This window comes from Camarhynchus parvulus, chromosome 6 (genome assembly GCF_901933205.1).
Source record: "Camarhynchus parvulus chromosome 6, STF_HiC, whole genome shotgun sequence".
Classification (NCBI taxonomy): Eukaryota; Metazoa; Chordata; class Aves; order Passeriformes; family Thraupidae; genus Camarhynchus; species Camarhynchus parvulus.
The window spans coordinates 18,931,521-19,074,392 of NC_044576.1; the positions used below are offsets into that span (position 1 = coordinate 18,931,521).

Sequence of the window (142,872 nt, forward strand, 5' to 3'; positions counted from 1 at the left end):
GCTGGCCAGTGACCCGAAGTACAATGCACCTCACACCTCAGAGCTGGTAAGGACACTCTGCACCAGCTCCATGTGGACTCCAGTGCCTTCAGGGCACTGTGCTCTGACACAGCTGATTCTATGTCCTGTTCAGACACATCCTGGATATGCTGGGCTTAGGGAAAATAACTGGAACAATTCTGTTGTGTGCACAACAACAGCTTGTCTGTGTTCAACAGCCAAATAATCAGAGGTGTCCTCTTGAAGTGGTAAGTTGCATATTGCCATTCTGAATCAGTAGAATTGGTGCATCTGATAATCATATGTGATTATCTGTCTTTTTCCAGCTCTAAATCTAGATTTGACAGATTGCGATTTGAACTCAGTGCCAAAGGCTCAGGCAGAAGAGAAGGAAACATCACTTGCTTTCTTTGCTTTGTGAGAGAAAAAAAACATTAGAGCTCAGTGCTTTTCCTGTGGAAGGACAGGACACATTGCAGTTGATGCTATCATCCTTTAACAGGTTCTGGGATTATTTTTGAAATGACAAAAACAACCAGATGAGTTCTTTTTTGTTTACAGGACAACTGTTCTCACAAAATAAATCCAGCAACAAAGGGGAGTGGCAGGGAAAGATGGATAGTATTTGGTTTCACTAACAGTCTAGTCAGATGAAAATATCCCCCCTATATCTGACCCTCAGGGGGTGTTGCTGGTCAAGTGAAGCCAAGTCGCAAAATGCCCAGCCAAGAGAGCACCAAATTTGGCCTGCTGGGTGTAGAGGATGAGATTTATTACACCATATTTATGTGTATAGAATCAGTTTAAAGAAGCACTGCAATATTTACTGTCCTGTAGGTAAATAGCCTCACCCTGAAATGCCCTCGGATCCCTTGCCTGGTGCTGAGTCACTCCTGCAGGAGTCAATCAGAGCTGGGAGCTTGGGATATCTTGGGATCTGCCTCATCCAGAGTGTGATGTACAGGATCCTGCTGACAAACCCTCCTTCTCCACTGCAGTTTAATTTTAGGATTTGGCACTGATGTGTATTTTGTGTCTTCTTTTGTCATTACACACATAAATTAGGGTGGAATTCTTACAGAGAAATGAGGAGTAAAAGTCCTTTTTTGAGGAGTTTTGCCATAGCTAAGAGAACTTTTGCTTATGCAAAGCTGAAAATAGTGTCTGTCCCACAGGAAAACCAAAAGTCTTCCCCTTTCTCTGTTGTGCATCCTCCCTCTTGACGTGTACTAACCTAATCTTTCACTTCATCATGAAGCATTCCTTGAAAACATTATGTTTTTTAACATTTGCTAGAATCTTGTCTCTGAGTTTGACTTGGGTTTTGTTGAAGAAAACCATCTTAAAAAACTATTGGATTCAATTTATCACTTCATTGACCTGGATTTCTAAATTCACTTACATCTGTTACAGAACAGCACCAAATATTTTAAGGAGAATTTTAGTTCAAATTCACACTCTGATCTGCCAATAAATAAAAAGCTTACATGAAATTATGCAGCTGAGAAGGGGCAAATAACCCCAATGATTAGCAAATTCAGGAACTTGTTCAGAATCTAAATACACCGGTTTTGGCTTTCATGTACATGAGAAGAATCCTTCCCAGTCCCTCTAATGGTGGCATTGTGTCTGCACCCAGGAATGTCATAAGCAGATCATACCAAAAATCATTCAAAATCACATTTCTTAAAATTACAATCACAATATGATTCACCATAAATGCATTACACTAAAAGTAAGAGAAATGATGAACTGTATTAAATGCATATGTATACTTTGCTGTTTTCTATATCTCTGCTATTCCTTCAGTGTTTCTTTTATACGCTTTCTAACAAGACAGTGAAAGTGAATCTCTAATTCATAACCTCTAATCTTGCTACTATATTCTATCATATTGAGCTGTTCCTGAAATAAACCCCTCTAGTTTTTTATGTCATTTGTATTCTCCAAATCCCACCCACATAATTGGAAGCTTTTGAGGCATAGTATGTGTGTTCACAACACAAAAGGAAGCTATCCACAGGCTGCAGAATTGTGGGGCATTAATTTACATAAGGTAGGAACTTGTAAATCACAAGATACTTCTCTATGATAGTATGATTTAGCATAATTTATTCACATTCATACCATATCTTCTTAAAGCAATTGGAAACACTTATATTTGCTTATCATTGTATTTTCAATAAAAGGTGTAAGAGTTTATTAGAATATTAGGAGGCATTGATCAAGTAAGCTGTTTTTTACCAGAAAAATGCCCATTACAGCTCACAGATAATTAAAACTACAACAATCTTTATAAGGAATCATTAACTGATTGTTAAAATCCTTTGTTTTAAATCTCAGCCATCCCTGTGCTTTGTTAGCAAGCTGTGCTGAACCAGGTGTTTCTCCTAAGGACCAGGGACCAGCTGACCTTCTGGCAGGTAGCTCATAAGAGAGCAGAGGAGAGCAGAGCATCTCCACTGAGAAGGCAAGCAGGAGAGGAGCAGCTTTAGGTGCCAGCAGGCTCCTTTTCAGCCCTGAAATGAGGTAAGTGCTGCCTTTATTTTGGGCTGCTGTTGAGGGAGAAATGCTTGCTTTGTTTACACTGATATGCTGCAGTCTGTTTACTGAGTTTAATTGTCATTTATAATGTGCCCCAGAGGAGCTGTGCTCTGAGATTATTGCCTTTGTGCTCTGAGATGTTTTGTAGAAGTTTAGACTTCTGTTTAGTGTTTGGAATCTGTGCTTTAACTAGCTGCCTTTCCCCAGGGTGACTAACAAAAAAAAATAGTGTTGTAAAAACTTCACCAACTTCTGTGATTCTGTAATTGAAGCTTTTTGCTTGGCTTCTAAGAGTTCCCTATCGTTTAGGATAGAAGATAATTCAGAGGACAGGTTGGGTATAGCACCTGTTTCCTGTGGAGCAGTGAGAAAGGAGGTAAGATGTGAATAGAAACCTGAGTTTTGTGTGATGGACCACTTGTTGCTTTTCTGTTGGAGCAATTTCTTCAGGAGGATGAAGGAAAAAAAATCCTATGTTTGCTTTTTTTGATGTCTCTGCCTTTGCCTGCTACAGCATTTTAGTTCCTCATTTGAAAGCAAGAACCTTGAATATTCAGATGGCCAATCAAACATTTGCTAAAGAAACCCCTGCCCTCTCCCCCCTTAAAAACCTGCTGTAAATCTGAGTTCATTACCCTCCTTGTTCCCCTTTGGTCCCAGTTCCTCCCCTCAGGCTGCAGAAGAGATGAACTAAGAAACCACTGAGGCGTGGGGGCTGCCCTGAGACCTCCTACTTGTTGCAATATATCTATGGAAATTATTGCCAAGTATTCCAGGGGAGAGGGGGGGAAAAAGGGGGTGTGGGATGCTTGTCTTGAAATGTTCCCAGCCTCTCACATGCAGAGAAGAGCTGGTGTTTGGCTGGGGTGGGGCACAGGGGAGCTCTGCAGCTGCCCCCACGTGTCCCCTGCTCCAGGGCTGTGTCTGCACTCATGGCCAGGGCTGAGTCCTGGGGGCAGCAGGTTCCTCTGTTCCTGTTACTTTGGGAGAGGCCAGCAGTTGTTTCTGTGAAATGCCTGCTGGCATCAAGCTGTGTTTTGACTGGGAGTACTCCAGTATCTGCCTTAATGCCTATTCTTATGTAGTCAGGAGCTCAAAACCCGTGTTTAGTCAAGTTGCCAAACAGCATATGTGAAAAAGTTAGATTTTTGTAAATGCTTTTTCCCTTTTGGTCTTACTGCTTTATCAGAGTCAGAGGGATCTCCAGCACTCTTCAGCCTCTGCCTCTCTGTAGCCAGCAGCAGGGCTTTGCCAAAAGCCTGATTTCGTCATTGGCCTTTCTGAGGGACTGCAGGGGTACCTTGTACCCTGTGCCTTGTACCTGTGGTGCCTTGTACCGTACATGCTGACTTACCTTCCCCCTGGGATGCTTAAAAACATCAGGAATTGTTTTGTCCCTCCTGTACCCGTGTTCTGTGGCACCCAGGGCAGCCCAGCTGGATGACTGAGTTGGGCTTGGCTGCAGGTAACAGCCAGAGCCTTCCTGGGACTATCCAGCACCTTTTACAGGCACCCTCTGTGCAGGCACTAATTGTTCCTTTCCTGTGCCTGGCAGCAGCGAGGCTGCAGAGGAATAATGCACAGCAAATAGTTTGACTCATGCACACCTTTAGCCTCTCTGCTGAGCAGCAATGAGACCTGCATTGGCACATCAGCTTACAGAGGAATGATTTCCATAGCAACAGCCAGGATATGTGGGATAGGATGAATGCTGCCTTGGAGAGCATGGAAAGCACCTGCTTAAGAAATAACTGACTACATGGGCTCTGAAAAAAAGTCCAAACCACTCATAGTTGGCTATGTGAAGGGAGGGTTGTGAATTTTTTTGGTTTTGTTTTTTATTGTAAAATAATTCTATTAATGGATTTTTTTTAGATATCACTTTAAAAAAACATTATTGGGTAAAGAGAATGAAGGATTTCTGCTTTATATAAACTGTTAATGGATGCAGAGAGCATGGAAATATCTGTGGTAATTCTGCAGCAACAGAGAGAATTTAATACCCTGAGTGAAGACCTGATAGGGAGTTACCTGAGGCAAGCGCCAAGGGGCAGGGAAGAATGCCTGCTCCATGGATTGAGGGGTAGGGAAGCAGGATCAGCTGGTAGTCCCTTTAAGCAACAGGTTTTGTGGTCATTACTGTGGGGTGGACTTTCTGTTATCAGAAGACTAGAAGGCAATGCTCTAGTACTTGGACATGCAGAGGAACAGGATGGGAAATATGCATGAAGGAATGAAATCCATTTAACTCTTGGTTATGTAACCATGTCTTCCCCTTGCTGCTGTTCTGCTTCTTTTCCTCTTTGGATAGTTTTTGGGTTTTGCGGGGTTTTTTGTTTTTTGGGTTTTTTGGGGGGTTTGCTGCACAGCTCTCTGTACCCACAAAGCTGCCCAGTACCTGGACACCCCTCCAGGCTTCTCTGGGGAGTGTGGCAGACAAATGTATTGGCTTCTATAGGGTCAGGTATGTCACTGCTTCAGAAGGGTTTGCCCTTCCTTGGCCCTTTCACCTCGGGGGAGATGAGTCCCTGGGCACACACCTGCAGCCAGCTCTGTGGTGCCAGCACTGGTTACCTGGATACAAACAGCTCTGGCTTTCCAAATGGCACGAGACTGGAAGGAATTGCTTCAGGCCATCATAGGTGGAATGAATAAAAGCAGCAAGGCTGATGTCATCACTTCCTTAGTAAGGTGATATGTAATCAACAGTGTGTGCTGCACTGCAGCACAAATGTCTTAGAAAGAAACAGCTTTGGAAGGGGCAAACTTCTTCACATTTCAGAAGTTTAACAGATTAAATCAAATGCTGGAAACAGCTAAAACCATTGGAAATCTTGAATTTGTACTTAAGCTGGATGCTGCAGACAAGCTCCACATGCTATTGAATTCCTGCCCCTTCCATGCATTTAGAGATCTGGATGGATTTGCACAGCCCATCTACCTAGATCTTTTTTTAACCTTTTGCTAAATAATTACTATTCCTAAAAGATTTACCTGCTGACTTGTACAACCAGCTAATATTTTGTCCACCTGGTACTTTTTCAGTGAGAAGGGCAGTGTGGGGACAATGACAGCTATCTGTGGTTTTGTATGGACCCTGTGTGACTGTAAAGCAGCACCCAAAGGACCCTAATATTTGCAATTTCCCTTTGGAAATGTGCATGCTATAGCTCTGGCACCTGTCCTGAGTAGGGATCCTAAATCTGTGTTTTCATATGGGAGCAAAGAGCAGGGCTGTGAGATTGCTACTGGCAGTGGAGCTGGGAATGGCAAGCCCTGCCTGCAGAGGTCAATAATGGTGGGTTATCCCACAGTGTCTGCTGCTGTGGGGTTTAGAAGTCAGGAACAAAGCAAGCTATTCTCTTCTAATGAGTATCGTGTACTTCCAGCTTATGCTTTAATAGGATTAAACAGTCTGGCATGGCCTTGGCAAGGTTGCACATACCCTGGGGCAGGGGAGTCTAGACTCATCCCTTTGATGCTGCCATGTGAGGAGAGTGGCTCTGTGGGCACCCTGGCAGGTGTGGTGTGGCTGAATCCAGCCCTGAAACACCCTGCCTTTGTCTGGCAGCAGCTTAATGCCCTGTGTGCACAAATTTAGCTGCTAACATGGATTCTAAAAAGGCAAAAATGAGCTGGAATACTGCATGTACTGGTGTAAACATGGTAGTGAGAGGTGCACTTCTCTCTAAGGAGAATTGGGCTGGAGCTTTTAGTAGCCATCTACTTGTGCAGGAATCTTTCCCTCCTCTTCTTTTTCTCTTTTGTTCTCTCTTCTGTTTATGACTTGGCCATATAGAGACATTTAATGTCTAACTTAGTGTTACCATCTGAGAGTGTCCTTGTTTATAGGGATGCTTATTCCAGGCTGATGTGTTGCATAGGAAGTTCAGAGTCAGAAGCAGAGTGGGATGACAGCCACAGGTTGTTGACATTTGGTTTAAGCAGCAAGTTTCCATCTGGGAGCAGGGGGTCTCATGAAGCAAGACCTGGGTGCCTTCTCCTCACTCCTCCTTCTCAGCAAATAAAATACAGCCTCTTTTCATGTACTTTTTTTCCCACCAGCTACATCTCCTCTGTCCACATGCCAGTTCTCCTGGCAAGTCTCAGATAAGGGAGCTGTGTACCCTCATTTCAATCCCTAGCCAGTCAATATTGTGGAGGGAAGAGCATGTGCACTTCCAGGGTGGAGATCTCCTTGCTGCTGTCTCTTAAGGCAGCTCTGTGGAAGTGAGCTCCAACTAAAATCAGTGACTGTAGAAGACCAGTGCTGCAAGCTGGTTTTGTTTTATCCCATGCATCTGTTTTCTTCGTGGCAATGCAATGTGTCTTTCTCAAGGCTATAAAATAAGATACCTCTTTTCCAGAAATTAATTGTGAATGCATAAGGTGACATTGCCATTTATGCTGAATGAAGAACAAAAAGGAAGGAGCAGCTTGTAATAAAATTCCTTTTATTGAAGCAGTAAACATCCTTGTGATCTTCCACCTACCCTTTGAGAAAGTGACTCAGCTCACCAGCACTGGTTACAAGGAGTATATGGCTTTAGAATTGTTTTGTTAGAGGAAATATATATTAAACATATCCTTGGATTTATCAGGATTTATATTAGCTCCTGAAGTAAGTTTGAGGGTCTCCCTTTAATGCTCTAGGGCTCTTGTGAAGCCATTGCCTTGAAAAGAAATCATTCTCTGCTGTGAAGTCTGTCCCTCTGCCATCTTTCTGGAGGAGCACATGTAGGGTGGAGCTGAACAAGCAAACAAGGGAATTCAGAGTCTTGCTAGAGGCTGGAGGGTGAGGCTGTGGCAGAAATGGGAAGAGGGGGCTACACACAAACTTGTACCCTGCGTGGCATTTTTGGTAGCTCCCTTGGCAGGAGCTCAGCTGCAGATCTCAGATCCTCATGAAACTTCAGTGAAGCATGATCCACATTCTGGACTTGCAAGTGAAGACACTTTGGAGACACTCTTGTGCTCCATGTGAAATGTTCTAGCCAGGAGCAGAGGAAGAGGTGGAAGGGGATATGTTTTTGTTTTTACTTCTTACGTAAACTTGCCCAGAGGCTATAGGGAAGGGAGCATCTATTGGTGCAACTGTTTTTACCCCTTGGAGGCTTGTAGGATATTGGTGATTCCCTTCTGAAAAGGGTTTAGCTGAGGTGTTATGGGACTGAGTGCTACTGGGCTGTGTCTCATGAAAGTACTCACATACTGACTGTGCCTATGGGATGTTCTCATGTCATGGCAACAGACTGGTGGTATTCCTCCTCTTATTTTCCTACCAGAAACTGATTTTTCACTTTTTAAACAGTCTCTGAATCAATCCTCAGCTTTGACCACTGAGGACATAAAACTCTGCTTTTATCCTTGACCGGACCTACTGAGCTCTGGCTATGAGCCAGGAAATTCTGCAGGTCCACATTCAAACCCATATAGTGTTGCTTGTACTTTAATTATCTGCTGCTGCAGGTTGTGCCTGCAGACATCTGGAGTTCAGATTCAATCATCTGTGGGAAGATGCCTTAAAGGGTATCTTAGAAGAGCAGAGTTGAGTTGGTGCCCTGTGGGACTTCTGCGTAAAGCAGAAAAACATCATGGATGGCTTTGGGAGGAGGAGCTAGATTGGTTTAACTTGGAAACACTTTACAAGTGAAAACCTCACTGAAAAAATGTGCTGAAAGTATGCTGTAGAGGAGCAAAATAGATTTTAGCTATTGCACTGAAAGTCCTTCTGTCTCAACATGGCAGGGGGGGAGAAGTATGCTGGTGTTATCTGCCCAAGGTAGAAAAACTAGAGTTCTACCCCTGCTAGACTCTGCAGAACTTCTTGGTAGAGAAAAGCATGAGCAGGAAGGTTCTACATCCCAGCCAGCAGTGAAACAGGGAGAGAAACTGCTGTTTAATAGTGTGCTAGAGAAAATGCCTCAGGTTTTCCCAGGGCAGCACTAAACTGTAACAGAGCTTGGTTAGCAGCCTCTGGGGCTGAGAAGTTATTCAACCTTGTCATCTGGTGCAGCAATGGGTGTTCTGTTGTGAACAAAATGCCTCAATGCACTGCAGAGAAAAGACCTCTCCAATGCCAGTTCTTGGAGGGTAGGAGTGGTCCTTGTGCCACATCCACGCTTTACATGTTGGTGCTTCTATAAGGTTCTGCAGACCCTCATTTTTAACATACAGAATCCTACTAGCTCCTCCTCTGAGTGTGTGGGAAATTGGTTGGGGTCATGTCTCATGTTGGGAACAGATGCAGATACCCTTATTTTGCTCTCAAAGGGTATATTTGTTTCATGCAACAGTGCACAGCAAACCCCCTCCAAACACACTTGGCAGCTGCTGACATTGTCTGCACTCAGTGTGGGGCATCTGGTGCAGCAGGACCATTGCCCTGGGCTCCAGAGCAGTGGAGCTGTGAGGAGAGCTGCAAGCAGCACTCTGCCTGCCCTGACCATTGCCCTGAGCACTGCCCCATGTGGGAGCTGCTCTGTGGTGAAGCTCACCTGACTGTGCTCCTGCACTGTCTCACAGCACTGGGACACCAGCAGAGCACAGAGGGACTTCTGAGACTGCCAAGAGCAGCTGCACCTGTAGCACCTTTAGCAAAAGTAGCACTGGACAGGGATTTACACTGTGTCTAAAAAGTTCTTTACTCTCAATTAACCTATTTCCCACTGCTCTTCCAACAGTAATTGGTGATTTTGTACTAAAACTCTCTTGGTACTATTGTGTGAATAAACTGTGGTATTAAAATTGTGGCACTCATCAGATCATAAAAAACTTTAATAGTCTTGTCCCAAGTTGTCCCCTGGGTAAGATGGAATAAGATTTCTCCCTGTTGAAGTCTGAATCACTGCAAGACCACCCCCAGTATTTCCTCATGCAGTAAAAGCCAGTCTTGTTTGTTTTCAGGTCAAGTTGAAGGTAGTTTTTATGGTAATGACATGAAGTGATCAAAACCCAATTCAATGCAGTCAGCAGCTCAGGGACAACCTTTAGTCTAAAGCTGAGTGAGATGTCATGTAAGGCTTTAGGAAATTCACAGAATATGATCTGCAGGGTACTCTTATCAGGTTTTGATTATCTTTTTTCTTTAAGATAATTTTATCATGAATGTAAACATGTGTTGCTCATTTTCTTTTCCTTCTCCATGCTTTTCTTGTTTATTTCTTAAATATAACAGACATGGTGCTGCAATTTCTCTATTTCAAATAATTTCTCATTTTCTTTCACTCTCATTTTAAAATCCTGAGGATAAGATTCTAGTTTTCCAACTGTCCATAATTCCAAGTTCTCCCAACTTAAGCTCATTTTTCCCTTTGTTACCTCTATTGCTTGTATTTTAGGTTCTGCTGCTGCATATGTGGCAGTTTCAATTTGATTGCTTTTCATTTTCTCATCTGCCTAGAGCAAATTTCATATAGCAGCCACCCAGCTATTCACCACTTTTTGATCCTTTCTCTGCTGCAATATAATCTTAACATTACCTTCTCTCCACCCCTGCCTCTCAAACCTAAATTCAAATCACACAATATCAAGTAACCCGAGTCTGTAAATAATTATGTGCTTTTTCTCTTCTTCCAGCCCACAGATCTTAAATATCCACTAAGATGGCTTCTTATTAGTTGTCTTGATTTCACTCTGTTTTGTTGTTGAGATCTCCCTAAGGAGTTTCCCTTTGGCTTGCTCCTACCATCATTTCTAAGCTGGAGCCCAAAAGCTCCTTGGTCAGCCTCAGGGACCTCCACCTGCAGGGAGGTGCAGGGTCCCTTGGGAAGTAGAGCTGCATACTCTGGCTCCAAAGCCCTTTAGTGTCTCTGGAAGTAGAACTGACAAAGGGTTTGAGGTTTTTTGGTTTTTTTGACACAGCATCTTTCCAAACAAAAACATTGATTCACTATAACAGACTCATCTTTTAGTGGAGACTTGTTCTTCCTTAAGTTCTTGTCACTATAAGAATGCAAAAGCAGAGCAGCAAATAGATAATGATTAGGAGGCTTCCCCTGGACAAGGAGAAACAGGTGCAAAACTCTTGTCAGAGTAGGACATGGTAAGGTTGTGAATTCAGGTATGTGGTGTCTCGGATAAGTTCTTGAGTCACTGAATTATTCCAGGATAGAATTTCTATGCCTGTTCACCAAGCAGTTGCCTCTGTTTCTTCACTCTTCAGGGATTTATGTAATAAAACAGCGGAATAATGTTTCTATAAAATTCTAACCTTATGCTGAGTTTCTATTTTTGAATTGTATATTTGATTTGTCATGTGTGGAGCTTTGCTTAGGGAGCTCTTGGTTGGCACTTGTTAAATCTGTTTGCAGATTACCAAATCCTATTTCACAAGAGCACATTCATATAGCCAGCGGCCACACAAATACCTAGATAAGTGCTCATGGGGCTAAATTGCTTCTAATAGCTTTTTTTTATGTGCACATAACAGTTGTTTTCCTGCCAAGGAAAAGTATTGCAATAAACATAAAATACAAAACATGAATAATTGGAAGTACATCTATCAATTGAAAATATTTCTAAAGAGATAAGAAATGTAGAGCATTTAATAATACTTACATGTGTTGTTTGGCACTCATTCTTTAACTGTTGATACAAGATCCTAGCTAGAACAGATAACTGTGAGGAAGGCAGTTTATTCTACTGATGCATGCTTGGCTGGCTGCTGAGGTAGTGTGCTCCAAAGTGGTCCATTCTTAGCAAAGTAAGATGTTCCCAGCTGAGTATATTTTTCCATAAACTAAAACTAAATCTATTTTTCTGTTGGTTTTACCCCATCCATCCCACTGAATGAACCCTGCATAAATGAGCAGAAAAATGAGTGATAAGCCGATGCTCCACTTAGCATATGGTAAAATCTTGTGGAGATGAGCAAGTACGAATGAAAATTACCACAGTGGAAAGTGAAAAGAAAATGGACAACTAAAAATTAGGTTTGACATAGTCCTGAAAATGAAATATATTTCTATATCTTCTCCTGCTGTGACTGCACCATACAACTACCTCGTACCATTTTGTGGAGACGAGTGTAAACTAAAGCAATCTAAAATGCAAGTTTTTCTAAAGTAATGAAACCTCATTTCAGTGCTGTGATGACTCCCTGGCCCCTGCCTTTTGCTCCCTGTAAACACCTTTTACCTGTGTGCTCTTGCAATCATCTGCTGTAGCAGTCCATTAGTGTATCTGCACCCACACAGTCCAGGCTGCTGAATTCACTCACCTGAGCCTGCTGCACTCAACAGCCTGCACAGAGGAAAAGCACTCAGCTGGCCCTGGGTGAGTCCCTCACATAAGGCCTTGGCCACTGCAACATGAATTCTTGGCTGAAGCTCTCAGCTACAAAAGTAATGTGAGTAACTGCACCTTATCATGGTGATCTGTGCATTGTTTTAGAAGTCAGCCTTTTCAGTTAGCCAACAAGTGAAGAATAAATTCTAGATTTAAGCTTGTTCTAATGTATTTGTGCTGATGATCTCTGCTTGCTGTTCTTATGTAGTTTTTTGGCCATTGCAAAAAGATGAGAGGAAAGGGCTTGTCCTTCAATAAGGAGAACGAATGACTTCCAGTGCACAAAGAACAGTCATTGCAACAGTCTCAAAATAATGATCATGCAGCTACCCATAGGTAACACAGCCCTTCAAGCAAGAGACTGGATTGTGTTATCATTACACACCCTGAATTCTAGTAATCAGATTAGTCTGCCTTCTACCCGTGATGGCTGGATTGTAAAGGATGCCAGAAGCAAACTGCAGATTTGTGCCAGGCCCTCCATGGTGGCAGGATGAAGTGCAGCAGTGCTGGTGTGCCATGGAGGGTCAGTGGCTTTGCCTGGCTCCATCTGCCCTGGCTGCTCTGGCAGTGTGAGTGCTCATGTATTTACGGGGCCATGGCCCATGCTGACAGTACAGATTCAGAGTTTCTCTTCCAGTTCCATGTGAGATAAAACTTCACACATGGCATCTGTAGCTATGTGAAGGAAAACAGTGCTAGAAAAAAACATAGTTGCTGCTTCTCCAGTGGTGTCTTTACAAAAAAATTTAGTGTCCTTCAGTGGCGCTTTATGCCTCATTGTGCTTTTTCATTCCAAAACACTTCTGGCTGCATCTGTTGTGACAGCTATGCAAAGTTCTTATTGAATACTTCAGAATAGTTAGGTAGACCTCAAATTCATAAGCAGAATATAAAAGAGAAGAACAGGAGATGGGGGTGCAAGTGGGACAGCAAGGCAGACAATTGGACCTGAAGCTCATAGCAGCTCCTTCCCTTAAATAAAGCAACCAGAACTGGCTGGAGTGGAGAATTCATTTAATACCCAATTGTAATTCTCTAAAAATATAATGGCTGTAAAATTATTCTCAAGTTCATCACAGCATTGCAGGCTTGTGCTAACACCCTGTGAAAATGAAGCAAGAAGGAAAATGCATTGCAGACTTTTGTGACAGCTCATTTCATTTCTAAAACTTCCTGTTGCAAAAACTCAGGTCTACATTCTACATTGTTGCTGTTTTTATGTGGCTGTCCTTGCATCTAAGCTTTATGCCCGGAATGGTCACCAATGGAGTATTAAGTATTTCAGAATCTGGTTAGAAAACAAATATTAAAGCTGAAATAATGAGGTCTTTGGAAGAGATGATGCCAAGTGTTATTTGTTTGTGATAGTTGATAGTTCATCTGTTGGTAACATCTAGTACAGAATATAGCTTGTGTTATGTCTTCTACTTTTCAACATCATGTTTGAACCTGAGGCAAAAATAGTGAAAGGGGGTGAGAAGAGGCAATACTTCAGGCAACTTCTTAGATCAATTTACAGCAGCCCAAATGATGTCCACTTCCTCCTCTTCATCCCCCAAAGACAAAGGCTGCAGAGGGAAGGGCGGTGTGAGTAATTTCAGAAGCTATCAGGAATGCTGCCACCTCACAATAACAGGTTTGCTCTCCCAAGCACCAGCTGATACAGCGAAGAGTAGAAGAGCTACAGAGCATAAGCCTGTGTGCAGTGAATTTCTCTGTTAGGATGGGGAAGATTTAAACAGGAAACTTCAGTCTTGGTCACTCAAGTTTTTCTTTAGATCTGAGCTTTGCCTGCTTTTTTTTTTTTCCAAACCCAAATCTCTTTCACTCTTTCACACAACCACACATTTGTAAGAGGTAGAAATAGAAGCATTGGTTTATCCATTTCAAGTGTTGGTTTTCATTTGTTTAATAATTATATAGTTATTGCATTTAGTTATTATTACCATCTACAAATATCATTGTCAGTAGAGAATATCCAGTCTTCTGAGAACTGATGGGGCTGAAATAGGTTCTACAACTAGAATCACAAGGTATTTCAAATTTACATCTGCAAATTGTGCATGGTGTATGGTTTTCCTCTAATTGATGCAGTTTCTCCTGTGATTGAGTCTATGAAGCATTTCCACTGAGCATCAGCACAAACCTCCTCAAAGCTGTGCTTCTGGAAACAAGCTGAGGAGGGGCTTGCAATCAGAGCTTCCTGAATTAGGAGGGGCTTTTTGGTCAGAGGTTAAGCTGGAATGTTCAAGGACAGCATTGGGTGGACACCAACTGAAATTGGCTTGGATTTGTCTTCTCAGGAAGATAAAAGATCTTACCTGCCACTGTTTCACTCGACCCCAGAGCAGTTGTTTGCGCTGTGGCACAGCAGTGTTTGGTGTTTTAGGGAAGGGGGCCTTAGTCCCCAGCTTGCACATCTGTGCAACCCTTAAAGCAGGGCCAGCTCACTTGCTTTGTGCTTCCTACAGGACTTCTCTTGCTCTGCTTTAGGACAACAGAGGTGTGTGTGCAAGCCTTCATGCATATGTAGTTCTTAGTGATGACAGGGTTGTTTGCTTTAATTAGTGCTAACTTTTATTCAATAATAAGGCTTTATAGATTTACTGGTGTGGCTGCCAAATTTGTAAACTGAGTGATTCAATAATATTGCTTGTATTCTGATGATTACTGTAAGACAAGATGATATGAAAAAAACTACAGACTTCTTTCAATGTTGGATTGTAGATGTGGAATATTTGATTTAATTAAAATACTCAATTTTTTAGCCTTTCCCATACATGAGGAAGGTTAAAATCACAACTTGGGCTGGCACAGAGTTTTAGTCAAGAATAATATGAATAATATCATCACATCAGAATATTTCAGCACTTATTTTAAAAAAATGCTGAAACAGAAAAAGAAAGGTTTTGAATAGATTTTCTGTTCTACAAAGCCCAAAAGGAAGAGCTTTGCATGCAGGTGTCCTGTTGGTTTAAATTGATGCTTTAAACTACTGAATGCACTCAATATTATATGAAAGGCTGCTCAGCAGTGTCTTACCATTGATGCTAAAGGGAGGGTGAATGTTAAGCTGCCATATGGGACTGTTGCCAAGCAGCATGGATAGTATCAAAGAAAATAACTTCACTGCCTTGGGTAACTTAAACTGCCTACATCATCAGCTGTGTCCTTAGGTCAGCTGCTACCTGCTCACAGCCCTCCCAGGCGCAGGCTGAGCTGTGATCTGGGGTGTCTGGGAGTCTCCCACAGTCTTCCTGATGCACCAAACCCAAAACACGGCTTCTTCCTTCAGTTTTGACCCGTCTCCTTGGCTTATCTAGGTGGAAAGCACCCAAAATGCAAGTTTGGCCAAGCACTTTGGACCCTGCTAAACTTCATCAGGTGTTTAAAAATTGGGGACTCTGAGCAAGAAGCTTTAAAGCCCATGGCTTAGATTTCTAAACCCCTAGTAAAAATTTTACCCCTTGCTAGACGAGCCCTTACATTCACCATTCCCTAATTCTATGAAATAATAGTTCCTGGGCTCCCCTTATTCACCAGTTGTGATATAAACGATGGCCAACCAATCTATTGCCTGAGGATGACACAAGATGCATTCTCTGATATAGGCAACAGAAAAAAGTGTCTTTTTAGATTATTAAGAAGTTTTATGACCTCAAAGGAAAATAGTGGGTGCCCTGAAATTCTTAAATGTAAGGACAAGGGGAGGGTGGATTTTTTTCAACTGTGTATTTAAGAGAAGAAAACCTGGCCACCCACTACCATCATGAACTACTTACTTCAGCAAAAGATGTAAGAACTGTAGTCCAAGTTCAGTGAGATGTTATCCACTTCTCTTTGTGACCACAGGGCTATCTGGTGGTACACATTTCTTCCCAGGCAGGAAAAATAGATGATTAGTATCATAAAGATCACCCTGATAACATGACCTCAGTTTTCCCCCTAGGGAGCTACAGAAGAAAGGTACGTTGGAGACAAGTTTGTAACAACATCCCATAAGAAGCTCTCCTGGACACTTGCTACCCTGCTCAATAGGCACTTTATTTCATTGCTCTGACTGTGAAAGAGAAGGTAGAAATTGTGAAGAAACATGCAGAATGTGTTCCCCAAACTTAACCATTAACATGCTTATGTTAAATGGAAATACCATGTTGTGATTGCCAGCTGACTGCATCAGGTTTTACTTAATTTGTTGCCTAACTTGGTAACACAACAATAATTAAGACACATTATCCTCATTAGAAGAAAGGAAAGGTTTGTTGCACAAAAGACTAATTAGATAACTTACACCCTCAATTTTAAGAGCTTTTGAAATCAAACCAATAGCTGTGTATAATTCCTGAGATGAGTTTGTCTTTCATGTAACGCAGGAAACCACCACTAAATGAATCGTGATTTACCTTTGAGGAGCCTGCTGTGGATTAAAGGAATATATTAGGCCTCAAGAGTTTAAAAAAAATCAAAAAACAAAAAAAGAGTGAGACAGAAAGGATCACAGGGAATCTAGGCCATTTGTCCTCCACAAAGTGGAAGGGCCTATATTTTTAAGCCCTACTGATGATATGTTTGCAACTGCTCACACACTCCTGCTGTCTTCCTTTCCTCTTGGAAACCCCTGGTGAGGGATGTCCTATGTGGTGTCTACAAAACCCTCTGCAGAGATTAACTAAAAGGATGATTTCTGCCCCCTTGGGATGTAAACTGCCTGTTTCTCTGGAGTGTTTTGACATTCATAAATCCTTTTCTATCTAGCATGCTCCTGGCACATTGATCAGACATAGCTTGATGATGTTACCAGCACTCTGTAAACAGCCCACACAGTATGGGTCTACTTAGCTGGAAAAAAAGTAGTCAAACCCAAACAGCAGAACCATGTAGTTGAGGTATATATTAAGAAAAACACCCAAACCATTACCTTAGACTGTTTTCTATTGAGACTGCAGAAGGTTTTCCTCAGGATTTTAATTGTGTGATTATAAAATTTGACTCAGATTTTGAATTGTACAGCAGATCAATCTGACAAAGATGACAGAAGTACAGAGCTCATACCTTGAGTCTTCAGTGATCGCAAAGTTAAGCACTTGGAGGATATTTTCAGTCATGTAACTCTGTATCAGTTTTTGCCTCTTGGGAATGAAATGAAGGAGTCCTAGTGATGCCAAGAGTAAGAACATTTTCTGATGACTTGAAGAAGCTCTGGGCCAGATCTAATGCAGCTACAATACTTAAAGACAATCGATTTCTGCCAGTCTATGCCAGTAGAGGACTTAATCCTCTATGTTCAGATGACACCACTTTGGAAAAGCACTTCTAAGAAAGTGCTTCTTTGCTCTCTCCCCTCCTCACCCACTGTAAATAGCCACAAGAATGAAATGGCAGTGTTAGCTGGCTTACCCCACAGCACAGCCCTGCCTCAGAATTCAAGGGGCATAATGCTGCCTCTGAACTAATCCTGTGATGCACAGTTTTTGTACTTGCCCACTCCTTAGCCTGGCTAGAGAATGTGTTCCTGTTGAAATGCTCCTGCCCTTCCAGACAGTGTTGTAACAAATGGCAGTGGGGATAGGGCTGCAGCAGGGAGCTGAGAGTTTGGGGATTCTTTAGCATTTCACTGCCTTGTTTTTGTCTACAAAGTAATCTCTGCAGATAGGTGTGATATGTTGTACATCTTCCCAACTCTTTCCGAACACCCAGGCAGAGCCAGGCAGGCACTGTGTCTGTTGTGCAGGGAGACCAAGGCTACACAGCCTGGAGGGAACTGCTGAAGTGTCCCCAGGGCCACAGAAAGAACACTCTGGGGCACTGTGATACATCCATATGTTTGCCATTGCTGTGGAGAAAGGATGTGTCTGGGAGCTGTTAAAGATAGAATTGGCTTTATTGTTGCCTAAAACTCTTAAGGAGGAAAAAAGTCTCCCTCTTGATTTCCTCAGTGCATGCATGTCCCAGTTATGTAGGCTGTGTGCTAGGGGGTCAGGATTTGAGCCAGTGTTTGGTGACTCCAGAAATCAAAGACTTAGCACTTCAACTCATTTGCAAGTACCGTATAATGAGCTTTGAGAATTCTTCTTTAGTCTGAGTTTGCTCTCAGAAGAAGTTCTGCAGCCTATGTATATTAGGGCAGCATAAATGACAGATGAGTCAAAGCCTTTTTCAGTCTCTTCTCTTTTGAACCTGTAGAAGAATTATCAGACTTGACTGTCTGTGCTCTCCTGAAATTAATTAGAGCTTTACTACTTTTAGTCTCAGTGAAAGTTTTGTTTCCAACTTATGACGACAGTGAAGAGCTTCTTAATATTTATCAGCAAGTTCAGCACTTTCAAATTCCCAAAAAAGTTAAAAGGTGAGAGCTTAGATTTTTCCCCCTGTTTTCAGATTCTAAGGTAACTAAAATCTTGATGCTAGGAGAAAATTCTGTACAGACTTTGGACTCAGCCTCATTGCACGAAAAGGAGACATCCTTTAAGCTAAAAACCCCAAAAGCAAGCCAGATCATAACTGAAGTATGCTTCAAGGCTCCCTGTGAGCCTTCCAGTTTAATGGGATAGAGACACTCTTATGGTTTTTTCATTTGCCTTAGTCTGAAAACTTTATTTTTAACTTTGAGGTGCATTTTAGACATTAGTTCTGAAAAACATCTGTATTGGACCAACTCCTACTAAGTGAGCAGAAGCTTCCACTTATGAAGTCACCATAAACCAAGCTCATCAGTGACCCATTGTGATGAAAAAGGAGAATGGTCCTACCAGGGAATCAGGTGACTCTCTGGGACTTAGAAAGAAGCTTTGGTAGCAGGCCATTAGTGTGATCTCAACCTGTCAGTTTTCCAGGGCTACTCTTGCTCCATAGAGAGGATAGTTCCTTACCCAGCAGGAAGTGATCTGAGATACCTGGCAAATAAATGATTTATGAATAGCAACTCTTTCAACTGACTAAAGGCTCTGGAGTGGTAACATTTTCTGTCCTTACCTTGAAATCAGAGCCACAAGCACCACCCTTCACATTTTAGTAAGAAGCAACAAAGTGACTGAGAGGTTCTGGCTCTGTAGCTGCGTCATGTTTTGATACTCCTGCAGAGGGCAGTGGAACATATTCTGGATATGGGACACGTCCAAAAGTTACGCTGTTCTCTTTCTGGAAAATGGTGAAGTTACAGGTCTTGCTGGTGGTAAGAAATATTTTCTTGCATTTCTGCTCTAGAACTTACATGGATCAGATGCCTGCCTGCCCATATCAGCCAAAAGAGTCCCTTCCTTATGTCTCCTTCAAAAGAAAAAGCAGGAGCTGTGATATGGGTGAGGCTGTCTGAAAGGGAGGGAGGAGTGAGAGCCAAACCTGAGCAAGATGGCTGGGCCAGTAAAATCCATTCTGCTTCTTCCTCTGTTGTTATTCAGGGTTATCTAGCCCTTAATAGTGAGGGAAGTCAGACAAATAAGAGCTTCTTTATGTCCAATTTTTTAAACAATTGACAAAGTAAAGACAAATGCAGGCTGGTCAAAGTTGTGCTAAATAATGCTAAATGCCAGCTGTTCTCCTGTAGTATTTTTGGTCAGGACAGCTAAACAAGAGCAGAGGGGCGTGCAAGGGCTGTTCTATCTTTTTACATGTATATGTTTGTATATATATCTATTTTAATTTTTATGTATGTAATTGGGTATGTCCTACTTTTGGGGCTACATTTGGATTTTAAATTGGATATGCCTTTTTTAGATTTGAGTTTATTCCCTGGGTGGATCTTTCCAAAGTGAGCCAACACTATACTCAAAGAGCCCATCATTCCTTCCTGACAATCTCAGCTTTTGGCAAAAGCAGCAAGAAGTACTATTGACATCTTACCTGCTTTGTCTCCGGTTTAAAATACAAGGAATAACTGACTAAAACATTGATTTATTACAACTATAAGTTAGGCTCTGGTGTCTAAAATACACTTGCATACTGGACCACTTTTGATGATGTACCCGTGCTAGTAATCACATTAGAATGAAATAGAGAATCCAAAGCTAAAATGCTTACTATAAGATCAATTTATGCAGAAATCATCCTATTTTATTCTCTCTTGCCAAGCATTCTCTTAGGTCCACTGCAGGAGGCAGTATATACTACACCTTCTTCCATGTTCCTTACAATGTCCCTTGTTGAAGGCAGAATCAAGAAGAGTACTTGATGCAGATTATATTGTAAACCCTGCTGCTGTACAGAGGTGAAAAACACTTTGGTAAAGGAAGGGTTTGAATCCTGCCTTCTTATGGCTGAATGGAAACAGAAAACTGGGGGAAAACTTTCCAGAGTGGGATCTTGAGCTAGAAATAAGTCCTCTGTACAGGAAGTATTCAAACAATAAATTATAATGGAAGAAGCCCTTTTTTTTTATTACTTTTGGAATGTTGTGGATTTGCATCCTGCCATCTCAAAGGAGACCCAAGTGCCAAATCTGAATGTTTTATTGTGGAATAATGGTAGGCAATTAGTTGTATGTGTGATGAAGCCAGAAGGGAGGAGGTAGGGAGGTGGGAAATGCAGCATGTCTCTCTGAAGTGTATTGTCATAGCAAAAAAACAAGATGAGTTCTGAGCAGTTGAATTTAGTATCTCAAGGAAAAGAAAAAGGGTTGACCTCCAGTTAGTGCATATCTTATTCCCCAAAGCTACACATGATGAAGTTTGCTTCATTTAGATATCAACAAAATCTCACCAGCAAAAATGTGATTCTGATCATAAGCCTCTATTAAATTGAGCTTATGCTACCATATTTGTAATTTTGCAAACTGGTGCTTGGTGCAAAAATAGAAATATTAATGTGTGCTGGTGCTTGTACTGAATCTAGCACACACAAAGAAGTTCAGGAGGTATAGGCCGCTGGCAAACTGCCATTTAGAGATGAGAAAACAATTCAAAAGTGATAAGAAATTTATAAATGGTATGCTCTCATGAGCATTGAAGTTCTCATCTGCATTAATTCCTTGGTATTTCTGAGTTACTCCAAGTCCAGAGTGTGTGTATTTTGAAAAACACACATGTTCAGATGAATGAAAAAGCTTCACTTTTAAGCCATAGTTGAATTGCCAGAGGTAGATTAAGCTCCTTGGTGGTGGGGAGGGACTGAAACAATTTCAGCTGCTCGGGTTTCAGAACTGTTTAGATACTTCTGGGGCGCTCTGTAACTGATGCAAAACACAGATAATGGGCTGGGGCAAGGAAAGTAAAGGCTCTTAGTAGATCAGTCCTGAAAGTGCATTTATTTCTGCTCTCAGAAATTGTAGCAGTCACTGCTGCTTGCTGGGGATTTTGTTGCCCTGGGAGAGGAGGCCATCAGAAAAACAACCACGTGGCAACTGGTACAGCTTGTCTGCTAAAAAGACAAAGCATGATTGTCATGAGAATGGCTACCTCCATAACGGGCACTTAGGCTACTCTTGGGACTTGGCACTTTGCTAACTTGTCCCTGTACACAAACTTCCCAACCAGCTATTTCTGTGTACCTGAATAATTAGTAAGAAAAATTCTGCTGTTATCCCACATCAGGAAAAAACAAGACTCTGAGTATGTTTGTTAGATGATGTCTGTATTTCTTGTGCAAGAGTGCTCCATTAAACACAAGAAACACTTTAGTCTTGAATTTTACCAGCATATATTGCAAAGAGCAAATTTGAGAATTAAAAATTAGTATCGAGACTGCAGCTAATCCAGAAGCAAGGAAACAATGTAATTTGCTCCTTTGAGTGATGATAGTTTCATAAATGATATCAAATGTAATCTACCTACCCCAATCTAAGTATTCGCAAAGACATCCTCTTTGTTAAGTACTAGAGATTAGCATTGCCTTGCTGAACAGAGCTTCTGGAGCAGTGCTGCACCCATGAGTGATGCTCCTGCACTGATGTCAGCAGCTGCAGTGAAAAATGGTAAAAGTTGTCATGGACGTGTTCCCCAGCTGAAGGTTTGTTCAGACTGGCAGCAGAGGCCGTGTCCCCCTCTGTCCCTCTGTGCGGGCACACACCCGGGCAGTGTCCCCCTCTGTCCCTCTGTGCGGGCACACACCCGGGCAGTGTCCCCCTCTGTCCCTTTGTGGGCACACACGGTGTGCGACCCCCGGCACGGCCGATGCAGCTCCTGCAGCCTCCGCAATTGTGCATCCATTAATAATACAGCTCTCAGCTTAGGGCTGAGGTATCTTCCTTGTGCCATGCAGCCCTGTCCCCTATCACCTGTGCACAGGTTTCTAGGACAACATAAATTTGACTTCTCTTGTGGAAGGGAGGCCCATTTTGACTATTTGTCAGAAATTATTTCTTCTAAAATATGATCAAATTGTGGATTCAAAGTAAGTTGCATCAGTATGCCCAGGGTGCTACAGTTTCTGTGTCATTCAAATGATAAAGCTATTAGGAGAGAACCTCATCCATGACTTGTTTCTGCTTCATTGCAAAGCTAACACCCTCCAGGTCTGGTAACTTGTTATGACTAACAACTTGGTGGAAACACTGAAAATAGCTCATGGGGAGGGAAAAGGAAACAAAGGAGACAATTTTCCAGAGCAAACACCAAGGAGGTGTTTTCTGAAAGTTTGCTTTGATCCTGTTTATAGTGAAAAGTACTGTGTAAAACAAAAACAGTATACAGGATAAAAAAACCCAAAACCTTCAAAGGGATTAAATCCTCATTCACCTACTTATCTGAACAGTGACTTGTACCTGACTTCTTGTCTAAGAAAAGAACCTAAGAAGTTAATTATATTGATGGTTTTTTGCTTCTACAGTAAGAAATGTATTCACTAGGTAACATTTCTTTGAGGCACTATATTGCTTTATTGATATGAGGATGATGAAGCATGCATTCTCTGGTAGTTAGCTCAGTGAGGTTCAGTTGTGTTTATTGTAAGGAAAAGTAAAACTAATGTGGTAAATGAGTAAAACTAATGTGCCATTAAGAAGTTTTTGATCTGTGAATAATATTTGCCTCAATAACTTTCTTTTATGTGTGCAGATTTGCTGTGGACAGAAATAGGCAGTGCTTTTTAGGTGTTGCAAATATATTGCTTAAATTGCTCTTTTCCTTCTTTGTGCTTTCCTTTTTGTTGGTCTCAGAATTCCTCTTCTGGTTTTCTAAGGAAATGGGCTTATGCAATCATGCGATTTGGATGTGGTTCTCATCTGTCTGTCCTGCTGTGGCAGCTTTTTAACCCACTAGTAAATTAACCAAATTGGAGAGCAGCAGCAGTCTCCAAACAATTTACATTCTTATATATTTATGAAAATCAGGACCCCATTACCAAGGGGAGAGAGAGGCTTTAAGAGTGCCTCTACTAAGGATTCAGCTCCTACAAGACACAAAAGATTCCACATGAAGAACTATGTCATGAGTATCCTAAAACCAGATAAAACTTCACTTAAAATGCACACATAGTTTGCTCCCTGTGAAGTGAGGTCCTAGACAAAATCTATGGCAAATCAGGCTCTGTGAGCTCTCTTCACAGAGCCCTTCGTTTTGTGTATGTGACCTTGGCCGAGGGTAAGCTAGATCCCCATTCTGCCTGTACATTACTATCTTTGTTTATTTAGACAGATCTGGATTAGGCGTGAAGAAATAATCATAAAAATGCTGCATTTTATGATTAACTAAGCTTTTAGTTTGCACTTCATGACATAATAAATAGAAGTGCACGAAAAGCATTTCTAAGGCCCTTTATTAATTGCTCTATTTCTGGGAAATCTGCTTGGAAAGTGGCCTGTTAGTGCTGCCTCCTTCCTTCTCCTGCAACAGCATGCAGTTCTTTCACCTCTAATGAAGTTTAATCAACACAGAAAAAGTGGTAGGCGTTCCAGGTCACAGGCATTGTGGCGACTCGAACACTGAGTGCTTTTGACAGACCAGAAAGTATTTTGCAAACCTTCCATTGTTCTTCTTGTAAGAACAAAGGTAAAAATACAAACTCCTTGCTGCATTCTCTTTTGTCTTCATGGAGGTGATTTGTCTCTTCATTTTTGCATGTAAGAAATAGTGAATGAAATCATCCTTTTGGCACATTACTGCTGTTTGAATTCTCATTCTGTTGTTCAGTACTTCAATAGTTCTCAGGAAAATCAACCCCGGTGATCCACCAGTTTTGTGTAGAGCAACTGAGTTTTATTATTCTGAGATGTTAAATGTATTTTCATTATATAAACCAAGGTGATATTTCTAATAAAATGATGGTATTTCTTCCTAAACATTTTTAATGTCATAGGGTGTTACAGAGCTGATAATTGTGAAGTTTTCCTATTATTTTCTATACTCAAAAGTTAGCATTTCTACTGTTATTTTCTTATTGAGGAAAAAAGGGTAAACTGAGAACAGGCTCAGTTTTAGTTTCAATATCTTATACCTGGAACAAAAGTGCTGGTTTCACCTACTGCTGTAAGAAAGCTCACACACAGAAAATGTTTCCCTTTCATGTTGTTCACCTCCCAGTTCCAGTGCTGATGGAAGGTAAGAACATTCAGCTAGGAGTCACTTGGATTTTTCTGGTTTTCTTTAGCAGGTGGTAACTCTTTAAAGATCTGTCACCTTTTCTTGCCTCACTAAAATCCAGGCAGGGATGACAGGTGAGCTGAGACTGCTTTTTGTTCTGTGTAGTTACTTCATGTTCACAAAGGACTGGTGGTGGTGCAGCTTGCATCCCTCTAACAATACTGCTGGTGTGCCGGGGGTAAATGGAGGCAAACCAGTGAAGTGGCATGCTTTTCAGAGGTGCGCTGTTAGCTTTGTTACCAGCTGCAAACAATCAGGATTTGTGGCAAGTGACAATATGGAAGCTCCTTGACTATGTTGCAATAGAATTATTTCATCAGTGTTGTACAATTTCCAACCCCCTCCATGAGGACAGCTTTCTATTTTTTGCTGTTAGGGAAACCATACTGCCTGGAAAGATATCTATATTAAGATTATGTATTATATGCTGTTGGGAAATAGATTTGCATTTGATTGGCTTATTCTTAGAAGATTAGTCTTAGATGCTAACCACACACAAAAGTATTTCTTCAAATGTCATTTCTTATGTTCAACGTACAGCTCGAAAAGGAAGGGTCTGCTAAGAGCAAAGATGCTTAAAAACATTCACAGGGATTGAATGCAGGCAGGGAATGATGCTTGACCACCAAATACTTTTATAAAACTTAGCATTATGTGTAAAAGGATGTTCTTGGCTTCAGCAGCTACTTCCCTTCTGTTCTTTTGCAATATCTCCTGGCTTGGCTCAGAAGAGCTGGCTGGCAATGAGAAGCCTGTGCAACAGGAAGGAGAACAACTGGAAAGATCCAGTAAGTTCTCCTGCAACCCCAGAGATGCTCTTTAAGCAGTGAAAGGAGCCTCCATTGTTTTGCCTTCAGCAAAGATTGCTATCCTGTGATAGACAAAATAAGTACAGCCTTGTAAAAGAAAAGGATAGGAACAGGTTTGCACTGCCATCTTCAGCCCTCAGAAACAAATGGAGTCTTTTATGTAGTAGGCAGAATGTGGCTAAAGAGGGATTCCCACAGCCTGCTTACAGCAGCCAGGGCAGGAACCCAGGCACAGGGATGCTCATAGGATAGGTGCTTCTGCTCCTCTTCATACCTCACTGAGCCCACTTGCCAGTCGCACAGGAAGAGATGGAGAGATTTCCTCCATGCAGCCACAGGTAGCAGGTGCTGCAATGGGAAAGTGTATAACCCCTCCAAGGTATGGCAGAGGGATAGAAATGTAAGGAGAAAGGAATTGACAGTGAGGCATGACCTCTGTTGGGGAGAGAGAAATCTGAAAAAAATGGGGCTGTTTGCAGTTCTAAAGGGGAAAATTACCCAAGAGCAGAGGGGGGAGGCTGGGAAGAAAAAAGGAAATTTGGAACAATGTATCTTCAAGACTGTATTTCAAGTTTAAAAAATTGGTTGCTGTTTTCTTCTCTCATACAAACTCCTCTTCCCTTAAGCAAAACAGTTTCACTAGTGGTCAGACGATGTATGGTCTGGTAAGGAAGTGCTTAAACAGCACCTAAGACTTTTTCATTAGGTAGAAACACATATTCAACAGAGAAACATATCATTATTGATTGAATTTGCTGTGATTTTTTTGGTGTTTTCAAAAATTTTTTACTGATTTCTTGGAGAACATGGAACATGAAGTACTTTGCTGAGGTTAGTGGGATATTTGCATTATTGACTCCTCCTCTCAGAATATCTGGAACATATGTCATAGTAGTTTATGAAGGATTCTACTCAAAATCCAAAATTGTCTTAAAAATACATCAGTACTAGTATACATAAAGCCACCCATCTCTGGAAATCTAGCTGCAGAGTGAACCATCACATTAGTACAAAGCCGAATAGCTTTAAATACAAAATGCTGAATTTCCAAAAGCTGCTTGCAGTAGCCTCTCTGTTTTATGCACTATTAAACTGGTGTGCAACAGGCTGTCACTGAACATTTGTTCCACATTCTGCTGAATGAAGAATGAATGCAAGGCAGCTGAGGTGCCTTCCCTGCAGAGAGCAAAGATGAACAAATCGGAAGCTGCTGCAGGGGTGGAAAAGGAGAGGTGTGGGCCAGCAGCAGTGATGCCTATTCAGAGATTGTGAGAGAAGGAAGATGCTGCAGCTTACTGAAATTCATGGAGCTATTATATAAGCCATTAAAACAAAAAAGGAAAAAAAAAACACAACCGAAAAAAAGCCCTGAAAAACACAACCCAAAAAAACCCCAAACCACCAACCCTCGAAAAACAACTCTAAGCTGTTAGCTATATGGCATTTTACAGCTAAAAAAAAAAGTCCTTATTTGGTGCCTCACAACTGGAAAATATTTGGCAGTGGATAGATCTTCTCAGAAGACAAATAATCTGTAACAACTACTAGGAGTTACTACTGGCCTCAAATCTGGCTAAGCATTAAGAACACATGAACTGCATTACCTAATCCTGAAGCTGAGTAATTTAACTTTAATAATTTAACCTTTAGTCTAGGGCTTGCATAAAATCTGTTGGGTGAAGGAATGTGACCTCTTGCTAACAATTCCTTACCCTTCACACCGTTAGGAACGCTGTGGTAAAAGCTGTTGGGAAAAGATGGGAGAAATTTTCTGAAAAGAAAGATGGCATTAAAGTAGGCATGCTGTCAGCAGGATTAAACTTGGGCTGATGAAATGTGCCTAAAATCTGTTCTGAAGACAGAAGTTTTCTATCAATAGCTAATGCCAGTGTAAGTGGCTCCTGTCACACCAGTGTGCTTCTTCCTTCAGCTCAGTGAGCGAGGCACATCTGATAATGCACAGGGACACCCCAGCTCCACTTGTCCCTCTTCAGTGGCTTTGCTGTCCAGCCAACCTCCTGAGTCCAAGTGATGATAAACAGAAGATCAGCCCTTGTTTTTATAAGGGAGAAGGTGTATTTTCCATTGAAAGTCTCCCAGGTGCTCCCAGCCCCTCCTGTGATGTGCCTGGGGCCACACTGGAGGTGTCTGTACATCACTGAGGGGCTCGTCCATGCAGAGAGAACAGGGACTCCATGTGATGGCTTAGGAACTCTTGTTCCAAATGAAATAAGAAACAGGGGTCTTGGGCTAGCCTTACTCAGGTTTCTGAGGCTTAAGAGATATTGAAACACTAAAGATTATCACTGCCAGGGTGTGCTGTCATTTAGACAGATAACATTTCATTATTTGTTTCACAAATACTGTGACTCATTTTTGAGCCTGGTACTTGACAACTGAAAGAATTAACCTCCAGCAGAAACTAAAATTTACCTGCATCACACAGGATTTTCATTTAGAATGCGCAGCTAGTTATATCTGGTCTTTTAAGACCCAAAGTTCAAAGTCCTGCAGTTGTAGCAAAATTAAACATAATCAGCTCTATCTGTCAAAGCAAGTCTTAAAATATTTGTAAAACTATGTGAAAGTGGAAATAGTTCACTATTTAATAGAAACACTCAAATATCCATGTTTTGACATTCATTTTTAAGAGGGTGGGGGGGTTTTATTGTTTTGATTTTTGCATTTGCATAGATGGAGTTGATAAAGCTTTTCTGTGTGTCAGTTACTAAACTAGGTCTGAACAGCTTATTTTGTGTAGTGGAACAGGATTATTAAAATTATTTCATTCCAAGTAGAAAATAAATTCAGTCAGGAACCAGACATTTCCTATCTTAGACCTAATGTGTGAGAGCTTTTTAAATAAGTTTCAAGGGCATTTACTAACTTCTCTTTGATTTTAGGAAAATACCTAGCTAGATGTAATGTAGTGTTTTAAAGAAGGAATGCCTTTTGTGAATTATGATTTATACTTGACTGGTGCTACTGGTGCCCTTCTTTCTTGCCTTTCCTAAATGCATCCTTGAACCACTGCATGACAATAGAGATATGAGATTGTAAATGAGGACAGCATCCCAGGTAGACAAAATCCATCCATATCTGTGTGATTCACCAGCTGGTTGTGAATCCATGTTTTTATTTGCTCTTCCACTATAATATCTATATCTAAGCAATTGTGGAATCTTCTCTTCCCCTTTGGTTGGCCTACACAAGTTTCTAATGCATTTACTTAGTATATTTAAAATTAGTGACTTCTATCAGTAATTAAAGATATGTGGGGCTGGGCAGGTTGTAGCTGAGAAAATATAAGCTGAACACTGAGGGAGGAAGAACAAAATTGCAGTGGTTACAGTCATCCAGCCTGGTAAGCCATTAACATCATTGGCATATTTCAGTCACCTGATCTTGTGGGCAACGAGATGGGAAAAAAGTGGCATTGCCTCTTTACTTCCCTGCAGATCTTGTGAATGAAAACCCCAATGGGGGTGCAAAAGCCTGACACTGCCATGGTACCTGCAGTCAACCCTCTGGTGGGCAGAGCAGCTTACGCAGACACCTGAGTGAAACCTCTTTCTATGGCTTTTATTTTTCCAGTCTGTTTCCTCGTGTTCTGCTGTTCTTCCTCATTTCATCTCTTCAACTATAAATCAGTCTTTATCAAATATGCTATGCACCAGTAAAGAAGTAACACCTTAAATTCAAAATTCAAATTAACTCTATAGCAGTGCATATGGATCCTGAATTTGGCAGGAATTTAGATGAGATATTGAAAGTTTCATTACATAAAATTTGGGGGCGTAAATTTTTTTTAGTATCACCAATTCATCTCATAGATTCTTCCTATTTACAGCTTTAGCTGTGTGAAAAGAGATTAAATGTTAAGCTTAGATGTCCACCTGCTTCTACTTATTTGTCACTAAGGATGTCTGTAAATTTGGTTGCTTAAAGCTCTTTCTCAAAACCTTGACTTTCAACTATATCCACCACTATGTTTACCATCAGCTTACAGAAAACATAGTTTTGACTTTAAACGAGAGTTATAGGAAACTGTTAGTATTAAGTTTCTGAAGTCCAGATCTAACTGGAGCTCAGCTGGGTTTTGGAAGGAAGTATGATCCCTGGTCCTACAGCTTGTCCATCATCTGGCTTCCCTTCCCTAATGATGCTCAGCTTACTGACAGTCCCAGCTGTATTTTGAGAGAGATAGTTGGAGCTCCTGGAAGACTACAGTGTAATTTACAGTGAGGGATTAAACCTACCTTCTCTGTCTGTGGGTGCTGGGTATTTTTAATCAGGATCAGGGATGGTAGATGTTTCAAACCAAATCCTCACCTGTGCACCTTCCACATGGGGTGTTTTTAGGGGCTGTATTGGGCCCTCTAAATACACGTTTCTGTCCCCACATTCAGTACAAAGCCATACGTCACAAGCTTCCATTTGTACCGTAGAAGGTGAGTTGTTTGTGTTTTGGTCTTTGTTTGCTACCGGCCCTGATAGGATGTAAGCAAATGGATTTCTGCTTTCTGTTTCATCCTTCTTTGCGTTCAGCACAAGGGTTTGTCCCACTAGAGTTCTACTGCCTGACGAATTGGAACATCATGCAGGATCATTGTGTTGTCATCTGTTATTCTCCCTGGCCTTAGTCATGGGTGCAAATACCTAAAATAAAATCCAGAGTCAGTCATGGCTGCACGTACCTAAATTAAAATCCAAAGTCAATGTGTTTTCCTCTGGGATTAGGACACCTTAAAAATTGAGAAGAGAGGGGATTTTCAGTGATTTGCTCATTAAAAACCGGGCAATCTGAAGAGAGGGAGGAGCCAGAAAGGAATAATCAGGCCCTGTGACCAGAACCAGCAAGAGCACAGTTGGCACATGGCCAGACACAGGAAGGGGTCACAGGCAGTATTGACATACCCATGCATAAAATTAGCACTATGAAAAATCAAATTATGAAAGCACTATATTTCTTCTGCATGGATTTGCAGCTATAGACTCTTCATGTTTTATTAAAAAATTCTCACATAGTGGGAGAATTTTCATGCATTGGATAAACAAAAATATCTTGGTAACTGTTCTGATTAGAGTATAAAGAACAGTCTGTCAAATTCTCCTTTCTTATCCCTTGGTTCAAAATCTTTTCTATGTTTGCCAAGAAATATACTACTACACAAACACCTGATAAGTAAATCATTCAGTGACTCACTTTCAAAATAAATATGTATGTATATGTATTGCCTGATGATAATTTAAGGTCTCAGTAGCCATTCAGACTGCTCATGTGTGCTTTTACAGTAGTTTTACAAATAATCCAGGATTAAAACTGCTAGATCACTGCTGTCTGCAAGGAAGTTTATAAGGAAGATTACTATGTTCTCAGGGATGGTACCATCAGGTACATTCAGAGGGGATAAAAAATGTATAAAATATGTTAATGCTATGGGGCAGGAAAAAACCCTGAATTTATACTGTGCATTTTATTATGTGTTAAAAATAGAATTTTTGTAAATACATGCATGCTGTGTCATCCTAAGTATTTGGTAGTGGACAGGTTGATCTTTGAAGACTAGAAAAGCTCCCTCTTACATAGGAACTCTTCAATCCCTCAGTGCTCTATTGTGTCTTGTCTGCTTCTTTTTAAAGAAATTCAAGGAAAATCTCTGAACTGTGGAATGGATTTGTCACACAAATCTTTCTCTTCCCTCTTCTCCGTGTACTGTTGCATCCCATTGTAAAGAAAAATCCCCAGTATCCATAGCTCTAGTTATCTACATCCAGACCTCAACCACAATGCCCCAAATATATAAACCCCTTAAAAATTTTGTTTTCAACAATCAGAGACTAGACTGAAAAGAAATACTGTGTAAGAGGAACTTTTTTTTCCTCTCTACCTTTTGAAAATCTTTACTCATACATTCTAGTTGACATGCAAATAAAAACTTAGAGAAAAAACTTCAAAACTTAAAGCACCTTTAAGTACAAAGGTGTACTCAGATGCCCCAGCAAGGACTGTGACAAAGTATACCAGATGAAACCCTTGTCACCTAAAGGACTCCGAATTCTAATTTAGAAATTGGTGTAATACAAGAACTTGACTTGGTTATAATTTATTCTATTTGTTCAAGTTTCCAGCAAGAACTACTGCAGGTGTTTTAGTTGAAACACTAGAAACTTGGAAAACCCTGTTTTCTAGGGATCTTTTAAAAAAAGCGTCATCCTACTTTCTTGCACTTAAACAGTGGCTCAAATCAACATTAACAAGAGGAAATAGATTCAATTCAGGAAATATTTTCCTTTAGGGTGATCTAAAAATGCTTACATGGTAGGGTATACATAGAATCTAAATTTAGATATCTAGGTTCACCTCCTCCTCATGAGCAGCTACTTCTCTCAATTGCCTTGTGAGCTGTTTTGCACAGCACAGGCAGGGATAGTGTAGAAGACTAGTCATGTCCTCATCTATAAACAAAGAGCAAAAGTCTCCCTGGAGACTTTGCTATTCCATCCTGCTTTCCTGCATTCATTCCATTTGGCAGTGTAAAAGTGATTGTCTAGTGTGTTCTCTGGGCTGTGAAAAGACACCATTCAGTAATTATGCCCTCAATTCCTTGGTAAGGGATTGTTTCCTCACTGGCAGGAGGGAGACTTTCTCAGAAAGAGCTGCTGTGATTACTGAGCACAGGTATCAGCCTTGTCCTGCCATCCCTCTCAAATGGTGTTAGTGGTTAGTCTGTTAAAACCTACTTGTAATTCTCTATGAGCAGAACTCCCCAGTGTGAAATAGAGCTCATTGCTATGAGACCACCTCTCTGTGCCCTTCTCCATTTTGGAGGAAGATTACCCATAGTCATTGACAGATATTTTAGCCTGCCTGTGAAATGATATCTTGTAATAGTTTCTTGTGTAGTGTAATTATACCTTAGTTCATATTCCATAAAAGGATGAAAATCAAACTGGGAAACACTTTTCTCTTATATTATAACCAAAATGTTTCATAGTAATACTACAATATAGAGCATGGTTGAGTTAAAATGTAGTGAAATGAAATGAAGTAGAGAAAGTTTCTGGAATAGCACAAGTGGAGATGAGAGATGACCTGCCTTAAAGCACAGGAGCAGGTCTGTGGAGACTCCTGATGCCTTTGCAGGAGTAGAGAATTCCCTGATGAGGGTCTAACCATGATGTTGCTGTAGCTGTGCTCCAACACAGAAGTTATTTTTCGTTTACGTACATATTTATAATGCACCAATAAATGATTAAATGTGCTCTTTGCCCAAGGATCTCAACAGCCTCTGTCGTGAGGAGAAAGTAAACTCTTAGATTTTCTTGTGGTAGGCTCTATACCAACTTTGTAAATTGGTAGATTTACCAGAATAGCTTTGTAAAGCTATTCCAGCTGACAGGAGATATCTGGCAATTCTTACTCCTGCTGGAGCTGAAGCCAGACTGAGCAGGTGTTTTAGAGCTCTTCCCCTCTGCAACTGAAAGGAAACCCCCAGTCTAGTCCAAAGGCAAGAGAGCACTCTCTTCTGCTTCATAATTCATATATCGGGGGTTTCGGTATTTATAGAATAGAAATAAAACAATGCTCAAGTTGAAAATATCCACCAAAAAGCAGAATTCACAATTTAGTCTAACTGCTGATATGAGATATTCTGTAATTACAGCAACACTGAGCTGTGCTCAGTAAAACCCAAGAGTGCCTTTTGCTGACCAGTAAACAATTGATAACCTTGCTTGGAGAGCAAGTTAATTAGTAACACAAACATAATGAAAAATCATAGTGTAAAATAGTATTTAAAATAGCATCATGATTTTAAATAGGGAGTTAGGAGCGATGATACCCTCTTTTCAAATGGAAGTAGTTTGAGTGTCCTAGTACTCTGCTAAAGTAGTCAAATTCTGGATGAAAGGGAGAGAGGAATTTATCACTCACTGGCAAGAAGTCATAAGAAAGCTGCATAATTAATGCTAGACATTTTAAAGCCATAATTTTCAATTTCTATGTAATCTTTGGAAAAGGAAAAATGACCTTGGCAACATTTCTGAGAGGGTAGGGAGGGCACCCACTGAGACTTATGTATATTAGGTCAGAAATCAAGAGCCAGAGATCCTAAAGATCCCTGATATACCAAAAGGTTGTGGCTTGCCCTTCACTGGAAATTTTGTGAGCTTATTTGACCGGCAAAATCTACTAATGAATTGAAAGTTAACCCACAACCTACATGTAGCAACTGCTGAAAACCAATTAAACAAATATAATTTTGCTTATTTTTAGTTTTAGAAAATATTTCTCAACCACATATTTTACACTTGAGTACAATTTTCATGCCAGTTCTCCAAAGCTGCATTAGCAGGAGTTCCAGATGTGGCTGTGCTCTAATCACAATTAACTGACAGCTTATAAAAGCCATGATCTTAAGGGAATATGTACATTTTACAAAGCTTGGGATCAAGAAGGAAGCCCCAGGGAGCAGTTTAAGGCTTTTCTAGTAGAAATAAAATCAGCAGAGGAAGTGAAAGAAAGATAATTAGAGAACTGAGTCTTGAACCAGGCAAACCATTTTCTCCTGTATGCAAAATCTACCATGAAACTGCAAAATCTGTTTACACTAAAAATTCAGTATCATGTACGATAAAAAATAAAAACAGAATCTATAGTTCAGGTTTTGCTACACACAAAATCAGTAGTGCCAACTCTCGTGCTTCAGTTATTAGTCTCTCGTTATTTGGCGTCTCCTAGGAGCCAAGAAAACAAGTGAGAAGTTGATAAACTTTAGATGAAAGTTACAGTTACATATGTATGTACTTATATTGAAATAGATGGCCCTCTTGGCTGTGAAGAAACCCTTGAAAAGGGAAATCTGTATCTATCATTTAGGTAGACTCAGAACATTTGGTGAGAGAACTGTCAGTACTGAAGAATGTTTTGCACTGGGGGCTTTACATGCTTTCCTTGCTTTCTTAGCAAAGAAAGTTATCTGCTCTGAGCTCTGTCCTGCCATGTCTAGACCATCACTGGTAGCTACATTTCCACCTTGAATAATTTTATCTTCTGGTATGTTTTTTTTCTGTGACTTTAGTGTCAGCATCAGTTGTTCCAGTAAAATCAATGAGTGCTCAAGCACTTTGATGTACAGGAAGGAATTTGTTCTCTTTCTGACCTTTCTTTTCAGATAAAGAACTACTGTCTTTCTCTGAAACTGTTCTTTCATGATTCAGAATTTCTTTTTTTTTTCTTTTTTTTTTTTTTTTTTTTTTTACAACTAAAAACTTATACACGAACCCCCCAAAACAAAACCCTACAAAAGTCCCCCAAACTTAATGATAGGACCCAGGTCGCAGTTTTCAGTGACCTTGATATGGGAGCCTGAAGTACAGACAGTCTAGTTTCTTTTCAGTGAAGATTCTTTTAATCTCCAAAAATACTCTACATTGTGTGACACCCATTGACTATAAACTCTAAATGCATTGCTCTGATAAAACTAATCTGGCTTATTATCAAAAATACAATTATAACCAACAGCTGACTTGACTGACAGTCAAGATCAACACTAGTCTGACCAGGAAAGCCTCAGAGTATGTACTTACTGACAGGGTTCACTGCTGTCTAAATGCATGTGGTAATGTGACCTGATTCAGATGATGTTAAAGCATCTTTAATTCAGATATCCTGGTAATTTGTCCCAGGAAGTGACTAAAAGGGAGAAGTTCTAAATAAGCAGGCACAAGAGAACTCTTATCTAGATTTTTTTAATGCAATACCAGTTGGAAAGCATCATAGATATATTAAAATTAATCTTTCGAAACTGCACTCCTACTTTTCATCTAAGAATGAAAGTTGAAGTCAGGAAAGCTGCGAACTTGCAGGTGAATGCTCAGCTCGAAGTTAGTAGCAGCAGTCCTGACTGCTGGCTGACCACTCTAGTGCTTGCAAGAAAATTATTCTAGTCAGGGCCCTTATCCCAAAGTTTGTGCAAGAGGCAACATGGAACAGGTTACAGGGACTATTGATTCTGTTATCAGGATGAGGAAGTTGAGTGCTTTACCATCAAATGCCAGGAAAACTTGATTGAGAAGCTTACTCATCTGAAAATGAGTCAGGGAAGTTCCCGTGGCGTGTACTGAGAGTGCATTGTGGGGATTCCTATTGCAAAGAGCTCTCATGGCTTATATTCTGCTATTACATTTATTGCCATTTGCTGACTGTGGGATGGGAGTAAAAGGAGCATTAAGGAGCTGCTTATTTAGAGATAATGAGTATATGAGTAATGTCATACAATTGTGTTATGTTCTGATTATTTCCTTGGTTTAAAACTGTTTATTTCAATGGAATTTACCAAGGATATGAGTCGCACCCACCCCAGCAGAAATAAATCCAGGAGAAAATACCCATTGCTGGGGTGGCCTTTTGCCTACACCGAGGGAAGAGCGCGGTGTTTCTGAGCAGTGCTGCCCACACACAGCAGCTCTCGCTGCCTGGGGCTCTTCGCTCCGCACCAACGCGCGGACACGGCGTACTGCCCAAACTTTGAAGTTTTCGGGATAGGATGCGATAAGAGCGGGCGAAGGAGAAGGGTCTGTCCCGGGATGGGACCGCACCTGTCCGGGGAAGGGGCAGAAAAGGGCAGCGGCCGCTGCCGCTACTCGGCGGGGGCCCGTCCCTGGGGCGGAGGGAGCACATCGAGCTCCCCGCTCGGGAGACGCAGCCACAGGAGCACCGAGCGGCAGCCCCTCCTCCCGAAGCGCTACCGCAGACAGGGGCGGTGGCGCGGGGCCGCCAGAGACGCCCCCGGTTACATAACCAGCCCCTGTGGGGCGGCTCCGCCGGTCCCGCCTCCGCCCCGCCGGAGGACAACGCGGAGCACCCCGGCCGCGGTCCCGCAGCCACCGGCCGGGCACCGGCTCCGCGCCGGCCTCACCGCCTCAGCGGGCACGCGCAGGACGCATGCGCATCCCAGGCCCGCCGGCGCGCCGGGCATGCGCGGGGGCGGCGGCCGGGCAGCGTCCGAGGGCGGGCGGGCGGCGGGAGCCGGCGGACCCGCGGGGCACCGGCGGCCCCGAGCCCCGCAGCCCGGCGGGGGCTCCACCGGCGGCCGAGCGGCGCCGGGGGCCCCCGGGGCGGCAGCGCCCGAGCCGGGCTGTGCCCCAGTTTGTGTCCAATCAGAGAGTGCAGCGCCTGCACCGGGCGGGCGGCAATGCGTAAACAAGCCCCGGGAACTCCTCCGCCCCCGCGCTCCCCTCCGCGCCGCTCCCCGCGCCGCCCCGCAGCCGCCCCCCGCCCGCTGACAAGTCCGGCGAGGCGCGTTCCCGCCGCTCCGCCGCCCTCCCCTCCCCCGCCCGCCCGCCCAGCCGGCGCCGCCCGCGCTGCCACACGCACCCACTCCCGCACACGCCCGCGGGTGCCCGTGGCCTCTGCAGGGGAAGGTAAGGGGCCCGCCGGGGGCCGCCGGGCAGGCGGCGGCGAGGTGCGGATGCGTGCGGGGGGGGATCATGTGTCATAACAAGTTGTTGAACGTGACATTGCTCTTGAACTGCGGCGGCGGCGGACGCCGGGCCGCCGCCGAGTAACTTTCTCCTCCAATTCGGCGCTGAGGAGGAAGCCGGCGGCGGCCGGGCAGGGCGGCGGGGCTGGAGCCGGCGGGGCTAGGAGCGCTCGGGAGAGGCTCGGCAGAGGCTGATGCCGTTCGCGATGCTGGCGGCTTCCTGGGGAGACGGCGCGCAGCGCGGCGGGGGACGAGCGAGGGCTCCGCGTCTGGCGCCTGCTGCGGGAGCCGCTGCCGCCCCGGCGAGGATTTTTCTAGCAAGGCGCCGGGGCGGGCGGTGAGCGAGGAGCGGGTGCCGGTCCGAGCATCTCCTCTCGCGGGTAGTTATCCCCGCTGATGCTCCGTGGCGGTTTGGCTCGCTTCCGGCGTGATTAGCTCGGCTTATTATGTAAGATGTCACCGGAGGAGGAGAGGCGCAAGCCCTCGGTGTGGCGGAGGGGGAAACGCACCGGTCCGCCGCGCCTTGCCCGCTGCAGGTACCGGAGCAGAGCGAGCAGCGCCGGCCGGGAGGGGACGGGAGCTCCCCTCCGCTCGCAGTCCGCCGCTGGAATACGGCTGCTCGCTTTACACGTGGGTTGGGTGTGTTCCCCAAACCTTGCCTTTGAGCAGAAACGTAACCTGTCCTGCTTCGTCTCCCATGTTTAATTGCTTCTATTCTCTCTCAAAGAAAAAATAAACATGTGAGCATAAAAAAGTTTAAGAACTTGATTTTTGCTTCCTTTATGTGCATATTTGGTAGATTAATATGATCTGGAGACGATTGAATGAATCATCAGTTCCCTGAAATAAAAGCAAGTGAATCATCTCACATACACAACTGAGAGGGAGCATAGTTGGTACGGTAGATAGTGAAAGGTTGGTGTCAGTTTCTGACGCGCGATGGGATGTCAGAAGTACAGACAATACTCAGAAACCAAGCAGTTTCCTGCGGCTGGTTTGTGAACTGTGAAAGTTTTGCACCATTCAAGTGCAGTTTTTCTGGCTCAGTAGTTAATGGTAACCTCTCTCAGTTAGCAAATTGTTACCCATTATTTTAGCCAAATAGTTAAAAGGGGGGTGTAAATGGTAAGAATTAAGTTACTGTGTTATTCAAAGTGTATTAATTTCAAATAAAATTTAAACAACACCTAAAAGTAGCATCGCACTATGTCTATAACCTGAAGTTAGAGACGGATCCCAGATGCTTTTAATCTGGGTTTTGTTTTGCTTAGTTTTTTAAAGCAAAAAAAGTCTGTGTTGAAGTAAAAAAATCCATAAATATGTATTTTTAAAAGCTAAGCCAGTTGATTTAATAAACATGTTGGAGTTGTACCTAGATAGACATCTGTTCCTGGTCCTCTTGCCTGTTGGTGTTTAAAATGGGATAGAGTCTGGATCCTATATGTAGTTGTCCTTTCAACTGCAGCTTACTTCCAAAGTGGATTTTTCATCCTCCACCGTTTTGGGACATATCCTTCTCTTCCTGTACCAAGGCAGAACTATGAATTTTACAAGATTAATTTTTCTTTTTTTTTCTTGGCATGCCTGCCACTATGAAAAAACAAAGTTACTGTTTCTAGTGGAGGGGTAGTACTTCGCACATCCAACCACCTGGATTTACAGTATAACTGTGTGAAAATCCTTGTATGTCCTGCTAGTAAACAATTCTGTTTCCTGGGGCATCAGGTGTCCCTTATCACACTGCCTGTGTTTTGTACCTCTCGCCATTCTCCATGTGGGAACAGAAAGGATTGCTTTGGTGTTTGTCCCTGCTGGGGCAAAAGTGCATGTTATCATTTTTGTTTGTCTAGAACTGTGCACTGGCAGCTCATAGTATTAATTAGAGGATTAGAGCAGTAAAGTGTGGGAAAATTGTATTACTTCAGGGTTCATTGCGTGGATTTTAACATCTCCCTGTCAGAAATTCTGAAGTGTTAACCAAGTTAGGACTGCACATGACAGTGAAAGCACTGTAAAAGAGAATCTCTTAGGTATGCTGGGTGGTCAAGGTAACAAACAGGAAAGATACTGCTTTAGTATGCATTTCATTCAACTATCAAATAGCATTCATCCTTATTTATTCAATTTCCTTAAGAAGAAGATAAAAACATACAGTGTGTGTGGCATTTTATGTGCTCAGACCTCAGCTGAAAGCAGTAAAGGAGATAATACTGAAAGTGGACTTACCACTCTGCTCTAGCTGGTTTTCCTTGCTCTATGAACACTCCAGGATTTAAAGTGGAAATGAAAAATTCTAGGTTTCACTTCTAAGCCTGCAGAATATGCAAAATAAAGTGAGATAAAAATGTATTGGTTTAAAGTTGCTCCTGTGCAGCTCTGTTTTTAGACTGATAAGCAAGTTACTGTGGAATGCACAGAAGAACTTAAAGAAAAGTGGAGGGCAGTGCAGATAAAGTGAACTGTCTGAACTTTGTATCTTCATTTTTGCCAAGTTGGGGATACATAGGAATTGTTCTTATCATCACCTGTTGATGTGTGTGTGTGTGTGTATATATATGTACACTACCTTTTTTACAAAAAAGATCTCAAGCTATAATCTTTCTGTACTTTGAAAGACTGGTGCCAACAGCATCTTCATATGTTCTTCCAGCTATCTGAATTAGAACATCCCAGTGAGGGGAAAAAAAACCAACCCAAAAGATTAGTTCCTTTTTGCAGTTTTGCCTGTAAAGACCCTTTTTAAACAAGTACAATAGTCCCAAACAAAGTTTTGATTGTTTCCCATAGAAAGACATACTGCTGGTGTTAAAAAGGGAAATCCTTTCTTCAATTGTTGAAGACTTTGCAGCAAGTACACCTTAGCTTGGGATTGTTTGGTCCCCAAATCCTCAGTTAAAAAACATTTGTTGCAGTTGTCCGGGAAAAAGTTTTATTTCTGTTATTAGACTAAATATTTGAAAGATTAAGAAACAAAGTTGATTCTGTATCAGTGTTGTAGCTATCCCTTTTGAGTGGGATAGCTGCCTTAAAAAAGCTATCCCTTTTGGTGGGTAGTGCCTTAAACATTTCTTACAATGAAGCCCATTTTCCTGATTATTGTGGTTTTATCTTTAAACTTTTCCGGTAGATGTAGTGCCATGAAAAGTAACAGCTTGACAGGCTTTGAGACTGAAGCCTGTAATGAACAGAGCAGGTGTAGCACTGGCAGCCAGTTCCATCAGGCTGTGACAAGTCAGTGTCTGTCTCAATGTGTGTCCATGGGAAATATAAGTGTTGCTGTCCTTACCTGGATTATTGCTTATAAACCAAAAATTGTTCATTGTCAAGTGTGGGCCACTTCTGGAATGAAAGTGTTACTTGAGCACTATGGTCTCAATGGCTGTCACTATTAGTTCTTACTTGTGAAACAAATAATTTTGACTGGTTACCTAAACTGAAACCATTTATTCAATTATTAATAGTGAAATTCATGCATAGGTCAGTAGCTTTCCTAACAGCTAACCAAACTGTTCATTTACTGCTGTGCATAGGTCATTACTTTGCTGTAATAGAATAATTTTGTTTGCCATTGGTTTATGTATGTTGTGAGATTTGAAAGGAATTAAGAAAGTAGCCTGCTGATTTGCCATAATATTCCTGTTTTCATAAAAGAGCTAACCAGGAAAAGACAAGTAAATTTACTTTCTCAGAAGACGTCAAAGATGAGAATAACAGTTATTGGGAGGGTCTTCACTTCCTTGAGATGCTGTTGTGTCAGTGACTGGTGCACCACAGAGAGCTTCAAGCTGCTGCAGTCTGTAGCGGTTCAAGAACTGCCTTCCCACATGGAGTCTTCACTGGCACTTGAGTTGGTGCTCATTGTTTTAGAGAGGGCACAGAGGAGATGGAGCAATGAGGGCTGGAGAACAGGTATCCACACTGCAAAGAGAGGATGCCTTTGGTGGCTGCTTTGCTCAGCTTCAGCATAGGTCCTTCCACAAGGAGGAAAACCACTTTGTGTTATATGGCAATTCTTATCAGAAAGAACCCTTCCCACACACAGCATACCAGTGGAGATGTAGCAAGGAATAGCAGTGAGACCTAAATGGTGAACAGTGATATTTTCCTGATTTATGGCTGTGATTCTCATTACATGCATGATATCGATGGCAGTGTTACAGAATTCTTTTCTGTCAGCTGAATCTGTGAGTACAATCTGATAGCAGCAGGGAGAGCCCCAGTTTGTAATTGCTGTAAAATCTCTCACATCTGGTTTGTTATTCCCATCTTTCAAACTCCACCCTACACACTTGTTTTGCTCACCTGTTGTTACATCTTAGTTTTTGAAATACAAGCTCTTGGGGAACCCCTTGTATTTCAGTCTGATTTTTTGCATTGTGTTAGATCTATTAAAGTCTTTGTGTATAAACAAAGTACCTTAAAGTAAAGGAATCCACATTTTAAGTATTCTGGAGATAGATTTCAGTGCTGGTTACTACTAATCAGATCAGACAGAGAAATTCTCTCTGCCACAAAAAAAAGTAGTAGATCTTGAGATAAAAGTCTTGAGCGATTCTTAGAGAAGTGTCGCCACTGATTAAAGCAAATGTAGTTATATTTATTTCCTTCCTTAAGAAGAAGAATGGAATATGTAAGAAACTAGACTCTTGATTAATTTCATAATGAAAACACAGTTCTTTCAGATGAAAGATCCTCTCTTAAATAGCCAATATATGTATTGAATGAAGTTGAAGATGTTTCTTTCTTTCATGGTTTTATAAAATTGTTGTTTACTTTTTTGAGGAATCATCAGTACTAGCAGCAGAGACAAAAGATCCTTTATATGATATAAATAATATTTTGAGTAAGTATTCTTGGTTGATTCTGGCTGTAGAATTTCCCTGCATACGAAGTGATTTTGAAGTGCTGCTTAATCAAACCAATATTTTTCAGCTTTCCATCTTAACTCTTTTGATATATCATAGATAAAGTAAATTTTAATGCTTTCATCCCAAATACATATTTACTAAAAGTACAAGTGGGGGTTTTTTTGTGTGGGTAGTGATCAGAGAATGCAAATAGATTTACTTGAAATGATGTACTCAGTGGCAGTTGGTGCCTTACACAGGCTAGTGTTTAAAATCTACTATTGATGTGTAACTCTTGTGTATTTATTCCTGAAAAATTAAAATGTAAATTTCCATGGGATTAATCTCCAATTCAGAATTACCATTAATTGCAGAGAAGCTCCTTCAGTTTATTTTTTGTGAAGCTGGGTGAAACCAGTGAGACTTGTAACAGAGGAGCTTTACTTTAACATCTGGCTTCTCCAGGTGTAACAGCTTCAGGTACATCCACTAGTACAATAGGGAAAAACACACAAACTGTTGGGCATGCAAACTCTTTTTCAGGTTTTGAGTAATAGCAGCAAACAATGAACCAGGGCTGCAGTTCCAGAAGACATCTACAGCCACTACTTAGAGCAAGGGAAGTGCTGCTGCTATGGCTTGTGCTCTCTGAGCCCTGGCAGTCATTAAACCCCAAATAAATTAGGTTTAACTAAACCACCAAGAAACTAGAGAGAAGTTTTCTGCTGCTCTAGAGTATTAAATGGACTTCCAGATGGATCAACAAGCTCCAGAGTGGTGCTTCCCTTCTTTTTGGTACAGCTGGTTGGTTAGATCAGCTCTGCTGTTCATCCAACCATAGGTTTAGGCCAAATTTGGAACAGTTGCTGTAAGTTTATTTCAGTTATAGCAATGAAATAGCTCATTTGATGAAAAGTGTGGTTATCACCTATATAAAACAGGGGACATTAGTATGGTTAGAAATTCTGAGGCAGTGCTCTGTCCTGGGCAGAAAGAAAACAGCTCATTCCCACCAGAACACTGAAGGCTGTAGCTGGAGTGTCACCACACACTAGAGACAGTATCTCCAGTTAAGTCTATTATTTTTGATATCCAGAAGATCTGTGAACCCTCATTTCCACATTTGATTTGGTGATCAGGACTAAGAAGTGGGGGTTTCATTCTGGCACTGGAAGTCTTTGCTAATATGTGGGTAACATTGAGAGAATAGCATAAATAGAACAGTATACATGAAGAAAACAGTTCTTTAATATTTACTGAGGGTAATCTCTTGTCTTCCTTTCTTGGATGCTTGCTAGGCTGCTGCACTGGCAGTGTGTTTGGGTCACATGGACAAGAACTGCTGGAGCAAGTTTGGTGTTCTGTGGTTCTGGACTATGAGATACAAACTCTGCATCTGAGTTCTTTCTTGGCAGAAGAGAACCCTCCCCACTCCTTCCATCCAGCTGTTTTACACCTAGATTTCTCAAGCATATCTGATAAATAAAGAACATTTGCCAACATCTGCCAAACATTGGACTTTTGGATTTACAATTTCCATGTTTTGAAGTGGGTGGGTAATATGAGAGAACACTGACAGGTAATATACTGACTGAAACCTCTTACAAGGGATGATAGCTACTTACCATGTAATTTTTACTGGATGTTTTCAATGGAAGTGTCTGGACTCTCATGAATCAAAGGAGGAATCCATAAAAATACAAATAGTTTGAAACATTAGCTTTAGCTGATGCAAACTGCAAACTGCTGTAACTCTAGCTTCAGTTTATCCACTTGACTTATGCCAGTATTGAATATGCCTGTAGACAGAGTAACCACAAGTACTGCTTGTACTTACTTTAGTTAAGTTACAATAGACCTTGCCTCAAATTGCTTATAAAATTGTCAGTTATTTAATAAATCCAAGAACAAGATTAGGGAGTAGTTGTCATTTTGCCAAGTGTAAAAATGTTTTGGTAATGTTTTCATTAAGCCAGGACCTCAGATTTGATTATTGCCCTTTATTATAAATGTATTTTTTCCTGTTCTTGTGAAAATAGAAGTGTTTGATCTAAGTATAAGCCTTTGAAAAAAATAATCTATGTTTATAAATGTTCTTAGGTGAGGTTGGTGGGAGTTTGCCCATGACATTTTCCGAAGACAGTATCTGCAGCCAAGTCATTGAGTAGAACTTTCCCTTTCTTTGTTCCTCCTTGAACAGCTCTTTTCACTTCAGTGCTTTCTGGCTTGGTATTGATTCTGTTTATTCACAAAGGTGAAGTCTGTTTGACAGGTGCAGAAGTCAAACTGCTGACAGCTTAGACTGCATGGAGCCATAGTAACTCAGCAGGAGAATTCCTGTATTTTGGGAATGATTAAGTATAAAAATTAAACTGTTCTAATATAGCTAAAGGGCCAAAATGTTAGGACATTTCTTATTTTAGGTTGTTGGTGTGACTTGTAATTTATCCATTGTAGCGCTTCTCACTTCTGTTCTTAAAAGGTTGTCTCCCCAGCATCCCCTTATCACCTGCAGGCGAGTGTAGAATGGGCATGAGAGGAATGTTGCCGGAAGACTAAGGATAGTCAGCTCAGGGAAGTTGAATACTGCCTTGGAGGAATAGTATCTGCCTGTCTTGGATACTAAATTACTATTTTTTGCTGGGTAGGTAATATAGGTCAGGGGTTCACAGATGGCCTTTCATTTTTAACAGCTGTGAGACACATGCAGCCAAATTTGCCCTTGTTTCAACATCACCAGTACAATCAAAATTGTGTGAAACAGCTATTTACTCAGTCCTGAGTGTCCTGAAAAGCTGAACCTTTGAACATCAGGTGTATGGAAATAAAGAGTACTTGAAACAGTTTGGACTTAGACTTCTCTGTCTCCCTTTTCTGTATCTGTAAATTATGGCTTACAGAGTTGTCTTGTTGAATAGGTTGTGGAGAAGATTCTTTTATTACTATTTGGGGAGCACTGAAATACTGGGGGAATGAGTGGGTATAGCTGTGTGTGATACACCTGGGAGTAAAATACTAAAAAAGGGCGTAACTGTCTTTTATACTAATTTGTTTGGTAGTAAATATAGTGTTAAAACCAGTGCTGCAGTTCACATATGTGCAAAGGCACAGATTTTCTTTCTCTGCAATTCTTTTGAAATCTGTATTTTTTACTGAAGTTATAATGATCTCAGCAGGGCCCATTTAGGTATGGAATTCTGTTGAGTTTGGCTTCATGGATATATATATAAAGAGATTGGTTTTGTCTAAAGGTTGAGTATTTAAACAAAGGAATATAATGGACAAATTGAGTTCAGGGAGAGACATCAGTCATTCAGGTATATTTTTCCATAACATACTTGGGTGTGCTGCTTGGAAGTACAAAGGTGCTATTTTATTTCTTAAAGGAATTATGCATTGAGGTGCATCTGTGTAATTTTTAAGCATATGTAAGCTCCTGCTGCCCGAGCTTGAAGAAACTGAGAAGATATCTGCTTATGTTTAGTGTAATATAAAGACAGAGTGTATTGGCTGTGGCTCAGTGCCATGGTAACACCATTAGGTTTTACCCTGAACAGAACCCTGACTAGAATATGGTTTCTAGTCAGCTTCCAACACAGACACATCTTGCTGCTAGGAGAACCATCTTGCAACTTTTCTTGTCTTTAAAACAAACAAGATTCATTAAAAATACTTCATTAAAGAAAGTGTTTTTAGGAAGCTGTGGTAGTGATCCTATAGATGAGTTCTGAATATGGAATTTGCATGAAGAAAGGCAGAATTTAGGGAAGAACTGGCGTAAGTTTAGGACAATAGAAAGAAGCCCACAATACTTGAACCTGGAAAATGCAGAGCCTTCTCTTATGCATCAGTGAGTGTGATGTTACTAATTGTGCTTATTGGAGTAGGTGAAATTTATATCGTTCACAGCAATAAACCCTCACATTCCTTGAAAGTTGTGATTGACAGTTAAGTGTTGATTCCTGTACTTTCCTACCAGTAAGAAAAGCATAAACATTGTTGGGCATCCTGTAAGGAGTGAAGCCTCAGAAGTTTTGCAGGAGCTCTTTGTAGGTTAGAGTAGATCTGACAGCTCAGTGTGGTGTTGCTGTAAGAGTGGTAGAACATTGGCATTAATGATTGTGATCATCCGTTCAGATACTGGACAGTGGTGTTGCATGAAGTGTTACATTGCATCTCACAAGCTAATTGAACTGCTAAACTATAGTCACTTCTTTCTGATCACTTTTTTCCTAAGTATTTTGTGGGCTGCACAGGTTTTAAACAGTGACTAGAAAACCTGATGTTCCATTAGTGTTCATTTTATCATGGTACCGTGAGCAACATTCCCTTGGAAGTCACCAGCTCTGCAGGCCTCAGTCTCTGGACCTACACCAAATACAAGGAAAGCAGTGATTCCATTTAAGTTCAACAGGGCATGGAAATCCAACTGCTGACTGTGCAATTGCTGCTCTTGTCCTGTGTACCAAAATTAATCAGTGTAATATGACCAGGAACTCCAGAACTTTTTTGAGTGGTTCTAACACAGGAAAAAGCCTTTGAAAAGAATCTCTTTTACAACTTGTGCTTTTATTTGTTCAGAGCACATGTAGGTGCAGGAGGAGATGTTTAGGCTGTATTCCTTCTCTAGAGGAAAGGCAGTAGATCAGATCTTTGCAGTACCTTCATTGTTAGGATGTCCCTGCAGGAGTGAACTGCATTGCAATTACCTGCACCAGACATTACTGGACTTAAGAGTCTTCTTCAGAGCTGTATTGCTGTAAGAAAATAGGTGCTAAATATTTTCATTTGATGGGGTGGAAAGCGAGGCAGGGGCTGGAGTTGCTGTCTAAGCAAATGCTTATAGTCATTTGGTTTTTGGGTCTCATGCTTGTGCTTTTCTCTGCAACACTTCTGAGTTAGCAAGGCTTCCTATTCAGAGGTGCGTTTTTTCATTGTCTTTTGTTCTTTTCTTTGCATGTTCCTTCTTGTTTCACAAACACAAGGAACTGATCAAAATCCAAGTAGAAGATAAATTTTGGAATAAGAAGAAACCTGTGTATGCTGAAAAGAAATCACAGAAGGATTGTTGAGAAGAATCTAGAGTTCAAGTTCTGGTATGAAATTCTAAATATTTTCCTTGGAATTCAGGTCACTGTCTGCTCTGCAAGACAAACCTCGCTTAGCATAGATTATAGCATGTAAAATATTTCATTCAGCTAGGCAAAGATCACTTTTTACTAGAAAAACTATGTTTAAATGGGTTCTCACTAGCATAGCTCCTACTCTGTTGTACATTGTATCTACTAAGATATGTTTCATCCTTTAACCAAATGAAGTATCTTAGATCTAAGAAAACTTTTTATATATGGAAACTAGCCAAAAAGTCAGGTCAACTTTCTAGTGCTAGATTTTTTGCCACTATTGAAAATGTTTTGAGTATGATTTTTTTTCTTCATTAAGATGTAGGAAGGAAAACCATTTTCAAATAATACTTGAAATGCATTCTTCTCCACAATATAAAATCAAAAGACAATTCATTTTTTTAACACTAAAAATGTCGAAATATTGCACACATTTAAATAAAGCTGTATCATTATTTACCTGGAAAATACCTTGGTCTATTTCTGACTCGGTTTTCACTGAAGGCACTAGCAAGCATTCCCACAATTTGAATCCGTTATACTTATTGCAGAAGTTCGAAATTTAAATCTGTGAATTTGCACAAAGCAAGAAAAAGGGTCTTGCATTTAAAATCAGATGGTTAAAACACAATGCATTTTATTTAAATTTAGAAAACCTTAATTGCTCTTTTTTCACTTCCACTAAAATTGCATAATACTTTTGCTTTTAATTATTTCCAGAATTGTGCTATGTAAATACTCATTAGACTAAAAGTTTTCTGAGTGGAATCAGGCACCTAATCCCAGAGAAATGGCTTGATTGTTTTTAATCTTATGTAGATGAACTTTCTGGTACAATTTCAAAACCTTTGACTTCGATATTGCAAGACAGAAGACTGGAAGGTCTCTGTGTATGTTTTCCAGGCCTATGTCCTAGGTGTACTTCCACAAAAACACCTGTTCAGTATTCACTGCACTGCAATTCAAGCCATGATCTCACTGTTTCTAAGTGCCAACTACAGCTGGTGTGAAGTGCTGCTACCAGAAGTTTGTTAGTTCTGTGTTCAGTGCAGCCAGAAAAAAGAACAGGGAGCAGGGAGAGGAGAAACTCATGAAAAAATTAGTTTAACAAAATGACACAGACCCTTGAGTAATAACCAGTGCTTTGGTAAAAATGAAATGGAAACATAATGTGGCAGTTTTCTTACAAGAATATAATAATGATTTCTCTACAACAGACATTTGATTCAAATGTTAGAGTCAGCTTAATTATGAAGCAAAAAAGCATCCTGAAGGAGGTGGAAGCAAAACAATGAAAATGGGGAAGGCTAAGCTTTCATGTCCTTCCACACTTAAAACCTGCAGAAATAAGTCTGCAGTGTTCAGTTGTTCATGAGGGAAACAGCAGAAAATATCACATGGGAGTAATTCTAAAATTGATATATTCCATATAAATGTGATTAAGCTCCCTGACATCAGATGAGTTCAAAGAGAAGTCTTATACACTTCCATGTGCATATTCCAGAGCTAAGATCTAAGATAATAAAATAGAAGAATAGGATAGATAGCAAAAGAGAAACCACTATGTAGAAACTATTTGTAGGTTCTGTTTACAGAGTGCCTCATTCTTCCCTCACAAAGCACAGACTTCTAAAGGAGTTTTGAAGGGTCATGGTATAATCAGCTGCCAGTGTCAAGGGGACACAAAAGAATGAAGGTAGTCTTAGATGAATGGACAAGGGGAATATCAAGCAGTTGTTGAATTACTTTGATTCAGTGGTTTTTAATGCTGTGATCATCACTCATTCTGAACTTGATTCTGGCAATTGCACATCAAGAAGGATGCAGAAATCTTGAAAGTTGTATAGAGAAAACCTAAAAGAATGATAGGGTTCTTGGCACACATGCTTTATCATGGATGGCTGGGGGCACGGCTTAGTAAAAGTAAAGCTAAGGTAGCACTTCCAGGCAGTAATCAAGCCATCTCTTGATATTATCTTTCATGAACTAAATGGAAACATTTGAGATAAAGTAAGTCATATTTAAAACTAGATTATTCAGTCTAGCTGATTAAAAGAAAATCAAATTACTGTATATTAGCAAATGAGGTAATAGAAACCAGAGTAATTCAGATTACTATTAAGTATTTTTGAATTTTTTTTACATTTGAAACTAGTAATGATTTTTAGATCTCTCTTTACAATAGAAAATTAAGAAGGATGCTTTAATCAAAATAATCTGTTAAACTTCAGGAGAAAATTAATATTTTTAGTGCAACTCAGATTAGATGATTGGCCTTTTTTTACTTGATTGTATTACAGTAAAGGTTTTGCAGTCAGTCTTTGCTGTAACTTTTGGAAGTTTAATTGCACACAGTCCTGGCAGAGAGTTCTTTGTGCAATTACCTGAAATTCTCCAGAATTCAGATTGCTGTTTCAGAAAAAGCAGAACAGAGACATCTATAACAAAAAGACAGCGGGATGACATTAATCAGGTGAGACATTTCCAAAGTGCAACATATCTAGTGTGATTTGTCAGCACTTTATGAAGGCTTGATAGGGTCCCTTGTAAAATACCTGACTACGTAAGTTTTAAATGGTCCTTTATCTTCTTTTTGGATGAGTAGTATTCAAAAAGTATGTGGAAAGTAAAGCAACAGCTGCTCTGCAAAAGAGAGCCCTGGGATACAAGGGAGAGCTATGTACTGTATTTGCATAACATGTGGGTCTCAAAGTAGGTTGGACATCTGCTTAACCATGAAGTTTTCTGTAAAAATACTGTTCCTTGTTTGTTCTGTATTAAGCCCTTCTCTATTTTTATTTTTATGTTATTTAAAAATAAACCTAGCAAAGATGTGTTGTTTTAACCATTAATAAAAACAAACCAGCTAAAGTGCAGAATGGTCCAAGATCAGCGTTCCAGAATTCTTTCAGAAAGAAGAAAATCAGACTTGATTGAATAGCTCATATTTATTTTTAAAATAAGGTTAGAGGAAATAAATATTGTGTGGAATTGTATGTCCAGCTTCCCTAAAGTAACACAGGGATGTATGTTGTGTAAAGAAAACTAACATATGCTTAGGAACCATAAGAAGACAGGATTCCTATCTTTAAGGCTCCTTCTCTTCATTGTGGCAAATTTTTTCAGACCACTGACAGAAAAGAAATATTTTGTTATGATCAATAAATTTCCCTTTTAATAACCACATTCTTTAAGCCATCTTTGCACAATACTTCAGTGGTATGCAGATAGAACTTTACTTCAGATGTGCAGTAATCTTTAAACTCCTTTAGGAGATTCTCAGTGTGCTCCAAAAAGTAGATTAAACTAGTTCTTCACTATTCATAATATTTTTCATATGTGACAGTAATGTAGTGTTTATTTTAAGAGTCAAAAGCCACAGGTTCAAATCCCCTTAAAGTCAGTAGGGAAAATTGCTTGTAATGACTTCTAACTTAGACTCTACATTGGATTTCTATTTTACCTATAAAATGTATGTATGAAAATTTAATGCAAAGTGTTTTTTATTTTTGATGTAATACAGCATTTTAGTGCTCAGTGAGAGGACATGAACAATATTCAGTAATACAAATGGTACCTTTCTATGAATTGCAGTAAAAGCAACAAGTATTTAGTGGGATGACACCCAAAAATACTATCATTTGTATCTAGTACATTCCCAGTCTTAAAAATATTTAATAGCTTGATATAAATATATGTCTGAGATTATGCCATAAATCTTCATGGCTTCTTGTAAAGTATTTATTACCATAGAAATGAAACATCTTCCTGCAGCATAGTAAACAATGTCCCTAACATCTGTCACAGTCTTTTCACACATTCTCTCCCTGGGTGAGAAGCATGTGCAGTTCATGGCTATGGTTTGGTAGAATTTTTGTGTTTAGTTTGGGGCAAGTCCGTTGACAGCATTTATGCTGACAACTCATAATCAATGTATAGCGTTACACAGAATTATTCTCACTATGCTAATTGACCTATAGGCAAACTAGAAACTGAGCTGGATGCTGCCTAGGTAAGGACTTCATCTGGCACCCAGCCCACTCCTGCATTCTTTGCATCCCTCAGGCATGTTGGTCATGTCATACCATGCCCATCTGCATCTGGCCATGGAGAAATGGGACAGCCTATATCAGCTTGTAACACAAATACAGGCTTAGTCACAAGTGTGCATAAACACCTACTCATACCTCACCAGACAGCACAACAGAAATGTGGGAAATCATTCCTTTTGTTTATTATGTTGTTTTTGTGGATTAAGCCTAATGGGCAGCTAAGCACCACAAATTGCTCATTCACTCACCCCAAACCCCTATGAGATGAGGGAAGAGAAAAACTAAGAAAATGTGGGGGTTGAGGTAAAAAAAAAAGTTTTAAAGTTTATAAAGTGAAGGATAGATGAAAGATTGAGAGGAAGGAAACAAAACAAGTGGGGCAAAGGCAGTTACTGTCCACATCCTGCAGGAAGACTGATGAACAGCCAGTTCCAAGGAAATGACAGCTAACATCCCTAAGGCCCCTGTTATTCCTTATCATGACTGGATATGGTGTTACATGGCATGGATTATCTCCTTGCTCAGTTCAGATCATCTGGTTGTATCCTCTACCAGTGTATTGCAGCCCACAGTCTGCACTGTGGTGGGAGTGAGAAAGAGAGAAGGCCTGGGTGCCAGCCAAGCACTGCTCAGCAATAGGAAGAACCTTAGTGTGCTGTCAGCACTGTTTTGGGCAGGTAACTAAAAGACCGTATGAGCTACTGGGAACAAAGTTAATTCTGTCCTAGCCAGGCCCAGTGTAGTTATTTAGCAGGACTTAGGAAGCATTTGAGACTTAAGCTATAAAAAAACTATAGAGAGCACCTGAATAACAAGACATTTTCAGGAAGGAGGAACACAGTATTTTATAGATAACCTTAGTGCTTTTGAACACATTTCATAGGTCACGTGGTGTGGGAGATGAATATTTCGAACTCAGACTGAGAAGGAAATCTGCACATAAAAGATATTCAAGGTATGTATTTCTGTATCCCATGGAAGTTGCTCAAGAGTTGAAAAATAAGAATTTGTTTGTCTTGGAAAAAAGTTTGTATTTAGGTCAGTAGATGCTCTGTTTCATTCCTCTCACTGCAGAAAACAGACTACTTATACAGTTGTGTGCATTACATAATCCTCAACTTTCTCTACTAGAGTATCAATTTTCTTGTGCAGGAGCCTTTTGGATGTTTTGACTGAATGTCTTATGTTTGTGCCTACTCCAGTCTAACACAATGCGTTCCTTTTTTAGAGAAATGAGATCTGAAAGATCATATTTGGCATTAGTCTGGTGGAACTGAATTTTTTGCTGGAATCTACTGAGTTTTGCAGGTTTACTCTGAGTGCTGTTTTGGGAATAGAGAGAAAAAAAGGTAGTTATTTTTGTTGACACAGAGTCCATAGGGATGTAAGCAGCCTAGTGTTCCTCATGTGAGTAGTTTTCTTTACATAACAATGTTTGAATATTGTGTGAAAACTTTATTCTTTCTTGACCTCTGCTCAAATGCTAGTGAAGTGAGTCCCTGACTCCATTGTGAAGTAGAGAGTTTGCTTGAGAGCTTATGAAGTATTGGAAGTATTTTAGACAGAATAGAAGATACTTACAGTGTCTAACCATCCTGGGTTTGGGAGGTCTGAGGAAGGGGCTAGAAAAAGAACACAAATTTGGCAGTCTCAAATGAGCAGTTTCTGCTTGTGCAGTGATCACAACCTAAGCAAACATATAACAGAACACCCCTGGGACTATAAGGGCATCTTTGTGGCTTTAGGACTGAGAAGTGGAACAGAGCAGTAGACCAGAGGACCACTTTGATTCTGAATAGTCCACAGGCTATCAGCACACTTGTCTTAGGTAATGCACTGGAATTTTCTCATATAAGAATGACAGGAGTTAGAAGAAGTGACACTTTGTTCTCCCAGTTATCAATGTACTGAGGGCACTGATGGTATCCTTTATTTGATGTCTTCACTCCTGGTTATTGGGAGATTGTGGTACTTGTGCATGTGTGGAATGGGAGTAGTTTACAAGCACATTTCTAACCACACTGCAAACAGGGCAATGATGGAGATATTATATTTAACCTCACTGCAGAGTGAATCTGTAATAGTATTCTTCTATTTCCAACCAAAAATACTTTCAGTTAATTACAAACATAAAACGAGACAGTATTTCTGTTTCAGTGATTATTGATATTAACTGCTGCTTTGTAAATGAGTGTAACTGTGCATTTTTATTTCCTTTTTAGTAAGTCATGTATAGCTGTAAAACACTATATTAACTCTAGATGTGTATTAACAAACAATCTCTTCATCACAGCAGAGGTAAAAGTACATTTAAATACATTATAGAGACATAAAAATAACTTGTTTCAGGAAGTCATGATGGTATTGTGTGGGATTAGGCTGTGTAAACAGCAATATTCATGTTCATGAAATGTTTGTTAGTATGAAAAAGATGAGTTGATGGGTCTGAATCTTAGCCATCTTAAGTGATCATTTGCTCTTGCTTAAAACCAAATTCAAAAATGCAATTAAAACAAAAAGTTCTGTTTCAGTCGCAAGCATATAAAATTTTGTATCTATAAATACAGATACACACTATATAAGACATGAAGTTCTGAAGAATCCAGCTTTTTATCTTCAAATACTGCATCTTGCAAAATGTTTTACTTGCTTCCATATGCTGAAAATTTGAGACTTAACTCTTAATTTTTTACCAATCCTGTTCTAAAACTATCTGCCAATATCTTGACTATTTTCAGGAGCTGGTATCAATAGCTTATAAGCCAAAATGTAGGCTGAATGTTCAGTATGGCTATTTTTTTTTAAATAAAATATCTCACCTCAGAGATTAGCTGTCTGGTTTAAATGCATGTCAAATTAACATTCAGATGAAGACTAATGTTGTGATTAACACATTGTATTGGAATTTGAGAGTTGGAGGTTTAATTCCTAGGCAGTCATGTCTTCCTGTGTTGCTGACATCAAAAATTATTGGGAAACAGCTAGAAATATTTTAGTCTTTATATAAAACAGGCTCAGTAATGCATCCTTTTCTTAATACAGTTTACATTGTAGACATTTTAGAGCAGATGGACTCTCAAAAGGGTATGTTTCCACTGCAGCTGAAGGTATTAGCTAAATGGATATATTTGGATATATTTGCCCTAAATGTAATCTAGCCAGTTTTGTTAAATACCAATAAAAATACTGTCAGGTGTTTCAGTAAATGGGACCCAGCTTGCCCTGGAGCTTGTGTGACTAAATTATGCTGATATATCTGCTCACTTCTGTTATTAATGGGGTTCACTAGTTCAAAGAATGGATCTGCTTTTCCCTTTCAAAAAACAATTTGTTTTCTTTTTAACAGTTTTTGTCTTACTCCTTTACTAAATACTGCAGTCAAGCTTTAGATTTTCTTCTGATTTATTTTCTTGTAGAGGCAACGATTTTCCATCCTCTGTCTTCCCTTGGCCCTCTCTGCCCCAAAATACACAGGCTCTTCCTTTGTGCACAGAAGACCAAAAGGCATGCCTCTGTGGCCGTTTTGCTTAACAGAGCTCTTTTACTGGGCAGTACTAGTTGAGAGTTGCCCCAGAATTCCCAAAGTGTATGATTTCCTTGGTGCTTTCAGAAAAGCAGAAAACAGACCTAATTAAAGCTTGAGTCCATGGAGTTTTGCCCAGATTTCCCTGTAGTGGGACTGTGATAATACATAGCCTGGACCCTAAATTTGGCTACCCTTATTCTCATCCTGAACCACACTCTACAGAGAGCCCATTTCCAACCTGAATTACCCAGTTCTGGAATGGCAGTCTCCTCTAGGACAGTTGGGTTGTAGGTGTTCTAAAGTCAAGTAGTGACCTGAATATAAAACTTAGTTGATTGAGAAGAATTCTGTACTGTGAAAGGACATCTGCAATTTGAGATTGAGTTTTCCTCTTCAAGAAGAATTTCGACTCCTGTTACATAAATAATATGGAATAACATCTCTACCCCAAAGCTATACTATTTTGAAAACACAATTATTTCTCAGGAAACTACATTTGTTCATCAGATTTTGAGTTAAAATTTAGTGCCTCTAAGAAATGGAGCAACCCACAGAAGCAGGGGAATGCAGAAGGGAGCCAAGAAATAGAAAAACTTGAATGAAGGGCAAAAAGAGGGAAGTTGGGCCATGCAAAGCAGCCATTAACCCAGTTTAACAGGACTGTATATTTTGCTGTTATGCACTATTCCAGGAAGCTTACTATAATGGTAGTTTTGTCCTTAAATTAGTAGCTTTTTCATAATTAAAATCTTTAGACACATCATGGAGCAAATGGGAATGGACACAAATCTGCAGTGCAATCTGATGCCAATCTGTACTGATCTTTAGGAGAACCCAGTGGATTTGTTTAGCTGACATTATGATGCTCAGCACAGTGGATCCCAATGGGTAATGTAGACAAGGGAGGTGACAGAGGCAGTGCAGGCTTGGGTATATCCCAGGTAACCACTGGTCTCAGGAGAGACCAAAGTCATGGTGTGAGACCGCAACCCAGCACTCACCATGGCATTCGCCTCTGATACAGCTCAGACTCAGCTGGGGTGGCCAGCACCTTATACACTTTCTGTTTGCAGGTAGCCTAAAACTGCATGAAGTGAACATATTCCTGACCTATTGAGTAATTCTGGTTGGTATTTCACAGCATCCCTGAATCACTGAGGTTGGAAAGGATCTCTGGAGTTCATCTATTCCACGCCCCCTACTGAAAGTGGGATCCATACATGAGATTGCTCATGACCTTATCCAGTTTGGTTTTGAAAGTTTTCAGTGGTGGAGGCTCCACTTACCTTTACTATTTCCCACAGTTACAAGTTTATTGTTCTTTGGCCACTAAGTGCCATTTAAATTGGCTCCTGTGTACCTCAGTGACAGTGGTTTGGAAAATAACACCATTGAAAGGTCATGTTCATAGCAAGGATGTTTGCTCTAACAAACATAGTAAAAGTGACTTTTTTACTGAGTAAAAATTGTATGTAAAGATTTGGACAGGTGTTCCTAAAATCCAGACGAACTATGGAGTTGCTTTTTCCTTCTTTAAAAAAGTGACTGGATGCAATCTATCTTCAACAAACCAGTACACTTTCCATTTCTCTTTGTTATGGCTATCTTAGGTGGTTTTGTTAGCACCACATTAATTGCACCAAAAGCATTACTTTTCAGGAGTATTTTTGAGTCTCTCTACTGAAATTCATCCCTTATTGACTGAGGGACATTAACATAAAATAGGATTATAAGAAAGCAGTTTCAGTACCTCATCTTAACAGTTTTCAACCGTTTTTGAGTTTTTTATACTATTAACTGATATATAAAGAAAAAGGCAGGGTAAAGATATTGCTTCACTGGTACTAATGTTAAGAAAAACAGATGCAATGAAGAAAATGGTACAATAGATTTTAAGTATATCAGGTAAAACTGTGAATTGCTATTCTGTGTTTGAAATTATCTGTTTTAAACATATTTTGTAACAATGGTTTCTGTCAGGAATTTGGTAAGTTGATGCATAATGAAAGACACAGCCCCCAAATACATATTTTAGTTCCTGACTGATAGAGGGTTATGATGGCACCAGTGTTTCTGACAAGTTTAAAAGACACAGGATAAAACATTAGACAGAATTCCATATTTCTCAGCAGGAAAAATGTAAATCTCCTTAATTTTATTCCTACTGAGCTGTGGCAACTGAGGTCTTGTATTTAACTTTGAATTATTAAATAGACAGCATGATGATGATAGGAGCAGACTATGTGTTATATGTATCAACAAGTTCTCATAAGCCAAATTCCTTGTCAAAATTTCATATTCCCATCTATGTATTTGTGATAAAGGGAAATAATTTTAAGAGTATTATGCCTTTTACTCTTACAAGCTTCCCAAGGATATTAGATTAGGGAATGGAGTGAGATTTGCCATATAAATTGATAGGTAAAACCTTCTAGCTTCATGCCTCTAGAACCTAAAGTTATTACAGCACTGAAGAAAATAGTCACATCTAAAAAAAACTCAGTAAAATGCGTACAGATTGTAGTAATGTAGAAAGGTCAGAAATTGGATATCTTTAGCATAGTTTATCATTTGCTTTGGAAAACCATTCTTGAAATGTATTTAACATTTATGGGAGCCCAGTTCATTACAAAATGTGTAAGTTCATTACAAAAAGTAAAAATGTTTAGGATATGTTTGTGCTTTTTCAAGTGTGTTGATACAGTGAAAAGTCAGCTGGCAATCTGAAGATGAGCTATATCTGTGCTAAATCTCATCTCATAGAATCTCTTTGTGTTTGACAGTCACTATAGAATTTGGAACTCTTGCAACACAGAAACAGCAGTGAGGTATAAAACGAAAGAATGATGCATTCTCTCTGCTGACTTACACACCTTTTTAAGATATAAGGAGGTGACTGTTACATATATCTGTACATTCCTGCATGAACTTCCAGACTAAAGCTTGATGAAAGCTGATAGTCACAATTTTAATGAGCACTGTAGGCTTGCATGGACTCTGGGTATGCATAGTGAAGCAGGATAGTAAAAATCCAGGCCCAAAGATGTAACATAAATACAGTTAATCTGCCATGTTATAGATGGCAGGTAATACAGATACCCCTGCAGAGGAATGTAGTGATTTCTGTAAGATTGTGAGGAGGAAATTAAGATCTGTTGATCTATATACAAAACAAGATTCTTAATACAATGATCCAATTTGTACATTTGTTAGATGTTTTCATTAAGTGTCATATATTTAAGGACCAAAACAGGTATTATTTTGTTGTATTCAAACATCCTGATTTCTAGAAGGGCTTTGCCTGTACTGGTATGCATTTTGGACTCAAATGCATGTAATCTCCTGAAGTATTAGCTACATTTCTCACCAAGATTTTATTCCTTCAGAATTTTGTAGCAAAGTAGTCCACAGTTATGTCTAATTGATGAGACTGGACAAGTTCAAAATGTGAGAATGAGCTTCAGCAGGCAGTACAATTTTGTAAAAGCAGGATCGTGTATATTCTTTGTATTCTGAGAAAGACTCGGCCCTGCTCTGTCGAGAACCATAAAAACAGGGAGTCCAAACTGCCACAGCCTAGTCAGCTAAAAGCCACATGATCTCATTAGCACTGCACTAAATCCAGGCTTCCAAGTACTACAAGAGGAAGTTTAAGATGCAGGGATGGTAAACGTGGTCTCACAGTTTCTCGTTGATTTTGTGTTCATTCTAATTAAATGCACATGAATCAAGAATATGCTGTTTATATGCAGACATGCAGAATCTGAAGGCCAGGATTTTGTAATTGCAAAAACAATATCAAGCTTATTTTGCATACTTGAGAATTGTTTTACACATCTTTTCTTCAGCAAACTCCCTTATGATAATGTCACATGCTGACACCATTTATACAAACTTCTTTAGTTTCATGCAGTCATGGAACTAAGGTTGGGCAAACCAGCAGTCAACTTTGTAAGCTATGTCACTGCAGAACTGGCAGATGATGCCAAGTTATGGGCTGATTGCTCACTTGAGAATAGGTTCTGGCTAGAATCCTGAGTTTGTCTCTCCTCAAAACTAGCACATTATTCGCATGAAGAATCAACTAAATGTATCAGTTTTGCTTAATTGTCACCATTAGTATAGTGGATAAAAATTATTAGAATTTCAAGATGATGCTTTCAATGAAATATTACATGCAGTGACTCTCATTTGTTAATGTGAACTGTTAAAAACATCTAAAATACCTAAAGAGCTTTTATTTTTGCTTTTTCTTAGGAAAGGCTTTTTATCTAACTCAGTAGGCCAAATTCCACAGTGATTGTAGTCATATGATTAGATGGACAGGATCCATGGAACATATTGCTGCACAGACCTTGACTCTCTATATACATATATATGTTAAATTGTTGTCAAAAAAGATCCTAGGAGGATGTGAAGCTTGGTATCTTGGTCTGCCCCCTATTTTCTCTTTGTTTATCCAGAGGAAACATTCTCTATTTTACAATTTAAATGCACAGGTGTCTGCATTAGGTTTTCTCAGACAAAGCTGACTGTTTCAATGGTCTGACAAAGTGGCAGTACCCATAAATTAGTCCCATGCAGTTCAAATGAAATGGAGTCCGTTCAACATTGTGTTACCAATTTAAAGGTTTTATTCTTGAGAGAGCTGCAAACAGAACTCCTGTTGAAAATCGATTGAAATAGAGTAGTTAGCTCCCTAAGACATTGTGAATATCCTTAATTTGTCTTGTAAAAGATGAGGCAATTTGGTTGCTACTTTTCTATCTCCCTTCAAGCCTGTTTGTTTTCTGGTTCTGCCATCATAACAGTCATGAGTAGATTTTGTTGAGGATTGCTTTTGCTGAGCTTATTGACGTTTTAAATTTGTTTTGACTTAAGAGCTAGTAGCAAGTCTTGTTTTTAATTTGCAGTGCAAGTTGATTGCATAATTGTGAAGCTGTTTGACATGTGTGATACAATTTGATTTGCATTCCTGCCAGTTTTCAACTGTAAGAAACAAAATCTGTTAGTAACAGTTTTAGTAGGAGTCACTGGAGTCTTCTTACAGTTTGTTTTCATTGTTTTCATTTGTCTTTTAATTTCATGGAAATTGAGAGATGAAACTCTATAAAACTATTTGGTGAGTTTAGGTTATTGTTTAGATGAGCTGTATATGTTGATATAAGTGGCTTTGATAATTTGAGGGGAAAAAATATTATCTATAATTGGTATTTTTATATATGTGTACAATGCAGTATAGAATGGAAGAGGATATATATTATTTCCAGAAACAAGGATTTTTTTAAAGGTAATATAATTATAGCAAGTATCCATTAGGATGTCTTGTGAAAAAGCATAGACTATGTTGTGACTTCATTAGCAAACTTAAAACCTATGTTCATACTGTTATAGAAATATATTTCCCCTGGAAGGAGGCATACATCAAATTGGCAAAGTGTTTGCTCTGTGACCTACAGATCCTGGAAGTTTGTGGAGGAGACGTAGTCTTGCCCATGCAGACAACTGTGTCAGGCTGCTCTGTGCATGAGTACACCACTGGAATTTTTCTGATAATGTAGCTCTGAGTGTCACTGATTGGTTTATTTTTTTCCATTGTGGAGTAGCAGGGAGACTTGAAGTTGCATTAATTGCAGAGCAGATTTTCTCTGGAGAAGCCTCAGAATAAGCAGGTGATACTATTGTAGAGGGCAGTGTAAAAGGAAACTGAACTGGCAGAAGCATATAATCAGATAGCAACAGGTAAAGTAGTTAATTATTGGAGATTATATAATAACAGAAATGGCAACACAAGCGGGATTTCCATTAATTCAGAGACAGTCTAATAAACTCTTCAGTAGAAGTGAAGTAAATGAATGGAGACCAAAAATGTAATTCTGATGATGCAAGATGTTTGTGGTTGCAAGGAGAACACCTGATTAAGAACCAAGGTAATTGTTTCAAATTATGTATCTTCTTTAAGATGTTACCAGAGCACACCACCATTACTTGCTCTACTTACTTATTCTGTGCTTATACAGAACTGCTAGAAATTTATATAAAGCATAGGACTGTAAAAGACTACTTTGGTCATGGCCTGTGGGTCTCCACCATCAGGCAACTCTGAAATAATGCCTGCTCCATTGCAGCCTACAGAACATACTAAGAACCACAAACCATTTGTTTCCAATACCCTATAAAAGGTGAAGTAGATGTAGCACAGCAGAGTGAAATGCATGGAAGCCAGCATGCCATGAGATAAATCCAGGTGAGGTTGAGGATACCACCAGTATTTTAGTTGCCCAGAGATCCTAACTCCACCACAGATCACTGGTTTTTAACCAAGCACACAGACAAATGGAGGCACAGAAGCATCTTGGTTTTATGTCTTGTAAACCTCCTGAAACTGCATCACCCCCTGTGAGCAGTCTCTGATAATTCAAAGGCTAACCTCATTTCACCAAAAATCAATTACCTATGGGGGAAAAAAAACCCAAACCAATGTGCCACTTGTGTTGTGGCACAATGCAAAGTTTATACTATAACAAAGAATTTTTACCTTTAAAGCAAAATAATGTCAGTTAGGTTATTTGCACATGAAGAATCAGCTTGGCTACAGGGCTATTTATACCTGCACTGTGCTTTAAAAAACCCAAACAAACCAGAAACCAACAGCTGATCACAGTTCACACGTTGGACACTGGGGTAACTGAACAGACCATTTGGTCTGTAAAATTTTCTAAGTTTATCTCACTTCCTCTGGGAAGTTTCTGAATATGTTCATGTCTGAAGTATGTAATCATGCTTATTCAAAATATTCTTCAAAATAAAAATACAGAATAGTGACAAAATAATCAAGGAAACAGAAGGAAAATAAATACCTTTTTAAAATATGCCCATCACACTTAAATCTACAGCTGCTTTTAGCTGAAAAGTTTGGATTCTGCTGAAATAGATTGTTGTTTTTATACTTGCAATATCTCTGAAGCCTATAATCACAATTCTTGAATTTGCTGTTTCCAGGGAGGTATGTAAAACTGGTCACAAGATCTTCCCTCAATATGTTTAATGGTTAGCTAATAATATGTTCTAAACCAGATATTTTTTCCCTTCAACCTCTGCATACAAGTGACTGAAGTTAAATTGTCTCCTTCAGGCTCGTGACAATTTCTAGTCAATTTTTGTTTCAGAGTTATGATTTTTTTTTTCCTTGCACTGGCAATGTCCCTCTCCCACTGCTATGACCTTGTTTCTTGTTTTCTGGTTCCCTAGCTGGGAAGAGACAGTGCGTGCTATGGCTGACCAGTGTTTCAGTGTGCTAAGGAAATGTTTAGCAATACAGATCTGCTCATCTTTCCCTTGTTGGAGTCACTTGTTTGATTCTCTCCTCTTTACTAGAAGCCAATTATTATAAAGTCTGTAGCAACTTATGATTTCTCTTACTTATAAAAAGTTCCTGGAATTTAGTTCAACGCAGTTGGAACACTATGTGACACAATTTTACCTTTCACTTGAAGTATTTCTTGAATGCATTTTTCTTGTTTATGTATTTGTCAATGGCCTAATAATACAGATGTTGGCATTTTGCAACCTGCTTTGCTACTTTACTTTAGGCTATAAAAGAAGAGTAAGCATTAAGAAATGCTATATATATCCCAGAAGTGCTATTATGTGCTAATATATGGCTTCTTATAGAGAGCTTAGTGAGGATGAAGAAAAATCCTATTGGTAGAAATGCAAAACCTCATTGCTGATCATTTTCATGAGTAACTGATGGGGATAAGAGTAGTCTGATTCCTATTGTTTCCTATCAAATCAAAGGCAGTTTTCACACTGGGCATACTACTATTTTTATATGATAAACAATGTTACTACTCTTTGCCTAAAAAGCAAATAAATATGTCACATCATCCCAAGATTATGGCAAAGACTTGGATAATGGCAGTAAGAGTAAAGTTTACTTGCTGCTAGTAAATTACTCATATATATGAGAAAGTGTACAAGATGGAGAAAGGAAAATTCCAACTGGACCTAAATAAATTAATTCATGATGAGGATAGTCAGAGGTTGAGACAAGTTGCCCGGAGAGGTTGTATAATTGCCATCCTTACATATACTCAGACTTTCTTTGGATGAAGCTGTGAGCAATCTGAATTAACTTTAACATTAGACCTGGTTTGAGCAAAGGCATTAGACCAGATGATGTCCAAAGGTCCTGCCAACCCAATTATTGTTCTATTCTAGATAATGTTCTGCTTGATTGGGAATTTAACAGTGGAAATAAGAGATGCCAGGTGGTTATATGTGAACTCTTCTTCCTACCTGGGTAAGTATCCAATAATTTTAAGTAGGTTGCCTGGAGTTTGAGGGAGGTTGATTTTCCTGTCCGTGGCGCAGCACTGATGAAGTGACATATGGAGTGCTGTGTCCAGTTCTTAGAACAAGAAGGACATGGAGCAAGTCACAGGGCCCCAAAGATGTTTAAGGTATTGGAGCACTGCTCATATAAGGAGAGGTGGAGAGTTTGGGGATTGCTCAGCCAGGGAAAAAAGTCTCAAGGGGACCTTTTCAGCATATATAATTCCTTGATGGGAGAGAATAAAGATGAAGAAATCAAAGTGTTCTCAGTAGTGCCCACTGACAGGAAAAGAGGTAATAGGTACAAATTGAAATGCATTAAATTCTACCTGATAACAAGAAAGCATTTTTTTTTCCGCTATGAAGTTGATCAAAACTGGGACAGATTGCCCAGAGAATGTGTACAGCCTCATCTATGGACATGGTCAAAACCCAGCTGGATACAGTCCTGGACAGCCTGCTTTAGCTGACCCTGCTTGAGCAGACAGGTTGGATCAGATGATCTCAAGAGGTGTCTTCCAACCTAAGGAATTCTGTGAACATTTCAAGTTTTTTAAAGCTGTAGAGTGGCATGTCCATCAGATGTCTAGATAATCAATATCCAGTGAGGGTGAATGTTGTGATTCTCTCTAAATGCCATTCAGATTGCTTCACAATTTCTATCAAGAAAACTGAGGATTTTTTAAAATTAGTTTCCTAGTTCAGATGGATTTCAGTAATTCTTTCATCTGCAAAATACAAGTAACTCTTAGGATAACTGGAGGGTAGTTGGAGACTTGCCTAGAAACAGATTCTAGAGTAGCTCGATAAGGATGTAACATTGTACCAATGTGGATCTTCTTGCAAAGTTAGTATTATTTACTCATTTAAAATTTTGCTGAGAATTTGGCTTTATTGATCAATGTTTATTTTGTCTCTGAAATTTACTTGAGAGCTGACAATGAGCATTGGTATATTTCAAAAAGTGGTAGAACTGCTTTAATGAAATACGTGGAGTCCTCAAGTTCTTGTATGTCCTGGCTGTTCCTTTCAAAAGATACATTTTATTGATATTAAATGTAAGTAAATACTCTGTTTCACATCAGGATGATACAGTAGTTCTTTACAGATTTCAAGAAACTGCTCCTCAAGGATGGTAATGCTTAGAAAGCAGCATTTATTTCTATGCGTTAGGAAAGTCATATATGTGAAAAAGGACTTGGCTTTTTTAAAAAAGTAAGCACTGTGTTAGAGAACACTGAGGACGGCTGAGTGAAAGTCAGGTGATGAGAGTCAAAAGTTGAAGAAACACAGAAAAATGAGAGCAGCTGCATTTTCACCCCTCATTTGAGGGCTATCATCACCAGCTCTGTCATACCATGTGTCCTAGGGTGACTTTATGATACTGTATTGTATCTCTCACCATCTGCTGATGCTGGATGTTGAGTTCTGTGCCTCAACACTAGATCCAAGAGCCAAGGGAGGGAGAAGCAGTGGTGTGCAGTTTTGTCTGCAGAAGCTTTCCTTTGCTTTTTAAGCTGGTTTCTCGACTATGACCTGAGTCAAGAAAGTTTTTCCTGGGACAGTCTCTTTTTTCTGGAACTGCTCAGCTTGTCTCTGGTCTGGAACACCAGGACAGTTGCTCAGACCCCCCTCCCAAGTGGCACTGCAGCCTGGACAGGCCTGAGCCCTGGACAGGCTGAGCAAGAGCCAAGCCACAGAGAACCCTCTGAACCACAGGAGGACTCTCTGAATTTGCCATCTCTTCAGAACAGCGAGAAGTTTTATTGTTTAATATTATCAATTTTTCCAGGCTTGTAAATACTTTGCTTGTTAAAGAAACAGCTTTTTTCCATTTTTTTCAAGGAGGTTTTCTCCTGAACTGTTTGGGGAAAGGGCTAGAATCTGCCTTTTCAGAGGAGACACCTCTTGGGTGTTTCCTCCCAAATTTGTCTCAAACCAGGACAAATATTTTGGCACCCAATGTGGGGCTTGATGAAGTAGAAAAAAATTTGTTCTGATTGCATTTTGGTTTTACTTACCCTGTATTGGGATAAAGCAGTCAGTAGCCATGCTGCTTGAATTGATAACGTCTCTCTGGTCCCTAGGCTTAGCCTTGTTTTCTCACCCACAGATAGCTCCAGTACTGTCCCTAACATGTAGCTTTTAGAGAAGAAGGGCACTGATTAGGATTGCTATTTTGCTGGGTATGATGATTATGATTTATAGAGGGTTAACCAAGGTACTGGGGTTTGTTCAAAATGTGCATGGTCTGTTGTTTATTCCTCCTACCTTCTGTAGCCTGTTTTGGGGATTTATTGGTAACTGCACCCAGTTTGTTAGAGGAGGAGTAGGGGATGAGGTTTCCCAGCCCTTCCTCTCCTTCTTCTCCTTTAAATCTGTTATGTCACCTTTTGAGAATATTTGATTTCCCCTGAATGTTAAAGAGACCACTTTCCTGGTATTTTATCTGGTAAGCTTCCTCTATACAGTCTGCAGCTTGTCTAGAGTGAGGGCTGAGATGTCCAGAGGGGCTGAGGAGGCACCTGACCCAGGCATGGAAAATCCTGAATGCTGTGGGGAATGGGAGAAAATGGGCCAGACCCTGAAGGAATTTTCTGACCCAATAGCCTGGGACTTTCCCTGTGAACAAATTCAGAATCCAGATGAGCTGGGGAAATATTTGCAAGAGAACCAGGACACCATGTTTCCTGTCACTAATGGCACATATCTACTCTGATGGGCTCAGTTCGTTTCTTAATTCTGTTTCTTTCATAATATGAAATTAATGCCTTGTTTGATTCAAACACTATGCTTGTTACCTTTGAACTGCTAAGTAGATCAAAGTGCTCACATCACATATATGGACCTGTATGTTTAAATAAACCTGTTGCATGCAGTGCTAGGAGTTAACGATCTTTGAATTTATAATTAATTCATAGGCATTTATTAACATAATTTGCTTCCTGATAATATAAAGCATAAGTATTTAAGGATCTACTTTCCTCTGATAATGAAATGAGAGCGTCTTCTGTGCTGCTGCTCATTTGCTCTTTATGTTGTGGTCTGGAAAGGTGCTGAAAGCCTCAGCTTTTATCACCTTCAGTCAGCATCAACTTGGCACCAGCAGGACTGAGCTCCTGCACTGTGGAGAGATGAGGCAAGAATTTGCCATGTTTGCTATCACTTACCTGGCATGGGACTGCTTGTCCTTAAAAGAGGGACTTCAGCATGACGTATGGGCATCAATACCAGTTGCGTATGTCTGCAAGTATCCCAGCTGCTGTGTGAGCATTACTGCATGGCCTACACAGTAAAATGAATGACATAACTGAGTTTTTCATGTGCTTGAATAGAATACTGTGCATCCATTACTGTGTAAACATGAGCCCAGCTGATTAATTCATTTAGAAAATGTTGGGTTCTTTCTTTTTTTCAAGTGGGACACTTGATAAACTATGCTATGAAATCTCACTTAGAATATAGTTTAGTTAAAAAAAAAAGTCTTACCAGGTGCAGTGGTTTGGAAATAGCCAGGAGAGCATCAGCAGCTGCATGTTTTAAATGCATGTGTATATATATATCAATGCAAGTTTAATAATGCTGTATCAAACTACATTTGAACAGGGCCACTCTTATGCACATTCTGAAATAAGTCAAATTCTACTAAACCAACTGAATGTGACTAATGAAAATATTCCCATGATATGTATATAGTTTTGTTGTCTCTTTATTTAGTGTTCTTTAGCGTGTGACTTGTCAGTACAGGAACAGGAGTTGGACTTAGATGATCCTTGTGGGTTCCTTCTAGCTCAGGATGCTCTATGATTCTATGCTGCTTCAAAAGATTTTTAGCTATATAAACTTTTGTTCATGTTGTGGAGAAATAACCTCATACAAGAAGAACATTTTATCAGGAAAAATAATTCAAATTCTGTTGAATTGCTCTGTCTGGTTTATCTTGCATTCATCATTGCACTGTAACTTTAATGGTAACAGTTTTTGATGCACCTGTTTCAAACTAGCTATTGAATTGATGTTAATGGAGATCTATTGCCTGGTAAATATTACAGCAGTAGGACTGGATGGCGGAAACAGGCCCAAGTTATTAAAGCCTTCAGCTGTTGCAGCACTTACACAAGGGTGAAAGGGAGGAGTGCACTGGAGGGCCGCTGCAAAATGAGCATTTATTTCAAAATGCAGAACAGAAGAGCAAAGATCTAAAACAGTTGCAGGTAATGTGGTGGCATTGCAGCTGATACAGGAAATGTCTCCTTATGTTTCTGTCATTATTGTTATATGCAGTATAAAAGAAATTTTCTAGAAACAGTACAATTGGAAAATTAAGGCAGCAGTAGTTTTATGGGCAATTACCTGGTAATATGGTGGGTTTCTGTGACTAGGAGGGGCAAAAGCAGGTGCAGTGAACCGCGGAGACAGCTTTTACTCTTGCTAAGCCGGTGGCTAGTCGGTCCCGGTTCGAGGAAAGCACACGTATTTTCACGGGATTCGGGCTAACTTAGTGCAGTGTTTGGTGTTCGCGTTTGCGGGCTGGAGAAATGGGTTTAACTTCTACCCTTCCGCGGGCAGAAGCTGAAGTTATTTTTAAGAAACGGCGCCGGTGCCCCGGCGGGTGTGTGCCGAGCGGAGGGCGCGGGCCGGGCGCCGCCGCCGCGCTCACCTGGGGCCGGCAGCGCCGCCGCCCCCGCTGCCGTCCGGCCGCCGTGCGCGGGCAGCCCGCGGTGCTCCGGCCGCCGCCGCCCCGAGCGGCGCTGCGGGCTGTGGCGCAGCGGGGCTCGGCCGGGAGCAGCGCCTGCGCGCCCGTCCCGCCCGCCCCGGGACCGGCCGCGGCAGCCCGGCGGGGAGGAGGGAGCGCTCCGAGCGGGGGAGGCGCACGGCGTTTCCCTTTCTCTTTCGCCGGGCGCCCGCCCGAGGCCGCGGGGCTGCGCCAGGTACGGCCGGGGCCGCGGCGGGGGCGGGAGGCGCCGCAGGTGCGGGAGGGAGGGACGGGAGTCGGGCGAGCGGGGGCAGAGCCGGGCGGCCGCCGCCCTCTCCGGCCGCGGTCCCGCGGGGCCGGGGCGGCGGGGGGCGCTCCTCCCCGCGGGCCCGGCGCGGCCTGCGGGCCCGGCCCGGCGGAGCGGGGGCGGGCTGTGCCGGGCGGGCTGTGGCCGCGGCCCCTGCACCTGTCACCGCGGGCCCCGGCCCGTCCCGGCGGCGGCCGGAGCCCCGCGGGGCGGGGGCGCGGCCTCGGACCTCGGGGCCGGCGCACGGCGGCTGCTGTTATGTAAATTACAGCCCCGAACGCTGCCAAGTTCATGGCGACATTGGTCCTCCGGGGCATCACCGCTGTCCGGCCAGGTTCACAGAGCTTTCGTTTTCCACGTGTGTTACAGGTAGGAAAATGACTCGCCCGGCACAGGAGCAGGAGTTATGAGCCATGTCTCAGTGAGACCTGCGGAATTAAGATCAAATGCCTGGCGAAGTCCAGCTGCACAGAGCAGCGCCGCAGCTCTTGTGAACTGTGGACATCAGCGCCTCTCAGACTTGCTTCTCTGGCCCCAAGCACTCTGCCAGTGTTTCCTGCTCCACGAATGGCTACTCAGAGGAAGCACTTGGTGAAAGATTTCAATCCTCATATCACCTGCTATATCTGTAAAGGCTATCTCATCAAGCCAACTACAGTAACGGAGTGCCTCCATACCTGTAAGTAATACTTTTTAAAATAGTCCCTCCTTCATAAGTCGTTGGGGTTTTTTTTTAAGTGTTAATGTGTTTAATATGACCACTGTGCTTGTTTTTGGTTACTGAATTTTTACATTAAATATTTTTAATTATTCCTAAACACTGGTCTGTAGTCTGGGTTATCTTGAACTGTGTGCAGTTCTGTGCTTCACAGTAAAAGAGACATATGGAGTTCCTGGAGCCGGTCCAGCAGAGAGTTGATCTAAGGGTCTGGAGTACCTCTCTTAAAAGGAAAGGCTGAGGGAGCTGGGCCTGTTCAGGCTCAGGAAGAGGCGGCTGAGAGGGGACGTCATTAAGATGTGTAAATATCTAGGTAGTGCCAACAATAGAACAAGAGGCAATGGGCAGAAAGTGATGCACAGAAAGTTCCACCTGAACACAAGGAAGAACTTCTTTACTATATGGGTGGCCAAGCACTAGAACACATTGCCCAGAGAGGGTGTGGAGGCTCCCTCACTGAAGATATTCAAGAGCAGTCTGGATGCAATTCTGTGTCATGTGCTCTGGGATGACCCTGCTTGAGCAGAGAGGTTGGACCAGATGACCCAGTGGGCTCCCTTCCAGCCTGACCCATTCTGTGAGGGTATGTCAGCTCTGCTGGACCTGGCAGAGCACAGAGACCCTTTTGTTTGCCCTAGGCTAGTGGAGATTGTGCTGGCTCTAACACCTAACATATCACTGTGGCCTGTCTATCACAGGTGAGATCATTAGGTCAGGTGTGCTCTTTTGATGATATAACCACGCTTGAAGCTTAAACTGATGTATCTGTTGGCAGTATGTGTGATGGATACACTAGCTTGGTCAGCAGTGGCCTACATCTCTGCAGTGTTCCATGGCACAATGCAGGGAAATACTTGAAGGTGGCAAAATATTTACGTAGGGAATAGATCTCTTTCAATGAAACTGTCTCAGGAAAAGTTGTTGAGGTTGTCTTCTGCTCCTGCTACATCATCATACATTGTCATGTACGAATTATATAAAACATATGAAGGGTCCTGTCAAACTCTCTCATCTTACTTTCACAAGCTTATTTACATGCTTGCTTTTTTTACATTTATTTCTGAATAGCCAGTAGTTTCACTGGACCTCCTTTAGAATTTGACATCTTTCCAAATAACATCTGAAGTCTTCTAAAAGAAGAGTAAGAGGAAGCATATGTCTTTTGGTAGATTTCCCATTTTTAAACCTTTAACAAATATCAGTTAAAAGTCTTGTCTTGGCATTTCTGTGGTTGCTGTGCAGTGTTGTTCTTGCAGTTGTTAATGTCTTCACTGTTAATTTTTACAATTTGGTGTTGCATCCCTACTATATGAAACACACAGAGAATTAAAACAATGGAAGCCACTGTGCAGCAGGAAAATTACAGCCCAGTGGCCATCACAGAAACATGGCAGGATAACTCACACAACTGGAAGGATGCAGTGGATGGCTATAAAACTCTCCAGAAGGGATAGGCAAGGAAGGAGACCTGGTGAGGTAGCACCAGGGAGTGTGTTAGGGAGTGTTTTGAGTGTCTAGAATTCAGTGATGGTGATGATAGAGTTGAGTGTTCATGAGTAAGAACTGGGGGAATGGCCAGCAAGGCAGGTACCATGGTGGGAGTCTGTTAGGATCACCTAACCAGAATGAAGAGGTAGATGAAACATTCAAGAAGCAGCTGAGGGAAGTCTTACAGTCACTAGCACTTGTTCAGTTTAACAGATGCCTACTGGAAATAGCAGAGAGAAGACGGTCTAGGAGGTTCCTGGAGTGGGTGGTGGATAACTTCTTGACACAGTTGGTGAGGGAGGCCCTGCTGGACCTGTTGTTTGTGAACAGAGAGGAACTGGTGGGTGATGTGAAAGTTGGAGGACGTCTTTGGGCACAGCAATCACAAAAAGATAGTTTTCAATTCTTGGAAAAGTAAGGAGGGCATTTAGCAGAACCACTTCCCTGAACTTCTGGAGGGCAGATTTTGTATCCTGGTTGATGTACTCCCTTGGGAGGCAGTCCTGAAGGGCAGAAGGTCCAGGAAGGCTGTATGTGCTTTAAGAAGGAAATCCTAAAGGCACCAGGAGCAGGTTGTCCCCAAGTGCAGAAAGATGAGCTGGCAGGGAAGGTGACCAGCCTGGCTGTACAGAAAGCCTTCTCTGGATCTTAGTAAGAAAAGTAGAGCTTCTGAGTTTGGAAGAAGGGGGAGTCAAACCCAGAAGGACTGCAGGGACACCATGAAGTTATGAAGAGAGAAAATTAAAAGGGCCAAAGCCCAACCAGAACTTAATCTGGCTACTGCCATAATAGACAATTTAAAATGTTTATATAAATACATTATCAAGAAAAGGAGTGGTAAGGAAGATCTTCATCCTTTATTGGATACAGGGGGGAAATAGTAACAAAGAATCAGGAAAAGACTGAGGTACTTAACAGAGGTAAATTTATTAGAGAGAGATAAATATATTATTAAATTCTCTTTCCATTTAAAGAAACTGGAAAAATTCCAGTATTAGATATTTTTTATGATTGAAGTTTAATGAACATTGACAACTTTTAAAAGGTTGGGATTAGGGGAAAATAGTTACATCAGAAATCAGATTTAAGAAAAAAATGTTTTTATTGTGGTATCTTTTTGTTTACATAATTTATTTTTTATTTACTTTTGGTCCTATTGCAAAACAATAATGGCATAAGGACCATTCTCGTTTCAGCAGCATCTGCTTCTTTTGTTCTTTTGTAGTTTGTGAGCTCTTCACTGAGCCAGCTCTGTCACTGCCTAGTTCCCAGGTCAGAACACATGAATTTTACTGAGCTGCCATATAGTTACACAGGTCTTCTCACCAAAAAACTGCCACATATTTTGGTCCTTAAGTAGAAATGCAAGAAAGATGGTGGTGTTTCTTTAAAGCAAAGTCTAGTTTCAGTTACCAAGATACAAAGATTACAGTGATGGAAAGGAAAATTTAAAACTTGAAAACAGTGGTGATATGCAAATCTTATGTCTGCGAAGAAAAAGGTGATGGAAGAATTCAGGGAGGTACTCTGCTAAGTTATCTTGTAGAAAATATTTAATATTTTAATTTTTTTTTCAAATACAGGTATGGTACAGGTATGATTCTTCAGTATTGTCCAAATAGATACACATAGATTTTAACTGTGCATACATACAAATAGATTTTAACTGTCCTTTGGTATTTGTCTTGTACTTACTAATTGCCATGATTGAAAGCAGTGTTGTACAAATGATCAAAATCTGCAGGTATTAATGGTTGAAAAAGCAGTGTAAATTCATTAGATACTGGGAGTGCAGTGTATGACTTTGGACAAGATGAAAAGCATGTATTGACATAGATGTTCTCCAGTAATCATAGGGGAACTAATGTGATCAGTAGTAACCACAGCAGGGAATTAGCAGTTGATTTGCATATTCTGTATTTCTGGAAGATATTCCTGCTCTGAGAAATATCTGCCTGCCTTTTCAATAAGAGATGTTTCTGCTGGGGCTTTTGAAAATGTTGGACAGAAAACTCCACTATTCACTGGGAAACCTAAGTGCAACTTGGGTACCAGAAGTGCAAACTTTCCTATGTCTGTTGGAAAGGAAACGGTTGTGTTTGTGCAGAAGTACTTATTCTGCAAATTCAGTACTTCATTTCTTTTTTGCTACTATCAACGGAATGGTTTTGTCTTATGGACTGAAACCTTTTTTTCTAGTCTTTTACACAGTTGTCAGGGATGTTTAAGAACCACTGATGGAAGCAGGCTGGATGTGAGCTAAAGGGCATGTCCCATCATCTGTCTCCTGAGTCACTCCATTGTTTAGTATAGTGTGGACTTACAAAATTTGCAAAATAAACTTTCCTCAAGAGCATTCTTTAGTATCTTAAAAAATAACAGACTGTTTACAAAATTGTAGAAATGTTGGTTGAAAACATCAACAAATATCTGGAGGTTGTCTAGGCTAACTTCATGCAGGAGACACGTTAGTTGCCAGCACTCTACCAGGTCAAGCCATGTCTCTGTGTAGTTGACATTTGAATTTCTAAGCATGGAGTCTCCACAGCTTCTCTTAATAACCATTACCAGTGCTACAATCTTTATCTAGTTTTTCTGAATGTCCTGCCAGATGTCAACATGTGACCATTGCTCCTTGTGATACTCTTTGCCACTCCGCAGAGGATGGGCTCTGTCACTCCTGTAGCTGCTGTTCAAATGGTACAAGCTATTATTACATCACCTGCCAGCCTATAGCATGAATTGCTTTTGGCAAATTGCTGTTGCCACTTTCTGATTACATTTTTGTCCCTCACATAGCTGGAAATTGACTCCAAGGGACATGAGGTAATCTGCCATCTTCCCAGTGAGCTAGAGGAGGCTGTTTAGCTGCACTTCCCTGGGCCATCCGTCTCCTCTTTATTACAGGTGACCATAACACACCACTCTTTTCTAGTCATCAGGTACCTCTCATAATCACCCTGATTATGGTGATGAGCTTTCATCTTAGTGAATCCTACCTGGCCTGTAGATTGGAATACATCCAGTCTTTCTCAGTAAGCTTTAACCTGCTGCTCCTTGGCTGTTGATCATCCCTCTCCTTCCTAAATCAAGCTGGTATGCAGGGAGGATCAAGCACTGCCTGTGAAGACCAAGGCAAAAAGATACTGAGGACTTCAAATGTTTCTGCATAAGCTATTCCTGAGTTGTTTCCCTCATTCATTAACAGGCATATTTTGTCTAAGCTTCCTTCAGCTCCTAGCATACTTACACAATTCCCTTATGTCTCTCATCAGTTTTAGCTATGGCTGGGCCTTGGCTTTCCAACCTTTAAGTGCCAGAATAGTGATTTTATATCCTTTTGTTTCCCCTTCTTGTTTTCACTTCTAATATGATCTACTTTTGCATATTAATTAGGAACCATGTGCACTTAGCAATTCTTGTGCACTAAGCAGTTCTTCTGACATAATTCCCTGTGCAGTGGACTCTATAGCTCAGCCAGCTCTCTTAAGTCTCTTTCCAATGATAGTCTCCTTGGGAAATCTGATGAACAGTTGCTTAAACGAGCTGAAGTCCCATCTCCTGAAGTTCAGAGTCCTAACTGTGCTGTTTAAGTGTGTATCCTTTCTCAAGATCCTCAACTCACCTCAAGGCAAGCTGCTCTCTGTGGCTGTATTCATCACCAACTTTTCCCTGTTTATGAACAGATCAAAAGGTGCATTGCTTCTAGTTGGTCTCTCTAGTATTTGTGTTAAGAAATTGCCAACCAAGGCAGACTAGGAACTTTCAGACATGTCCTTCCCTGCAGGAAATTTACAAGAGAAGTAGTTTTCAATATCAAATAATCTTTTAACCAGAGTGGTTTTCAGATTTTGCTAAAAACCTATGCTGTCAACACAAGATCCCAAAAAAACTTCACTGCAGCAAAATTTCTCACCCTCAGACAAGCAAGCTGAGCTGCCTTCAGACTCCTTCTCCTGCAAAAACTTTAGTCAAAGGCATGTAGCAGGGCCTTAATGTTATTTTTAAATAGTTTTCAACACAAAAGGTCTTTCTTGGTTATCACATGCTGAAATTCCCTCTCCCTTTTAACAAAAGAAAATCTAGTGTGACTGTGTCTGGTAGTAGTAATTAAGAGAAGAGTAATCCCACTTGTATAGTTTCTGTAAAGGTAGTTAAGTGAAGTTTTCTGTCCTGTTTTTAAGCAAACACTTTCCCTAAAAGTAAGTGCTTTTAAAGCAGGCTTAAGGTAGATAATTAAATACTTCATTAAACATACCAAATGTCTTGTTGCACCTCTGTGCCATCAGTGAGATGGGTTTGATGTTCCACTAGCTGTGCATATCTTGTGCCCTTCCTTTGCTCACTGAATCAGAGTGATTAACTTTGAGAGAGGAAATCCTTGGAAGAATTCAAAGGATGAGTTTTGACAAAGAATTTGTACCACAATTAACTAATTAAAGGTTATCTTGTAGAATACTTTATTTTAAAAATGCAACATGAAGTTTTATTTAGGTACCTCATTAATCCACATTTAAACAGCAACCTGGATGGATACATATGTATGTAGATATTCATAAGAGGTATCCTTTTTTTGTTTGTTTGTGACATACAGCACAGTCTTGGCACTTGTATCTATGTTTTTCATCTGATTATGAAGATCTGAAAGAATGTGTGAACCAGATATCTGTGTATTGGAAAACAGCATTGTTATGCAGCCAGCCAATTAGCATATGTCACATGGGTACTTTTATCAGCCATAGAAAGTCATCTTACATGAGTTTAACTTTTATTGTGTCTCATCTGAAATGTCATTGTATGACTATGAAATTCAAGTTCTCATTTCACTGGCATGTGTAGCATATGCCTCCAAATTCTGCAAACTGTACTTTTAGGTTAAGCAGTTTCCTTTTGCCTGTTTGCTGCCCTACCATGACCTACAGTAAAGCAAATGAAACCATGTTGTTTTGTTAACCTGTACTGGAAGCATTGAAGGGTTTTGGTGTGGAGTTTGTTTTTTTCCCTAAGGTGATGAATTAATGATATTTGTCATTTAATTGTGTTTAAGAATTCCCTTTTTGCCTACCTTTTTCACCCAATGTTTAGATTTCATCCCATTTTCTGAAACCGCAAAGAAGTAGGCTTTGAAAAATGTTCGGTGTTTTACATTGAGAGTAACAGAGGATGATTATACCTATCATATAGGAAAATATTTGAATATAGTTGATGATCCCACTAGGAGTATCATGTATCTCCTATGTGCTAGAAGGAGATACATGCTAGAATTTATATGCATTTTTTACCCTTATATTCCTGGTGGTAAATCACATTTAGTTGTGGTCAGCAAATCCTCATAGCACCCTAGCTCTACATGAGAAAAAGCAAAAGTTGGTTTAGCTTACTTCAGTATTGATTTAGAGTTTCAAGGGGATTTTTATGGTATTGAGCTGGTTGTACAAAGACATGATCCTGATCTGTGTGTTTATTGGCATAGAGAAGCATCCATATAGGACTGGAATAAGGTTCTTGATTCCTTATGATGTCTTCTCTGTACATGTTCTACTCACAGACCTTTCCTACACTGGAAATGAAGCTCTCCATTAATCATGAGGTCCTTTCTTGGACCATGCATGCCTTCTAATGGTGTTGTGTCCTCTGAAAAACAAAAGTTATAAAGAGAGCACAAAAATGTATTCAGACTGAGGAATTCAGTTCCTTTCCATAGATTGGTTTATATTATAAATATTTCTTCCAAATACATTATTTTGGATGTTAGCATGCTTTATGTTTAGGAGTGTTTGGTGATTGGAAGGTTTTATGGAGTCAATTATCTGACTTAAATAAGTGTATTAGTTACAGATCCGATGGCATGGAGTTCTCTGAATAGTAATAATTTCAGATTTCTTCTGGGTTTAAATGAAAGCTATAGCTCAGATAGGCCCTATTTACCTTTAGTTTTGGAAAACAAACAAAAGACCTAGGAAGCTCAAATGTAAAATATCTTTACAAGACAACTGAATGCAGTAAGAACAGTGTCATCTCATCACAGACTTCAAGAACTTCTCTGACATGAGTGGAGCAGAAATCCTGAGAACAAGTGAAGGGAATTAAATTCTCTTAAGAATTTCAGAAAGGTTTTTTTTTAAAATGCAAGGAAATTCTTTCAGAAGGAGGCTAATTCTGTTGCTTACAGAAAAGAAACCAAATCACTCTGGTATTGAAACAAAGCCCTTTCTCCTTTGGAAGAATTTTTGTGCTAATTCTTTGAGTCTCTGTTGCAAAATAAATTCATAGAATGGTTTGGGCTGGAACACCCAACTCTTAGTTAGTTCTGACCCTCTTCCCATGGGCAGGGACACCCTCCACTAGTTCAAGTTGCTCAGAACCTCATCCAGCCTGGACATTTTCCAAATAAGAGAAGGTTAGGGGTTGAGCTTATCGATTCTGAAATTAGTATTGAACAGTTGTAGTTACATTTTTACAAACTTTCCACTTTGTTTATTCTTGATCATTTTAACTTGGTGTCAGGGTAGAAAGACTCCATAGAGCTGCTGCTGTTTATACCAGACAGAAGGCTTACCAAAAACATAAAGACTAACTCCTTCCTTTGTTATAGGAGTTAGCAGATGAAACTCCATTGAAAAAAGAGTTATCTTTAAGCTCAGTTTCTATGAAGTCAAGTTAGAAAAGGTCTAGAGTAAGCCAAACTTTTCTGTTACTTAGCTCAGTGACTTTTACATGAATTTCCAGATGACAGTAATTTGCATCTATGTTAGACTTCACAATTTCATCATCATACTTGCTCCTCAGCCCTTTTCTCCCCCACACTCTTTAAACTCAGGTTTCCAACTACTGACATTTCTGAGACAGCCTGTGACTCTTAAGCTGGTGGTTCATTGGTATTGTCCTCACCCACCACTAACCCATTGACCTTCTCCTGACAGAAGCAATGAATTCAGCACAATATAGATACCAGGATTAGGAGCTATCAGGTGCTGCACCTGAAAAGCTTAACTGACAGAAGACTTATTTTGCAATTCCTTTACAATCTTGGGCTGTAAAGTTAAATGTCTTTAAGTTAGTGATTTAAAGCGGTTGGAAAAAACACCTACATGGAGGTTTAATATGTGTGCATTATCAGCATCAGCTGATTTGATATAACCCTTCTGAGCATTCTAAAGCAAAGACAAATACAGGCTTTGTTTGTTAAAGGAAGTTCAAGATTCCTAGAGTTGTCTTATAATTAGAATTTACCAACTTGTTTAGAGATGTTCATACTTCTTTAAGTAATTGATGAAAAAAATTAGTGTTTCAGCAGAAAGCATATTGCAGTTGCAGCAGTCCATTTATTTTTTCAGTCCATTTCCTGATGAATTTGCAGTTCTTATTTCGGTGTAGGTGAATTAATAATAAGAAGAGAGTAGAGTTTATCTCCATCCAGAACATTGTTGTGCAGTAATAATAGCAGGCATATTTGTTCTCATCAGCTTGGCTTCCATAATAAATGACACTAAAATCTACAGTCTGTAATTGATCATTTGGAAGCAACAGTAGTGTAGCACCTTGTTTAGTTTGCTTTCAGTTGATTAGTTTTTCAATTCACATTGTTGTTGGTTTGGGTTTATTGATACTTGCCATGGTCCTGATCCTGATTTTTCATTAAAAGGTTCAAATATTAAATGTTGAATGTACATTCTGTCATTGCTTTGGAAAGCACTGTGTCAAAAAGGAAACACTTTGAACCTGTGTACAATTTATGTGACCTTTTCTCTTGCAATAAGTATTTAAATCAGTATTTTCAGCTGCAAGCAACACCATTGAACTGATGTAGGTTATTTCAGATCAGCTGAGGTGATGGTGGAAGTTCCCCAGCACCCACCTGAGAACCTGCTCTTTAAGGTGGTACAGGCTATGGGCTTCATGTGTTATGATGCTGGGAGAATTCTAAGTAGCAGAAATATCTCATAATTTAAAGTGCTTGTCCAGCCTGTGCTGCTGACCTTGGTGTCGCAGTGGAGCAGAACTAACAGTGGTTTTGAGAAACAAGAAGGGGATAAGATACATTGTAATTATTTACTTTAAGACAATACTCTATATTTCTGATGTGTGGGGTAGCTACCAGGTATCATTAGGTCATACTCCAGCAATATTATTTGGGTTTTGTCTAAGTGGGTTTTTTTTTTTTTTTTTCCTTCTCTGTCTTAGTTTGTAAGACTTGTATTGTTCAACACTTTGAAGACAGCAATGACTGTCCCAGGTGTGGCAACCAAGTGCATGAGACCAATCCACTAGAAATGTTAAGGTAAGAATCTATTTCACAGCATTTGCTGAAATGCAATGAACAGCAACAAAAAATCTTAATGTTTTTTTCCTAAAAGGGCAATAATTGTTTTGCTTACTTGTATAATGCATATATTAACTGTTCCAAGCCATATAGGTTGTCATTTTCTCAGCTCCCACTACATTCTAAATTGAATTTTTCAGATGTAGTAAAAGGAGGAAACATAAGGGAAAGGCACAGAAATAGTGCTTCTATTGTACAAGTGTAAAACAAGAATTAGTATCTCTATTAAACGTATAAACAAATGAGGTACTTTTCATTCTTTACATGAAATTAAGTTCTAGAGGGTTGTTTTTTCAAATTATTTAGGGCATTCCAAACATATGGCAACTTTTTCTTTTAGAACAACATATAGAAAATGAATCATGTTAAAAGCAATGTTTTTCAGGGCATAAGTCCACCAATCTGAATTGAAATTTGTTGTAAGATTAATGAAAAGAAGCTTTTACATTAAAAATACCCTTTTTTGAGATTTTTTTGTATTGTATTAACATACCTTCTAAAAAACAATTATTTTTCATAAAATTCTGGATTCACTTTTAGTGATGTTATGTTGGAAAAAAGATTATAGACATCCAGTGAGATAGAAAAATTTGCAAATGTCATCATAAGTGGAAGAATTTAATGTTTTCTTGGAGTGATGAAGGCACTCTGTGTCCTCACTTCCAACACTACCTCCACCCCATCACCCAGTATTATTGTTTGTAATACTGTTGTGAACTTAGAAGGACTTATTCTTACATTAATGTAAAAATATAAATTTCCATCTGGAATTTACTAGGCTTGGTATAATTTTCTGATGTCATTGGTTTTGTTACAATTTGTCATACATTGCTTTGATTTTTGACTGATCTATGTGTGCACAACCATTCCCAGTTATGTACCAAGAGCATAACTGAGAGAGATTGAATTCAGCAACTGTAAAGGGTGTTACTGGCCTAAGTCTTTGTCATCTGAATATTTTTGGAAGGGTGGGGCTGAGCAGGTTCATGTAGATTATTTTTCTGATTTCCTGTCAGTTTCTGAGGTGCTGTGTGAGTCATAACAGAATATGCTGTAGGCTAATAATAAGCTGAAAACAAAAGCATTTAGAAATATTTCTTTTATTCTGATAGGACCACTTCATATGAGATGAAAAATGCATTTTCTGAAACATATAGTAGATGTTTAGTAAACAAATATTGTCCTTTGAGCAGGAAATTATAGATGGGTGAAGAAAGTTGAGAGCACAAGCCAGAAATGTGGGAAGAGCTATTTTCTCTGCAATTATTTCCTGAACTTTCTTTTAGAGTCATTTGGTCTCTGTGCCAGGAAACTGCATATAGTTAGTAGATTCCTGGTTGTAATTTATGAACCAGCTTTAAACATTTGCTAAACTAATAATCAGAAGAGCACATGAGCTATGCAATGGAATTATCTTTCCTGGATGCTGCCTGCACAGATTAATATAAGAGTTACACTCTGACCATGGAGATCAGCCCCATCATTGCTAAAGGATGCAGTCATTTTCTGAGAAATTGTGTTGAACACCACTTAAGAGTTTTAACCAAGATCTCTCTGATAAGCTGTATAAACTACTTCTAAACTCAGTTCTGAGTAACTTCATTGCTATGTGAGCTTTTTACATGAATCTCTTATTTGGCAGCACTTGGGGTCTCTTGTAACTACAAGACTAAGTCTGAAATTCAACATTGAGCTCTAAAATGAACATGTAGGAAGAGTGTTAAATTTTAAGAATTCCTTTTACTAATTTAGCAGAATTCTGCATCATCTGTACTCAGTAGGGTGTGTGTTGATAATGCCATGAGGGCAGACTTCTTTTTTCTCTTGCTGGCATACTCCTGTGCATGCAAGTTTCCCTGAGCAATAGTCTTAGTTTGGTTCATATTTGCTGATAATTATCCGAGTGTTGATCTTGTAACTCATTCAGTATTATAGATGAGGTGAAAAAAGGAGCTATACTGAGCTGGCAGTTCTTCTTTCTTTATTTCTTGGTTCTTCTTTCTATATGTTCTGGTTTGGAGACTTGGAAGATGGTTGGAAGATGTGGGAATGGAAAGTGGTGTCTCTGAAATATCAATGTTCTTTTTTCAGCATTAACAGGAAGTATCACAGTAAATGACTGAGACCACCTTTTTCAAGTAGTTTCATTTTGGAATGAGTTTGATGTGAGACACAAAAATACAAATCTTTATGTCAGAGTGCTTACATGTGTGGAACACTGGAAGATGCATCTGAAATTGAGAATCTTGTAATAATTTCATGTTTCCCTGCATTTAAAGATCAGATTGGACTTTTTTTTCCTGCTCCCTGTCAGAGTATTGATTATTATTTATCCTCTGTAAAGAAAGAAGTTTTTTTGTTTAGTTTTTGGAAAAAAATTAAGTATTGACTAGAGTGGGAAGCCACTTCTTGCTTCTAGCATTGTAAATTTGCAAAGTATACTAGGGTTTTTTTGCTATTTTAGCATTATCAGTGACTTTTGTTTTGGGCCATTGAAAGTAAATTAGAAAGTGCTAAGTGGGAATTTTCAAAAATAAATGAAAGAAAACCAGCATGTATTATACCACCCTCAAGAACAGAGGGATTTTTAATTAAGGTAGTAGTGTTCTCTCTTGAAGTCCCTATTTAATTTCATTTCTTTTAATGCGTAAATTATGAAGGTTGGAGCTTTCTTACAGTGTGAAATGAATTCCATTTCTAAGGCATGTTCCCAAGTTCCCAGTGCTCTGCTGTGGATACTTCACAGAAAGCAGCACCATGTAGTTCCCTCAGATACTGACAGAGGAGGCTGCAAGTTACACCATCTGGGAAGGTAGACCTGCATTGTCATCTATCAGAAATCCAGCACTCAGACATCCTACAATTTTAATTTCCTTCTTATCTGTGAGAAAGTGCTCTCTCTGTGCTGCTTTGTTTTATGGGAGGGATGTTTCACTTGCTGAATTTGTTGTTGCTGTCCCCTTAAGAAGAAGCAATTAAAAATGGGTTGTGGTTGTAGCTGAAACATGAATATTTCTATGGTATGACTGAATCTACTGATGGATACCACAGGGATCTAATCTCAGAACTTGATGGTTGGGTAATGGGTCTAATTGTAAAGTACAAGTACAAATTCTATAAGGAGAACCTTGAATACTCATGTATTTATTTTAAGATAATTGTTATCAATTTATATGAATTGTAGACATTCCTCAACAATAAAAACATTCATTCTTACTCCTACTTTGCAACTTGTGGTGAGCAAATGACATAACAGCTATGTTTTTTAACAGGCCCATAGTGTATTAATACCATGTACACAGTTGTATTTGCAAAAATATATATAAAGAAATATATTGCTATTGAGATGAAAAAATAAGGCAATTTAAAATACACCAGATTCTGACTGAATGTCAAGATACTTAATTTCCCTGCATTATTTAGTGTTTTATTTTGTCATGAGTTTTTGTTTAGGCTGTGGACAATGGGAGTTTCTGTTGACAAGAGAAGAACATAAAGGGCAAAGGAGAGGAAGGAAAAGGAAACAGAATGAAACCAGAGGAAACTGAAGGATAAGAGACCAGGAGAGGAAGTAGAACTAGAAAGCAGGTGATAAACAAAATGGATAGAAGAGTTGGTTAAATTCAGAGAAAAGGAAAGATAAGTATTTTAACTTCAGCAGCAAGAGTAACTGCAGTGTGTACACTGGAAGGGACTGTAATAACTAGTTTTGGCACTAATATCAGGGTATCAGAGGACATGCCTGTGCTGTGTACTCTCTCCTGGAGTACAACACATGGCAGATTTAAATAGTTCAAATTAACTGTGCTGGGTACTGAGAACTATCAAGTCAGAGCAGCATGGGTGCACTGTGGTCTTCTTTATCCTGCCAAGACTGCTTTGCTGTGGTCTGGTAAGTAGGGAATAGTCTATTCCGTTTTTGTAACAGGCTTATTACCAAAGCACTTCAACACTTAGTATGGTAATGGAGTTTATCATTTTCGTGCTTACTACTCATAAGCTGGACCTTAAAATTGGATAAAACTTTTCCAGCCTGTTCCTTCTAGTAACACTACTGTTTGTATGTAACACAAATTCAGAAATAAAAATTTTAGAGTATAATGTTTTTATCTTTTGCTTCATTCTTATCTTTATATGTTGAAAAAGTAATTCCTTTGTTATTTCTATGATAAATCCATTTAGGAGATGGTTGAGATAAGCTTTAATGCATGTTGTCTCTCAAACTAAAATCAGTTGACTTTGACAGGATTCATTATTTACCAGAAAAATGCAACTCATTATTCAAAAGCTTTTGTTATTTAAACACTAAAAATACTTAAAATGCTAGTATCCATTTAATGTGAAATGTATTTTTTCCCTCTGAAAGGCTGGATAACACCTTAGAGGAAATTATATTTAAGTTGGTGCCTGGACTTCGAGAACGTAAGTTTCTCATTTGGTTTTGGGAACCATTTGGGTTGGTGGGGGAATATGGCTCTTTCTAATTATGTACCTGGTATTGATTTAAAAATTCACATTACTGTTCTTTGATGTTAACTAGAGGAACTGCAGCGAGAGATTGAGTTTTGGAAGAAAAACAAACCTCAAGAAAATGGACAAGGTGATGATTTTTTCCCTCTCATCTGTGTGTTAAATAACACTGTTTATTAAGACCAGTTTCTTCACTGACACAAGTACATTTTGTTTTTCCTGAATTCAAAGATACTACAGAAACTTGTAGCGAATCTGTGCAGATGTATGGGCCTTCTATACTTCATACTACTGCTTATCTATCAACCAGTTGGTTAACAAACTCTAGCTGTTTTATCATTATTTTCATTTGCATTATCCTGGGCTCTCACTTGCAAGGCTCTCACAATTGTCCAGCTGAATTCTTAATTTTCTTAATAGAGCAAGATAGGATTTTTTGCAGAGTTTTTACAAATTACTTTCTGTTACCAAATTTCACCATCTGTTCAGTAGGAGGTTGTCAAGAATTAGTTATGACAAGCAGTAAAACAGTTTTCCACACATGCCAAATAATTGTTTTCTATAGATCCCACAATGCTTTTTTGGTTGGGTTTTGGTTTGTTTTTTTGCTTTGTTTTGTTTCATTTTTTTGTAGTTGACCCATGAACTTTGAAACTCAGTACTGAGGTGCTAAGCAAGGAGTAGATCCAGCTGGTTTTATGCCCCTTTAATTTGACATCAGGTTTTTAATACCATAGCCTATTTGATTTGATTTTAAAGAACTTTTGAAAGGCTCAATTAAGTCAAAAAATAGCTATTTTCAGGAAAGGGTAACTGTCAAGTAAACATCTTGTAATATTCTTCTGCATTCATTTCTTTATAATGTCTTCTTTTCAACTTTGTAACACTAAATTTTCTTTCTCACAAGTTTTGTTGACTTGGATTTGGCATCCATTGTGAGGGACAATGTTACTTTCTCTATTATATAAATAAATTATGAACTGCAGAACAGTTTAGAAGAAATTATATTAGTTTACTACAGTATACTATGTAGTGTATACCTGTTCAGTTTTATAAAAAACTTCAAAAATATTTTTGTGAGATAGAGACATTTCTTGACTGTTTAGAAAATGGTCTTCTATATACATAGAATCAACAGATAATTTGCAAATTTGTAGAATGTGACTTACTTTTGACCAACTTACTCTTCCTCCTTCCTCTCCTAATTTAATGATAAATCCAGTGGAGATGAGTTAGTAAGTGAAGTGAGAGCTTGTATTGTTTTTGTGAATGAGAGGAAGGCTCTAACTCACAAATTACACTTCTGAGTAGCTACAGATGTATCCAACTCCATTAGAGACTGTAGCCTGGGGCTATGGAACTTTGTCTCTGCAAAGTATTTGAAAGTCATGACAACTCATTGATACAAATTATGAGCACTTAAGCTATTTTCTGCCACAAGCAAGCATTTAGAATCTTGCCTGGGAAGAAATTATTTGCTGAGGATAGTTTCATTTAGAAGAGACTGTTTCAGTTGTCAATACCATGCTCTGCAATCAGATTGTCACTGTAGTTTAAGAGTCTGTCAGTTATGTCCTGTGCCACAGGTTGCAGCACATTTCCTAACCTAAGCATCTAAGAGCTGTTAAAAAATCCCAGGACTTAAAATTTTCACATATCAGAAGGAAAAAACCCCAAACATTAAAGCATATCTCAGCCATTGGTGACTCCTGTAGGAGAGTGCTTACCAGAAAGAATTGATTAATAATGAAATACTATGGTACAGAGAGAAAATATTCATTGGTACTGTCCAGCCTGAAGTGAACAAATGCTTGTGACAGGTGGACTGCACCTGCTTGACTGATAAAGTTTGCTTCCTGGACTGTCAGGGAAAAAAAATCTGTAGTTTGATACTGTAAATTCTGATCATAGAGGATGATAGGAACAAAATGTATCTATGATACACATTCAACTAAATGTGTCAATAGCTAATAGGGACTTGGGGATAAATTTTTCATAATTGGGGAAAACTTAAAAATTCTAAGAAAGAAAATTAATGAATATAGCTTAAAACTCATCTTGAATATGTAAACTGAACAAAGGCAACTAATTACTGTATCAAGAAACTTGGTCATGGCTTGGTGTTTATTAAAGTTTACATTCCATTTTCTCATCTGAACTCTACTAAATTCCTTTAGAATCTGGTAAGTGTAGGAAAACAGCAGAACTTGATCTGAAAGTTTTTTAAAAACATGAAAGCAGCTTATTCAAGTTAATTGTGATAATGTTTTATTCAAATAGAGAGCAACCTTTGTTTTAAATCAAAATAAGTGAGTTGGAGATACAGAAAAAAATCCAAATGTATACAATAAGATTATTGTATACTATACTCTAAATCTGTAAGCCTTACTCCATTTTATGGTTATTATTTACATACATTGCAGCCTTATCTAGATGTACTCGCTAGTCTTAGCATTTGAGTGGTCAACTTTGCTACACCTTTCTAAACTATACAAGATGGTACTTTTCCAAAGAGTTAGAATTTTAACCAGGAACCAATAGAACATGTTAACAGCAACGGCAGAATGAAAGGGGATAACATGTTGTGTGTGATTATGTAGTCTGTATAAGCTCTGCTAAAAAATACACAGACTTTTCCTCTTTTCTTTTTTTTTTTTTCCTTTTTAAAGGGAGTAAGTAAATATATGGCTATTTAGTTCTAAAATCCTTCTGGAGAGAAACACCTGGAGTTTTTACAGTGACCTATTTAGATGTGGTCAAAAGTGGATGAAGTCTAAGGTTTAGTTTGCCTCATTTAGTTTGCATTACAGGGACTTGTCTGCACTGGATTATTCACAGTTAATATGAATTGATTGGCTGTGTTACTTTGATATATAAGTGTTGGGATTAGTCATTCTATTGTTTATTTTAAAACACTATTTTTGTCACTGAACTGCCACACTGTGCAGTAGGTTTACATGTCTTGAGTGATTGTGATGCATGCAGAGTTGCAGGGTTTTATTTATTGAACATATCAGAAGTAGACAGCCATACCCAACATAGTCCATCAACTAATTATTTTCTGTTCCATAGAAATCTGTTGTTTGCGTATTGCATTAAAATTTCAATAGTAAAAATTTGTTTCCAGAGATCTTTAAGTTGGTCAGTGTAAGAATGCCCTGAATTAAAAATGTGTGAAGTTAATGTGAAGAAAAATTATGGCTCATAAAAATGCCTTATTTCCTTAAATATATGATTTTTAATTACTTTATACTTAAATAATATGATCTTCATATTTTACAGATGAAAGTCCAAAAGCTGATAAACCCAAAGTAGATGAGGAGTGTGATGAAAATGAAGAAGACAAAGACTATCACAGGAGTGACCCACAGATCGCAATCTGCCTCGACTGTTTACGCAACAATGGGCAGTCAGGAGATAATGTTGTCAAAGTGAGTAGCAAACAAGCTGTGCTGCACTTATTGATGACAGAACAGCATCTTCTAGGAACCAAATCATTTTATAACTGTTAAAAATAAACCTGATTGTAGTGACCTGTTCCCACTTCATGCTTATTTAGTCCTTCCCTTTGAGGCATTTCAGTGCATCTTTGGAATTTTGGGAAAAATACAATTCTATACAGAAAGCCATCTGTGACAGTGGAATTTTTGTTTGTGTGGGGATTATAGTTTTGTAGTCTACAGCCTTTATGGTATATAACTGCAGTACCCAACAGATTACAGCACACCACAGACATATTTATAAAGGTAGCTGTAGGTGAGCTGCCTCGTACCTTCAGGATTACTGTCTTAACCTGCCAGAATGAACCTGCTTATCAAATATGTGGTGCCCTGAATTACTGGGATCCAGATCTTCTGAGTTGTAAACCTGAATCTGACCCTGATGTGTTGTCTGTGGCCTTGGGGAGATCACTTCAGTCTGCAAAATGTGTGGAATAATACCTGCCAATTGCTGTTTTAAGAATTAGGGATATTTGGTTTCTATTCCTGAAGGGAATTACCTAGCATACTTAGTATAGAAGAAAGTCTTTAGAAATCAGCTTCGATTTTAACAATGTTTTATTAAATTACAAATAGAAGAATAAAAGGAAAAATATATTTAAGAACTTTTCTAATAAAATTACTTGTATTTTCTAAGTGTTGTGTTACGTGTATAACTTTGGAGGCTCTTAACACTTCTAAGAAATGCAACATTTCTTTGACCCCCAGTGGTACTAACACAAACACACTGATTGTTTAAGTTCTCCTGGGGGTTTTGATGGGTTTGGTGGTAGCTGAGCTTTGGTTTATTTCTTTCCTCCCTTCTGTATCTTTTAGAAATATCTTTAGAACCAGAGATGGGTCAAATGAAGTTGTTTGTCATCTTTTAAATTTTGAAAACAAGTGAACAAAAATGAACCTATGGTGTCATTATAAATTAGAAGAGAATTGGTGACTGGTTGAAAAGATTATCAGTTATAGGTGCTCCTGCACAAAAGATTGCTCACATGTTTTTTAAATTTTTAAATTTCTGATATGTTTTTTTCTGATTTGTTGCTGTTGCTTTAGGGCTTAATGAAGAAATTTATCCGCTGTTCTACTCGAGTGACCGTGGGAACTATCAAAAAGTTTCTCAGCTTAAAATTAAAACTTCCAAGTTCCTATGAGGTACATTTGAAAGAAAGATGTTTTTATTTTTATTTCCCTGCAACATAATCTATTTCTGTGAAATTTAGTCATGTTTGAACCAACTTCCCTCTTTCCAGGGATACTGGAGCACAGACTATTTCTTCAGCCTGTTCTTGCACAGGAGCCAAAGGCTCCATGCAGGGCAGGCTGTCTTTAGCACCAGCAGCAGCCTCCCAGCTTTGGTCAGGAGTAGGGCAGAGTTAGGTTTGGTGCACAGGTTATAACTATGCACAGGATTTTGTCATGGTGTCCAGCCTTTTTGGTGTCATTTGGTTTTTAATCTGTCTGGTACCTTAATGGCTTGTGTTACAAAGAATCTGCTTACTTCAAAATTTTGCCTTTTATTTTTTTTGTCTGAAACACAGAAAATATTATAGGTCTAATAATGAAAATACTGTCAAACATTTGCAGTGGCAGGCAGCAGTAAGATGCTATAATACAGTTTAAAGTAGACATTTTTCACACTGAGATAATTGTTTTCCTCTGTCTTTTGCTTTCAGTTAAGGAATGTCTGTGTACTTTGAAGTGCATTTTCCTTGTAATTTCTTAGTTATTTTTAAACTAATTTTTTAAGTTTCTTTACAATCTATTTTTTAAATGAAAATTACTGTACTTCTGGTTTATATCTTTGGGTTTGAAAGAGTACTGGCATAGCAAGATGGCCTTCAAAATACTGCACAAGGCTTTCTCTTCAAATGGATACTGTGTAATGTAGCTAAATATAGGGAATGTTTGTCTACTGGTGATTTCATACCTCGGTAGCAGACTTCTTTCTGTCCACACTTCAAATAAAAACACAAAAGTGAATACCAGGGTACAAAATAACATATTGTCAGCATGCTGTATTCATCCAGCTTTGATATACATGTCTGATGGTATCATTATATAATGATAGGAGTGGAAGGATTAACTCTGGAGATTCACTTAGCAGTTCCTTTAGACATTAAATTTCTGCATCCCTTTGTCTTACTGTTTGTTCTGTTGTATTTTAAGCTGGATGTACTATGCAACGGAGAAATCATGGGGAAGGATCACACTATGGAATTCATCTATATGACAAGATGGAGACTAAGAGGCGAAAACGTAAATGCTGTTACATTATTGATAAATGATGTTTTGGTATATTTATTATAGAAACCATACATACTTTCACATCTTAGGCCTGAATATAATCTATGGCCCTTCAAAAAACCCCTATTTAAAAATGCCTTCTGCATGTTTTCTGAATTTCTTATGTAAAACCCTATGGGTGAAACCCTTCAGCAAATATATTGTGTAGATTCTGAAAGTTCAAAATAGCGGATGTATGATGTGTATAAGCAAGTTCTGCTCAGAGTTTTAAATCAAGTAACTGAAAACCCAAGCCCTTGTTCTTTTTCAGCAAACTTGCTTTTGCTTCTGAGTTATAATAGTTGGGGAATCTGCATCCAACAGTTCTTCAGTAAGAACCTGTTTTATTCAGTCAGTAAACTGAAAGTGACACTGAAAAAATTACTAGTGAAATCTAATATTTTATTACTGTTTCTGTTAATACTACATCTATTCTTTTTGGATATGCTGTAGAACAATAACATTCAGATAACAGCCAGATGGGTTTTCCTTGCTGCATGTGTATATTTTAGAATTGCAGTATCTTTTTAAAGACTTTTTTTTCAGAAAATATATTCAGTTTGGTTTAGTATTGCCTTGTATATTTTTTTATTAGAAGTCATATTCCCTTTTCTTCTTTCTTTTATGCATTTGTTTGTGTGTGCCTGTTGATTGGTCTTCACTCTTTATTGCTTTGTAACATACTTTAATGTACGTATCTGAAGAAAATTCCAAATTTCTTCTTTTTTTTGTTTTAAGCTTCCTAATGATTAGAATAATAAGTGCTGAGGCACAGACAGAAAACACAGAGGATTAACACACTGCAAAGTTAACAATTTACAAGTCTCCTAAAGTTTTACCTTAATCTGAAGCTGGAGGGGGAAGGATAGATTTTGATAGGAATTCGGGAGATCATTGTATATAGGCAAGTATTCAGTAAATTTGAAAGTAATATTACACTGAAATTTTGTGATTTCTGAAAGCCCCCAAGAGAGCTTTAACTAGAATTTTTTCCAATACTGCCTTGAAACCAGTGGATGTCTCTTTGGTTTGCCATCTTGTATTTTTGTTAGCATTGGCTGTCCTATTAGGAAGTGTTGAGGCAACAATTTCAGTGATAATGGAATTTTTTCATGGCATTTCATCCTGCAGCCCTTGCCTACTGCATGAAGTTGGAGGCAACAGTAACTATGATCTTGCTAAAACAAATTTGTACTAAAAATTTTCAAAAATCTCAGAACTATAATTTTTTAACATTTAGTGAATGCAATAGTTCACAACTCCTGGTTTAGTTTGTAAGCGTATTTATATACACCCACCATAGCCAGGTATGTGTTCATCTTCTCTTTCATGTAGCTTTAAATCACTCCTCTGAAGTCAAAGATGATTAACACCTCTAAAAATTTAATTGTGCTGGTAATAAATCCAGTAATATCGAGGCTTCTATGATTTTGTTCTCCTCAATGAAGTTGCAATGGTAATTAATTAAGAATCTCTTCTTCTGAATGAAGATCAAGTGAATCCATTATCTTTGTCTCTGGTACTATTGACCATGAGTTTTTACTGCATAGCTGTGGACCTTACATGAGATAGACAAGAAAAGGGAAAAGTCTCCATTTATTCATTAAACAATTCTTTCCTGTTTTAAAATAAGTAAATTGATTGTAACCTTTACATTTAATTTTTTTTTTAAAAATCAATAAATGGTAAATGTGTATGTCCAGCTGTGGATGCCTCTTATCTGATCAGAAAATCATCTCCTCCGCAGTTTCGGTGTCAGAACTGCTCATCTTCGCAAGTCTGCTCACAGGATGGCACTTTCTATCAGGTAAGAGGCACTCAGGACTGTACATACTACAGTCATTAAGGTCCTGTCAGCACTCCATTGTAATTCAGCTTGTGGAGTTTTTGTAATTCCTCACTATCAAGTGCTAAAACTCTGTGAGCAAGGTCTGAGCATTTTCATTCCTGCAGCACAAAGTTTATTCAAAGGATTTAGAAGTTTGCCTTCTGTGCCATAGGCCAGTTTTTGTTTGTGATTTTTTTGAGAGATACCATTCTATAGGTTGATATCCATTTCAGCCTCAAAGGATTATCTACCTCTTGCTATCTCATTCCTCTAACTAAGCAGTATTGGGCAGTCACTGGCAAGGGATCAAAAATTAGGAGTGTGAATTAAGAGACTACACTGGTTTCATCTCTTTGTGGTAATTCATATGTCCTTTTTGATGGAGTAAAAAATGTTAGATTTTTCTAAACTCCTTTTCACATTTTTAAAATTAGAAACCAAATAATCTCTAGAAGCAAAACCTCCAGAACCTGCAAAGTGAAGCTGATTTCTAAATTTCAGTGACCAGTCTGGTTCCCAATACTATTTGAAACAGTATTTCAGTTTCCTCATTGAGAATTTCAATTTGAACTGATTTCTAAAAGTTACTTTGCAACTTTGGAAGACTATTTTTATCTTGAGGAAAAATTAGAGTAGTGACAGAGGGTCACTCCCCACTAGTGATAGAAGTGAACTACTGCACTCATGCCTCCTTCAATAATTAGAATTGTCCCAGCATAGTACATTTGATTTGTACAGTTTTGTGATTTTGTTTGCTAAAACACTGAGCCTCACTGGTTTACTTGGCAATTTGTGTGGTCATTGCTCTGTCTCTGCCTTTGTACACTTCCAATTAGATCTGCACACTTTTAGAGACAATTTGTATACTCAAAGTCAAAATGTGAAACTGCATTTAAATGAAACGGTAGTCATGTCCTGTGCTAAGAAAAAATTAATCAGAGAGAAGTAATTTATGATACCACAGATACATGTTTGTTAATTGCACATGCAGACTACACGTGGTGCTTCCTGTCTTCTCTCCTAAATACTCCTGGTACTGTTAATACCTCTGGGTTTACCTTGTGATTTCTCTGAACTCCAGTTTGTAAATCCCCTGCAAGTGTGATCACATTTAGTTCTGGTGATATTTCACTACCATGGCTTGTAAAGTTTATTAACCCTGTAGGTCTGGAGCTATATCTTTGTTTCTTCATCTCTGTTGCATTTGAAGGATGAAACAAAATGTTTTTGGTTTTAATGATAGCTTCTGTAATAATTTTTTGTTTTTCCAAATCTGGAATTTAGAAAAACTTATATTAGCTTTGTCTCTCTGTTGTATGGTGGGGAGGTATTTAAGGCCATGCAGCTGCTGAGACAATGAAATTTGCCAGAGTTTTATGCTATAAAAAATATCCAGTATGCTAATGAAGTTAAGAGGAGAACTTGAGACAAATGAAATGCTGACAGACTGAAAAATAAGGGGTTTGAGCAACAAGTGCCCAGATATTCTACAGCCCTTTTGGGAAACCCATCCATTCTTCCCTGCCATTCCACAAGTTCTATCCAATTTAGGGACCCAAGAAGCTGATTTGCTTTTTTTTTTTTGTTTGTTTGGTTTGTTGGTTTTTTTCAGTAGGAATCAATAAAAACTTATCACTAGATCTGAGGTTAAGGAGTTTGGATCTGGGGAGAAGTCATCTCTCAGAAAACCAGCTGACAGCAATTTGACCTTTTTTTATAGTTTAGCTATGGAACCTCTGTATATAAATTTCCAAGTACATCACCTGTAAATATTCTTTGGTTTAGAAAGTATAAAATGTCAAGATTGCTTTTTATCAAACACAGCAACACGGAAATAAGACTTGTTTGAGCACTCTCAAGTATAAATGTTATAAAACATAAATATTGAAATATGTAAAAGCAGATACAGAAACTGTGTATCAGTGACAAATAGCTAATCGATTTGAAGTACAGGGATGGATTTAGTATCATCATATACATCTGTCTTAGAGATAAAGTCTGGCTATTCTTAAGGTAGTCTTTAATTGCATTTTCTTTGTATTGTTTATGAATCGTGTCTTCATGCTTTCTTGTCTGTTTTTGTTGTTGTTTTTCCCTTGCTTGTTTTCAGTCTTACCCTATGGTACTTCAGTATCGACCTAGAATTGACTTCGGTTAGACCAAAGGGCCAGATCCCACTGAGATGAATCCTGCACTATTTGTTTACCCATCGACAGATTGCACAATGAATGGATGTGCCTGGATTGGGGGGACACAGCCAGAATTTCAGCATGCAAATAAGGACATTGTCTTTCTTAAAATTGTCAGTTGCATCTCTGTTGTTTCTATTAGAGCAAGCCAAGTGCCATTCTGCTACTGAAATGTGCATAAGATATTTGTGTATCTTAAGAGTGTGCTGCAAATCATAGCCAAAATCATGAAGTGTACAGTCAAGACTCAAAACCTATGGAATATTTTTGCTTGCGTGTTAGAAAATTTTTCTGGTCCTAATATTGATTACACTAGCAAAATGGCAGAGTGCTCATTCATGTGGTGTTGCAGTTTCACACACTTACTACTTTACTGAATATTGTTGTTTAAATCATAGAGTACTGTAAAAATAACTAAGGATTATACCTTGACAATATTTTGTATAGAAAATATATTTAGAAAAGTGGTGATTAGGCCACTACCTTTTCCTTGATAAGGTTCTCATGGGTCCAGGTATAGCTCACTCATGAGTGTGCAACAGTCCTTTTGCAGTGAATGAAGATTAATTACACTGAACAAGAGATGTAGAACATGGTAATTCAAAATAGTCATTTTAAATCTTAAAAGTGCTAATACTGCTTGAAAACATTGTAGCCTTTGTGATTGCACTTTCCAGTGGTTTCCCTGAAGTTTGGAATTTGGGATACTAGCTATTTTTGAAAAAATGGCTTCTGGTCAGATTACATTTCTTCTAATAAAGTCTCCATAAAATGAAGGTAAAATAATACAAATGTCTATGGAACAACTAAATTCCACTACGAAATTATGACCAAGGCAAAATTTTTCATAATTATTACTTTTCATGATAAATATTTCCTTTTAAGATTGAATGGAGGTCTATAATATACTAAGACCAAAAAAAAATATAGCTTTAATTACATACTGTATCTCTTGTGACTATCTGGAGTTTAGAATTCATTACAGAAATTTTCATTAGTTAAAGTCACATCATAAAACTATTTCCATAAAATTAGAGGTAATGCAATACTGAAGATTAGCAGTCTGACCAAAATAATTCTTCAGGTCGTCTTTTTTTCCTAAGACCTGGTTGTGCTGGATAAAAAGTGATTGTTGCCTTAGGTATTACAAGCATTTGGTTCTAGTATGGGATGTTCCTTGGGGTTTTTGGTAATGTTGCAGGGAGCATAGCAATGTGTATGTTTTCTGTCTTCTGTTATCTTTGCTTAAAAGTCAGTTGACTTTTTCTGATCAGATTCTCTGGAGATACTTATAGTTCAGTCATGTTATGTAATTTCTACTTAGTACATGCCTGCTAGTGTTGTAGATAGCTAATTACTTTCTTTATGCCTTTTGCATACAGCAAAAAGGAACCAAATCAATTTTTCACAAGCTACTGTAGAGTGAGCTGATCATTCTTAGATAGACAAAGTGAAAAATCTTTCTTGGGATCAAATACAAAAGATAGATGTAAGGCTGTAATTCCTTTGTAAGTTTATGTTCATGTACAGTAGTATGTTCTGTAGGAGAAATAAGCAGGTTGTGGATTAGGTCTGGCCCTTTTAATGTTGTTAAGCATTCTAACATTGGTGACTCGAGGAATCCCATGAAGTTGGCTTGAATCCTACCACTGCAGCCCAAAGCCCATATGACATGCAGAAATCAAGATGCTGTCAATAGCAGTCTGTTGAGGAACCCTGCCATTACAGGTCAAGGTTGCACATATTGTGGAATGCCAGTGGAACTGGGGAAGGAAAATGTCTAGGAAGAAGCTGCTGCCCCCTTCTGCAGTGTGCTAGCCAGCACAGGCGCTGCTTTTCTGCCCCTTTCTGCAGTGTGCTGGCCAGCACAGGCGCTGCTTTTCTGCCCCTTTCTGCAGTGCGCTGGCCAGCACAGGCGCTGCTTTTCTGCCCCTTTCTGCAGTGCGCTGGCCAGCACAGGCGCTGCTTTTCTGCCCCTTTCTGCAGTGTGCTGGCCAGCACAGGCGCTTCTTTGCCCAGAAACAGGTAGGGGGACATGCTGGCTGCAGGGAGCAGACATCCTACTGCCCACCCAGCCTGTGATGCACTACTTGACAGAAAGAAGATGCTCCTTGTAGGGAGGGCCCTTTTCTGCAGAGTCTCTAGGGAAAAATAGATTCTTCTTGTATGGAAGTCCACCTCATGGAGCAGCCTGGAAGAGCAGAGAATGTGTTCTGATTGAAAATCATTCTTCTCTTTAGTATATCCAGTTGTTTTGTACAGTAGAAATAGGATATTATTTGTAAATATTTACATGCACATACTAATTACACCTTACAATTTTTATATATTTCATGTGTTTTTATACCAGAATTTTCACTGTAAATTTGCTTGACATAAAACACCTGTTTCAGTTTATCACAAAACTAATGCTAGGATGCTTAAGCATAATTTCTGCTTGGTTCACAGCACAATTTTTTTCTCAAAAATTATGTTTGGTGTTTTGAAAAAATTTGAACAGACTTGTTTTAAAAAGACAGAAACATACAAGTTTTAATCCATCCACCTAACAGGACCCTTGGAATAGCACTGTTTTGCCTTGGCTGTGGAATGGCAACTAATAGAAGCTTTTTTTGACTGTGATAACTTCCTGTATTCATAATGCAGAGAATCATGAATTTTCTCAATCAGAGATGGACATTGGTTTTGATTCCTGGTATTTTCTTGATGCAAGTTAAAGCTAGATTACAGAAGGCAAATCTTCATTTTGAGCATGGAAAATACTGACAGATCTGAACCAACGTTCCCAGCTGCGAATGGCGGCATTAGATGCATGAACTAACCACCTACACTTGCTGCATTTCTGGTTTGATGGCATGGTGCCTGAGTGCTGCTATAGTTTAATCATTTCTGTAAAAGTAAAGTGCCAGTGAAATACATATCTTAACTGGGCAGTTTGTGCAACACAGGCACTGCCTTCTTTACAGGAAATTTTCACTCATATAGTACGTATGTGCCATGTCTCTACAGATACACAGATTTATTTATTTGTGCCAATTAAGAGTATCTGAGCACCACAGGAATATGAGAATGCATGTGCAGATTCCTGTGTGCCAAAGATGGGGTAAAGTGAAATTACCTAGGCATTCCCTTCAGACTGTACCATATGCCATGCTAGAACTGATGCCTGGATAAAGTCACACTTTCTGAGCATTTCCATGACAAGGTGTCACCACTGCATCCTTGTAAAACATAGGAATATAAAATAAGTGTTGCTGCCACTGTGTTTCTGACTTTTCCATATTAGCAGTATTTAACTGCAGAGGGACCTAAAAAATTCCGCACTACTACCTAACCTTGCTGTCCCTTATTTAGCACATTTGGTGCTGCTTGGATTTTTTTCCCTAGAAGTGAAAAACTCATTAATTAAAATCATAAACAACTTTTTTTTTTAGTGTAGCTGGTTGCTGCATTTATCTAGTAACAAGCTGTCAGCTAGAATTTAGAAACAAGATCCTGTAATATCTCAAACAATATGGAATTAGATGATTAATCAAGAAATGTATCTTCCATGATGCATTACTACACTCCTGGTAGCTAAGGGCCTAGTCCTGTGAAGGAATTTTTTCATGAAATACCAAATAAGATTGCTACAATAACTGAAGTGACTCATCACTATAGTTGATATTGTTCACATGAAAGCTTTGGGGATTTGGGTCCTAGGAGTCTGCACTGCAAGAAGTGTATTGTGCATACTCAGCCAGCTTGCAGTTATGCGGAAAAAAGGTACACAAGTATTATCTTGACTTTACTGAAAATGTTGCACAAAGTGAAGTGCCTGATTACTAATACAGAATACTTTTTAAGCCCATTATTTTCATTTGACAGGGTAATATTTGCTTCTGAATTTTATCTATGGTCTTAATATTTTCAGCAAGAATATATCATAAGCATACTGTATTGAGAAGCCTTCATGGGAAAAAAGGATAAAAAGAAATGTGTTCTTTTAGATAGTTTAAATTAAAACCAGCCTATCTCAGTAGAAATTATATTAAAATAAGTACTTTTATGTTGAAAATATTCCATTTTCTGCATGAGGAACCCTTTAATTCTGGATCTTGGTCTTTTTGTCTCCGTAGGTTTCAGCAGCTTGACTTGACTTTTCTGCTCTTATCAGAAACAGTTCTAGTGTATCTGCAGGAGAAAAGAGACTGATCCCATCCCATTCCATTTAGATATAAGCTGGGCACTTACCGCAGACAAAATAGTGATCCGGAGTTCCATCTCATCTCTCCCATGAATAACTGGTGTACATGACTTAGTGAGAGAAGTAAACAATTTTTTCTTCTCTGCTGTTTAAAAAAAAATAGGCCATGGCTTAGTCCTTTAATTGAACCAATCACTGAGTTGTATTGTTTGTTGGTTTTTTACTTTTTCATACAACTGCAGACAAGAGGTATTTATTCACTCCCCAGAAAAAAAAAAGATTCTTGATTCACTGATCAAACTCATTTTTGTTCTGGTAAAGTGCAAAGGTAATTATGACTTACATCCTTTTCCAAGAGTTTGGTCCGGTTACTTCTCTTAATCTGACAGACTGAAGGCATCTCTTTGCTTCCTACAAAAATGCACATATCATGCTGCATATTCCCCTCTCATTTTACTTCATGCTCTGTTGACTTATTATTTTTCTCAGTTAAAATGCCTCAACAGACACCCTTTCTCCAGTAATTAATTCTAGGTTCTTAAACATCTTTTGGCCATTCCCCTACTGCATCCCATTTCCTACCCAAAAGTCAAAATGTTAAGGACTTATAAAGGTGAAATTGCACATGAGGTGTCAGCTCACAGGTTTCATTTATCAGACAGCTCTCATGGATTTCAGCAAAGTTTTCACAGCTCTGCATTTTCAATCCTTTACAGTCAATTTGAGCAAGGTCATGCTTCTATACAGGTTTCAGCTAAAAACATTTCTTTGAGGAGGGATTGTAGCCTACTGGAGTGTGTTCCAGGATGAGTTCCAACAACCGAGGGATTGATTCACCTGAAGGAAATGTGAAAACTTCCAACTGCACATTTACCTCTAATTTTGTCACATAGGGGTTGTCTGACCTTCAGACCTCAGCTGAAACATCCCTTGCAGGAATGTCCTTCAAAAGATGATCTTGCAATATTCATTTATTTTTTTATAAAGAGATCTACCTATTGATCTTCTTTTCTACCTTCTGTCTGCACTGTCTGTAGGTCAGATTAAAACCTTAGGTTCCAGAGTAGGAAATTATTTAATTCATGAATTCCCAACAGATCCTTCCATCCAAGGTATGTGCTATAAATCTTCAGGTAGCTTTTTTAACTTAGGTCTCTGTGGTCCTGGAGTGGGGGAGTGAAGCAGAGGAGCTCTGTACATGGGTAGAAGTGCCCAGGCTATCTTTTGTATTTGCAGAAGGAGACAAAGTTTGCTAAGCTCAGGATGGAGGAGAAATTCTGGAATGAGAGATGTCTGTAGAGCAGTAGTTTTTGCTGTTACATTAATTTTAACCAAAGATAGGCATTGGTTTGACTTTGCTTGCTTTTCTGAACCATTAGGTCCTCTTCTTTGAAGTAACTTCTACATGTATTTTTAGGACATGCTTCTAACATGGCTGACAGTTGACAGGACGAGGTGAACAGAAGTAGCTACTGTGCATTTTCCTTTTTCCTTATGACAGTCAGTGTAAAGCAAAGAGTTGAGAGAAGGTTACTCTACAATATACAAAATAGCTGCACAGTAAAATGGTTTTGCTGCTAGTTAACATACTGAGGGTTTTATTAGAAATGAAGTTGTAAGGAAGATGGTTATTGTCAAAGTGCAAGGCACATATTTTATAATGGTATTCTACTCTTAAAATTCAGTTTTGTATTATATTGAGTATGGTAGATATTGTTCCTGTTGTCTCCTGAATTTTGTTGTGGTAAAATGAAACATGCTCCATTTTTACTGAAAAAATATCACACACTTACTGATTTAAAATTAGTCTTTGTTGTCAGATACTTAGTTTGTTCTTAAAAACTAGGGTTTTTTAAAAATAAACTATTTTTATGGATAATCTGATTGCCTGATAGTTTTAAGGGACCTATTTAATACCAAAGGTAATGCCACCCAGAAATGAACTTGGAATATGACATTGACACTTTCCTGGAGTGCCTACATGGTCAAGAGGAACCTGGAGTCAATCAAGCAGAAGTGAACCAGTGGTAGTTGTCTGTGTCACCAAGCTGAAGGGTTGGGCACACCTAGCAGTTTCCAAAACAAATTAGAAATGAAAGAAACAACAGGAATAGCATTGATGTTTAGTCAAGAGACATAGAGTAGCTCTGAGTCCCAGCTCATGTTCCTGAGGAAAAGCACAAAGGCTTGCATTTACTGATGTGTCTGCTATACCTGGCCTGTGAACTAACAAAAAACTCAGTGTGCTGTCAATCCTGTAAACCTTCCAAAGCACAAATAGTCACCAAGCTACTTTTGGGGTCTCTAGTCGTAGTTCAGTGATATTTTGGAGGGTGGAAAGGACAGATTTGGAGGATAATGAGAAGATATTAAGTATGTTTTACAGATTTTTATAGCTATTTTTTTAGCAAATGGCATTGCTGTCCTTGATGTGAGACCATTGATTAGTAAGAAGTGATTATTTTACTTGTGAAGTATAAAACAGAGAGAATAAAAAAATCCAAATTATCTTGATTTCCCTTTCCAGGATAGTGGCTAACTAAACTGGAAAGTAATAGGTCAATATAATTATTTAGCTGGCTGAAAGATTTCATTCTAATACTAACTGATCATATTTTTTTCTCAAATAGAAGCTTCTTAGCACAAACATGAAGCAATGCATCATTTTTCCCTTATTGCAGACTTAACTATTGAAAGGAAAGTATTTTGCATTTTTTTTAAATTAATGCAAAGCCTGAATTGTTGGATGTTCCAGGCTACTGAATAGATGATATAGAGTTGCTCTCAATGGATTTTTTGGGGGTGGGGGCCTAAGTGTCCTTATATAAGCTGTGATCCAAGTTAAAAGAAAGGAGCCTATGGTGAGCAGTAATAATGTTCTAATGCTTCCTTGCATTTGATCAGTAGTTACCAGTTTTTAATAAAGCAGCCCTCACAGTACTTAGGAGCTCATAGAACATATTGTGATCTTATGTTGCTAATTTGTTTTAAAATATAAAATGTTTTAAGCTTTTTGTCAAAAGTGATAACATCCTATTACAAATAAACCTTTTTGTGGTTGTAAAATTTAGCTTATAAATCATTCAAATTGAAGTGAAAAAACACAGGTCATTGTTAATGACAGTCTATCCTACTCTTATGAATATATGTATTTTTGTAAAGGAAAAGCACTTGTAGATATTTAATCAGTCCAATATCCATCTATGTTAATGTTTTGGAAAAAAAGAAGAAAACAAAAATGCTGCTTAGAGAATCACTTACATATTTTTTATTTTTTGTGCTCAAATGCAATTTCTGTTGATTTATGGAATGTTTATTCTGTGTGAAGCTGTATAGTTAGTACAGCTGGGCTAAATGCATTTCTCACCTTAATCAGTTGTATCTGACTATGATAATACATTGTGTCCAATCAGAAAGCAATTGCAAAACACAGGCTTGTGGTGCTGTTTTTCATCTTTGATATTAGCTTCATCCTGCCTTATAACTTCTCTACTTCATAATAAGTGTAAAAATGCTAATCATTTTTTGTGCTGCATGTGTTTCAATGGACATTTCAGGGTATATCTGGTTGTTTAGTTGAATCTTACTATGTTACTAACATTTTTATAAGATGACAGAATTTTACATACAGTATTTAATAAACAGTCCCCTGGATGAAAAAGTGTGCAAGATTAGTCAAGTTTAATACTTACCTTCCTTCAAAGGAAACTACTGCTGGGTACGTGCATGGAATGTAAGTGCATCACTAAAGATTCTGAGAATTTGGGCTAATACTATTTTTTAAAATTCAGAATAATTCACTTCTGGTAATATTTTGCTGCTATTTGAAACCTCACTTTCAACTGTGCTTTGATTCAACATAATGCATTAACACAGTTTCAGGGAAGAAAAAATACAGTAAAGAATTTTATGAAAGTATAGTAAAGAGTGGCAACCATATTTGTTTGTGCACACATTACTGTACAATCCAAAATCTCTTTACTTATTTCAGTGGGATTCTACAGGGATCTACTTCATGGGTCTGATGCTCAGTTAAGTTCTCCAGCTTGACCTCAGTGGAGTGACTTAATATAATGATCCTTGAAGCTGAGACTTGAAATGAGCCAGGCTTCCCACTTCCTCACTTAATTTCCTTTCATGGGTGACTAATATTGCTTAAATTTACTCTTATTATATTAACCTTCTCATGAGTAAGTTTTGCAATAATGAGTGTGTACACTAGCAGTAGAATTCACTGGTGGGAACTCAACTGAGTAAATACTTGTGTCCTTGACAAACTGGGGGAGAATTTGACTCAGATTATAAACATTTGAAATGGAATTCTCATTTATGTTCATGCTTTGCAAAGATCTGCAGTTGGTCAGGATTTGATATGTTTTATTACATGAATATTGCCCATTTTTATAATTTTTGTTAAGAGCTAATTTCTGTAGTAATTCATTAGAGTCGGCATCTCAGGGTCCACAAAGTAGCTGTTTAAAATCCATTTGATCTGAGTGCAATACCAGTACTGCCAGCTTGTATCTTTTGAAGAACCAAATATGTTGTGTTTTGAAGTACTTTTAAAAAGTACTGTAAATTTCACCCAGTTCTACCAAAGGAATGTGAGGAGTTTTTTAATCTGGAATCTGAGTGTGGCCCTAGAAAAAGTGAGACACTTATAACTGAGTCAGCATTAGTGATCCATTTTCCATTTAGGGACAGGAGGTGCTGTACTTGGGGTTTTTTGGCAAAACCTCGTGGTCGTGCCTCTTGATGTAGAGTGAAGCCTGTTCAAATCTGCATCAACATTTGTAAGAAAGATTTCTTTTGAAACAACAGCTCATGCAAAACCTGTGAGTGGGCCTCTAGACCTTGTGTATAAATGTATCAGATATGTAATGATATTTCTAACAGTGAACTACCTGTATGGCTCAGTACTGGTGATGTTAAATTGCGTGTTCCATGCTAATGTCAAGAAGGTTTACAGCACCTTTATAATGGTTGATAACAAATGACAATTTGGCCTGACATGTATGCTGCAAGATGCCTCTAGCCCAGTTGGATTAATTTTATGAAAAATCTAGATGAGCAAGAAGTATAACTAATCTGCTTACTAGCACTGAATTGCTCCTTTCTCAAAGCAATAAATATATTCATGTTGTAACATCTGTTGTGCAGCCTACAATACGAGTTGTTTTGTTGCATTGTTTCTATATAATTTATTTTGTGCAATAAAAAAATCTCTGGTTTTATCTGACTTCTTTCTCATTTGTAATAATATTTGAATTAAAACATTTGCTAGCTTTATATCTTAATCATGCAAGCATACTGTCAATTCACAGAAGTGTGAGTAGAAAACAGAATGCAATAATATTATTCATTATAGAAAAAACAGAAGGTGTTTTCATTGCCTGATTTTATTCTAGTTAATGTCATAGAGTGCTACCATTCATTTTCACAGGTGCAGAGTTCTGCCTAACATTAAAGTTGTCTGGAATTGGGACCCATTTGTAAAATATAATCAGGTGGGTTACAGTGTGACTGTGTGCTTGAGGCTTTTTTTTATAAAAGAAAAGAAAAAAAAATCAACAAAAGCAATCCTGTAGAGATTCTGCAACTTTTTTTTAACCTAATTTCAGTGCTTTTTGTTCTCTCCCTTTCTGATGTTTTTCTGAGTTAATATGGTTTCAGTAGTATTTATTATTCTGTGCATTTACCTTTATTATGTCGTTGAGCTGTTTTAACTCCAAGTTAGTGCAAAATAAATGTGCATGCAAATTGGAAGATAGAGGATATCCTTACAAGTGAGCCCTTGGTGTGAAGTAGCATTATTCACACTATATACTGAATTACTGCAAAGAAAAACAATGGAGGGAGCCCTGTTATTCAAAAGAACTTGTACCTTTTGTCTGCAATACCACCTCTTGAGTTGTGAGATGTGGCTCAGATTTGGAAATAATAGAAAGGATTGCTGATTGAGGTAATGTGATCTGAGACAAAGTACATTCTGTATCTTCTTGGAAAATTCTTCTACTTGTTAGCAAGAAAAAAACAATTGCTTGTGAGCACAAAATGTGAAATGCAGCACATTGCAATACATGCATATGATTGAATAGGATTTGTTAGTTACATTGCAATTGGCTGTTAACAGGCTGAGAGCAGCTGTGGCACCACTGGCTGCTCTGTACCCTGTGCAGGTGAAGCCTCAATGGCTTTCTTTGGACCTGTTTCACATGTGATATTTGACCTCCAGATTTGTCAAAGGTCATAAATTAATACTTTCCCTTCTTCTAAAAGTGTTCCTGAGATTTAAGGTCGCTCTGTGAAAAAAAAACCCCAAACTTTACATAATGCTTCTACATCATGTCATTACATTATTTATTAAACAGAAATTGAACTGTATATAAGTGCAAAATTCTGCTCCTAAATAGGAAACTTTTCCTCAAGCAAGATTTCCATTTAAAATGCAGTGATTAAATTATTCTAAATTATTACTTTGTTTCAGGTAGCTAAAAAGAGAACCGTTGTGGGAAAAAAAAACCCCATGCGTAAGAATAGTAACAAATGCCTGATAAGTCATAAAGCTCTATTATGTTTTATAGAAGGAGGAAGTTAGGTGGGATACAAACAGCTGTTTACATCAAGGGTGTAGCACATGAATTTCCCTGTTGGAACTGTGATTCACATTGCTTTCTACCCTAATTATTTTTCCCTCTCTTATTCTAGAGGAGAATATACAATGCAATGTCATTATAGGTAAGAGTAATGTTTTTCAGAAGAAAAGTGCTTTCGTAATTTAGGTTTCATTAAAGCAACAGAAATTTGCTGGCAGTATGTAATATGAGCACCTTGTTCCAGTGGCACGCTTCCAACATCTTCATTTGGAAAGAAGACTGCTGCATTCACAATTCATAAAAGCATTGGCATCTATCCCATTAAACTCACACAGGAAAATAAAACATTCTTATATGCAAAAACACCCTATCTTTTCTAAACTATTTATAGGTAATGTTCTGTCCTTTCCTGTAGTACACAAATAATGACAGTAAGTGCACTTTTAGATATGGAAAATAATTATAAAAAGGAACTTAAGAAAAGCTGTACTTAAAACCAATTTTGGAGACATTTTGGATTTAATGTCATCCTTTTGCTCATGTATGTGTCCCATGCCCCACAGACTTCCAGTCCTGCTGCCTACAGACCCTCTCTACAGATTTGAGTCCTATTACATCTCCAGAACCAGCAGAACTTGTTACTAGCCAGCAATCCTCCTTTAATTTCTCTGTCCATGTCCTTCTCAAAGTAGTGTGATTTTGTCTTGACTAGTTTCTAAAATGTGTTTTATTCCCATGTTCCTCCCTACAACCTGCTGGAAGTGATGCAGATGTGGAGAGAGTGCTCTCTGTGCTCTTCGTGTCCTTATGCTAGACCCAGCCCCAGGGGTTCTAAACATCCTAAATATTGAGGTCAGGAAAGTTCACTGCTACTCCTGTGCTTTGCTGGTTTATGATGCTGGATTTGTAAACCACCTTAGTACTCACAAAGAACTCATGGAATATTTGATACTATTAACAGGGAAAGAGAAATAGGTAGGGCTACCAATGCTGTTTGTGCTTGGAAGCAAACAGCATCCAGAATGGAAGCTGTCCTTCCCTGAGTACTGCCCTCATCTCCAGTGTGGATTGCTTTATAATGCTAAGCAGCAATTGCACCAGCTGCTTCCAGAGCCTTTCTCTTTCTCCAGGTGTTCAGCTCACACTGTTACTGTAGGTGCACAGTGTGTGGTGATTGGGAGTGGGGCTGGCCCAGCCTCATCCCCAAGGGTACAGCAGTGACAAACAGGTGAGCAGCACTGACAGCAGTGAGCCAGGGAGTGCCCAGGGGCTCTGACCAGCCACAAAGGGAACAGAGGGCACACAGGTGCAGTGCATCAACATGAGGGTATAAAAGGCTGGGCTAAACAAGAAGAGCAGCTGCTTGAAGCCTTCTGAAGTGACGTTACTCTGTACGGGCAGACACCTGAAGCCTTCTGATGAGGTCTGATGTTTCTCTGTATGGGTTGAAGCTTTCTGAAATTGTATGGTGATACTCTGTGTACCATGGCCATTTCAGCTGGGACATGTGCTGTGACAGTTATTCTGTGGCAATCAAAATCCCTGGAACAAGAGAAGAAAATGGCATGGGTCTGTACTGCTAAATACTGCTAAACAGCAGCCTGCCCCTGTTTCTATGTTCTGTTGATTGCCAGAATCTTTCTTCTTAGACTAAAAAGGTGCTTCCAGAGTACCTTATAAACAAGCAAAAAAAAATATACTACAGGGCTTGAAGTAAGTAATATGCAGCTTGGTTTTAAATTGTTATTTGGAAAAATTACTATAAAAGAGCTCTCTGGCTAATACTTTGAGTGGCTATGCATGTTCAAAGCATAGCCCATGTAATTTAACTTTTTTTAAAATTTATTCTGAGACAAAAATAAAAATGCTTGCTAATCAAAATTTTTGTTCATATAAAAATAAATATATATATTATGCTAGTATAGCTTATTTAAAGAAGTGATACTATGAAGGAAAAAAATCTGCTCTGTTGCTTTTGACCTAGGGCTGTTATAGTTTAATTTTCTATACTTGCTATAAAAACAAGATGTCACATCATAACGACAGCATGGAACCAAACGTGTTGTGTAGTGCCTGATCCTATGCAAGACATGTCCATAGGTTTGTGGCGTTGTGAAAATACAAACTGGCCTGCTGGTAGCGTGCTCTCCATTTGTTTTACAGGTTGTATTTAAAACAAGAAAATCGCTTGAAAAATAGATGCCTAGCCTTTCAAAGGAACCCAAAATGCTTTGTAGGTTATGTATTTAAAACATACACATGAGGAGTGACTTTGCCATGGAAACACGGCCATAGTTAAAAGTAGAATAGAGCAACTCATCCCAAAAAAGTAATTTAAGTGCAAGAGAAGCATTCAAGGTAACAGCAATGTGAAATCAGAATTCACACCTAAATCTATTCAGGTCAGTTCCATGACTTTGGAGAAAAGTGCCAGTAAACCTTTTCAGTGACTGCACAGTGAGCTGCCCACCATCTGCATTCAGCCTCAGAACACTGATTTCTGCCTGCAGCTCCTACTCTATGGCAAGACTATTCTGTGGCAAACAAATTCTCAGGTAAAAAAAATTAAAGTAAAACGCATTATGAGCCTTAATATAGTCTCAATTCCTATCATGGGGAAACAACAATAATCACTGCTTAAAGAAGCTGACGAGAAGCTAAATTATTCTGAGTTCCTTCTAATATCTTCTACATTTTGAGAAAGAGGTGGGTGTGATAGGAGAACCTACTTGTCTTCCTAAGGGAGAGGGCTGTACACTAATTTTTATCCTGATGTCATCTACTGCTAGTCACAAGAGAAGACTGGCTAAAACCAGATTTGAATAGCCCTAAGAAATTCAGTCTTCAGCTCTGGTAGTCCTTATCTCTCTTAATTGCACAACAGTAGGTGAGGACAAGAATTGCCAGGAATGTAACGTCACAGAGAGCGCTGTGTGGAGGAAATTTGTCAGCACACCAACACAAGGGTGTGCCAAGCAGCTGGGCACAAGCTCCACAGCTGCAGTGATGCAGGCCTGTTGGAGCTATTTGAAGCTCTGTGCAAGGAAACTGGCAGCATAGAGGCAGTGGCTGTGGGCTTTGAATCCTTGTGGAGCTCAGGTCACTGCCAGCCAGACTGCCTGTAGCCCACACTGTGCTGTAGGCAAGGTGTCTGTCCATGGGTTATATAGAATATACTCTAGGGGACCTTTCACCAATAAACATTTTTAATACCACTCATATTCTTAAATGCTGCCAGGTTAAAGTACATAGCCAGCAGATAAACTGTTTTCTAAATGTCCTCATATTTTGCTACTAGGAAGTGTAGACTTAGTTTCAGCTGCTGTTTGTAGCCTGACATTAAGATTTGGAAATCAGTAGGAGAGCATCCCTGAACCTTCCTATAGGACTGCAGGCAGAAGTTCTGACAGAAAACAGGAGACTGGTTGGTGTGGCCATCAGCTTGAGACTGAGGCTGTGGATTCACAGATTTCTTGCTGCTAAACTCTTTGGGAACACAGGTCATGGGGAAGGAAAACCACGTGTGGTGCAGCAGCTGTATCATCTGCTCTGCTTTTATTTGCCCACAAGGAACCACTGGAATAAGAACAGTGGTAAGGAATATACTGTGGTAAGGAGTGCACAGTTGTAAATATAAATCAAAGGTTTCTGCAGGAAAGTAAGCACTAGACAGTGCTTCATACTATTAACAGCTTCTAAGAAAAGATAGAATGTCCCAAAAGCAAAAGCATCGTGAGTTGTCTCCTGCTTCTCAGAGAACTCATCCAAATGTAGTCCTCAGAGGTGATTATTTCCATTGACTCTGTAAGTTAAATGTGTTTTCTTCCACTTCAGCACAGGATCAATTATAATCATCTCTAAAAGCCTACAGATACAAGCACCTCTAGTGCAGCAGACCACAAGGCACATATACATTTTTAATTTGATGACCCAAAGCTGAACTGAATCCCTCTCTCTTCATGCATCAGCAAAATTTAGAATGATGATCAATGAATGCTGCATTAAGAATGCTTAAAATGTCACTGATCCCTTCCAAGCAACACTTCAGAGACTCCACTTGTGTCTCTGCAAAACTCACAAAGGGAGGTGCTTAGATATTTCTGACTTCCATAAATGGCTGAGCAAGACAGCAACACCCAGGTGCTGAAGCAATTCTGAGTAAGAGTGGGGAGCAGCAGCCCAGCACACAGCTGACTGCTCTCAGCAAAGCCCTGGGGATGTATGCAAGACCCAGGTTTCAGGGTGGGACACAAAGCCCTGACAGGTGTCCATCCCAAGGAATGGGAGGAAAAGTTCCTCAGGTGTTCTTCAGAACCAGATGGATCAAGGCTTGTTTAGCTTTCACCCACACCCTGATCTTTCATCAAGGGTGGAATGCATGTAGATTCTGTGCTTTGTATTCGAAGAAAAAGTACTTTTTGACAATTTTCCAAAAGCCCCATTAGGCATTTTATTTTTCTAAATTTAATGATAACGCCCAATACTGGAAGACCAAAAGGCAAAGCTCCTCCCTTACACTGGGAGAACTTCAGTAGCACGAATAGATGACAAATACAACTATAGCAAAAGAAAGAAGGTTCTGTGAATGGAAAATGTCTTATTAAATAGAAAATACCGCAAAAGATTTTTTTAAATAGCTGAAGCATATCAAAGTAAAAGCCAAGGAAATAAGGATAAAAAAGGGCAAAAACCAAAAGCTTGTTAATGTTTTTATAGATGTTCTCCATGTTCATTAGTATTCAGCATTTTTCCTGTTGAGCCATAAGCAGTTGGCATATAATGTTCTGCTGTTAATTATCAGTGCAGAGCAGCTTTTCCCTGGGCTCAGATGTGTCCAAGTCAGGATTTTGAATTGTAAAGGTAACCACCTTTACAGTGGTTGGGTGAAAACTGAGTTTTAATGCACAAGACAGCTGCTGCAGATCAGATGTGATTGCTGGGGAGGAGGTGTAGAGAGTTATCTAAAGGTCTGGAAACTCCATCTGTGTGCAGTCTGTCATCAGCCCTGATCTTTAGGAGCTTGGTGTTAGTAAAACAGAGTCCATGCCCAGGCAGGATGACATGCCAAACCCTGCTCTGCAGCTGTAGTCTCTTATGTGCTAAACATTTCTAGCAGTATCCTTAATCTTTGTTCTTTTCAATATGTGACACAGCTGGAACTGAACTCTTCTGATTTTTATATATGTAGCATTTATAATATATGCTAATATTATGGCATTTATAGCATTATTAATATATGCTAATATATAGCATTTATAGCAGGTAGTCATGTAGAAAAACAAGAGTAAATTGACCTGGTGCTTTGCTGCCCAGTAATAAGCAGAAGAGTTACTCATATTCTGGAACTGTAGGTGTGAATGTGCTGGACCTCCACATTTTAGGTTCATTATATATGGTACGTGTCACAGATGTCTGTTTAAATCACAGAAAGATTTTTCCCACCATCTTTTAGTACCAATTCAGTTGAAGCAGCCCATGGGCTGCTGAAGGCATAAGCTTTTGGCATTGATTTCCCAGCAGCAGTGGGTGCTGTGCTTGCTCTCCACAGCACAAGTCCCATGTAAGAAGCCAGCTGCACTGCATTAAACTGCTTCCATCCTTTCAGCTTGGATCTCCCATCAAATCAGGTACTGACTTATCAGATTTTCTTAGAGAAGATTTCCCCCTGTTTGTCATTAACCTGCCTTTGTCCTTTTAACAGCAACAGCTCTGCTTGAAATTACAGCGGTTCATTTCTTTGCAAGCAGCTCTCCCAGCGCCCATTGTGCCAGCAGGATGGAAATTGCTGCTAAACCAGCAGCCACAGATATGGGCAGTTGCTAAGCTCTGAATGCAAAGTTCTCTTGCTACTCAACCCCTTTCTTATTAGCACAACATCAGAGCATGGGACATCCTCCCCCAGTAGCCCATACTCTGGAAAATCCCCATCCCTCTGGCATGGGGTGGCACAAACTCACAGGAAGGTTCCTGGGACATCTGCAGCATCCCCACCCAGCCCTGCACCGGATCATGGGGCAAGCTGATTTGCCTCCCCCTCAAAGATTCCCGGGAGATAAACTCTGGCTGATGGGCTCATTTTGTCTTTTAACTGGTGCCACCTGTAACACAAACAGTGCCATGCTGGGCCCATGGTACTGAGAGCCTTGATGCTGCAGAGACAGGAGGATTGGTCTGGGTATGTGAGCAGACCTGTTCTATAAGTGCCCTCAGTGGCAGTACTCACTCAAGAATGCATTCTATTAATCTAAAATCCTGCTAAACAGTAGGTAGTTAAATCAGTTTCTCCTTTCATTCTCTCTCCAATAATTATTTACAGCGTTTCGCTCCTGGTTTTAGTTCACTTGATGATCTCAGTTCCTTCACACCTTACATGCATTGAAATTTGCATAAAACAAGGAGAAATGCTCCACATTCCTATTGCATTTCTGGCTGATTTCTGATGCATGTTTCTCCTATGAAATCCTCTTCTCCTTTTCTCCTTAACTGGGTGTTCTTTTTTTTTTTTTTTTGCCTCCCTGAGCCTTCTGCCTCTGTGGAGACTTGCTTCAGCTGTTAATAAATCGTCTTGATATTATTCCTGAGAACACCTGTATTTTTTTGTTTTTTCTTAAGCATTAAATTGAAACCTTCATTTTTCTGTTTTCTTCTAAACTTTATGTAAGACCAGCTAAAGCACTCACTAAATCTGTGCCCCTTCTACCCCAGGGTGATTCACACAGAAATTTAAACTGAGGCCTATTTCTGAACTGCCTTTGCCAACATATTCAAATCAGGGAGATTGCACATCCTTGTGTAAAAGAACCTAATTCTGAACTTTCTCAATTGAATTCTAGACTTTCTCTGTGAACATCAAGTCAATGTAAATCAGAGTAGATTAGATGCCAAGATCCCCTCTTTAGCATATACAATGCTGAATTTAATTTTTCTTATTCAAAACAGAAGAGAAGCAAAGCAGGTGTTTTGTGTTTTTCATTCCTGTGATCAATGCTATTATTATGTCCCACAGGTTTGCAAAAACAGACCCTATTCAAGTGGCTTTGAGGGTCTCCCCAGGAATATCCCTATGCTGCAGGGTCTCCTCAAGCTCTCCAGGTGAGTCTCTTTGTTTCCAGTGCAGAATTCCTCCTGGGATGAAAGCAGGCATGGGACTGGTTCCTTCTGTCCCACTGGGGCAGTTTTAGAATGGTGGTGATCTGTGCTGTGCATCATTGGGCTTTATCATTAATTGAATTTCACGTCAACTCTGCATTTGTTTCGACAAGAAAACAGTATTTATCATGGAAATGGGTTGAGTCTAAACATAGTGAGAATGGACCAGAACCCATCACTGCTCTTTATTAATCTTTCAGTCAGCTAATTAAAGAAGCAGAACACATTCTTGCTCTTTGCAGTTCTTCCTAGTATAGACAAAGTATTAATTTCAACCTTAGCTGCAGGAGAATATTGGCAAGAGATGTTTGGATCTGAGTAGGTTTCCAGTTTTGTTTTAGTCTGTTTCTTAACATCTGCTGAGGTGGGTGGCTGCTTCAGGGGGGGAGGGAAAATTAACTTTATTGATTGAGTAATTTCCTTTATGAAGGCTCTGAAGGGGATGGCTGCCTGCAGAAATAATATTTGTTAAATGGCCATATTTGGAAAATGAGTCAGTGAGAAAATAGCATGCAAATCCACCAGCTTATCTCCAGCAGGGAAAGAACAAGAAATGTGCTAAGAAAGGAAGATAGATGCTGACTTGGAGATGACAAGATAAGATGACCCTAATAGGATTTTTTAAAAATTAATAACTAAGAAAAATACATTAAGAAAATGTTGAAACTGGCCATTCCAAATGCTAAAACTTTTTAAATGAGAAAATTTGCACAGAAATAACTGCTCACCTGCAAAATATTTTAAGTTCACATTAATGCTGCGTGTACAGGGTTTTGCAGCTCTATCCTTTACATATCTTCACCTGCTTTTTCTAAAAAAAAAAACTGAAAGAGGACACAATGATGTATTCAAGACGTTAACAATAAAAGAAAGGGAAACATCTTTTTGTTGCATGAACTCCTTCAGCTTACTAAGGAAGGATGGCAAGACCCTGAAAAGTTAAAATACCTCCCAGACAAATCCTCAGGTTTCAGAGACCCAGGTAGCAGCCCATCTAACTAGCTCCAGTTACTGTCTCTTTAGCAGCTTTGTCACTGCTGACCTCTCTCATTCACTGTGAGTCTTTATGAGAGAACATTTTCCACAGTCTTTTGTCCTGGCAGCTTACTCTTTAAACCCAGGAGCAGGCTGCAATAGTTTCTACTTTCTGCCAGTTCGTGGGTGTCTTGGGTCTCATTTCCTCTTGAGTTCCTGAAGAGATGCCGTGGCCTCACTTGGCTTTTATGATGCTGTGGGCTTGGAGTGCCTGCTAGGGAAATGGTAATGCTTGTTATTTGGAAATCTTGGGGAAGGGGAAAGGAGACCAGCAGCAAATTGATGTAAAGTTAAGTTATTGCTTTTGTCCTTAGCCTTGAGACTGGGGTGGGAAGCCGTAGATGAAACAACATGAAATCTGATGTTTACTAAGTAAGCTTTTAAAACTCACACATTGGCCTGGGAGGCTGCCTGTGGAACAGAATAACTCTGCACTGATGCAACTGAAATGCTCCCTGCCAGAGCTGAGCCCAAAGCAGCTCAGCCCCAGAGGCGAGCGCAGGGAAACGCTGGGGCTGAGCCGCCCTGGGGAGCCACTGGGCTCAGGCTGACACATCCCTGCAGCTCCAAGGGGACCCAGCAGCCACCAAGGGCACCCCAGCAGCTGGGAAATGCTTTGAGGGCCTTTTGGAAGGTATAAAAGGTTTACAGCAGTGGGACTTGTTCTCACTGCAAATCCCTCCCCAGCACTTCTGTAACACGGGTAATGAAGCGTGCAGCAAGGAAAGCAGCACTGAGCGTCTGGGGCTTTGCAAAGCAGATCCACAGCACCAGCAGGGACTGACTGCGGGGTTTGGCAGTGCCTGACACAGCACCTGCCCTTCCCTTCTCTCTTGATGGGCACTGCCTCGTGCCTGTGCTCTTTTCCATGAAATTCCCAAGTCTCATCAGTGACAATGAGTGTTTCCTAGCCCACCTGAAAAGTCTTCTTTCTGGAGTGGTTTTGCTGTATGATTTTTCAGAGACATAAGTTCCTGTACTCAGCACTGGTGAGCCTGCACCTCGAATCCTGTATTCAGTTTGGGCCCCTCGCTGCAAGAAAGGCTTTGAGGTGCTGGAGTGTGTCCAAAGAAGTGCAAGAAAGCTGGTGAAGGGTCTGGAGCAGCTGAGAGAGCTGGGTGTGTTTAGCCTGGAGAAAAGGAGGCTCAGGGGAAACCTTACTGCTTTCTACAACTGCTTGAAAGGAGATTATGGCAAGGTATGGATGAGCCTTTTCTCCCAGGCAGCTAGTGATAGGATTCAAGTTACACCAGAGGATGTTTAGATTGGATATAAGGAAACTTTTCTCCATGGAAAGCATTGGCAAGCATTGGAACAGACTGACCAGGGAAGCATTTGAGTCACTGTCCCTGGAGGTATTTGAGAAGTGTAGATGTAGCACTTGGGGACATAGTTTAATGGTAGGCTTGGCAGTGTTAAGGTAACTCTGGATTTGATGATCTTAAAGGTCTTTTCCAACCAAAACAATTCCATTATTCTGATTCCAAATGTTCTTACAGGGAATTAGTTGATCAGAGCAGTACTGAAATACAGCGCTGTAAATACAACCAACAAAGGGAAGAGTGCAAGGTGTGGAACAAGCACAGAATGAGGTGTGTGATGGCCCTTCCTAAGGTTATCACAAAGGCAAAACATTAAAAAAATACAATTTCCTACAAGTCAGAAGACACCAGCTCTGGCCAATGAACATTTCAGCAATTCTTTAAAAGATAATCCTTCTAAGAATAATACTTAAACCCTCTGTTTACAGTGAGGGTTCTTTTCCTGCCCTGGATTGCAGATGGTTTTTATCCTTATTCTGTTTGCTTTAATAAAGATGGATATATCATTGTCATGTCCCAGAGAAATATGAATTAGGTTATTTCCCTCTAACTGAAGTGTTCTCTGTATCTTAATTGGATGTACTCTAATTTGCCCTGTGAGGTTGGGGAAGTGGAACATTCTATGCAGAAAATCCTGCCCAGCCCAGGTCATACAGGAGTCTAATGAATGGGGTGCTGAGGTTGTTCCATCAGCTCCCTTGATCTGCCCCGGAGCCTCCATCAGATTGCAGAAGAGGAAATCATTAGGCATTGCAATAAAAGTTTTCATAGTTTTCATTTCCAGGCAGATGAAGATCTGCTCCACTGAATGCAGTGTAACTCAGTTGTTTAAATGGGGCAACAGCTCCTGGTCTGGCACTGACTTTTTCCCAGAGGCTGTACGTTCAGAAAGAAGTGTTGTTAATGCCCCTCTTCATGCCAGCCACGTTACCTTCCACTAGACTTCAGTTATATGTCAGGAAGCTCTTCCACTGGGAGTGTGTCAGGGAAGCCCAACAAGCGTCAGTTCTGATCTCCGTACCAAATGGCAAACGCTGATCTGCTTTGTGTTGGATTTGGTGTAAAGGATGCTATACCTGTTTGGAGTACAACATAAACAGTGCTGGAATGGCTGCATTTTCTGTAGGATTTACTCAGGATTTAATGTCTGGTCTTCAACAGGGGCACAAATGACTCTTGTGGAGTGGACCACAGCTGATTCCATAGGTGAGAAGCAAAATCCCATCTTTTTTGAAAAGATCACAAGGCTTTAATGTCTTTCATCTGCATTCTGGTGGATTTGGTAGGAAGTAGGAAGACTATTAATATATATTTCTTCTTAATCAAGTGCTGTTATTGAAAACTACATTAATTCAATGGCAAGCCATTAAAATGGGGGTCTGAGGAGGAGGCTGAGCATATGACAGAGGAGAAGAGAGGCCAAGGAGGGTGGGTTTTTTTGTCCTGAGACAGAAGGGATTGGAAGGAAGCTGCATTCTTCTGCTACCAAAAGGCATGTTGGAGAGTTAAAAGGTAATTTCAGTAAGCAGAAACATTGTTAAATAGTAAAATGCTTTGTAGGCAGAAGAGCAGTGACTGCCCCTGAGGTTACCCAGTTCTGAAAATTAGGATATAGCTCCATACTGGTAATACCTGTTCACTGCTAGAAGCAAGCCAGATTAAGCAATGTTCCTCATATATTCACTTCTCAGAATTTAGGGGGGTTTAAATGTTTCTGTGATCTCTGAACATGTACTGTGCCCTTGGAGCTGCTGTCCTGACAGTGGTGGGGAAAAATAAAAAGCCTCAAGTTAGAAGCCTGAGTTTCATGGGAATTGTAAATGTCTCAATGAATTTCAGTGGTTCTTTAAGCAAGCAAAATGAGAGACTGCTCCAATGCCTCTGTGTAATCAATTTCAACATTTATGGCTCAGACAATGAAACATGCAATGCTGAATTATTCACTCTGGGCCAAGAAGAAAAATAAGACAACATCTCTTACTACACTGTGAAATATTATTACAGGACAGCAGTGGTATGTTGAACTCCTAAAAATCCTCTTAGTGTAAACTAACTGGAAGTAGCAAACATAACAGTCTTGGCTTTTGGATATATACAGTTTAATTTCATAGTCTCTTGGAGTTTGTTTTTAAAACTTCACTTTTCTCAAAGCACAGGAAAAGCTGAAGTGAAAAGACACACATTTGTTTATTGGAACAGCACCATGTAACATGATAGTTGTTATTTCTGTTGCCTTTGATCCTGGGCACACAAGACAGCATGGCTTAAAGGTTGGGCAGGGTCACAGTCTCTCTGGCTCCTGGGCCTTTGCTATGGATGCCTGAAGTGGTCTTCATTTGACACCTTCACAGTAGCCTAAAACACTCAGCAAGTGATCTGTGTCCAGCTTGTGAATCTCTTGGCATTTTTTCAGAGAGATCATGCCCGGAGACAAAGTTTTTGCACTTTGACTAGCTGAAAGTAACCCAGACCTAATGTTAACATTGCTTGAAAAGCTATGGGGGAAAGAACTTTTCAGGAAAAAAAAACAAAACACAAAAACAACAAACCAACAAAGTCAGGTATGAAACCATTTTACTTATACCTACTGGCTCAATCCAGAAACCCTCATTATTACCATAGCAATTTTTAGGCAAAATCGCTGGGTTTTTTCTTTCCTCCCTGACATATTCTATTAGCAGTCAGAAAGCCTGAGGAAAGAAGCATGCAAAGTCTATATGCTCAGCAAGGAGTTGCTTGGATGATTACATGAGGAAAATGTCCTGCTACAGCTCCAGGGAAAAGCCTTCCTGCAGGGGCCTGGTCCTGGCTCTGTCCTGAGGACACTTCCATGGTCCATTTCTGCAGCTTGCTGTAAGTCTCAGATGTGCACCTTTCCCTCGGCTGTGGGTGATTTCTGCCCTTGCAGATAAAGCAGGGGCTTTACATCTGGTTCTCTTCTCTGCTAGAGAGAATTCAAATCCACATGTCCTATTTCCAAGGCAACCACTTATCCTGGAAGAAAACCCTTCTCTCCTGTTGAATGTGTTCTTCCAAACCAAAAATAATTAAATGGAAAGAAAGTGGGGATACAAAGAAAAAAGAAGGCTGCAGGGCTGTGGGCTACTGCTTAGGGCACTCATGAGGAAGAGGGGGGTTCTGAGCCATGGTTCCTGCTCTCCAGGATGAGCTGTGTTTGGCCCTTGAACAGTAATGCCAGAGAGAAACCAGACCCCCTGTTGCATGGGGAGTGCCTCCCTGAACAGTGCCATGGCTTCAGCTGGTGAGATGAGGAGTGTTGCCCCATGGAGGATGAAGATGATGTCGCTCAGTGGCAGAGGCATCCTGCTCAGAATCACAGCTTTCTTGCCCACAGGCAGAAGCAGCCAAGCATCAGATTAAGTAACTGAGAGCGCCCCAGCTCATTCTCTGTTCTGCAGGAAGCCAGGAGGTGCCATGACATCTGTCTGCATCTCTGTGTTTGCTGCCACTGGGCTGAACTGAAGCCCTGCTTCTGGGTGTGGAGAGGGTTAAAGCAGAGCAGGATGCATCTCTGCTAACCGTCAGCTGAGGCAGTTCTGGGTGTCTAAAGTGGTGTAGCTCAGGGCACCTGGATGGAGAAGTGGAAAGAGGAGGTATCTGTGAAATTGGGTTTTCTCTAGTCCTAGGAGGCAATCAGGCAAAGAGAGTCTGGGATGGGATATTTGAGTCCTGCACAACTCTTTTTTGATGGCCTTGTATGGTCTTTTTGTGTCCCTCTCTCTCATTCTTTTTTTTTTTTTTAATTATCACAGGTCTCTTGCTCTGAATTCCCTCTTTCCTAGAACCCTAACATATCTCTGAAAGGATAAGAATTTAAAGGGATTAGGTACTTCTAGTTCAACTAAACACAAGAAGTGTCCTCTAGTATATGGAAAAGATAGTCTAAAACCTGCTTCCAGTTCCTCCATTTAATCTAAAGGTTGTCTGTTCAAGGAGCTTGTGAGGAGTCCTGTTCATACTGGTACTTAGTGCTACAAAGCAACACTGCTTTTGGGTATGTGCAAACTTGGCTGCAATGATGTTTTAGCCTGGACACGCTCAGCCAGGACACGTTACAGGAAGAGGGATCAGCACAGGCTCCCTCCTGCTGCCCTGGCAGGCATTCCCTGTCACTGATGGCTCTGTGCTGCTGGAGCCAGAGAGAGGAGGCTGAAAGGAAAGTTAGGATAGGCAAGGAAAGAATGACATGTAAAATCATGAATCTCTGCATTCTAATCACAACCATGGTGATAATTAGTGATATGGCAAAGATAAAATATGCAACATGCCTGAGGGACCTATATATCTGCTGCTCCTGGATTGCTATCTGACAAGGTTATTAACCACAGCAATGTTGAAATACATACTCAGAATGGTTGCTTGGGACTGGGCTGGCTATTCTTTCATTATAGTGACACGGAGAGAGCAAAGTGAAACTTAAGAGTGAAGGAAGTAGTGAAATGAAGGATCTATTTTCTCAATAAGAATGAAGGAGTTCAGGCTAGCAAACCTTCATTACAACTGATGTGGGAGATGAGTGATCTCCCTCCCTTGGAGAGACTGCTTTTCTTGTGCTTACATTTTGGAGTGTCTTCCATTTCCTTTTGCCCAAGTGTGGGCACTTCTGAGACACCAGGTTTCTGTGGATGCAGAACAAGAACACATGCAGAGTGCTGGGTGTGGATGTTGGAGCATTTCTTCAGGGTAGGCAGAATGAGGTTCCAAATTTGGCTTACTAAAGGAACAGCTTTGTCAGCTGTAAGTGCTTGGGTGCACAGTGCTGAGTAACTACACTTAAATACGTCACTAATGTTTGGTGTGTGCTGACAGGCTCTGGTGCAGAGGGAAGAAATCTGTTATCCAAAGGAGAAAAATACAGAGGTGGTCATAAACTACAATTTCTCTCTCCTGTGCAATGCTGATGTGTCAGTATGTGTTCTTGTCCTGCCTGCTTGGGACAGAGAGGTGAGAAAATGAACATTTTTTTGGTTTTGACCTGTAGAAGATGTCAGTCATGTGGAAAGTGTTCTCTGGAAAATTTCAGATGGGTTTCTATACTGACAACACCTACAGTGGCTTGGCAGGGCACCCTGACAATGCTTTTGTGGCACTGCTCACACTTGCTCACACTTCTGGTCTCTCACTCTGGGTGTGCTTCAATCCCCTTCTCTGTTGCCCCAGTAGAATGGACTGGTCCAAGGTGTGTGAATTCAAGGCACTCGTTCTGTCCCCTTAGTCAGATGTGGCAATTTGAAGTGGAAGCCATAGCTCATGGAGGGAAGTTGCACACTGTTGAACCATATGTCTAGAAACTTGAAGCTGTTAAAGAATTGCAAGCGAAATAGGAACCTTGTGAGTGAATTGTAGCTCTCAGTCAGACCCAGTTTCACTCCTGCCACAGGTGCAGTCTGCCAGGGCAGAGAATGGACGTGTCTGTGGGAGATGGCATGTCACAGGAGTCTGCCACTGTTTTCATTGCTGATGTGTATGTACATGAGTTAGCAGGGCTTTTGGGAGTGCCTTTCAAACTTTCAACTTCTTTTCTGCATTATTAGCAGAAAATTATGGAGGTGTATTTAGGCTTGGTCTGATGCACCCCTTGAGTACCTTATGCTTTTGCAGAAGCTGACTATTGAAGGAGCTGCTGACAGTGACCGGGAGGTTTGTGGTGGAAGCTCCTCTCTGTGTGGGAATGTTAGGGTTACATTCATTTCCTGAGTAATTGATGAGCAAGGAGAGCACCTCCTCCAAACTGAAAATTTATTGTAGTTGAAGTTTAGGGAGCCTCAATGATGATTAAACAAACCCAAACTATCTCATAAATTGAGAGTTGAGTAAGTTCATACTTTGTTCTGCTCAAACATCTGTGTTTAAACAAAATCTTTTCAATTGCACTGTTTATTCACTCAAGAGCACCTCAGCACATTCTCTGTCCCTCACGACAATTTCTCACTCTCTTTTTAGCCACTAATACCCCATTGTAGTACAAAGGCTGGAAGGAGGGTGTGGAGGGGGATTTAGAGGCCAGTAGAGCCATACTTGATTATTGTAGGTGGTAAGAAAAGGTCACCACTTGTTTTGATTTTCATACTTTTGCTTTGCAAAAGTATGAAATGTCAACATGCCAACATATTTTGGGTCAATATTTAAAATTGTTGAAAGAAAAGAGTAAGATGTAATAGTGGCAGCTGAGTGTTGATTTTCATTTTAATGCATTGGATATTTATGACTGAATGACAAAGGTCCACAATGCCACTAGACCAAAAGGAGATTTGACCCAAAAGGCACACCTTGCAGCACTTAATTAAGCAAATAGCCTAAAAATTCAGATGGAAATCTTGCTGCAGGATCATTTTTTGGCTATGAAATATAAGAACAGCAACTACATTAATTATTTTCCACACAATATACTTACTCTCTTCTTTGTAAATGATTTGTTTCTTATTTGTGCTTATAATACTAAATCTCCCTCTTCCTGCACAGCCACAGAGCTTGCTTTAAAGTCCAAAAATTGTTATTGGCCTGTTTTCAGCTGATTCTCTTGACATCAGCAGGGAGATCTGCCTCTCCCTGGAATGCATTAGTGAATATGAATGTTTTAAATACATCAAGAAAAAAAGACATTTCTTCAAAATAAGTGAGCAGCAGCTCCTACCTCAGCAAACACCTTGCCACCTCCACTCAGCAGCAGGCAGAAACATGGCTGTTTGCATAGATGCCCATCTTCTGAGCTGTTGCCTTCCATTTTAAATCCATTATTTCTAAAGGATTCAGTCATATCAGATTAAATCTAAACAAAGGAAGGTCTTGACAAGTCAAGCAAAAAGCAGTATCATTTTACCACGGAGTCAAAAAATAAATAAAATACTTGCTATAATTTTAAATCCCCTGGGCAGAAAAAAATGGCTACCAGTCAGTCATGATGACTGTTTTCTTTTCCCTGGGCTTTCATGTTGGAGGAGCTGAGAGGGTAACCTGGGACATTGGTAAGTGGCTTTTCTTGTAACACGAGATTTTCCTGCAGCACACAAGCGAGCCCAGCATTTGTGTGCAACTCAGCACAAGTAATCCTGCAGAGGTGATCACACTCAGTTATTGATGGAAGGATGACAGGGCCCCTGAGCCATGCAGAAGTGGCTCCTCCATGGCTTGCACTAGTTCATAGAGAAGGCATCCAGACTATGTCACTGCCAGACAGCTCTGCCTTATTAGGATGAGGCAGTTTTTTTGTGAGCCTGCGCCTGCCTGCCTTGCTCAGAGCCTGATGAATGGGTGGATACCAATCTGACTCTCACATTTTTCATGCCAAGCTGGTTATCCTGTTTTAACATAAACTAGAGCCCTTTTCTTTAAGCTGTATGTTGGCATTTCTTTGAGTCTAAATCTGTGATCTTCTATCTTGGGAAGGCACAGACTGTATGCATTGCTGTCTGTGGGTGAAATCTAAATTCCTCACATGTTTAGGTTCACAGCAAATCCTGTAATGCTGGTGCAGAAGGGAGAATTTCTACCTGAACCTCGTCCCTTCTCAATCTGTCAGCAGTGTTTTTTTCATGTGGGAACTTCCCGAGGAACTACTTTAGTATTAACAAGCAATCACTATTAAGATTACTTGGACAAGGGCTTGAATGGTGCTGTGGAGTAAACACAGATATAAAACAAGGGCACTGGCATTTGGCATTATTTGGCAATTAAGAACATGACTGCTTTTTCACACCAATAAATCCTTTACTTTAAAATTTTGCTGCAGCAGAAAAAAAATAGTTTCAAGATTCTATTCACCCATTTCCCTAAAGACAGCCACCATTTCAGGTAGTCTGGCCCAAAATATTCAGGCAACAAGGTATCCTGATATTTGCCTCCAGCTTCAAATAGGTGGTTTTGCTGAAGCTGACAACTTACTCTTGTTTGTTCTCTGCTCTAATTTTGAAAGTAAAACAGGACTTTCTGAATACTCAGAAAACAACTGACAGTATTGTTCCAGAACAGACTTAATGAGGGTAACTTCTGCTTTTAGGAAAAGTCGGTCTCATGACTCCTTCAAACATTTTCTGAGACCCCATTAGTCACTAATGGCTTTTTCCAGTAGTTAGTAAGCGTAGGCTTCTACAGCACCACCTCAGAGCAGCTCTGAGGTCAGTGGCGAAGAGGACAAGATTTGGAGTCCCACTTATTTTGTATGAATCACAAAATGTTAACAAGTTCCCCAAGTGGTTTGGAATCTTTTTCTGTTGTCTAAATTCCTGTTACAGCCATAACTAACAAAATAGCAGAATAAAAAAAGAAAATTCCTCTCATTTCTTCTCCAAGTGAGAAGTCCCAATGACCACTCTGGGGGAATGTCTTATTGCTACAGCATTTCATTCATTTTTCTGCAATAAACTGTGAATTGCAGGGGAAAGAGATTACTCTTATAGACCCTAGTCCAATAGGAGATTCATTTGTCCTGAGGATTTATATCAGTTCTCTTATCTACATTTCCCACTTACTTCGGAGCTGTTGTTTCTGTAAGTTTTGCCAGGGCCATCCCACAACACTTCCTGCTCTAGACTTTCCCCAAAGCCAAAGAGCACAGCAGCTACACCCATAACTTCCTTAGACAGATTCCTGAGAGAATGCATCATCTCCCTTTTCTTGGCTTGCCGTAACATGCTTAACTTTTATAGGCACTAGACCTTTTAACACTTTCTAAATTTATGCTAGCAAAGGCATGAGCGGTGTAGAACCCTGAACTGCATCCATCACATTACTCTGTGTTAAATATACCTGAGAGCGCAATGCCTCTGGCCTCTCAGAGATTCTACTTTGTATCAAAGACACATAGTCTTAATTTAAAAAAGCTGAAAGATGGCCTCAAGCAGAGGTGTTCTGTAAATCATTAAATTCTCAGGTCTCAATCTGCAGGAAAAAAGCAACGTGTTTAGACTATTACACTTGTGCAGTGTGATTGCCTCCTCTTCAAGGATTACAGTTTTTGGTGAGGAAGAAGCATGCAGAGGGTATGAAAAAAAGGAAATCAGAGGTGAAATATAATGTTGACCATTTCTTTAAATAGATATGTTTTTATTAGCCACAAAAAGCTGATTTCTCCATTGTAAAATATTTGCAGTAGCAGCTTTATTACGGTAACAGAATTCTGCTTCTCGTTACACTTGTAACACCAACAAAAGCAGCTTTCACAATGATAACTGCTTAGGATAAGCTTGAAAACTCTCTAATATTTCATCCTTCTTAAAAACCATTCCTTGGCAATTCCTTATACTTGCTTCCCCACTCCTCTTTTCTTGGAAATTCTGTATAAAAGCAGTGTATTGGTTTCCAGTAACTTGTTGTGAGCTTTCCCTTAACTCTGTAGGGCAGAAAGAGCTTTGAGGGTTTTTTAATCCTTTTCAATGTTGATTAGAAGAACATTTTGACTTGAGAATTCTCATGTTTGCTCTATAAAGAACAGACTATAGTCAGAGAACCAGAAGATCTCTCAAACAGCTGCTGAAGTTGGAATGACTTAGAGCAGATCCACTATGAAGTGTCTTCCACCTGACACTTTCCTTGTTTGGCCTCGCAGAGGAATTAATATACTCCCTCATGGTTCCCATAGAGCTGGGCATGAGCTGCATCAGAGAAAGTGCTTTATAAGTTACAAGTTTTGAGGTTTGTTTGGGTTAGTTGGCTTTGCTGTAAATGGGTTTGCATCTGTCTTGTTTCCATTGGGTTTATTCAAAGTAATGGCTGCTAGCTGACCAAATTACAGTAGTATGATTCCTGCCAGAATGGAAGTCAAGCATTAGAAAATATAAAAATTAAAGTCTAAGGGTCCCCTGAATAATACAGAGAGGCATATAGCATAAGATAGATTTATGATCCTATCTGTTAATTTGTGTACTAAGTATCCAAATTCTAAATTCTATTTTAGGTAACCTGAAAACTTTGCTGCTTTCCCTAAACAATCACTTTAAAATTTGGAAGCACATCCATAATGGCAGTTAAAAATAGTTTTGGTGGTGTTCATCTCTGATGTGATTTCCAATTATCAGACACTTGGCTTCATAGCTTTGCAGATTTTATGTCTTAGAGAAAGGGACAGATTTGCTGGTGATAATAACTTTCCTACTGTATGAAGCACAGACTTAATACCTTCTAGGTAGTGAGATAAATGTTTCTGCCCTTCCATCGCTGCAGCTCTTGGCATGGGCATTGCTGTGATGGGGGGGTCTGTCTCAGGAGCAGCTCCCCAGGTCTCCATCACTGACTCGTAACACTTTGGTTACTGTCTGGTCCCATCTAGGCTGTGCAGTACATGGGGACTGGATCCAGCTGCCAAAGCCCCTCTGAGTCCCCCATGGCTGCACAGTGACAGATGGCTGCTCTGCAAGGCCTGGGTGTGCAAATGCTGATCTCTGATCTCTGCTGGGGCCATGGGACACTGGTTCTGCTCCCACGTGCCAGAGCCGCTGCCTGGGCTTGCCCTGAAACCTTAGTCCAGGGCTGTCCACCTAATCCTGTGCAGGTGGCTGGTAAAGCCCTGGGCTGGCTTGTGGCTTAGCTTGGCATGCAGCAAAGATGGAAACACAAAAGCAAAGACAGCCATGGGGCTGCAGGGGTACAAGCTGCAAGGCTGATGGATCTCTGCTCCAGCAGAGTCCTGGGCAGGAATAAAGCATGGCAGCAACAGTGCTTCTGCAGGAATAAAGGCATGGCAGCAACAGTGCTCCTGCAGGAATAAAGCATGGCAGCAACAGTGCTCCTGCAGGAATAAAGGCATGGCAGCAACAGTGCTCCTGCAGGAAAAACCAGCACAAGGCGCGCGGGAAAAAGGCAGCAACAAGCGCTCCTGCAGGAATAAAGCATGGCAGCAACAGTGCTCCTGCAGGAATAAAGGCATGGCAGCAACAGTGCTCCTGCAGGAAAAACAAAAAATAAGTGCTCCTGCAAGCATGGCAGCAATAGTGCTCCTGCAGGAATAAAGCATGGCAGCAATAGTGCTCCTGCAGGAATAAAGGCATGGCAGCAACAGTGCTCCTGCAGGAATAAAGCATGGCAGCAATAGTGCTCCTGCAGGAATAAAGGCATGGCAGCAACAGTGCTCCTGCAGGAATAAAGCATGGCAGCAATAGTGCTCTTGCAGGAATAAAGGCACGGCAGCAACAGTGCTCCTGCAGGAATAAAGGCATGGCAGCAACAGTGCTCCTGCAGGAATAAAGCATGGCAGCAATAGTGCTCCTGCAGGAATAAAGCATGGCAGCAACAGTGCTCCTGCTAGTGCAGGAATAAAGGCATAGCTAGGCTGGTAATGGAAGAAAATTTACAAGGCAGTAATTTCTACAGTAATTTCTAATTGCTGTCACCAGTTAGGGGCCACAAACACAGAAGCAGAGCAGAAATGCTTCTGTCATTATTCCAAAAAAAGAGCCTTTTAAAAGGATTTATCTGAAACTTTCTGCTTCTCTGAACAGGTAGCTCGTATAAAAAGATCAATGCTGTCTAACAAAACAGGGCAGGGCTGGCTTTCATTTTATAATTTCAAGAAAACAATCTTTGGCCTTGTAGAATGAAATGGAACACTGAGGTGGGGATGCCAGCTTTGCTGAGTCCTTTGCCCCATGCATTCTGATCCCTCCTTAACTGATTGTTTTGCTATTTAGTGTGGTAATTTTGGTGTGGGTAGGACTACAGGACTAATTGGATGGTATCTTTCTCCCCCTACTGCATTTTAAAGACCCTTTGGAGAGTTTTTCAAACATATTTTCATTTCATGTAATTTAAACAGAATTTTTTCCTAATAAGATTTATGAAGTTCATTATTAAAACTACTTTTTTTCATGGTTTTTAAAAGTGACATTAGAATCACCACCAAACCCAAAAATAATCTGAGGTTTTCTGTAACATAGGATAGGGATAAAAGGTTTCCCATGTTACTGGCCTTCTCAAGGCAGCTAAAGATTTGTATGGCATTCTTGTAATCTTATCCCAGGCTTTGTTTGAAAAATGAGGTCTTGCAACACCCTCAATGAAGCCTGAAATGCAGCACATGAAGTTAACCCATCACCAGGCCATCTTTGTCTCTGATATGCTGGAAGGAGGGACAGGACTGACCTAGCTCCTTCACTGGGGGAATCCTTCATACTGTAAAGGTGCAAAGTTTTGGTTGAAGTAAATAAAGTTTGAACTGTGGCACTTGTGTACCTGGGGAGCTGCTGTCTGAGAATCTTAGCTGAGGCCAGATTTCCTTATCTTCTACACTTGACATTTCAAGTTCACATCTTTCTAAGTCATATTACTGTGAGCTACCAATACTAGAGTCAATTAGATAAGGAGATTACTTTGTGCTCTTTTTCATATCTATTGCAATACTTCATTGGTTTTCGAGGCTGCATGACAGGAAGGAGAGGTTAGGTCTGTCTTTTTCAGGCTTGTGTGTTATCTATGCCAGGATGGGATTAACAGCACCCAAGTCTAATAATGTCTGCAAAATACTTTGTCATCATTTCTTGGACATGTTGGAAATTATAATGGGCTTGAAGCAAAGATTTTGGGCCTGGGTTTCCTCTTCTTTTCCCTACAGCTGTTGCAGAAAGTTCTTGTATTGTGAGAGTGAAGATTCATCTCTAATCTCTGCAGACATGTTTCTACTTGCTCTGTATGTCCTTCTTATGTCAGAGCCCAGCATTGGATTGGTGCCAGGGCTGACATTAACATGCATTTCCTTAGCCTGGAGAAGTGGGACAGCACATGAATATTATCTCTGAAATGGTCCTGGCAGGTTTTGCCAGCCATCTCGCCGAACTGTGCAACACTTAGACTGAGTATGGTGCTCTGGGTAAGATCTGTATCACTTTCCGTGTGATCTAACTTGCCCCTCTCCACTGTAACCAGTGCATCCCAGCACAGACCTCTTTCAAAACATGTGCAGTGCTTAAATCATGTTTTGTGGTGTGTCAGAAGTCTCTCACTCTGAGAGACTTGCTACAGAATGGGCAGCAGCCCAGTGCTCAGGCCTTAATGCACCAGCCAGGCAGCAGAGCCAGGGCAAAACAAGGACTCTACCTGACAGGGAGCAAGAACTTGGCCTGGACACACCATGAGTGCCTCGAATGCCAGGCTGCTGTTATTCAAATGGTTTCTATCTTTATTTTTATCAAGCAGAGAAGCTTTTTCTTTCAAAGCTACCAAAAAAAAAAAAAAAAAAACAACCCACAACCAAAAAAAAAAAAACCCAACAAAAAAATCTACCTTTCTTTGGCAACTACTACCTAAGAGTCTAGCAGCTTAAGTTGCCCTATAACATCTATACAAAGTAGAGAAGGTCTGTTCTGCCACATTTTACAAACCAGGACATGAGAACAACCATCCTGCAATGTAAAATAACCCCAACAAAACAGAGCACTGACACAGTTCTTCTCCTAGCTGAACCAGGCAATGCCTCTCTTGGTCTCATACCCTGAGTGACACAGGCTGCAGGCAAACACAGCAGCCACTGAAACATTTACACCCAGTCCCCCTCTGTGGTGTATCCCAGCTGGCTGGAAGACCTTCCTAGCTTCCACCTCAGCCCATGTAACTGAGGAATCTGGATCTGCCCTCTCCTGTCTGAGCATGGATTCAGAAATCAGGCTGATATATGCATTGTAAAAAGATACTTCTCAAAATGTTCTAGTGCAGCAAGCTAAAAAAGCTGCAATTTCCACAGGAAAAAACATATGATGTGTGTCTTTCAAAGGCGTAACTATAGTGAAGTGTGATAATTGCCAACATGTGTATCTTATTTTCAAAATGTAATCCAGCCAATCTCAGTTAACAAACTGGATCGTGTATTTGTTTACAGTGTTCTTTGTTGAAAAGAGAAGTCCCATTTATAATAATCTCAAACACGTGGAAGTAATTTTATTCATGTCTTATCAGTTGGTCATGCTTTTAGAATAGTCTTTATACCAGTTGCACTAAAGCAAGGCACATTTTAGTTACAAATCCGATTAAAGAAAAATTAGTGGAACTTGTTTGCTAAGCACTGCAGACAAAATGAGAATTATTTCTGCATTGTCTGTTGTTGTACAATATTCTCTGAGCCTGCAACTCTATATATGTTGTTGTGTAATCTGAGCCTGCCCAAAAACTCTGCCACATGCCCGGTTAGGCCAGTATCACCTTATTTTCCTCTTTTATTCCAGTCTTTCCCACACTGAACACACATTTCAGGCATTTGCCAGATGGAAATGCTGCTGTCACCCTTGCAAACAATGTCTTTCAAATGCTGCTCTCCATATTGTCCAGATTGCATAATTCCCAGGCAAACTAAGCCAAGTTAATGACTTCTTAAATTCCCCATTCCAAAAGAGTAGAAAGCCTGTACATAGGAGTTTATAGGAGTAAGGACTTGCTGACAAAACCTGTGGTGAACTTAACATCACATTCAATTGTTTTTAACAGTTGCAGAACAGACTATTCACATTCCCAGTTCAGTTTTACGTCAGATTTTGATTGTATTAATAGAAGTAAAAAGTGATGGAGTTTTTACTGGAATATATACTTTTTCATCATTGTGCTTCAGCTTTTATGTGAAGAACCTTTTCCATTGCTCTAGTTTTTGTTGGACTAAAATATTTATGTTCCCTATTTTCCTGTATTTTGCAATCCCAAAACAAGTATTAAACCATACAAAAGGGCTTTTTAATATTTCTGCCTTGTTTTGCTCCCCTTACTTTCATACTGCTAGCAAGCAGATCAACTGTGAGATACCCATGTTCCCTCTGAGCAGTCTTGCTTCCCAAATAGCTTCCTGGACATCAGTGGATGTCCTTGTTATGTCTGGCAGCAGCTACCAAACTGTGATTTACCAGCCCAGTGAGATTCTGGCAGTTCCAACACGGCAACTAGCCTGACAGAAATACAATTGTTCCTTTAATTTATGTGGTTACAAGCCCAACAGAAGCAGGATAAAATGAAGGAAAATTTGGGAAGGGAATCTAGGGTAAAAGCTAAATAGCTGTGAACACAAATATCACAATCTGGCTCTTGATCATAAACAGTGTTGTTGAATGCTGTCGGACTGTTGCAGATGTTTTGTGATGCAAAAGAGAGAGGAAATCCTTGGCATTTGAAGATCACCTGCACATGCCAGGATGCTTCATGCATAAAAACATTTACTTTGCACCCCAATCACCATCTGCAGATACCATTTCAGTTCTGTTGCAGAAATTGTGCCAGTAGCTTGTCTAGACAAATGGAAATTATTATGCCTTGGCTTAATTCAGCTACAATGTCATGAAGGATTTTTCTTTATAAGACTTCATCCTACTTACACCATGTGTCCCCAAATCATCTTACTTGTTTGGCTGTTTCAAAAGAACCACCTTAAAAACTTATCCTTTTGGCTGCTAAATTACACAATAAAAGTTCAATTCAAATGCAGAGCTAATTCCACAACATTAATTTCTTCTAGTTTGTTGTTTCATGACATTTATTAAATGTTTAAGAGGCCAAAGTCTTGTAACCCAAAAAATGGAAGTTAGTTAAGACCCACAGAAGTTCATCCAAAACTAATGAACTTGTCAAAACCTATAGGGTCTGACAATAAACATCAGGTTCTTTTATGCTAATAACTCCTTTACAGAAATCTGCGCTTCATGAAACTGGAATTGCTTTGTTAGATTCATGCATCTGATTACTGTGGAGGATGCTGGGTACTCAGGGGACTGGCTGTGGGAATGGGTAAGGACATGCAAAGCCACCCAGCCCTCCATCAGAAAACTTAGTGCGGCTGACAAAAGGCCGTATGGAGGTGTTGAGGGAAAAGCTGCCCAGAGTATTTAGAGCAGTGAAGCGCCACATTTGTGAATACCAGTTTTAGAAAGTCAAATTTTCTAGGTTATTCAGTTCAGAAGCTGGAGGATGAGAAGCGAAGTCTGAGACTTTGGTTCTTTCCTTTGGGCTGCTCAAAGACACAGAGTAGGCTGGAGAAATTATTGCCACACACTCGAAAGCATTCACTCTCTTTGGCTGCACTGGACTTGCTTTATGCTGCTCTGGCATCACAGAGCTGCTCTCAGTGCCCTCACCTGGGAGATTTCACCAGCAAGGGGCAGGCAGGAGCCAGCCATGAGCCCCCGTGCTGATCTCTTGTAGTCCATTCCCATGGTTTTTGTTATTTCAGCTCCAGTGTGAGGGTCCAGCTGGATGCTCAGCCAGACTTCAAGAGTCAGGCAGAAACCAGAACAGAGAAACCATCATTGCACATTGCACCTTATGAGAGATGGGCTGCTGAAGGTTGAGTATGAGTTAAGGAACAGGAGGGAACTTCAAAGGGTGAAGAGCCTGGACTTGCAGGTTGTTTTCCTCAGTGTGGATGTTGCATGAAAGAGCTGTGGTAAGAGCCTCTGAAAGCACATCTGAAATGCTGACACCCCAGGCAGTAGGTTGTACACAGACTTGTCCTGACCTTGGCTAAGGTACATGGAAAAGATTTCCAGCTTTGAACTGCATGTCCTCCCATTTGTCAAATGACATAAGTTTGTGGTTTTGGAGGTTATTTTGTTTCATTTGTGCCCATCAGAATGTGAAAGGAATGCAGATCGAAGGTTGATTTATTTTGGGTTTTGGTTTTGGGTTTTTTTTACCACAAGAGGAGTGAGGTCTAGTGGAAACTATTTACTCCAAAGTGGAAACTTCCTTAGCTCCAAACATGCAGGTGCCTAAGTAGACCTTGCTTCCATGCTCAGGCAATGGATACTACATCAAACTGGCCTGGAGGATTAAACAGTACTTTGTTTAGGGGTACTGCTAGGAGAATTTCCAGTATGGAAATCGAAGGTGGCTTTGGCTTGAAGAGAAAGAAAAGCTAAGGATTAAGTACTAGCAGTCTTGCAGCTTTTTTACTAATGAGAACATAATTGGTTGACTGCAGGGTTAACCCCATGACACTTCAAACTGTGTCACTTTCTGTGGGAGACACTAAAAAGTAAAAATGAGGAAATACAGGAATGAGATACTTTAACTGTAAAATGAAGATACTTTTATGGTGTTAATGCAGACAATATAGAAAAGTGGCCTTTGCCTTTCGTATAGGTCCTGTTGAAGTATTTAGCACTAAAGAAATGAAGCATTGGAGAGTCCTGTAATGTCATGAAATATTCATTTCTAGTAAGTCATTTAAATTAGAAGTATTGAAGAGAGAAATCATTGCGAGACTCCTCTCAGTCTGTTGAACTGTTAGATGGGAATAAGGAGTGGCAGTGGGGAAGGAAAAGCTGTTTTGGTTTTGTTTTCTTTTTTAACTCAAAGCCTGAGCTGTAGTTCACCACTATTATTGATGAATCCCTTGCTATTTCACTCATGTAGTCACATGGTGCTGACCAAAACTAGGAAGGAAATGTTTGAAATGTGTACCTAAGGCCCTTCTCCTGTTTGGCAATTTGTAATGCGGGATCTAGAGTAGCATCAACCAGAAAAGCCGCCCAAGGTGTTGGTTAACACTTTGTTGAAGATTTATTACCATCCAAAACATGAAAAATTCTTCTCAGTTGGCTGGCATTATAGTAGGGAGATCTCAGTAGAAAAGAAAGCATATACTGAGGCAATATTTGAAAAAATTCCCATTGTACTACTCTGTTGCCAGCCAATGTCATCCACATTTGCTTGGTAGCAAAAAGATTTTCAGCATTTCTTCTTACTAAAATGAAACATTATATATATGTTTCATTCTAAATTAAATCACATGCATTTAGTTCTACTTTGAAAAGGAAAACAAGGTTCACACCACTTACAGTTTGGCTTCACTTCCTATCACTCAGTTCTCTCTTTTTTCAATCATCTTTAGGCAGAAACTCCACTGCCAACCAGTTTTAAGCACGATGCCTTTGATTAAATGGGCCCAAGCTTATGCAGTAGAGAATAAAGGGCACAATACTACAGCTTTAAAGGAAATGCCATCAGAGGAGTTCCATCCACAGACTGGGAGTCTGGAGTCTGACTTACCATGTGAGCTGAGCTCACATGAACCCCGAGTGCATCGCAGTTAGTGCTTTGCCCACGAGACTACAGCTAGCCAGGAGAGCAGTCAGGTGGCCACTTTGCATCATGAGCAAATGGAAAACTACTGAGGCAGGGATGTCTTCTGTCCTTGACCTGTGTTTCCAGCTGTCTGTTACCATTAATAATTCTTACTTGTTTGGGTTGGGACTGTGTTATCCTTGGTGCAGTACAAAGAGCCAAGTGATTTTTTTTCCATTTGAAATGTGTTTGCCATGACCTGCGGACACTGACAGCATCCTGGTCTCCATTTTATTCTCTTGATAAATCTATACAAGAGCCAGAGGTGCTGGATTTCTGTCTGCAGAGCATCACTAAAATGCTGAACTCTGGTTGGACCAGTTTCAACCATAGGACAGATCCCTAAGGTTAAGGGGACCCTCCTTAACCCAGAGATCACAACTTTGTAGCCATCCAACAGGGTTCCACAATCATTCATCAAAAATGCTAAAAGTTTAAGAGGAAATACTTCAAACTCACTAGATACCCATCAGTGTTAAGATGAATCTTCAAATAGACTGGAAAAAGACAGTGAGCAGTCCTTCTATTTGGAGAGACAATATTTTTTTCTAGAAAACAATGAGTTTTTACCCTGTCTCACCTGCCCTGTATATCTATTCTTCAAAAGGCTCAGCAGCCCATAACAGAGTTATTTCCCTATTTCCATCTATTAGCACTCATTGATCTGCTGTATCACACACAGATTGCCAGCTGTCTTTGGGCCTGTCTTTCTATCCCAGTTCTGAACAGCACTGAGCATGACAGATTCTGGGGCTTCAGAAACAAGGATGAATAATGCCTTTGCAGAACTCCACTAGCTTCTGAAGTGTAGCTCTTGGAAGTGTGGACAGAAATCCAAATTCATATTCTTTTACCTCAATTTTCCCCATTCACAAGGGCAGTGGAGTGAGATCTCTCCCTCCAGAGCTGTCGCAGTGCTGAGCCAGTTGCCCTCTCAGTAATGCTCCCGAGAAGAATGGGCACAGGGAGCCTCTTGCAGTGTCTCTTCTCATGGGCAGAATAAAAAACTGCCAATAGATGCCTAAAGGTACCATTGCTCAGGAAAGAGATGTTAGCAACAGCTCCATGCAAAAGTCTGCCAACTTGTTTTTGCAGACTAAGTATTGTACGCGTGCATATTAAGCATCGTGATTCTCCTGAATAGCCTTAAGTACTTCCTGAATAATATAAAAGAACAAACAATGCTTTTAAAGTAATCTTGGTACTCTATCTCCCCTTTTTCCTCATAGTATACAGTGATTATAAACATTAAAATGTGACAAAGTAAAAAATATTTTAAAACCCATAACCTAGATGTCACTCAGTACTTTATAAAAATTGGTACTTATAGCATAAGAAAATGGAGAACAACTTTTTCAAATAAATTATAAAGGTGACGAAACCTTTATCTTCATACAGGTTTTGGATTGTTAATTTTGGTAGTGCACCTTTTAGATGCAATTATAGGGCACATCTGTTTTTATAGCGAATAAATGATTACTGTGTGCAAATCTAACCCCAGTGGTGTTTGCATGGTGTTATGTTCCGCTGGACAGGCAGTTCTGTGCACTCAGTGGCCCTCTTGCATATATCAGATGTTGTCAACATTTGGCATGGAATTCACTCCGTGCCACTTTCTGGCTCCATGCTCATGGCCCCGAGGTGCCACATTGCTCCTGTGGGCAGAGTGAGCAGACAGTTGCATCATCCTGCTCTCGCACCTGTTCTGGAGGTTTTTCTTTTCCTCTGCCTCTTCTGTGGCTATATGGATGCTCAGACAGAAAAGGGATATGGAGTGGTTTAACAGTAATGCAAGAGTGTTTTACAACATTTGAGTATAAAAGCACCAGTTTTAATGACTACGTCTGGAATTATTAAAATGCATAGCAGTAGAGAAACAAAAGAACAAGTTATTTGTTTTTATTAAAACTGGCAATTTACTAAGAAGCAGATTGTTGCTAATGAAACTACTCATATGGGTAAAATGGGCAGGACTTGTCTCTACAGCTCTCTAAGGCTGAAATTCAATCACTTTGGTTAATTTGTTATTTATTCAGAATGTTTTGTTTATTATCTTATTGTCCTTCACAAGTAAATTAGTGTATAAATTTCTCTGCTCCCCACCTTTCTGATTCTATGGTTCTAGAACCTGAAGGTATCAATTTAAATAATCAGCAGATGCTGCTGTCTGTAACCATAATTTCAGACAGAATCTTGGATATTTTTTCTAAAAAGATTGTCAGAACAAGTCTTCTTTCCTGGATGCTCTCTTAAACCACAGTCATGGTGTGCCACCCAGAGTTGGGATAGTGGAGCTTGGGCACAAAGTGGCTTTGGAGAGAGGATGAGGTCCTTTTCTGTCAAGTATCCCCTCCATGTTTCCCTAGAGATGAGTGACTTTAAATGCAGCTTAAAAATAAATGCCTCTTCCCATGAAAAAACACAGGGAAGAAAACAACATCTCCAGTAGCTACATAGATACAATGTGTGATGGAAAATTGATGCCTAATATGGTGCAAATGATTACCTATGCTGGTTTTATTTAGCTATGACTCACTTCTAAACAGATCATTCCTCATTCTGCAAGGGACAGAGTGGAGAGAGGGATAAAGAATATCAACCCAGCCCCGGCTTATCTTGCTGGCAACACAAAAAGGCTTCCTTAAAATGTCCATTTTCCCTCTTCTGTGGTGACTTCTACTGGGATCGACATTCCATGTCCCACTCTGCACAAGATAACAGTCTGCATTTCCATGTGCCAAACAGTATTTTTAGCACATATTACAATTCCCTAGATGGAAAGCAAAACCACAATGTTGTATCTCAGTCCAATGGTATCACTTCAGGCTACAGCTGGTACTTAAGTCATACATCCTTAATTATTTCAGATACAGAGTGGGATCACATTCTGTGCCCTGGAAGGTTACTGTGGCATGTCATGTGTCAAATCACCACAAGCAAAAACTATTCACTGTACCTTTTTTGGGCAGTTCTTGTAAAATATAACCTATGTGCACATTCCCCTTCTGTGCATGTGTAGGCAGACAGGCACCAGAAGTGAACTTGGGTTCTGAATCCCAGGGGTGCCCTGTTCAAGTCTCTCCCAGGAGTTGATTTACTCACCCTTTCCTGCACAGCACCTACATCAGTGTGGTGAGTTCCAGCCTTGGAGCTGGTGCCTGACCTTCAGGTACTGCACTGAGCCACTGCTGAGCCCAGCCCCTGCTCCTGGCCCTCACCATCTTTTCAAGGATGGTGTACCAACCTTTCTGAGTTTTTCCTTGGCTTAAGCACAACCAGAGCTCCACATGACCACACAAAATGTTCCTGCAAACACAGCAGAAGGGAGGATGACAGCACATAGCTGTAGCGTTGGAGAGGGTGGACAGATTCTTTCTTACAAAAGATAATTGAAGACACCAGAACTGAAAGCATTCATAAAACTACAGGCACTGCTGACTATCAACAGCATGAGCAACCTACCAAAAATACCGACCTTGTACTTGTCTTGCTTGAAGACAGGTACAGATGAAACTCTTGGGAGATAGAAATCTCTGGCATAAACCATGATGTTTCCTGAGGGGAAACATTGCAATGAGACCTGGTGTTCATAGAGGCTTAAGAGACACAAAAAGCATCTAGACAAGGTGTATTCCATGTATATTTCTGGGCTGTCTCATTTTTATGCTCACTAGGGAAAAAATACAATCTCTAAATTTTTATATATATTTTTTCAAAACCAAAGGATTGAGAAAGAAGAATCCCTTGTGGGTTTGGGGATTTTTATTTTTTTAGCTGTAAAATTATTTTAACATCTTGAAATTACTTTATAAATTCAGAATTGTACCACACTGAGAGTTATAGGATTTTTAACAAACAAGATTTGGTTCAACCTTCATGTTTTTAGAGTTAAGAAAATGAACCCTGACTTTTCTGTAAATAACCTTCTAGAGAAATGATTCACAGAGCCCACAATGACCAGAAAACGTTTGCTATTTCACAGGGACAGCTGTGGCAGGAAGGGAAGAGACTTCTGACCAGGTACCCATCAAATGATGACATGAGATATGTGACCTTCCTTATAGAATTCTGGAGCATTTGTTTAAGAGTAAGCTCCTGCTGGCATGATTTCAAATCCTGACCAGAAATTAGTTCTCATCCACAGCTGTCAAAAGCCCAAATAAATTAGCTCAGGTTTTTCACATTGCTTCATTCTGACAAGACTAAAATGTTTGCATGTCATGAGTAGTGTAGGTGTGCCAATCTTGGACACTAAATAGAGCTTGATATGGTCTCATCTATTGTTTTGATACAGCTGAACATTTTATGGAGTAGATTTTAGAAGAGAAATTCCTGCTGAAGACCTCCAAAAAGAGGTATAGTCAGTAAGTGTTGAAATTCTACCATTCCTCAGAGAATATAAAATTATTGAGCATTGAATATGTATTACATGTGAGGAAATACTTCAAGCTTATAATCTTGTTATTGGTCTTTATTCGTATTTGGATCTAGTTTGGTTCAGTAGAATGAAAGGGTCTTAACTTAAAAATATTTTTCTGCTACCATTGTGACAATTTCTCTTTATTTCTTAAACAGATGGGGGATGCCTCCCCAGGAAGAGTAGAGTAAAGAAGTCATGCACGCTGACTTGTACTGGCACAAATGCTTTTACAAAGAGTAAATTTCTCACTGGAAAAAATTACAGCTATGAATTGGAAGGTTGTGTTAAATGATTAAGTTCAGTTGAAACCTCATCACAGTCCTTGCAACCTGTAAGTATTCTTAAGACTGACAAAATTAACAAAAACCTACATATCATTTATTTATATATCAATATTATTGCAAATAATTGGATATTGCCTCTACTTGTTACAGCTGGAAACTCAAGCTGCAGACAGATCTCTGACTAGGCAGGCCCTCCCTGGCTTTACCTTCCTCCTCCTGTCTTTCAGTGTTCTTAGAAAAGAAAGAGGACAGTGTGTATGTCACGTTTACATTGACTGCCCTCTCCTGCAGCTGTTGGAGCAAGGAAGCTCGTGTCTTTTACAATCTCCTAGTTTTGTTTTCTAATCTACCAGAGCTTAGGTTATGGCAGAGGGCATTTCTTTGGCTGCACAAAATAGAGCAAAGGGGTCCACATATATAACCATATATTTATGTGTCGTTATATATATTTGGGTTGATTTATTCTGTGAGGGGCGGTTTGTTACCCTCAAACTGTGCTGTGGATCATTGAACATAAGTGATCCATACTGTGACAAATTTTCTGAGTCATTATGCCTTGGACTCTAATACACATACTCAATACCATGGTGGAGGTAGAGCTGTACCCAGCAATGATTCCTGGAGCAGGAGGTTTCAGTGATCCCTGAAAGAAGGTCCTTCCTTGTCTAAATGGGAGTGTTAGGAAACCTTCACAGTGCTGGGGATTTTGCCTGTCCTTTCACTGTGCTATCAAGCAGTATGTCAGCATTTTGCACAGCATTTCAGATGTTTTCTCAGTTACTTTTGTTTATGGTGACTCCATGAAGGTAGTTCTGTTTCACCAAAAATTCCCATTATTTACACCTGTTTCCAGGGCACGCCACCCTTGGATTATCACTCTAGTGTGATCACTTATCTTCTTATTCCTCACTGCTCAGGACTGTAATGCTGGAGAATGCAGTAATGCTGGAGGAAGGTTACAGAGTAAGCTTCTGTATAGTTGAAAGAGACAGAAAACTGAAGGATCTGCAACCCCTGCATAAATAAGCCACTTGACACCTTTAAAAGCTTCAACTTACTCTATTTTTGGAATAAAACTAGCATCTGTGCTGACAGCTTACATGCCAAGTTTCAGCTTCATGCAAATTTGAGAAATCCTGAATAAAAACTGCTAAACCTCAAGAGCACATAAACACTACCTGATCCTAACTGACATTCGAAACAGACAGTAGCTAAGCTGCTGTATTTATATAGTACACTACTTCATACTCTGAAAGATAGAAACTAATCTTCTTTAGACATGCTTTACCAAGTGTACAATTGGGTCACCTGAAAGGTTATTATAAATAGAACTACTTGGATAAATACAAATGACATTATAATTTGCTATCACTGTCTTGGGAAGGAGCCTGTACTCCTGCAATGCTCTCCAGCAAATCAGGCACCTTTATACTCAGTAGCAGTAAATCCTGCAATATCAGCTGAAAATGTGGGAGACTGTGTGTATTGGGTTGAACGTGGCTGGACGCCAGACACCCACCAAAGCCTTTCTATCACTCTCCTCCACAGCTGGACAAGGGAAAGAAAATATAAAAAAGGGTTCATGGGTTGAGGATAAGGACAGAGAGAGATCACTCATCAAATGTCGTGGGCAAAACAGATGCAAATTAGAGATATTAATTAAATTTATTACTAACAGAATCACAGCAGGATAATGAGAAATAAAATAAGACCTTCCAAACACCCTCCCCCACCCCTCCCTCCTTCCCAGCTCTCCCCCCTCCCCAGCAGTGAAGCAGGAGTCAGGGTATGGGAGTTATGGTCAGTTCATCACACATTGTTTCTGCTGCTTCTCAGAGGGAGGAGTCCTTCTTGGCTCCAGTGTATTTTCAACAAGTATTATAATTTATACAGGGAACTGGTACAGCTGTTTATTATCTCTTGTTTATATATTTTATTTTGCAACTCCAGGATTCTCTACTGCCTTACTGCGCATGCTCAGGAACTCCACTGAAGGTGAAGGCTTTTGCAAGAAATATCAAAATATTTATGTTTTAAGGAGAATAAGTGCAGGAAAATTTTTAAGGGAAAAGATTTCTTGAAAGATAATTCAGGAGAGAGTCAGTTATATGAACCCTATTACCTAGACCAATTCTTTGCTTTTATAATGTTTCTGCCCCTACAGTTAAGCACTGTGGTGTTTTCTTAATACAGGGGATACTTTGTGGGGCAAGGACAGAGGATGGATTATGAACCACTTGGTGCACATTTCCTCTGAAGGTGAGAGAAGCAAAACAGCATTATTTGTTCATTCATTAGGTAAATTTAGTCACCATTACATTAGTAGTGTTTGCATCGCTCCTTTTATCCCACACAAACCATGGAGAGTTTTTTGTGCTTTTTGGCAGACCAAGGAGGTGTTACTAGAATAGATGCTGCTTAAGAAGGAACAAGTTTTGGGTGAGTACAATTGTTTATGTAAAATAAGCTATAAAACACATCTTGATCTTATTTACTTACATTTGTGCTTTTTTTTTTTAAAGGCCCTTGGTGAATGCGCTCATGCATCATGCACTGAGTGCTGCCTGTAGCCATGTGCCAGTGGTGCAGGGTGTTTGAATGGAATCCACATCACACAGCACAGGGATGCCCTTGGCATCCACCTGTGAGCACTTCTGGTGCTTCTGGAAAATCATGACTTGTGTCACTTGCTGCCTCTTGCTGGCACACTGGGAGCTTCTGGTGTCTGAGCCCACAGTGCCTGAAGAAATGTCCTAAAGCTGCAGCTTCTGCCCAAACCTGCTGTGAAACCTCAGGTGTGCTTGTCAGAGGTATGAACATTTCAGTCTGTATGTGTGATGGGCCTGCAGTGACACTACAGAACAGTGAGGGGTCTTGTTGGGAGTTTTTCTCTCCCTTCTGTGATTTTAGTCTCTGGTTGTGGCACACTGCAGGGTGTTCCTTGTCTCTACTCCAGGCAAATTGCTGGAAAGCAGCCACTGGGTCTATGGCAGTGCCTAATGGGAAATTTGCAACTAATAGCAGTGGGGAAAAGTTAAGAAAATCTTGGGAAGGTGAAAGAGTTGCGTTTGAAAGTGATGGTGTTTACAGGAGACAGGGGAGAGAGCCCTCTTACACTTTTAGAAAAAAAATTGCTTTCTCAAGCAACTTGCCCTGAGCAGAGAAGATGGGAAAGTGAAGCAGCCCTGGAAGAAGGAAGGCTGAGCCTAGGAAAGCCAAGCTGGCACAGCACCCAAGAGGCTCTTCTTGGCCAGGTCCTGAGCTGGGGCACATCAGTACCTGTGCTACAATTCTGCAGCTGGATCCAAACCAGACTCTTGCTGCACATGAGGAACCACATTTTGGGACAGCTGTCCTCAGGGCTTGCTCTGCTGCAGAAACAGCACCACTAACACTTGCAGAGGCTCACCCTCTGCTTTGGATTCCCATGGGGTTGTAGCCACAGATGAAAAGCAGAGGTGATTTATCTTACAGACCAGCCTAAGAAGTGTGGCAGGAAGGTCGCAGATTCATCAGCAAGGACTGCACCATTCAGTGGTAGGGCAGCATCTTCCCCAGCCCTCTGATTCTAGCTATCATCATCATATGTGTGCCAGAGGCCTTTGTTCCTTGGGAGACTCAAGACCTCCACAAATTCGGACATCCCTCCTATTTTGTAGAAGTCAGCCATTAACAGGAAAGGCAATTAGAGTTAGCTAACCAAGACACTGGAGGAAGCAGGCACTGTACCTGTCTCATTTAGACATTACAAAGGAAATACCACAGGTTGCATTAAAAACGTGAGTCTTGACAGTCTTTAAGCATGCAGCTCTCAATCCTGCCCAAACCAACATATGGTGTTAATACTGTCTATGCCATTTCTCCTAACAATTTCAAGGATACTCACGCAAATCACCGTATACATGATCTTATCCCATATTTATTACCTTTAAAGCTCGAAGTGTAGGTACTTCCACCCTGTCAGACATGTCTGCGAGCTAATAAGTGATTTCCAAGCGCCAGGAGCCCCGAGTGCGATGGTTTCCCAGCGAGGCCCCTGCCCCGGAGAAGCCGCTGAGCGGGCGCTGGAGGGAGCTGCAGCCCCGGCTACCGCCGCCTCTGCCGGCAGCTCCGCTCGCTCCCCAGCGCCCTCTGCTCCTCCGGCTCCTCCCAGGCTAAGAGGACGAGCAAACTGGAATTACTTAAATTGTATCTCTCGCTGTCGCTTCAGTTCAAGAGCGCTGTCTTTTTAAAGAAATCAGACTCTTTTGTCAACTGCTAAGTAAGAGGAGATTTACAAAGCCACGCTAAAAAAATGTTAATTCTAACAGTGGTTTACAATTTTATAGGTCACATGACAAAAGTATAGAAGCTACTTTCTGAATTAAACATTATCACTGCTGCCTCATTTGAACTTTCTTTAGCATGGCATATTTGTTTCTTATTTCCAGTTTGAATAGAAATTGGATAAAATTCTGTGCCTAGCATCTGTGTCTATCTCATCTAGAAATAAATTCCAGATCAGATGTGACAAAAGTAGTGGGCTATCTCCCAGCCTTACCAGCTGTCCCTTGCTATACCTTGGAGAAGACCATGTTACTGCTACATTCTGCACAAGTGAAATTAACTGAAATTTAGGTTGAATAACCACCAACAACTTCCTGGAGAGAAGAAATGGAAACCTTAGTAAAGCTGAGAGGTCATTAAATGAATGCTCTTCACTTGGTGAGTTTTTCTCTTGCCGTATGTTTTTTCCAATGTTTGCATAAACTGCATTATCACAGATAAGCTCCCTCTGAAAAAAACCATTGCATTTCTAAAGGAGAGGCTAATGATTTCTTTCAACCCAAAGGTCCTGTTCCATGGCAAGAGATAATACAATATTCACCTTATTCAGGCAGACAAAAGTGAGTTAATCACTTACCTAGAATATATAGCTTAGGCACCAGAGCCTAAGCCTTTTTCATTTGGCTGGAACAGCTGTTATACTCCACCAGTCAGTGATGACAAGGAACTCAAAGTGAAAATGTAACAATGCCAATAAGACAGAACTTTTGATTACCTCTCCCTTCTCTGTACTAGGAATGCCCAAGCTGGATGCATCCCAGCTGGTGATGTACCTTCAATCAAACATTTACCATTTGCCAAAGAGATATAATTGTCTGCCAAGACACCCCAACTTGCATGTAAGTGCTTCAGATGATTATCCAAGTTCTTTGCACCATTTTTTAATAAGCGTTTATAATTTTATTTTTTAAATGAGACTTTTCAAGTACTGGCAGGTAGCCAAAGGGTAAGTGAGAGCAATAGATTCATCTACTGTTAGTCATAAGGGAAATAACACGGACTTAGCTTAGGAGGGTTTGAGTGCACCTTGCATATGTACTTCTGGAATAAAAGGAGCTTTTCTCTCTTGCAAAGGAAGGCGTGTGATACAGGGACTAAAACAGTAAGCCAAGCTCAAGGTTGACATATTTTCAAATTTGCAGCAAGAATAACAAATATGAATGGACTAGCTTGTTAGCAATGGCAGATGGATTCACAATCATTTGGACTCTTTTGGGCAAAATTCTTCAAATTTCTTCAAATTCTTCAAATTTTTCTTGAAGTCCAACTTCAAGAGAAACAGGTGGCTGCAAAAAGGGGAGGCTGGACAAGACTGGGGTCATCCCTTACAAGCTCTGAGGTTGTGCAGTCTCAGAACAGTCATGACTTGTCAGCAGACATGCACTTCCATCTCCCCTAGAGGATGATGGGGCAGGTGGCACAGGAGGGTACCACAGTTTGGGGTTAGCAGGCCAGGGAGTCCAGAAGCTACAGTGTCTCTAATTTTTGTGATTCACATGGCAAGTTTGGTGAGCTCTCTAACTGTATTTGGCAGAGTAACAGGTGGATTTCAGTGGCATCTTGCCTGAGTTCTGCTAACAGGTCACTGAGAAAGATGCTTCTTTGTAAAACATTTCCATTTCAATGAATCAGATCTTTCTGTTGAAACAGAATGTTTTGCTGAAAACCTGTTGTGTTGGAAAACTCCCAGCCATGTCTTTCTCTCCTACTCCCATGGAGAGGAAATGCGCTGTCTCCAGCCTTTGCTTCCTCTTTTGATGTTTCAGCCATCCTGTGCTTCCCCTTGTGCCCACTCAGGGTCCATCTCACAAAGGACACATCTCTTAAATAGCCCAAATATTTTGTACTGGGAAGTGTATGAGATCTTCAAAAGGTATAAAGGGAAGGAAACAGTAGTACTCCAGAAGAGAGACACAGTACAGATGTGTGATGGGAGTACATCAGCAACTGAATAGGAAAATGCAGCCTTTTCTGAAGGACACGTGTCATTTTGATTCCAGTTTGGAATACCAGTCTGCACAGAGATGTTTGACACCATTTGATGGCAAACACTAGTAAACCATTTGAGGAACAGGGAAAGTCCTGCAACAGCCCAAACCTATCCCCTAATGTTCCTGAGTTAAACCAGGGGCAATTTTGGCTATAGCTGAATTTGACTTCTGACTGCAGAGAAAAAAAGTGAGATCCAATCAGTATTTGTCATGACGATACTAGGCATTTTAGGGAATTTAGCCCTTTTTATTTTTTATATTTGTGTCTCACTCCCAAATGCCAGTCTGTGAGTGTATCTATTACTTGTAAGCATTTAGTAATCATTTGTGAACAAATGTTAGCATTTGGTCTGGTTCCATCTGTCATTCCTAGTGGCGGTCTGCCTGGCCACGTCATTGCACAGAGATGTGACAGTGGCTTTTCCCTCTTCCTGACAACTCAAACTCATTGGATGGAAGAGATCTATTTGTGAAGTATTTTAAAATACGTTGTCAAGAAGGTCTTGTTCCAGTTTAAAAGGCCAACATCCTGCTAAGGCAGGACTGTTCTTCCATAAGTACAAGAAAATCTGTTCAGGGTCACATGCTGCCTGTGTCCCCCCACAACTACTCAGGGGTGATACTGCAGTATGCATATGTTTATCTGAGCCAGCAGCCTGGTGTGCCAGCATGGGGTCGAGTGAGGCTGCAAACTCCTCCGGGAACAGAAAGAACTGTAGACACAGCCAACGTGTACTTGGGCATGAGCAACAGTTTTCAGTTGAACTTTACCTTGGCCCCTTTCACCAAAAATTCAGTGAAGTAGCTGGCACCATGTGATTTAAGATTTTTAAGCAGCCTACAAGAGATGTAAAAAATCAAGGAAAGTGTCCTTTGAAATATAGGCATTGAGTGTGTTTGGCCCTTTGTCAAGGCTCCCAGGCCACCTGGCCAACAAATTCATGAAATCTGTAGAATGGCAGTTGCATACTTCTTTTTAGTTTTGAAAATTGTGTATGTGGTATATCCCACAAATCTTACTGATGGAATGTCTTTATCATGTTTTCTTACTGTTCTATTGCCCACTACCCCAGTTCATCACTTTGCCAACAAATTACTGCAGGGTCTCCATGCATCACCTCATTACATGCAGCACTGCTACTCCCAGCTAGCATCCATCCATGCTAGAAAACTGAAAGCCTATATATAGATATGTCTTTCC

At 39.9% G+C, this 142,872-nt stretch overlaps 1 protein-coding gene across 5 annotated transcripts; it reads left to right on the plus strand.

Moving 5' to 3' along the window:
• The first annotated feature begins 36,482 nt into the window (after positions 1–36,482).
• PCGF5 (polycomb group ring finger 5) lies at positions 36,483–94,637 on the plus strand. 5 transcript variants are annotated; one of them, XM_030951203.1, is made up of 12 exons: positions 36,483–36,580; positions 46,472–46,582; positions 51,545–51,616; positions 67,897–68,206; positions 77,918–78,014; positions 82,423–82,478; positions 82,597–82,656; positions 85,809–85,957; positions 87,074–87,172; positions 88,187–88,276; positions 90,051–90,110; positions 92,242–94,637. In XM_030951203.1, the coding sequence occupies exons 4-12, from the start codon at positions 68,095–68,097 to the stop codon at positions 92,287–92,289; spliced, it is 771 nt and encodes a 256-aa protein (XP_030807063.1). In that variant the 5' UTR covers positions 36,483–36,580; positions 46,472–46,582; positions 51,545–51,616; positions 67,897–68,094; the 3' UTR covers positions 92,290–94,637. The 5 variants fall into 5 exon arrangements, with proteins under 5 accessions (XP_030807063.1, XP_030807067.1, XP_030807066.1 ...); XM_030951207.1 differs by lacking the exon at positions 90,051–90,110; XM_030951205.1 differs by lacking the exon at positions 46,472–46,582 and having other exon boundaries at positions 36,511–36,580.
• The last annotated feature ends 48,235 nt before the right edge of the window (positions 94,638–142,872 follow it).

Bases quoted from the DNA above. Each gene is read 5' to 3' on its own strand.
- PCGF5 (XM_030951203.1), top strand. From the start codon at position 68,095: ATGGCTACTCAGAGGAAGCACTTGGTGAAAGATTTCAATCCTCATATC. The intron at 82,479-82,596 runs GTAAGTTTCTCA...GATGTTAACTAG, and splicing joins GGTGCCTGGACTTCGAGAAC to AGGAACTGCAGCGAGAGATT. The intron at 87,173-88,186 runs GTACATTTGAAA...TTGTATTTTAAG, and splicing joins AACTTCCAAGTTCCTATGAG to CTGGATGTACTATGCAACGG.